General features: G+C 46.0%; 1 protein-coding gene across 1 annotated transcript; it reads left to right on the top strand.

The window, feature by feature from the left end:
* The first annotated feature begins 13900 nt into the window (after window positions 1–13900).
* Window positions 13901–70752, top strand: MREG (melanoregulin). The gene is made up of 5 exons (XM_004576847.4): window positions 13901–14111; window positions 34177–34336; window positions 68507–68597; window positions 69852–70015; window positions 70565–70752. The coding sequence occupies exons 1-5, from the start codon at window positions 14014–14016 to the stop codon at window positions 70697–70699; spliced, it is 648 nt and encodes a 215-aa protein (XP_004576904.2). The 5' UTR covers window positions 13901–14013; the 3' UTR covers window positions 70700–70752.
* Window positions 70753–102128: the final 31376 nt, after the last annotated feature.

The following is a 102128-nucleotide window of genomic DNA, read 5'->3' as shown; positions in this document are numbered from 1 at the left end:
ATGGGTGTGGCCTGGATCAGGGGTGTGCCAGACTGGGCTAGACTCCAGCACACACTGGTGCTCACTAGAGCCAAGATGGGTGTAAGATGGACTGGGCTAGGTCTCAGCTTCTGCTCAGCCACATGAGGGCTGTGTCTAGGTGCAGACCAGGTGTGGCTGGGCGGAGCTCCCAAAAGCAAGAACCAGAATGGGTGTGAGCCAGTTGGGCAAGGCTACTGTTCCTGGCACTGCAGGAGGTGGACAAAGACAGCCTGGGCCAAGGACCCACCGATTTGAGTGAGATCTTCTCCTGGGAGGAGATCTGATAGAGGAACTTGGAGAACTCTTTTGTCAGGTGGCAGTCCCTGCAGGTGAGCTCAAGAACTAAGGCAAAGAGCAGCTCAGACCAGGCCAGGTTACAGTACCACTGACATGTGTGGCTCAGGCCTGGGGCCGGGCCAGGCTGAGCTAGTTCATAACACCCATGGCAAATCTGAGAACCAGGACAGGACGCGGGACAGGCTGGATTGGTCTACAGTACCAGCCAGTAAGCATTAGGGCCAGGACTGAAGGTTGGCTGGGCCAGGTTGTATGGCAGCACCCACCAGGGCAGGCTGGAACTGGGGGCAGGCAGGCCAGGCTATAGCACCCAAAGGTAAATGCTGAGGTGAGAAGGGCCATGCCCGACTGGGTTGCAGCACCCACCGGCATAGACAAGACTTCCTTGGGAGGGGGTGTGAGCCTGGTATGAAAGCTGTAGGGACTCTCTTGCTGGGCCACTGCTCCTGTTGGTGAGTATGAGAGCTGGGACTGGGGGCAGGCCAGGCTGGGCAGGACTACAACACCTTTTGACCTGCATGTGGACTGGGTTGGGGAAGAGCTAGGCTGTGCTGAGTGTATTCATTGGTGCATGCGTTGAGCCAGAGTAAGGGCAGGCTCGTTGGGCTTTGTCCCATCATCAGCTGGCAAGTGCTGGGACAGGGGGCAGGTCCTGCTGAACTAGACTGCAGAACTGCCTGGAGCGTGCAAGCTCCAGGTCTGAGAGTGGGTCCAGTAGGGAAACTGTGGGCACCCCTCTGATGGGCTGCAACTCCCACTAGCGTGCCTGAAATTCAGAACTTGGGGTGGGCCTGGCTAGATAGGCATTCCTGCTGGCGTGAGTGTGGGCTGGAGGGTGGAATGGATTGGGATGAGTTTGGCTTTAATGCCCAATTATGTATACGAGAGCTAATGAGAGCTGAATGGGAGGTGGGACAGACTGGACCAGTCCACTGCATATGCTGGCAGACACAGAAATCAGGGCCAGGGCCCAGCCCAGTGGGAGTTATTGGGGCTCACTCTGCAGCTCCAAATGATGTATCTGAGTGCTGACTGTGCGGAGAGCAGCGTTGAGCTGGGCTGTAGCACCTATTGGTTTGCATAAGGTATGACTAGAGATAGATCTGACCTAGTAATTGCAATTACCAATGTGGATGTAGGCTGATGGGGGTGACAGACAAAGCTGGACCCCATACTGATGGGTGTATACAGTCAGGACTGGGATCACCTCAGATGAGATTTCTTTGAGGATCCCCCCAACTAAACTGCTGAACTCAAAGCTCCAGCCATGGGGAGAGTGGCAGGACCTGTGGTCTGACAATGGGGTGCCTGTGTCAAAACTGGACTCCTCAATGGCCCTGACAGAGTACTGGATGACATACCCAGAGGCATATGGAAGATGTGGCAGTCCACTGGAGCCCAGAGGACATCTGGTACCATAGCAGAGGAAGGAGGGCAGAAGAAATTGGTCAACTACCCCCATGAAACATGACAGCAAGTATCTGAGCCAATGGAGACTCAGAGGTGGACTGCGTCAACCAATGGACCTTGGAAGAATTGCCTCATCTTTGGATCAGTGAGATCAACAGCATTTCAGAACTGTCGAAACCACTTGAACAGAACCCCAGGTCTGTGCTCCACGTGGAGGACTTTGGGATGACATGGGTTGGCTGTTCCCCATCCCCGGGTGCTGAGGTGGTTGGGAGGCTGGGTGTGGCTTCTCCCTTCTCTCTTCCTTTCCCCCAGATACAGGAAGAAGGGAAAGAAAATGTGGAAACAAAGGTCTCACCCATTTCCCCTGATCCTGGACCCTTTTCACCCTAGTCAACCATGTAAACGTCATCAAAAATAAAATAAAATGTTAGGAATAGAGAGGGGGTAGGTGAAATGAGACTGGTAAATAGCTGCTAGCAACTATGGAAGCAGAGTAAGAGATGACTGATTCTAGCATTTTCTCCCCTGGATAAGCTTAGAAATCAGCAAACATTTAAAAAAGGAAAGCACTGTAAAATAGAAACAGTCCATTACTTGATGAGAGTAGCAAGGCCAGAGTACAAGCTACTTATGCATCAACAGCACCTTGAGCAGAAACCGCACAGCATTTGTCCTGGGCACTGGAGCGCACAAGGGAGGGCAAGGAAGATCCAGGACGCAAACGGAACTAAGGAGGCACGATGATTGCAGCTTGGCCCCGATTCTGCTCTGCAGGGACGGAGTATAACCCTCCCCTGTTCTCACACTGGGTTAGCCAGCACTACCAGTTAGTTCCCACCAGGGAGGATTGCAAGCAAGGAGTAATTACTTGGGTACTGCTGGAGCACCTGTGAATGGGGGACTTTTATATCCTACTGGCAAAGGAGAACCAGTGTTCTCTGCTTCTCTTGCATTCTCGAACCATTCATATTTTCTATTCATTTCTCTAGATTGAACCACAAGGTTTAGTCAGTGTTTATAGTTCTAATTAGGACTTCACAGAATCACCCTATTCAAAAGCTAACAATGACCCTGGACCTAAACAGTACAGCTAAAAATGAGTCTTCTTCATGGGTAATGCAGAGTGGGTGTAAGTCAGAGTTTTTTACCGCTTAATTTTAACCTTCTGAATTAATGTTATACACCAAATATCACTTTGTTAGACTTCTTTGGTTTTGTGCTTTTTAGTAACCCAGTTTCCGGTTTTACTAAAGTTTTTTTTAATCCTTGACGATTTTAAAACATTAAAATTACAAAGGAATAAAGAGATTTGATTTGAGATCGTGGTAAAAGACAAAAAGGAGGAACATGAAAAGGGTCCCATGTGGGAGACCCGGAAGAGGTTCCTGGTTCCCAGCTTCGGATCGGCGCAGCACAGGCCGTTGCGGTCACTTGGGGAGTGAACCATCAGACGGAAGATGTCTCTGTCTCTCCTCCTCTCTGTATATCTGACTTTGTAATAAAAAAAAATAAATCTTTGAAAAAAAACCCAAAGCATTTTACCTGACTTCCACGTTTACGCAGGATAGAGTAACATTTTCATGATTTTTTAATTACTTCAGAATTAAGATTTCTACAGAGGAAGGTTAATTTTAATATAGTGGATGCTCCCAGGGAAGGGGTGTGTGTGTGTGTGTGTGCTTGTCTCATTCCAGGTAAAATTGGTATAACATAAAATTAACCATTTTTATAGGAGTTAGCCAGTGAAATTTAATATACTAACAATTTTGTGGAGTTGGAACTACTACCTCTGTCTAGTTCCAAAGCATTTTCGTCACCTAGAGGGCAGCACTGTGCATGCTGAGCCGTGGGTCCTGCTTCTCCCCTTCAGTGGGATGGACTGTCCCTGGACATTTCATGCCAACTGCATCACGCTGTATGTGACCTTGGGCAGTTCCGCATACTACAGGACTTTCGGAGTTCATCCACTTTGTGGCTTATGTCACAACTTCCAGGGAAGAGGTTTTCATCAACTTAATGGGGCCAGACTTCTACTGGAGGACATAATTTTTCTTTTTTTTTTTTTTTTAAAGATTTATTTTTTTATTTTTATTACAAAGTCAGATATACTGAGAGGAGGAGAGACAGAGAGGAACTGGAGCTGCCGGGATTAGAACCAGCAGCCATATGGGATCAAGGCAAGGACCATAGCCACTAGGCCACGCTGCCGAGCCCGAGGACATAATTTTTCAATACTATTTCTAGATTTCCCCCTCTTTTTAGAAACAGTTATTTGAAAGGCCAAGTAGGAATAAAGTAGAGATATCATTGATCTGCCAGTTCAGTTTCCAAATGCCTGCAACAGCTGGGATTGGGACTGGGTAAAACCAGCAGCCTGTACCTCCCCCAGGGTGCCCCACATGGGTCACAGGGACCCAAGTACTGGAACCATCACCTACTGCTTCTGGAGATGTGCATTAGCAGGAAGCTGGATGGGAAGTCGGGATTTGAACCGGGGACTCCGGTGTGGGATGCAGGCATCTCAAGCAGAGAGTCCACCACAGCACCAAACAGCTGCCCGAGACTTCTTTACTGATCATGCCTTAAAGACTTCATCTTACACGAACGTAATCAAATGAAAGGCTCCCGGCATTTGTGAAGGAAGGAGATCCCAAGCTTCTGGAATGCTCCATGGACTGGATTTGTGTCCAGGGCTTTCAGGGCAGTGAATGCTGAGATGTACCCAACGGGGCCTCCCCAGGACAGAACCAGCCAGCACACTGGAAGGCTTATTTGTCAAGGTGACTGTGTGCCTGGAAGTCTGGACCCTATAGAGGCTCGCTTGCACATGTTATGAGAACACTCTGCTTTGTGAAGCACCAGCAAGCAAGCAGGAGCTAGGCAGTTCCTGGGAGTGTTAAAGATTTACGGGACAGACAGTTCCCTTCGAAGCATGTTGTATACTACGGTTTGTACTGAAGTGATAAGACCAGAAACCTGTGCCTATTCATGGTTAATCTTTACTGCCTGCTTTCTGCTTTGTGTCACGTAGAAGTGGCCCATCATTTACACCCCCCCATGACGCGGTTCCCACTGTCACGTAGTTGCCCACTGTCATGTAGGTACCTGCTGTAAAAAACTCCACTTGTTTTGTTCGAGGAGCTTCTTTGTTCATGGCAAGAAGTGGCTGCCCAACTGAAGAATAAAGACATTTCACTCACCTTGGCATCTCGCTCGATTTCTTTGAACTCCAGCACAGACAGCCCTGAGCCACCAGCCTCTTACCCAGACAAGACAGGCTTCACCCAAGGTCATGTTCACCCAGAGACTGATCAGCGTGGGTCTGCTTGGATTATTTCACCCTGAGAGCTCCCGCTAAGGTGGGCTAAGCTCAGTCCCACCTCTTTGCTTCATGTGCTGAGTCCATGAGCTACCCTACCTACCCTTAACTGCCAGGCCAGACACCTTCTCATGGGATCTATCTAGCAGTGTTTGAGATTGACTTATTTAGGTACACGAAAGATAAAATAAATAAATAATAGCAGTTTAAAAATTTGTCCTCAATTTCCATCATTTATGGATATTATTTCCTTTATGTAAAAAAAAGTATGTAAGCCCATGTAATTTTCTGTTATTTTTTTCTCAGGATAACAAGTCAAACACTAATGCTTGATAATATCAAATGTGATGACACAGCAATCAGGGACGTCAGTGCATGGCAGAGGGGCGAGCTTAGTGCTCAGTCCAGCAGTACTTAAGCAAGTGTAGACTTTGGCCTAGAGTCAGTCAGAGCTGACACTGGAATATCACTCGGGCTTTTGAAGACCTGGGCCACACAGCTTTGTAGCTGTCCCACCTTTCCATCCGTGGAGTGAAAGCTTTTTGACCATTTCGGAGCCTCAGCCTCTTCTCTCCGGACTGTAGTTCATTTACAGCTGTCGACCACCAGGCGGCAGCATCGAGGACTACAGGAGGGTTTGCGTGCTGTGCTGTGTGATTCCTGGGGAGCCTTACCTGGTACCTTTCCTTGTGTAGAAGCTCTAAGAAAAGTCACAGGATGTTGGTCTGCTCATCTGTATAGGTGTGTTGAAGCAAGAAGTAACATAAAGGGATTGAAATTTTAAAAACCATAAGCATAAATGTGCTTATCTCTAGCACTCAGTTGGGAAAGCCTGGGTTTAGAGTCTAAGCAAGACTTTCAGGGTCTGTAAGCATAATACAAAATTTTTTTCAGATTAATGTTCTTGTTGCATGTTTTATCTTATTTTGTAGCTTTATGTCACCTTGCGTTCAATAAATGTAACTAGAGTGCAATTGGAGTAAAAAGCAGCACGGCCTGATCGGCGGGCCCAGCTTGTGTTCGTAGTTAGGGATAATACAGGGACCCTTTGGATGGTGCTGAGTGCTTGGAACTGTAGAGGGTCTGGTGTTACAGAGAGGGGGACAATGGCACCCAGACCTCATGCTCTGAGCTGAGAGCTGAGACTTGTCTGGTCATTGCAAAAGTTCCGCCATGGCGGGGCAGAATCCCATGACTGACACGGGAATACAGTTCGACACGGGGAGTTAACCACAAAGGGCACTTTATTGGATATAGCTACGGATGGACAGATGGTGACGGCTGTGTGGAGGCTATGGTAGTACAGCTAGACACAATAGTACAGTTAAATATGTCAGCGCAGCTAGCTGCGGGACTGTTTTCAGCTAAGCCAGGGTAGTTAGATTGGACAGTCTACGTGGCCATGGCGGCATAGTCAGGCATGGGAGCACAGCTAACAGGTGAACTGTGCACGGTTAGCTGTGGGAGGCAGGAGGCAGCAGTAGAGGGAAGCATGAGAAAGATGGGAATGGGATTAAGGACAGGCACCCTGGAGGAATCAAGAGACCTAGAGCCTCGAGGCACAAGATAAACCCAGAACTCCTACAGAAGCAAGGCCTCCTCTTGTTCTGGTCTTGGCTCAGAGGGGATCTGTCCTTAGAGAGAGCAGTTTATCTTTTGGTGTCTATGGAGTTGCCAGTACCTGCTGAGTTGGATAATTTGATCTACCTCAGAATCCCCAAACCTCTGGAGGTGAGGCAGGACGGGGCGAGGGGCAGGAGGGGCCTGAGTGACACTGAAGGATGCATTTGCAGGGTCAGGCAGACACGGAGTCACCCCGAGAGAACACCCTGAATCCCTGATTTGTCTCACTTGAATCCTGGCCCTGCCTGGAAGCCTGTCACCCTTCAGACTCTGGGATGCCCTGCCCCAGAACATCCAGCTCAGAAGATGCCAGATGGACTTTAGGAATCTGGAGTTCCCATGAATACTTGCACAGGTTTCAGATTGTCACCCACTGGAAAATTGCTCCTACCCACAGCCATTTCTCATTCATTCTCTGTGTTTTGGGGAATAGATGAGACTGAGCTCATCAATTAACTGAATCTTTAGCAGGTGCACTGAGATTCTGAATTCTCTTTCGCACAAAGGGCCTGTTGTGTGTGTTGATGAGCTGTGGACCGGCTGCTTCTCATGGGGCCCTTTCAGTGCACTCCACGTGGGGGAAGATGCTTTCACACACCCCGCTGTGCTTCAGGCTGCTTTGGCAGCTGCCCCAGTGAGTGTACCGCAGGCGTGTGGCGTTGCCTCGCCAGGATGCATTCCCTTTGCTGTGTCTCTCCACACTGTTAGACCAAGCAACTTCCTTTTCCTAGATCCCCAAGGCCTTTTCACCTGAATACCACGAGGATGGGTATGAGGCTAGAACCTATCACATGGATGCAGTTCCTCCTTCGGAACAGAGCAGCTGGTTGCATTTCAGAGCAGAAAGACCTAGACCCAGGGTCTGTTGCCTAGAGGTTGGGAAGAAGATGTCCCCTTTCTGCAGAAAAGCTCAGTAATTTGGAGCCTCCTGGGGATCTGATACCAAATGATTTGAGAAGCTCCACCCCTAGTTTCCTTTAATTGCCCACATTCAATTATGTCAAAAGCTAGCGTTTCTTCAGAATTTTCCAGTTACATAAATAACTGGAAAAAAAAAATGCTGGACTGGTTTGACACTCAACAGGCTTATGTTACCACTGTGGTAGGACTGTAGTAAGTCAGGTTTTCTCTCCCTCTCTCTCTTTCTCCCTGCCACCCCACCCACCCCTTCCTTCTCCTGGCTCATTCCCCAAGTAGCCACAATCACCAGAACTGAGCTGATCCAGAGCCAGGAACCAGGAGTTTCCTCTGGTCTCCTCCATGGGTGCAGGGACCCAGGGATTTGGGGCATCCTCTGTTGTCTTCCCAGGTGATACACCGTGAGCTGGACTGGAAGTGGAGCAACAGGGTTTAGAACTGGCATCCATATGGGATGCTGGTGTTGCAGGTGGAGAGTTAGCCTGATATGCTACTGTGCTGGCCCCAGGGGTCAGGTTTTCTTCAAGAAAAATCTCCCGGTGTGCGAAAGTCCTCATCGCTTTGTCCTGTGTTTGTGCTTATTCTGTCCAGGGTCATCCTTTAAGAAGAGATACAGATGTCGAGAAAAGCAGCTCTACTCGATGCTGAGGAGGGCGGAGACGCTGGTCGCTTGACACTGAAGAATGAGCAGACTGTGACAGTTAAGGTTTTCTCGGAATATTTGCGGGGTGAGGAGGAAGTGAAATCGACCAGAATACGGCACTAAATGAAAGCAGCTTGAAAAATTAGAAGGCACTTTGCATTATGGGAAAGCACAGAGGGAAGTGACCGAGTATCAGGCCACAAATACTGCTGACTTCTCCTCAGGGACGGGAAGTGAAGCAGAGAAACAGAAATAAAAACCTCACCTGACTAGAACCCGTGTTCAGTGCGCTGCGTCCCCTCCTACCCTCAACAGGACCGGTCGGCTGTCACCAGGACCCAGCCTCTGCCTTTTAACTATGACGGGGAGTCTGTACGGAATCCACTCTGAAAGTCACAGACTGTGACACTACCTGGCCAAAATACATACATACATACATACATACATAAAATTAATTGACAAGTTCTGGAGTGATGCACAGAATGATGGGGAAACCAAATAGCTGAAATGACTTGACCTAGGGGAATAGAGGTGCGGGCGAGGTCTCATCAGCCACAATGCAAGGGCGCTGGGGCTGCCCTCCAACATAGTAGATCATGCTCCAACTCCAGCCATTTCCCGTCTTCAGGTCCTTGCCCTTAAGAGGCAGATTGTAGGGAGAGTATTTCATTGTCTCATCTCGTGTATATGCTCGCCCTCTGCTGAGGGCTAGGGGTGGGACGTGTTGGGTACCTTCCTTGCCCGTAAGTGACTCGTACAATTGGGTGGACGGTGTTCTCTGGAGGAGCATGAAGTGTTAGTACAGAAAGGAAACTGCAAAGGAAGAAATAAGAGACCCTCTGGGGACCTTTGGTTGGCCCTTACCTTGGTGACTCCTAGTCATGTTGGCCTTCACCAGCCCCCCTGAGACGTCTTCAGAGACGTGAGGCGGGGTGGCATTCCCCTTTGGGTGGTTGGTGTGGGTGATGATGCTGAGGTTGGCTCAGAGTGTGGAGGAGTTCTGGTTGGTCTGAGATCTCCAAAGAGGATGGTGGTGGGCTTTTTGGGTTTTCCTTCCTGAAACTGGGCAGTTTCTCAACAGATCATTCAGAAGTTAGAACTTCCCACGCAAATATTAAATAGCTCTTTGTCTATTTTCTTACATTTGTCAACACACTTCCTGCAACACATGCTCATCACACAGATGCACTCTTCCAGCAGAGGCTGGGCAGTGTGTCCATCTGTTTCCTGGGACTTTCCTATGTTTTGCACTATTTAGGTTCTGGGGAAACTATAAAGAGTAAAACCAAGTCCCCACCTTCATTCCTGGAACTTATTGTCTAGTTCATCATTGTATCCTCTGAAGTTGGCTCACAAAACACTTGTGGAAGGACTATTTGATGTAAGCAGCTAGTGCTACATTGTTCTGAGCATAGCTTTTCCATAGACTGAACTCGTGATGTGCTTTTGGAGCTGAAAGACTTCAATTTTCTATTTTTGTCTGCCTTGTAGATGTCTTTTCCTTCAAGTCTCAGAAGTCCTCAGTGTATTTCTTACAGAGAAGGGACTTCAAGCTACATAAGATTTTTTTTTTTTTGAGAAATCTGAAAGTCAGGGCCAACCTGTTTTCTACTTCTTCCTTGAAAACAAGCAGTCCTTGGGGCTCTCAGTTACCATGGCCCCAGGGAACTGTCTCCATGCAGAACATCAGGTGCCCAGGGACTGTGGGTAAATATCAGATGCTTCTGCTGCGGTTGGCATTGTTGGCATCAATGCCGGCAGTAAGAACAGCCCAATACCACCCTTAAAATGGTGAATGATGTTTGAATAGGAAATGAAGTTGTTAAAATGCACTGCTAGTCACCAAGAAGCTAAAGCTAAAGGGTTTGGTAGCATTATTACTCTTGTCAAGGGTCCAATTTACCAACAACAGAAACGTGAAGGCATTCCACTCTGGGACCATGAGCACTGCGGCAAACCCTGATCCTTATAAAGCGAGTAAATGGAATGCTCATGTTAGCTAATAAGAATGACAGAGTACTCACTGGTTCTAATCCCGGCAGCTCCACTTCCTCTCTATCTCTCCTCCTCTCAGTATATCTGACTTTGTAATAAAAATAAAAAATAAATAAAAAAATAAATCTAGAAGAATGACGGAGTACTATGCATACTTTTCCAAGACGTATCATTAGGTATGACAAGTTGGCAGATTGTCGTAGGCACGCAAAGCTAAACTCGCTATCAACAACAACAACATCATAATCTGACTATGATGCATACTGTGGGGAGGGTAGGAAGAAGATGGGAAGAATGGTAGTGGTCAGAAAGAAACTGAACTGTAACAGTCTCACTGTTTTGTAAGAACGTTTCTCCGATAGTTTTTACAACTTAAAATCCATTTTAACAGAGGGATGTGTTTTGGTCATGGCAGTTAAGACGCCGTGTTCTGTACGCATGTGCCTGGTTTGGAGTTCCAGTGTCAAGTGCAGGCTACAGGTTCCTACGGATGCCTGCCCTGGAAGGCCATCACTCAGGGCTCAAGTGGCTGGGTCTCTGTCCCTCAAACAAAGGAAGCTTGGATTGAGTTCTCAGCTCCCTGACAGTTGGGGGATTGAACTGGCAGACGAAAGCTGTGTGTGTGTGTGTGTGTGTGTGTGTGTGAGAGAGAGAGAGAGAGAGAGAGAGAGAATAAGTTAATGAATAATTTCACAAAATAAATGAATAAAAATACTGGCAATTGTTAGCGTAGCGAAGCACTAGACACGATGCTTGGCAAGGAAGGCCATTCGCCTCTTTATCACGCTTGTTGGAGTAGACACGTGCCCGTCAAGCCCAGACTTGCCTTCTTTAGCTTGCAAGTTGGGAAACTAAAGTTCAGAGAAGTCAATGCTAATAAAGGGACAGAGCCGGCCGCTTTCCCTAACTTCTCCATCCCAGCAAGCCCAGCTCCGCTGGTGGCAGCCATGGGTTCCAACGACTTTTTCTTGCCAGCTGGAAGTTTGTTTTCTAAAACAGCACTCGGCCTTCCTTCCTGCACCTGCTGAAAGGGTAAATGACTTGGTGGTGGGCTTGATGCCACAGTCCTGTGCCACTTGGGACAGCTGGTACTCTGTCACATCCTGTCAACATTTTATGAGGGGTCCCTATCTCGTCTTTCCGCCGAGGTCTTCTGTTGTTTTTCCTTATGCTGTAGCCTGCTAACGAAGAATCACTTGGTAAATCTTTTCAGACTTACTTTGAAGCCAGAACAGGATCAAGCCAAGCAGAAAAAATGTACTTTTAAAAATAATAACCACTCACGAGGATCGACACCTCTGAACATGAACTCTAGCTCTTCCTCTTCACCCTCCACACTCCACTGTTCTCTGCCACCGGTAGTTCAGCCTTGACAGCTTGTGAAGCCCAAACCTTCAGATCTCTCCCACCTTCTCTCCCACATTCCACTTTCTAATCTCTGAGCGACTCCTGTTGGCTCTGTCTTCAGATTCTACCCAGAGTCCAATCATTTCTTCTCACTGCTGCTGTTACCACTCTGCCATCTGCCACATGACTCCTTAGCACGACCTCCACTTGCAGCTCCCTAGAACAGCCCATGGCACCCCAATTCTTGAGACAGCAGCCAGTGGCACCTAGGTGGCTCCCCACCACTTCCTCTATTCGTAAACTTCCAAAGGTTTGCTCAGCTGACGTGGAGAAAAGTTCAGAGCCCTTGCAATGTCCTCTAAGCTGTGCCTACTCCTCTTTGACTCTGAACCCCTGGGGTCCATGCTGCTTCTCAGGCTACGTCTCCTCTCGCTGAGATGCTGGAGTCAGTCTTCACTCTCAGAAAGCCTCTTCCTTCTGCCACCATGGCTAGCTTGTTCATCTCCTAATCTGTGCCTTAAAGTCACAGCTTCCAGAATCAACGCATTTACACCCGCAGGGAGGAGTGGTCTTTTGGCACAGAAGTTAAGCTCGCCTCCCGCATCACAGAGCCCCGGGTTCAATTCCAAGTTCTGACTCTGGACTCCAGCTTCCTGTAACGCTGACCTCTGGAGACAGTGGTGAGGACTTGAGTCATTGGGTCTCTGACAGCCCACCTGGGAGACTAGGAATGTGCGTCCAGCCGCTGGCACTTAGGGAGTGAACCAGTGGGTGGAACCTGTCTGCCTGCTTCTCTCTGCATCTCCAAACACACCCAGGGCAGGCAGCACTCTCCCTGCCTTGACTTTCACACACCCCTCCCCAGCACCTTCATCCTATCCCTGCCTTATTTTTCCCCAGTGCCTAGCATCATCTACTCACGTTAAAGTTGTCTAACTCCTCCACCCCATGAGAGCAAAGATTGTGTTTCTGTTTGTTTTCTTCACTGCTCCATCCCCAGTTCCTACAATACTCCTGGTACATAACAGATGTGCCAGAAATATTCGTTAAAGAAAACAGATTGGCAAAGATAAAAAATGAAGTGGCACCTTGCATCGCTAGTGGTATAGGGAAGTGGAGACTTTGTGATGTTTCTGGGTAGAGTGTAAACTGGGCGTATCTCTTTGGAGAGAAACTTGGCAAGATCCATTAAAATGAATAGGGCATCTTTTCTATGGCCCAGAAATTCAACTGCCAAGCATTTATTCAATATTCTTGCAGAGATGTCCAAACACATGGGTCTAAAGATGTCCAGTGTGCTATCATCTTAATCACAAACGGCTGGAATAAATTTTTAGTATCCCTGAGTAGCGGCTGCATACCACAAGGGCATCCATAAGACTGTGTAACACAGAGATGTTAAAATGATAGAGGAAAACACACATACTGCTCTCAGCATCAAACGTGGCACAGTTTCCTGATATACCGGGTGTTAGGGTAAAAAGGCAGGGGACTATGTAGACACATGGTTACAAGGTGGAACAAACACTTATACATACGCGTATGCGTAACTCAGCGTATAAACACACAAATAAACATGTGTGCAGAGCCACATAAAGCTGTGTCCCATCTGTCTGCAGATTCCAAACCCTGTGAAGTTCTGTCCCCTCAGATCTCCCAGGACACGCCAACTAACCTGCCCCTATGTCAACTCCTTGCTCCACCACCCCGGTCCTAGTACTTATTCCTTTCTCATGGTGCCCGGGGTTCCCAGGCTGGATGTGTAAATTGTGACCGGTATTCCCTGCATACCCTCTCCCAGGACGGACGGACACACACACACACACACACACACACACACGCTTTCACTAACTTATTCTGCAAGCGGATGGGCTAGCACGTTGAAAATCTGCTGGAAACCTTGCTTTGAAGGCGCGGTGTCCCGACCTTTTCTTTTCTCCCTTAGGGAAGCCAATCACAAGGCTGAAGCGCTGCAGCCCCACCGCGTGGCCCGAGGTTCCGAGGCGTTCTTCCCGCAGCCGTCCTCCGGCCTCCGCGGCTGCCAGCCCCGCCGCAGTGCTCGGCGGTTGCCGCCGCCGTCTGGCTGTGGAGTCCCCGCTTCCTCCTTAGAGGGCAGCAGCGCGGCGTCTCCGGGACGCATGCGCTCCAGTTTGCGCCCAGGGAGTTGTAAGAGAGGAAAAGAGACGCACAGAGAAAAAACTGCACCAGAACGCACGCCCCCGACAGCAAACCCCAGGGGACAAAGGCGCGCGGCCGGGGACGCGCCTCCAGCCCTCGGCCGCGTCCCCCGCCGCGGCGTGATGCGCACGGCCCGGCCCGCGACGCCCGGGCCGCCACCCCCGTCCCCGCACCTGGACGCGGGCGCCGTGGCCGCGTCCCCGCCGCCATCGCTCGCCCCGCCGGACGCCACGGGCGCCAGAGGGGGCCGCCGCTCTCCATGGGGCTGAGCGGCTGGCTGAGGAGCGTGTGCTGCTGCTGCTGCCCGTGCCAGTGCCTGGAGGAGCCCGCTCTGCCCGAGAAGGAGCCCCTGGTCCGGTGAGTGCGCCGCCGGGTCGTCCCCACTGGATGCGGGTCCCGGAGCTTGCGGTGAGGGCGCACGGAGCGGGCCAACTCAGCCCCTCCGACCTCCGCAGGAGTTTGTTGGGGATTGTTTCTCGGGTGCGATTTTGGTCTGGAATGACAAGTCCTCTGAGCACCTCAGGTGGATGCCTGTGTCAGATGCTGGGAATTTAGTTGTAGTGCAAGTTCGAGAGAGAAGTTTCCTTGGGGTGGGATAAAAATACGACTGTGAGGCGAGTGCTCTCCAGGCGTATTACAGTGAAGAAAACTGGACTTCTGTGACACTCCATAGAAGTTAGTGACAATTTCTGTGAAGGAGTAAAAGAAAAAAAAATTTTTTTTTTCCACAAGAGAAATGCCTGTTTTATCGAGGGACAGGTTGTTAGCGGAGGATGTTGTAAGCCGGGAGTGTGAGGAAATTGGATCCTCCTTAGCGATTGTGTGAGGAAGCCTTTGTGTGCAACACAATCTTGTTCAGGGTTGTGATTTGAAGCAATGATTTTATATCTCCAGTTTACAGACGTGAGGGTTCCGTGAGGTCATTCATACCTCAGGGTGTAGGTGTGACAGAAGCAGAATATATAACATGATTTTAGGAAGCCGGATATGAGGCACAATTCCAGGTTTGGGGAAGTAAGTTCTGAAGCCTGAAGCCAGTTTGTAGTTGTTGTGTTTTGATGAAGTAGGCAAGCAATACGATAAATCTTTCACAATTGTTGTTAAAACATGACTTCCCTTCTCTTGTTCTGTCAAGTCCAAACATTTCCCTTGACTTTGGAGACCTTACATAAGCCCTTGCCGCCTGTCCGCTCTCATTTTCCAGAACGTTAAACGTGGCTCTCCTTGCTGGAGCAGCCGTCTTCTTTCCCTGTGCTTGCCTTAGCCCTGCCGCCCCCCTCAGAAGTGCCAAGGCCTCCTCCAGCCGACTGCCCCCTTCCCGTGGCCTCTCCTGTGGTCTGGCATGTGGCGCTTACCATCTGCTGCTCAGGCATGTTGGGTCAGGCAGATCACATTCACCCTCACACACACACTGCGCAGTGTTGGTGCGCCTGTTGATGCTATGCCTGCTGAGCCTTCTAGATTGCTGTGGGCAGAGAGAAAACTGAGTCACCTACCCATTGGTCTAAAGAGTATTGTGGAATAGTCTAGAAGTCCATGCTTGGGCTGTACACTTACCTTTCAGTGCTGTTAGTCACGGGAAATACAGCCATCAGCTATTTCAGCCTCTCAGCCTTGCGAGTTCCTTGGCCAAGGTTGGCATTTCCAGCTAATAGTTACGTTAACAGACCCTCTGTTGCTTTGGCTGATCTCTGGCAAATCTGTCAGTGGAGTTTAGGAGTGATTTTAACAAGATGGGGTCAGTGGGAGAAGGAAGCACTGCTGCTCATGAATGGAGTCACACCCAGCCGGGTAGCTGGCACAGTCTGTGCCTCAGTTTCCTCGGATGTGAAACGGTGTGTACCTGAAAGGGTTGCAATGCAGAATGGAAGGAGGCAATGGGCGTCAAGTGCTTGACAGAGTGTCTGGCACAGAGGAAATGCTCAACACATGTTAGCTGCTAATTATCACTGTGACTTTGAGCATGTGAATATGAGTGGACTGCTCTCATGTGGGCGGGCGTCATTCTGGCATCATTTCAGTACAATAATATTTGGGAAGAGCACCTTAGTCGTGGTTGTGTGGAGCAGTGGTGTGTGTGTATGGGTACCTGTGGTTCTTTGCTACCCAGGTCATCTGAATGTCTGGGGTGAAATAATTTTGCTTTAAGGTCATTTTTTTAAAAAGGTGTTTAATTTAGTGTGTGTGTGTGTGTGTGTGTGTGTGTGTATAGCTTGTCCAACCATCACCAAGATCTAATTCCAACACATTTCAACAGCCCCAAAATAAGCATTACCCAGGTGCAGTCACTCCTTCTAGTTCCCTACAGCTGCCCGGGCGACCATTGGTCTGCTTTCTGGCACTCTAAATTTGCTTCGTGATCATGGAATTATACCCTTTGTGGCATATTCATTTCTTTTAAAAATGTTTCTTTGTTTACTTATTTGAAAGAGGGAGAGAAAGGATCAGCCCCATTGGCTGGCTCACTCCTAGCTGAAGCCAAAGCTGGGAGCCAGGAACTCAATCCAGGGCCCCTACGCAAGGGACAGGAAGCCAATCGCTGGAGCCATTGCTGCTGCCTCCTGGTGTCTACATGAGCTGGAAGCTGGAGTCAGGAAGGGAGTGACTGAGGTCTTCTGAAGTGTGACGCAGGGATCTTAACGGATGTCCTAACAAGCCGAATGCCTGCTGCTTCGTTGTGACGCAGGCTGAAGAACATTCGATTGTACATGTAGACTATAGTGTGTATATCCGTTCATCAGCCGGGTGCCTCCACTTTCTATCCGTTGTGAATAATGTGGGTTTGTTGTTGTTGTTTGGGATGGGTACCTAAATATGGGATAGCAAGGTTTTATAGTTACTGTGTGTTGGTTTGGGATGAGCACCTAAATATGGGATAGCCAGGTTTTATAGTTACTGTGTGTCGAGGGGACACGCCATGCTGTTCCCTAAAGTGACTGGATTGGCATCTCAGTGCCAGGTGGTTCGACCTGTGGTTTGGGGATAATCTGAGCAGGCCCCACAGAACCAGCTGGAGAGATTGCTCATCTCTTGGTGGGCGGGCTTGCTCAGGCAGTGTCCTTTGACTGATTTGTTTTGAGCTTTTGCTGCTCTCTGGGCATGGGGATCTGACTGCTGCCTCCCCTACTCTCCCGCCATTGAAAACATGAAAAATTCACTCTTAAAAATTGCAGAAGGAAGCACTTGGACATTCCTCTTCAGTGTGCCAAACGTTCATCCTTTCTCTCACCTTCCCTCCTCGCCTGGGTTTTCTGATCCTGCCCGCCCTGGGCTCTGCATGTGGTCAGCCCGACTGAGCTGCTTTTCGTAGGCAGTGTCACAATTGCTAGCATAAAGCCCTTTTGTGTTTTTTTCCGTGGTTTAGTTTTCTGCTGTATTTTGAAGGCCTGTTTCTGGTGTCACCTTTCTGATGAAGTCTTAGCCAAGTCCCCTAAGAAGTTACCGTGTCTCTTTTCTTTCATTTTACCAATCAGGTCACTGACGGCATTCTGCCTGGTATGGCAGTTGTAATGCAGGTGCTGTGACCCTGATGAGACTAGAGGCTGTGGTCTAGATTGTAAAGGCTCGTCCGCTACAGTGCCCACTGTAACATTTGGCAGTACAGTAAGGACTTCTTGGTTAATAAATACCATAATCGGCCTGGCGTGGTGACGAAATCCTCACCTTCCAAGTTCCAGGATCCCATGTGGACACCAGTTTGTGTGCCAGCTGCTCCACTCCCCATCCAGCTCCCTACTAATGGCCTGGGAAAGCAGTAGAGGATGGTCCAAAGCTTTGGGACTTTGTACCCGCATGGGAGACTGAGAAAAAGCTTCTGGCTCCTGGCTTCAGATGGGTTCAGCTCTGGCCGTTTGGCTGTTTGGGGAGTGAACCAGTGGATAGAAGATATTGCACTCTCTCTCTCTCTAAACCTGATCTGCCTTTTCTATAAAAATAAATGAACCTTAAAAAACAAACCCATAATACTACTCATGTGCGAATTACTTTCTGTGGTCATTTGCAACATTTTAAATTTAAGATAAAATAAAGCAAGCACAAAAGTACCTTGAAAATGTTTTAGGAAAGAAAGCCTTCATAGTAGGGTCAGGGGCAGGCATTGGATGCAGTGGTGTTTGGGATGCCCATGTCCCACATTGGAATTCCTCGGTTCATGCCACAACTCTTCTTCCAATTTCATCTTTCCGCTAATATGCATCCTGGCAGGGAGCAGAAGATGGTTCAGGTTCTTGGGCCTTGCCACCCATCTGGAAGATCTGAATTGAGTTCAACTCCTGGCTTTGACCTGACTCAGTCACACCTATTGCAGGCATATGGGAGAATGAACCAAAAGATGCAAGATCTCTCTCTCTATTTCTGTCTCTCTTACTTTTTTTTTTTTTTTTAGAATTTATTGGAAGGGCAGATATACAGAGAGTAGGAGAGACAGAGAGGAAGATCTTTCGTCCAATGGTTCACTCCCCAAGCAGCTGCAACTGCTGGATCTGAGCCAATCCAAAGCCAGGAGCCAGGAGCTCTTCTGGGTCTCCCACACGGGTGCAGGGTCCCAAGGCGTTGGGCCATCCTCTCCTGCTTTCCCAGGCCACAAGCAGGGAGCTGGATGGGAAGCGGGACTGCCGGGATATGAACCGGCGCCCATATGGGATCCCGGCACGTTCAAGGCGAGGACTTTAACCACTACACTATTGCGCTGGGCCCTCTCTGTCCCTCTTATTTTTAAATAAAATAATGTAACCAAAGTATTTTAAAGCACTAATGGGGATTTGGCACTGTGGTGCAATGGGTTAAGCCAACACACCTGTAGTGCCAGCATCCCATGTGGATGCCTGTTGAAGTCCTGGTTGTTCCATTTCCCAGCTAGTGCTCTTCAGAAAGCAGCCAAAGGTAGCTCAAATCCTTGGGCTCCTGCACTCACGTGGGAGACATGGAGCAAACCCCAGGCCCCTGGCTTAGACCTAGCATGGCCTTGGCTATTGCAGTCATTTTGGGAATGAAGCAGTAGATGGAAGATCTCTCCCTCTGTCTGTCATTTCCTCTGTAACTCTGCCTTTCAAGTAGATAAATAAATCCTTAAAATAAACAAAATTAAATAATTCACTTAAAAATAACTAATGGAGTTAAAGCTCTCCATGTATAACTTCATCTTGTTCTTACTGAATCCATGTTTAGCATCTTAAAATTTAACATGATACGTACGCTCTTGCATAAGTGAGATATCTTTACATAAGAGTATTTCGGTGTGAACAACTTTTCAAATCCATACATTGTTTTTTTTCATAATGTGCATTTCCCATGAATCTTTTGAAAGCCTCGTGTACACTGTCATTTAACAGTTTTCGTGATCAAATGAGATAGATATTGGTTATCTCCACTTGTAGATGAGGAACCCAAGGCTTAGAGAATTGAAATAATTAATTCAGAGTCACAACTGGTGACTCTGAAAAGCCCAAATTTGGGTCCATGTCTGTCTGAGTCAAGGCCCATGGCTTACCTTGTAGAAAATGTAGGTAACTACTAAGTATTTTCTTGCAGAATTTATGTTTTAGAAATTACTGGACATCACTGCTTTAGCCCTTGTCCATTTTGTCCTGTTTCTCCTCCCCCTCTTTCATGTCCTTCATTGTTGTGATCTCCCATTAGATGTGCAAGTGTTATGGTGCCAGTGGAAAGCAGGCCAGCTGAACCCTTGTTTGTGAGCTATGAGTTATTGGGGGAGTCTCTTAATTTCCACAGGCCTTAGTTTCTTATTTCATAAAATGAGGAAATCACTGATTTTGATTGGGGGTTCTGGTCTGTCTGTGGACTTGTGGCAGGTGACTTTCTGTTTAACACAACATGGAATTCAGGGCACTGATGCTGTCGGTGGTACCATGATGCTTCCTGCAGACCTGGGCAGGGTGGCTCCTGACCTTTCATGCCACTCTTCAGCTGCCTGGGGCTGCTTGACCAGCAAACAGTTGAGGAGTCACTGCTAGCTCAGGAAGCTTAGGACAAGCTCGGGCCTGGACAAAGGACACACCCTGACTTGGGCTTTGGTCACAAAGAAAGCCAAAGGTTTAGTTCAGTCTTGACTCATTTACTCACTGCTTCCTCACCTTTGCCCCAATTTTACAACTGAATCATGTGAAACTAGTCTTATCCATGATCTATATTGGGGTCTGAGTTTCTGTACATCACCCTCTGCTGACCATGTGGTGATTGAAATGACAAAACAAACCAGGAGGCACAGAGGTGAGGATAAACAGTGCAAATGGATTGTTTTTGAAAATGGCAAGATCATTGATTGGGTGTTTACACAATAGTGAATGACTTTCTGATTTGAGATTTTGTGTTCTGGTTAAAAGAAATGTTTAGGGTTTGTACAGACATTAGGTTCCTAATGCTCCCACAACAAATTACCACAAGATCAGTGGCATAAAATAATAGGCACTCATTCTTGTGATTCTTTTGGAAACCTTAAGTCTGAAATCAAAGGACCACAATCCTCTGCAGGCACTAGTGGGGCGCAGTCACTGTGTATCGCACTCTCTGATCCTGGTGGTCCTTGGTGTACGACTGCACATCTCAGCCTCTGCCTCCATCTTTTCCGTGTCTTTCCTCCTGGGAGTCTTGTCTCTTTCTTTTCTCTTAGAAGGACATCAGTCCTTGGATTTGGAATCCACTCTAAGATCCAGCATTGTCTCGTTTCAAGATCCTTAAGTTCATCTGCAATTTCTTTATTGTCAAGTACAAGTACTATCCCATTTGTAGGTACTAGGGAATAGGAATTAGGCATACATTTTCAGGGGACACTCTCCAACCCATTATAGGTTATTTCTGGAAACTAAGTAAGCTCAAGTGTCGGTTTTATTTTGTTTTTGTGGCATGGCTTTCTTCAATATCTGATAAAAGCAACTCTTGCCGTAGCAAAGTCTGTCTGAGCATGAACCGGCTTCAGTCACCTGTACGCAGAGTGTTGCCCAAAACCTCTCCCACCTGGAGACCACTGCCACCTGTCATGCTGTAGAAACACCAGAACCTGAGAGAGCTGGCTGGGGTGTCAATATTGCCCACCAAAGCATCTTACCCAAGGCTTTCTTTGAACTTATTCCTTGGAAATAGAATTTATGCTGTCTTTGTTTTGGCTGTTAATGACTGATAAGCATCATCGTGACTGATGGGCTGCTCAAAAGCAGGAGAAGCAATGGGCATAATTAGCAATCATGGTTAGGGATTTAACCACTTGTGGCTTTCTCATAAGCCACCCAAGTGGCTCACAAACGTTTGACTCCCAACTTGTCTCTGTGCTCACCTGCAGTTTCCTTCATGAGAACAGAATTGATGCTTATACCTGTGGGCAGTGGAGGGGAGCAGAGCTCCACGAGTTCTTCTGCAGTGCCTGAATTTTCACTAGGGAGAAATGGAATCAAGTTTCAGCCTGTGCTAGATAGATTTGGGGTGGTTCTGAGAATGAATCCATCTGATCCTGTGACTGTTGGCAACAGAGCAGAATTCCTTGAGTGGTGCATAGGCCATAAAGAAATAGCTTAGTTTGAGTTCCTTCTGCTTTGGGATATAGAGGATGCGGGTGAAAGACAGGCTGAGGAGCTGGGGATCTCTAACAAGTGGCCTTCTATGACCTTGTTTCTGTGAGTCCTTATAGGTTGTAGTATAGTCATCCCTTGGTCTCTGCAAACCTCCTACAAGTACCAAAACCCATGCCAAAAAATCACATCTCTTAAGTAAAATGGTCTAGTGTTTGTAAAGAACCTACCTATACCACCCTCCTATGTAAGTGTTGCGTCAAAAGTTACTGTACCAGGCCCAGCGTGGTGGCCTAGTGGCTGAATTCCATACTTTGAACGTGCCGGGATCCCATATGGGTGCTGGTTCTAATCCTGGAGGCCCCGCTTCCCATCCAGCTCCCTGCCTGTGGGAAAGTAGTCAAGGTCAGTCCAAAGCCTTGGGACCCTGCACCCGGGTGGGAGACCCGGAAGAGCTGCTGGCTCCTGGCTTCGGATCGGTTCGGCTCCGGGTGTTGTAGTCACTTGGAGAGTGAATCGTGAGACAAAAGATCTTCCTCTCTGCCTTTCTTCCTCTCTCTATATATCTGACTTTGCAATAAAAGCAAATAAATCTTAAAAAAGAAGTTACTGTACCATAGGATGGAGAGAATAATGACCAGCAATGTATACATGTACAATATAGATGGATTTTTTTTTCAGATGTTTTTCCGTCCAGGGTGGGTTGAAGCAGTGAGCACAGACCCTGCAGGTGCGGAGAGCCTCTTTATTTAGTGCTGCCAGTGTCCTAGGTACTATGTTAAGGGCTTGAGATGAGCACGTAAGTTATCGCCACAATCCTGTGAGGTGCTATTGTTCCTGCTGGCTGTGGGAGTTAGATTCTCTGAAGCCACCTTGAATGCTCAGTTGGTGACTACTGAACCATTACCAGGTTGCTACAAACTGATTCAGCAACTAGCCAGTCCATACATCATCTTGTTGCATGTGTTTCTGCATGGAGGCATCTTCTTTAACGTGTACTGTAGATGGATGAATACTGTAATGTATCCCCCATCTGAATGAATCCTGTCTGGTACATGGATTTCAACACTTTCAGCATCATGCTTGGGGACCACTTTAGACAGTGAAATCACCCCAAAGCAAAAAACACAAAATACATGTAAAGTTAAATCGACCACACAAGGATAGTTATTTCTATTCTGAGAGCTGAAACAATGAGCCAGGTGCCTGGAAATGTATACCTCAAGGAACCCACTGTGCATGACAACCCATGTCCTTGGAAGCATCACTAGTATTCATTTTGAGATTCCACATAATTATAAGGATTTGCAAATACGGCTTTCTCCACTAAGAAGACTTGAGCATAAGTCTGTGATCTCCCAGACAGAAACGGAGCACGTTACTAAGTTGTTCAAAGACACACAAGGCACAGCTGGGATCCACATGCTATTGTATTTCAGTGTCAGAGAGGGCAGACCCCTCCTTGGATGCAGGGAGGGCTCCAAAGAATGGCTTCTGTGCCCTGTGTTCAAAACTGTGTACTAGGCTTCCCCTGATTTGTTACAGCTGGGAACCCAAAACATCGGGCCTGTTTTCTGCATCGAGTCTAGCAAAAGCAGGTGGTGCGGGAGGGAGGGGTGAGCCAACAGAGGGCTCATGACACTTACAAGGGAGTCGCCCCCAGCTCTACAGCAGCGATGAGCATCCACTCCTGTAGAGATTTTCATTTTGCAGTGTGGACTCCTGCGACTCTGAGCTGAGCCCATCAGCTCTGTCTTTGGAAGGGCGTTTGGTGAGTGCGGGTCAGTGCAGTTCCTCAGCCTGGTGCCCGAAAGGCCTAAGTTTTCCCTGACACTCTGTGGCTGGAGGTTCCAGTGCCCGGTTTCCAAGTAGCTATGAAAGAGGTGTTGTGTCTCAACCCCAACTTCCTGAAGAAACCAGCAGGTCACAGAACTAGCAGTCCTGGAAGACACTGCGCCCCAGAGGAAAGCACCTGTCCAAGCACAGAGGATGAGGGTGCCCTGTGCTGCAAGAATCCTCTTCCAGGGCCAGCACTTTGATCTTCTGGAGAGGCAGGGGGGATGGGGAGGGTCTTGGGGCTGTTCCTGGATCAGGGCCTCAGATCCCACGAGGAGAAGGTCAGGGCTGTAGAGGAAGTCAGCTAGTCCCAGTACACAAAGATGACTTTTAAAGGTTTGCTTCCACAACAGCCCACAGCATCCCTCTTCTCCTTTTGAGAATTGAGTTAGCCAATCTCCATGACGTTGGAAGTTCTCTTCTTACACATCCTGTGATCTGGATTTCCTGGAGCTTCTAGATAATCTTAACCTTTTGTTTGGGAAGTAAATTCTGCTAAGATAGTGTATCCTGTTAGTCACTAAAGTCGTATTTAGTCTGGTTAAGAAGGATTTGCAAGATGCCGGTTATGGGCCATATGCTTTATTCCTTTGTGCCCTCTTAGGAAATAATTTTGGTGAGACTGTGTACCCAAAGATGGTGTCTAAAAACCTCCTTATTTTTTTTTAAGTATGTGTGTGTGTGTGTGAGTTCACAGATCAAAAACATTTGACATACATGTAAGAGCATCTGTAATTTGAAAACTGTAACCACTGCTCAGGGCAAGAGGTAATTCTTGTTAATTCTTGTTCTGATCGTCTCTCAACTCTCATGAAGTCACGTCCTCATTTCTCCTTATAGCTTTACTTCTCTCATGCGCCTTAAAGATGTAGCGATGGGAGTTCAAGTGCAGCAGTCCAAATGGCAGCTTGGCACGTCTGCATCCTGTAGCAGAGTGTAGCGGTCCTGGCATCCCTGCTTCTGATCTGGCTTCCCCTGCCGCATGTGTGGGAGAACTGAGTGGAACTCCTGGCTCCTGGCATCAGGTTGGCCCAGCACTGGCGGTGTGGGCATTTGTGGCATCAACCAACAGCTCTTGGTTTCTCTTCCTTTCATTTTGCCTTTCAAATAGATGAAAATAAATAAGTACATGAAAAGAAAAAGAAAGATGTTGTAGTCTTGCCTGCTGTTGAACTTTACGTATGTGGGGTCAAGCTGTGTTCCCGTGTGACTCCGTTTATTGGCTCACCCTTGACTGATGCGTCCATGCTGCCATGTGGAGCTCAGCCGGACTTCCCCTGACTTGTTACAGGCGTGGTGGCCTAGTGGCTAAAGTCCTCACCTTGAATGTGCTGGGATCCCATATGGGTGCTGGTTCTAATCCTGGAGGCCCCGCTTCCCATCCAGCTCCCTGCCTGTGGGAAAGTAGTCAAGGTCAGTCTAAAGCCTCATTGTCTTATGTGATGTGTTTCATTTCCTGTGCCCCTTCTACCATTACAGGGAAAAGGTGCAAAGGGAGGAGGCCATCTTGGTTCTTATTTCACATGAAAGAATTTCCGTGTGGACAGCAGTCAGGAGGGGGGCTTCCAAGACAGGGAAGGCCCGAGCTCTGGTAGGGGCAGTCTTGCAAGCACATGTTTTTTTGTTTGTTTTGAAAGAGAGTAGAACACAGAAGGGTGGAGGCAAAGCTCACCACAGGGCCAGAACTGTAATCCTGTTTAACTTATCAAAACAAAAAGCCACCAGAAGGGTGTGATTGCTAGTTTCTTTTTATTCTCATAATAAGTGAAGAACTCGGGGTGGGAACCGCGGCCTCTTCGCTGGCATTTTGCCCTTCCAAAGGCAGCTTCTGGGGAGAAGCAAGCATCCTGTGTCATTTCAAAGGGACTCCCCCTTTTCTCATTCCAACAGCAACCTGCCCGTAACTACCTGTTAACCCATCTGCCACGTTACAGGGGACTTCAGAAAGTTAATGGATGGGCCCGACATGGTAGCCTAGTAGCTATCTGCACTGGGATCCCTTATGGGCGCCCGTTCGTGTCCTGGATACTCTCTTTCCCATCCAGCTCCCTGCTTTTGGCCTGGGAAAGCAGTAGAGGATGACCCAAAGCCCTGGGACCCTGCACCTGAGTGGGAGACCTGGAAGAGGCTCTTGGCTTCAGATCGGCTCAGCTGTGGCCATTGTAGCCACATGGGGAATGGACAAGCAAATGGAAGATCTCTCTGCTTCTGTTCTCTCTGTAAATCTCACTTTCCAATAAAAATAAATTTTTTTTTTGAAGAAAGTTAATGAAAAATGAAATTTAAGGATAAGTTTATGCTGGCCCTCAAACCACCCTGAAATCTATGTCTGATCTTCTTACTGCTTCTTTTCCATGGACTTTTCTTGAAACCCTCTATGTGTTCCACTTCGTTCTTTTGTTCTGCTCGGTGGGCATTAGTGTGCTTTCCACTTTGGGACTATGTAACATGGTGAAGATTTTAAAGCTAAAAAAAGTAAGGGTGAAATTGTTCCTCCCGCAGCCCTCCGTCCTCCCATTTGCTCAGATTTGTCTCAGCACCTTGGCACTGCCTAGCTCTCTTGCCTGGAATATTCTCCGGGTGCCTCTGCCTGGATTGCTCACCCTTTGGTCCAGATCTCAACATACTGTACTTTTACCAGACAGTTCATCCCCGAGCACCCTGTGTGACACAGAAAGCCCTGCCCCCTCATTGTGGGTTTCTTCACAGTCCTGGTCATCGCCTGACATAAGTATGTGTTCGTCATCTGCTTCCTCCCGCAAGGCTGTAAGCCTGTCTTTCATAAGTTTCAACAACTAAAATATGTTGATTGTTTGATGAGCTCAAAGACACGGGGGTGGGGTGACTTCAAGGTCATGGGTCACTGTCAGCTGCTGCTCAGGCCTGGGGGTGGGGGGAGAAGGTGAGGTGCCTTGGTTGGATCATGTTGAGCCTGTACTGTCCATTAGATATCCAAGTGGAGCTGGGAAGCCTGTAATTGGGGTGAACATCTGAGCTGGGCATATAGGTCAGAAGCTGGAAACATTTCTCATGTGGACACTATTGAAAGGCATGGATGATGGGCGTGGGTGTGAGCAGAGCCTAGGCACCTCCTGAGTGGGGGAGATGAGAACACTCACTCTACTTGTTTCACGGGGGTCAGGTCAGGACCATCTGCCAGCCTGGGAAGTAGGACACAGGCTCGAGCATGGGGCACTCAAGGGGGTCGATGTGTATCGTAGAGGGCTCCCAGGAAAAGGGTGCCCGATGTTTTCCTGCCTTCATGCTGTGGGTGTCACATGTGTGGTGCTGGAGGAAATAATTGTTAGCCAGGTGGTTCAGTGCAGCGGTGTGGGGAGCGGTCGGTGGCGGGCTCCAGAGGCAGTGGGACAATGTGGGATCCTGAGGAGGAAGAATGATTGGATGGTAAATCAGCTAGGAGAGAGGAGCTGGAGTGTCTGTCCTTGAAGCAGGAAAGGAAGAGGGACAGAGAGGGAGGAAGAGAGGAGGAGAGGAAGGAAGGTAGGAGGGAGGCAGCGAGAGAGGAGGGGAGGGAAGAGCCGTAAGGGGAGGGGAGGGAGATAAAGCATTTCAGGTGAAACACCTGTTCCTTCTCCAGGAGGCTTAGAGGGAGAGGGCAAAGCACAACGGGAAGGACCAGCAGGCCTCGGACAGCACAGAGAGGTTGGACAGGACAGTCTTTGGGTTTTTTTTTTTTTTTTAACCTTTGGTTGCTTGTTCACTGGAGATTTTATCTCTGCATTATTTGCAGTCTTAAACCAGTGCCTGCTGACACATGGCCCGGGGTGGGGAGGGCAGTCACGTTAATGGCATGGCTGGGGTGGGCAGCTGGCCTGTGTCTGGTGTTTGTGGGTCAGGGGGTGTCTTGGGAGAAAGCTTCAGTGCTGACTCGGCACAGGGCAGCTGTGGCTCCAGGCTCAGATGGTCCCAAGGGATCCATCCCCTTGAAAGAAAAAGACTCCTGGCTGATTGGGTCTCATGCCCCTGGGATGAGCAGGGTGACACCTGGGGCTGTTCTCATCCCACTGTGGGAGTGGCAGCAGCTGCTGCTTGCTGTGTAACCTTAGAGTCACCGCTGAAAAGGCCTGAAGTTCATAAAGTATTTATCATCTGCAGATGGTGGGCCACAGGGGCCTTGGGACCTTTGCATGGGAGTCTCCTCCCTGACATACACACCTTGAATCCCTTCTGAATCTAGGGTACCCAGAGGCTCCCAGGCTGCTGCTGGCTTTTCTGTTCAAGTCTCTTTGGCATAAGGGTCCAAAGTTGTAAGTCAAAGTGGATTAGTACCTCCGCTGCATGGTGGTACAGGAGGGAGCTGGGACTAGCACACAGAGTGCAGGGTCAATCAGGAGCCTGTGGATGAGGCCCCCTGTAACAGGTGCTTCTGCTACTGATGAAGGGTTAGGGTTAGGGTTCATTTTCCCTTGGTATAGTATTTTAGAAAAAAAAAAGGTGGGGAGGGTTAATTGTTTCACAGTAGGACCCCACTTTTCCTGTGCCCCAAAGAAACCTGGCTTGTGACTAGTGAAGGACAACATGGCGGGAATGAGGTCCAGATGGCGGACACAGCTCAGGAACCCAGAGTGGGTCAGATTGGCGCCGGGAGGGCTGGCCTCAGGCCAACACTGCTGGTGAGGTTCCCCTCCCCGCCACCCTTGAGGGGCTGACAGCTCTCGAAGCTCTTCACTGTTTGACATTATCCCCTGGGTTTCAGAGACAAGCAGAGCTGGAGGCTCCTCTGGGGTGTTGGGGGAACACTTCTGCTAATGAGGGCAGGGCTCAGCTTGCTGTGGGCAGAACTCAGGAGGCACTCCTGGGTCTGGAGAGAGCACCAGCCAGAGGGAGGAGACTGGGATTGTGAGAGAGTATGGCACTGGCCAGAGAAGCGGCTTTGAATGGCCTCTGTTCTCCCCCTGACCCCCAAAAAGATTGATTTATTTGAAAGGTGGAGTTAGAGAGAGCAGGAGAGACAGAGCTTCTAGCTCCCTAAGTGGCCACCATGGTTGGAGCTAGACCAGGCAGAAGCAAAGAGCTCCATCCGGGTCTCCTCTCTGGGTTCAGGGATCCAGGCACTTAGGCCATGCTGGGCTGCTTTCCCAAGTGCATTAGCAGGAAGCTGAATCAGAAGCTGGGACTTGAACTGGTGCTCATATGGGCTGCTGGCATCACAGGCCTCAGTTTAACTGATTGGACCACAATGCCAGCCCTAGCTTTGATTGTATTAAAACAAGGAAGGACATTGAGGCTTAAGAAAGTAAGAAATAGCTTGATTATTCGTGTTTTACTGTTTGCTCAGGTAAACGCTGGCTGACTTCCAGACCTACTCTAGGGAAGTTTCACAGAAGGTGGCAGCATGTTTTGTCTGTGATTTCCTTTGTCTACTCTTGCTTCGTTCACCAAGAACCTCTCTTTTAATTAAGAAAAATTGTATAAAACATGTAGATTTCATGTTTTTCATGATTTAGAAGCCTAGGGGTTCCTCCCCTCTTCTCTGTCCCTGTGTCCCCCTGTTATCATACATTTATGTGTTGGAAGGTTACACTGGTTACTACTCTGTACTGGAGCTTTGCTGAGGCCCTGTGGGGGTGAGATGAAGTGATGTAGCCGCTGCCCTTGAGGAATGCAGTCAGCCTGCTGAGTGGAGACTTACAAAATAAAGCAGATCTGGGGACATTGTCGGCAAGGAACTAGGGTGTCCGTTCCCCACCGAGGTGTATTTGCCATGGTGGCCCTTGCTGTGTGGGCTGCAGCTTTTGCTGGAAGCTGTGCATGAGTTCTGGATGATTAGAGGAGGGTATGCTTCCCGGGAAAAACTTCTAGAAAATTGGCTGGTTTTGTTGCAGAACAGCATCTCCAGTGCCCTCTCCCCCAAATTAGTGGAGATATTGCTGTGGAACCCCCAAAGCTCAGTTCACCGGCTGAAGCACAGGGAACCAAGTAGCTGTTGCCAAGCAGAGCTGGAGACTGGGTGGTTGTTAAATCCCTGGGCTCTCTGAGGAGTTAGGGCTGAAGATTCTTATGGACTGAATTCAGGACACAGAGGTATGTGATAAGCTCATGTCTGAGTTCCTGGTTGGACAGCCATGCTTGTGAGCTGGCCGTGCTCTGTAGAGAATTTATGATGGCCAGGTGGGCTCTAGTTGGTCTGAGGGGTTTCCATGTGAGTGAAGATTACCTTTGGCCCCAGACCTGGAATTTCCCTGTCTGGGCCTGGGATTCCCCAACACAAACTCCTTCAGACATTCCTCGTCTGTAGGGCCTTATCTATGGAAAGAGCAGATGACTGCTTGAGTCTCGCGATTGGAATCCTGGCAGCCAGCCATGCAACTCTGAATTCAGTGTATTCTTTTGATAAAGGACAAGCAAGAAGTCCTGCAGCAAAGGGAGACAGGTGAGAGGCTGTGTCCTGCCTTTGCCTCTTAGTTGGTCTCAGTTGCTGCTGCACTTGGAGGTGCATCGCAGGCCATAGATAGCATCTTGGCTTTGAAGTCAGAGACCGGGAGGCTGTCCTTGGAGACCCTCTGGTCAGTGGTGAGTAGAGCAGCTTAACATTCTTGCCTCTGAATGTTAACTGGGATTATGCCTGAGACCTTTCCTCCTCTGGTGGTTGAATAGCATGAAGAATAAGACACAGGAGCCCTTGGTTCAAGCACTGGCTAGATGCTCACATAATGCCATGGAGGCTTCTCATTGGCTCTAAGAGCTGCTTAGCCAAAAAGACATTGAAGCCAGTGCCCTTCCTTTATCAACACTTGTCCAGTTGAACAAGTGAAGCTCTGTCCGACTTCCCTTTGCTGCATTTCCTTGGGTTTCCTGTTCTCTCCAGTTCTCCGATGCCCTTTTTCAGACCATTCCTCTGGTCTCATGGCTTCTGTGGAGACATGAAATAAATGCATGTGTGTTTTTTCTGCATCGAGGTCTCTACCCAGCTCTTGAGCATAACCCCAGATCTTCCATGGCTGCCTGAGTGTCCTGCAGGTTTTCCCAGCTAGGTGTCCATCCATTGTGTCCTAGTCGAAACTGTCACCTGTACACATCACCCCTCTTGCTGGACCTGTGTGGACCCCTCTCTGATGCTGCTGACATGGGCCCCCCTTATTTCCACTGTCACTACTATTCCATGGTTCATACCCTGCTCACTTTCAGCTCAGCTACTATTTTGTTGAAAATCATGTATGTCTGAGGGGTCCTTGCCAAGTCGTTGGGAGATATATATAGTGAAGAAAGTATGCAGGAATCTGAAATTTTTTTCTTGCACCAAAATGAACTGATTCATAATTTCAGTTTTTTGCGCTTGTGAACAGGTACCCTTGCATTTGTATAACAATAGAAACAAAATTTTCCTATAGCTCAAGAACTCTCCTTGTAGCTCTCACCAAGCAGGGTGGAGAACTGGGTTGCTGCTTGGGTTGTGGCCGGTGTGTGGGCTTCTTTCTGCCTCTTCCAGGGGAACCTTGCCTGTCTCCTCCACCATTCCTGCTTGCAGTGACCTCAAGGTACCCTGCTGCTGGGACCTCAGTGAGCATGGCATGAAAACCACCTGCCCCTCTGTGATGGGGGATTGCGGAGGTCTCCCAAGCCAACTACTTGCTCCTTCTGCATCTGGAGTTGTTTCTAGAAGATCCAGTGCTGACTAGCCTCAGAATCCCTTTGATCACCTGTCACAGTTCACAAAACAGAGCCCTGACAACTCTGGTGCTGTGTTCCATCGGACTCTAGATTATTGTTTCTGCTTCGCCTCCCTCCACTCTCACCCTGTGCTGTGGTCTTGCAAGAATTCTTGGAATTCCCCAGCTCTGCGGGCACTGGAAGCTGATTCTCCTGCAGAAATCCCTTTACTGTGGTTGTCAGTCTCCACTCCAGCTAGATGTGGTCCCCTCCCTTCTTTATTATTGTTTTTTTAATTGAAAGGCAGATTTTACGGAGGATAGAGAGATCTTCCATCCATTAATTCACTCCGCGAATGGCCATAACTGCTGAGCAGGGCCAGACCAAAGCCAAGAGCCACTAGCCTCTTCTAGGTCTCCAGTATGGGTACAGGGTCCCAAGCAGTTGGGCTGTCTGCTGTTTTCCCAAGCACATTAGCAGGGAGCTGGACAGGAAGTGGAGCAACTGAAACTCAAACTCACATCCAAGTGGGATGCCAACACTGCAAGAGGTGGCTTAACCTGAGGCTGGTACTCATGAAACCTCTGCAACCTCCCTTCTTAACACATACGCTTTCTTCTTTCTCACTCCCTACTCCTTCATGATTCTATCTGCATCTTTAAAAAATGTAATTGTAATGAGCTGATTGCATTATAGTCACATTAAGGACAGAGACAATGTCCTACTTATTTTCATATCCTTCAGATACCGTCTCCTTACCCAACATGTAGCAGGTATCCCTGCCCTTTTGTTGAGTAGACAAACAGCTGAATCAGCAAATAAATTTGATAAGCCTTTTAAAGGTAGCATAGGCAGGGTACAAGGGCATTGTTTGCTTCCCCTTTCACTGGTTCATTAGTCTTATTTTTGTGTAATTATTTATTTAAAAGAGAAACAAGGAGATCTTTCATTTGCTGATTTGACTGCATAAAACCTATAGTCGCTGATGCCAGGACAAGAAGTTCAATCTGGGCCTCCCACATGGGTATCAAACACCTGTTGCTTCTCTGGAGGGCAAGCTGGAACTCAAACCCAGGCACTCTAATATCTTAAAAAGTGCCAGGCTGAGGGGATTTGTGTTTCAGCCTTGATGGATGCATCAGTCAGGATGAGCAAACAGGGGGTGATCCTGAGAACAGTGTGGTCTGAGTCCCTGAGAGTGGCTGCTTTTCCCCACACCACAGCTTGCTTTGTCAGACACAACCTCTGACCTACAGCCAGAGCCACTTCAGGAGCCCGCCCAGCCCCCTGCCAACAAGCCCGGGGCTGACTCAGGTGGCTGGCTTCCTGGCCGCCTTGCTTTTGGCATCCCGTTCCCACCTCCAGCCCCAGTTCTCTTGAGTGGGCCCTGGTTGTCTTTTTGAAGTTTAAGACCTTGTTTGGCATCCTGACCTGGCGCTGCCACTTGCTGGGTGGTCCCTGCTGCTGAAGTGGTGAAGTACTTTGCTTCCTGTTTTTGGAGAGTTACTCAGTGCCAATTTCTTGCGTTTGTGGCATCTTGACATTTACCATCAGATGTTATCTGTCCTTCTCAGAGGCTGTCCAGATCCGCAGGTGCCTTTCTGGTTGTCTTTAACTGGGTTTTATCTTTCAACATCCCTAAATAGTGCAATTCTCTTTAGCTTGGCCACTGTCCTTCTGATCCTGATGCCTCTCATAGGAGTTACTTCATTGCGTTTTGATTTACCTCCCCCACCTGCTCCTGACCCCTCTGTAGCAGTGTCCACACTTTAACCAGGTGGAAGCTATTTAAAGACTGCTGATGTTACATCACAGCCCTTCTCAGACCCTTCTAACCTGTGGGTTACTTTTGACAACAAGGACCACGATGGATGGAGGATGTGAGAGGCATCCAGCCTGAGCTGCCTCCCACCCCAACTTCTTTTTCTGTGTCCAATGTTCCTTTTTTCAAATGTTTGCACCTGATTTCCTCCTTCCCTGGGCCTTGTATTCCTTGGCCCTCCTCTCTGATCTTTTTTTTTTTTTTAACATTTATTAATTTATTTGAAAATCAGAGTTGGAGACAGAGAAACAGAGCTTTCTTTCATCTGATGGTTCATTTGACAAACAGCTGCATCGGCTGGGGCTGTGCCAGGCCAAAGCTAGGAGCCTGAAGCCCCATCCTGCTCTCCCATGAGGTTGCATAGGCTCAGACCCCTGGGGCCATCTTAGGCTGCTTTCTTAGGTGAGTTATCAGGGAGTTGGAGCACAAGTTGTGTAGCAGGGACTTGAGGCAGCTCCCATGTGGGATGCCTACAATGCTGGTGTTGAGTTAACCCCTTATACCGCAATTCCTCCTGTTCCCCTCTGTTCTTTCAACTTGAAACTCAAACACCCCTTAACCCCCGTTGCCCAAATGATGGCCACCTCCAGAAGATTTTCCATCTGCCTCTTTTGCCTAACAGTTACAACGGACTCTTTCCTCGTCACACTCATCATGGGTTTTGATTGTACAGTCGTTCCTTCATGCAGGAGCCCAGGTCCCTTATGAGACTTCAGTCAGGGGGCTGTTTTGCTCTTGTCTTATTGAATCGTGTGATTAATGTGTAGTCAGTGGTTCGCACATATTATTACATGATGTGAGTAGCCCTGAGTGTGCCCACTTGTTCTGTCCCATAGACGTTAACTGGGGCTGTGTATGCGCATGTCCTGTTATAAAGGATCAAGCATGAACTGTCTGCTCCTCCTACTGCATGGCACGTGAAAGAATGGGGATGTGTTGTGGCTCCAGTAGTACAATTGGTTAGCGTGCGGTACTTATAAGAATGGGGATGTGATATTTAGTACTTCCGTTTCTTGGTGGAAGCAGAATTCTGTAGAAGGTGATGCTGTGGAAAGAATTGATCATTTTCACTGATTTAAACAGTGGTGGAAGGCACTGCTTGGGGTAGGTAGCTATGACCCAACACTGTGCTGCACGTGTCCTGTGCCCTTCCTACTCACTGTCTCCTTTGCTCACCTGAGGCCTCAGCCCACCCTGCCCTGTGGATTGCCTCTCTTGCCTTAGTGGCTGGGATCCTCTGTGCTGAATTTTATGTTGAACTTGAGTGGTCACCTCCACCCAGGTGTCTGCTCCTACCTGTTTCATGTGCTTTTTAAAGTGACCTTTTGTGGGTTTGCTTGATTTTGATTGTCCTCTTGCATTATGTTTAATCATGGAGAGGGGTTTTCAGAAAGTTCATGGAAGATGCTTATTAGAAAAAAGCTATGCATGGATTGAAAACATGTTTTGTGCCCAAATAAATTCATTTTTGACTCATTTTTCTTCGCAGATACCCTGGTATCTATGTAATGCATTGTATAGGATATTGCATGTGTTTTTCATTTGTACTGCGTGTTGCATACAGGGGATGTGTAGCCCATTGCTTGTGTATATATTACAAAGCCCGCCTCATTCCTTCTGTTTGATACCACAGTGGCAACAATCCGTATTCTTCATTTGGAGCAACTCTAGCAAGGGATGATGAGAAGAACTTGTGGAGTCTGCCTCATGACGCGTCGCACACAGAGGCTGACGACGATAGAATCCTGTACAACTTGATAGTCATTCGTAATCAGCAGGTCAAGGACTCCGAGGTAAACACTTCTCTTTTTTCTATGTTCAATATATTTTTAATACCTTTCCTAAATAAGCACACACACACACACACACACACACATACACACACAATTTATTTGAAAGGTAGAGAGGAAGGGAAGAAAGGAAGAGAGAAAAAGAGACGGAGAGAGAGCCCTTTTTTGTCATTGGAAAGTCAGATATACAGAGAGAAGGGGAGACAGACAGAAAGATCTTCTGTCTGCTGATTCTCTCAGCAAGTGATTGCAACGGCCAGAGCTGCGCTGATTTGAAGCTGGGAGTCCAGAGACTCTTCCAGGTCTCCCCCTCGGGTGCAGGGTCCCAAGACTTTGGGCTGTCCTCAGCTGTTTTCCCAGGCCACAAGCAGGGAGTTGGATGGGAAGTGGGGTGGCCAGGCTTAGAACCGGCACTCATATGGGATCCCGGGGCATGTGCAAGGCAAGGACTTTAGCCACTAGGCTACAGTGCTGGGCCCTGAGAGAGAGAGAGATCTTTCATCTGCTAGTTCACTTCCCAAATGCTTGCAACATCCAGGGGCAGGTTAGGCAAAATCTGGGAACTGAAATTCCTCTGACTCTCCCAGGGAGGTGGCAGGGACTCCAGTATTTGGGCCATCATTTGCTGCCTGTCAGGTGCATTATCAGGTAGCTGGATCAGAAACAGGTGGGACTGGATGCAGCATCAAGTGGCAGGTTAACTTGCTGCACCGCAGTGCCCGCCTGTGCCAAGCACCTTTCGACATTTTGCTATCTGCAGAGAACTGTGAGGAGACCAGCTGGAAAGTGAATGAAGGATGAGCTGTTTGAAATGAAGGACTGTGTGTGAGCTGCATGTGTTACGACTCCTTGCTGATTATGGCTAGTTTTGATAGATTGGCATGAAAACCAATTAAGACTCCTCTCTGATTCACCTCCGTGACGCAAGTTCTGTACAAGGTGATGCTGTGGAAAGGATTGGTCATTTTCACTGGTTTAAGCAGTTCATCTCTAACTATCCCAGTTGGAGGACAGGCCACAGTTAAATGCTTCAGACTGAAGTTTGAAGGGCGCTTGGCATTATCACTCATTCTGAATGCATGGGATCTGAATTCATTGTGGGTTTTTGTTGTTGCTGTTTTTTTTCTGAAAGCTCTTTGAATTGTGCAGACTGATCAGACTGCAGCAGGGTTGCTGTGTATGGGATGATTTTTGTAATAAGGCTTGAAGCCACTTCTAATGACTCAAGGTTGTTGGTAGGGGAGTGCTCGAGTATTACAAAGGACAGGACTCCAGAAGCTTAAATGACACCATTAAGGAGTGCCATAGCTCTTGCTCCTTTCTTCTAGAAGTAGTGTTGGACGAGTAAGTACAATACAATATGAGATCATTTTCTAAGCACTTCAAGCTTGATTTGCTCATTTCTGTGTTTGTCAGTTAGCTTGGTGTATACCTGCTTTAAATATGACCCACGTGTTTCTTCATACTTGACCCTGATTGCACAGAATGGGGAACCCTAGGCTCTGGCTCTGAAGGGAAGTGCTGGGCTGTGGAATGGCCATCATTTGCTCCTTCTCTAGGTTTCTTTATATTTGTGAATTAATTGCTAACCATCCCCTCGAATGCCCCTAAGTCATATTTACACTTTCAAAAGTGTGGTATGTCCTGGTCCTTTGATCTGGATGCCTTTGGAGAGCTTGGGTGGGGACCACAGCCTGGAGGGACGGGCTGACAAGTGGTTCTTGAAGTCTGGGGAAATATGCACTGGAGAGCTGCACCCCTGCCACACATCCCATAGTGGCTGAGCGGCATGCTTGCTCTGGCTTTCTGTGTCCCTGCAAAGTACCCTTCTTGTCAGCTGACGCTGAAAAGGAGTCATAATATCTGCAGCTGCTGCACAGCCCACGCTGCTGTTCTTCCTGAGCAGGTGGATGGAAACAGTGGCCTTGTCTCCCTTTCAGTGGGAACAGCCAGTCCTGATATTAGCATGAATGGAGAATGTTTTCTCTGCCAAGGGCTATTTGGATATTTATAACATCATTTGCAGGCAGTGCAAAATTGTCAACTTAAGAATTAGCCTTCTGTAGATTGATTGAACTTAAAATTCACTGGTGGTTGCCTTGGCAGGGCTGAACAAGTAGTTTCAGGAACCTTCTCAGGCCCGGGGGCTGGACATTCCCCATCTCTGTTGGATTGGATTGACTGATTAGGTTTTTTGTTGGTGACAATGGGACTAGTTCTTTCTTTTATTCTGCAGCCCTACTCAATGTAGTAATAGCAACAGGGAAATTCTGTAGGGCCTCCTGCCTTGTGTGTGCTTCTGCACTTAAACACGCATGTACAAGCATAGACACCTGTCGGGCCCTGTGCATGTGAAAGGGGCAGCCAGGCCTGCTTGGAGCTGAGGCTGCTCGCTCTCGCTGGAGGAATTCGTGCTAAAGATAGTCAGCAAAGACACGTGGGCTACAAAGCACTGTTCAGAGGCTGAGCTTCCCAGGTGGCTGGTTGTGTCTCTTCTGTGCCCTTCCTTGGGCCTGGTACGCAGAGGTTTTTAATTTTTCTTCTCCTTGCTGAAGCAATGGAGCTAAAGTGACTCTGAAGGAACTCTGCTACCAAGACATGCAGCGACGTGAACAGCATGGAAATGTGGTAATGCCTGCACATGAAACAACTTGGCATAGTGCTTAGAGTTGTTTTTTTCTGTAAGTGCTTATATTGTCTTCCCAATGGTAAACCACATGTATGCCTTACCGTCCCTCTTCACTTTCCCACAAAACGGGTCACATACATTCTTCTACACCTTGCTTGTTTCTGCTTACTGATTTGGACATCTTTGCATTTCAGCATGTTTTCATGTCTTTCACTGCTCCGGGAACTCCCTACGACACTCTGGCGTGGATTTACCACCATCTTTCCAACCAACCTTGCTTGGCATTTAGATTGATTGTACTCCTTTGCTGTTCAAAGCAATGCTGCAGTCTACCTCCATGTTCACTTGTGTGACCCCGTAGAACTTTCTCGGGAATAGTGCTGTTAAGGCAAAGTGTGTACACTTACAATGTTGGAATTGTGACAGAGCTTCATGCTGGGAGGGAACGAGAAAAAAGTACAGGGTGCAAAACAGGGGCTTAAGTCTGTGAGTCCCAGAGGGACTAAAAGCAGTACCAGTGAGTCTCCCATGTTGAAAGACATTGGAAGCCTGCACAATATGTAAGGGGAGTGTTTACCATGCTGAAGGTACGAGCTCACAATGGTTGGAAACTTTTATTTTTTAAAAGAATCTGAAACTCCAAATTTTCATACAAATTATCCAGATTCTTAAATGGTAACTCACATTTGAAAATGTTGTAAATGAAATGTGTCAATGGGGTACTGATGTAGAACTACCTTACAGTGAAGCCTGCTACCCGTACAGCTTCTTCTTATTGTCAGTGTTTCCAATGTGACGGAACAGTGGGCTCCTTGGGTATGTAGGAGGTGAGGGTGAGAAACTGGTGAGGGGTGTTTTAAGTTTGAACAAGTTCCATACCTATTACTCTTGCTTATTTTCTTTTTCACAGAGAATAAAATTGATACCAGTTTAGGTGAAGTAGAGGCTTTTGTTTTGAAAGGAAATCAAATTCCATCTCCCAAAGGATAAGGAAACCTAGCTATTTTTGTATGTCACTATTTTACAGCTCAAACACAGTATTAAGGAGATTGAACTTATTGTTTATCCTGAGTCACACAGCAAGAAATACCTTACAACATCTCTCTCTTTTTAAACATTTATTTTATTATTATTATTATTATTATTATTATTATTATTATTATTATTTGGTTGAGAAGGCAGATAAACAGAGAGAAAGAGATACAGAAAGATCTCCCATCCGCCAGCCCACTCCCCAAGTGGCCACAACAGCCAGAACTGAGCTGATCTGAAGCCTGGAGTCAGGAGCCTCCTCTGGGTCCCCTATGTGGGCACAAGGTCCCAAGGTCCCAGGCCATCCTCCACTGCTTTCCCAGACCACAAACAGGGAGCTGAATGGGAAGCCAAGCATCCGGGACACAAGCTGGCACCCGTATGGGATCCTGGCAAATATAAGGTGAGGATTTAACCAACTAGGCTTCTTGCCAGGCACACAACATCTCTTTCAGTACACCCTCCTCAGCTAGCTGGAGGTGCTGCTGCAGAATCCCCAAATCTATGCCCCCTGCCTGATGCACAGAAACCAAACAGCGACATTGTGTTGGTGGAAGAAAGTAGATATCTATTATCAAGCGTAGGGCCAAGAGCTGGACAGCTACAGCTTAACTCCTGAACTCACCAAAGAGTTAGGGGTGTATGTTCTTATCAATTGAAACTGAAAGTAGCAATGGGCATATTTAGCTCATGTTCCAGTTCCTGGATGGTCAGTGGTGCTGGTGACCTTTCTTTTGGTTGGTGTTGCTGTACTTTTCGGGGAATTTTATGGTGGCCAGGTTGGCTTCCATTGGTGTGAGGGATTTCCGTGTATTAGTTACCTTTGGCCCCAGACTTGAAATCTCTTTGCTTGTACCCAGAATTCCTGTAAACAAGCTGCAAGGGACAAAGTGGCCAGCAGGGCTTTTATCTATGGGTGATGCAGAGGATGGCTTGAGTCTAGTAATTAAAATCACACAGGGCCAGCTGTATCAGTGTCCCAATGCAGTGAATTGCTTTTGATAAAGGACAGGCAAGGGTAGTTAGGGCTGGGTGAGACAGATGGGAGGCAGGGCCCCTTCATTATAGATGTTCAGTCTCATATGATGAAAAATAATTTGAAAGCAATGTGCTACCTATATCCCTCCTGCACTGAATATGAAGTTGGCAGGGGAAGGGTTGCAGACAATTAAGGCTAAATTTATGGTGTTTGAAGTTGAAAAAAAAGACAAAAAGAAACCATAGAAGAGAACAAATATTAAGGCAGTAATGTGAACTGAAAGTAACTTATAGCACCAGAATTTGTAAAAAGGAACGTTATAGACAGAATTTCACCTTCATTTATACAAGCCTACAAGAGCTGGTGGAGAATAAAGCCATAGTGGATGAAATAATGCCTTGGCAGGCATCCAAGCAGTAGGAAAATGGTTGCTCTTGTCCTTGAATGATGCCACAAAATGCTTTATGTTTTACTAAAAAAAGAGTAAGCATCCTCAAAACCATGTTTCTAAATCATCATCCGCATGTTCGTGCTTATGGAACTGGCTGTATTTTTCATAGCTCTCTGTTCTGGGGAGCTTCATAATTGATAATGATATGCACCAGATTACATTTTTGTGTAAGTATTTGTAATCCTTCTGTATAACTATATCCTCAGAAATAAATTGTTTCAGGCACGGACAAAACCACTTTGCAAATATATTTAAATATTTTAATTATTATTATTTTGTAAGAGAAACCTCTCATTCACTGGTTTAGTCCCCAAATATTTGGAATCGCTGGGGCTGGGCCAGGGCTGGAGCTAAGAGCAGAAATGCCTTCCAGGTCTCCACGTGGGTTGCAGGAATCCTATCACTTGCATCATCACTCCTGCCTCTCAGTGTCTGCATTAATGGGAAGTTGGAAGTCGGGAACCCAGGCTCTGCATTGAGCTCAGGTGTGAGTTCTGATGTGAGACATGGAATCTTAACTTTAGGCTAAACACCTGTTCACATACTTTGTGTGTCTTAACTGTATCAACAGTAACGAGGTCAAGTGGGTACCATTTTATTCTTATTTTAAGCAGCTTATTTTTTTTTTAAGATTTATTCATTTTTTATTACAGCCAGACATACAGAGAGGAGGAGAGACAGAGAGGAAGATCTTCTGTCCGATGGTTCACTACCCAAGTGAGCCGCAACGGGCCGATGCGCGCCGATCCAAAGCCGGGAACCTGGAACCTCTTCCGGGTCTCCCACGCGGGTGCAGTGTCCCAATGCATTGGGCCGTCCTCAACTGCTTTCCCAGGCTACAAGCAGGGAGCTGGATGGGAAGTGGAGCTGCCGGGATTAGAACCGGCGCCCATATGGGATCCCGGGGCTTTCAAGGCGAGGACTTTAGCTGCTAGGCCACGCCGCCGGGCCCTAAGCAGCTTATTAAAAGCCATGTCATTATGTCTGGAGTCAGGGATTTGAATCTAGGCTCGCTCTATCTATCTACCTATTTATCTATCTATCTAATACACAATGAATATCATGATGGGAATAGAGAACAGATACCATGTGTGAGTAAATGTAGATTGCAAAGAACATGCACGAACTCTACCAGGAACGTGTGCTATGTTGATGTCAGGATGCCGGGAAGGTGTGTTCACATCAGTGAGGTGAGGCCTGGTTGAGGGTGGTGACTGGGTTTCAGGAAGTGTTCTGGCATACCACCTGTTTCTTGAGTTATGCTTTCCTCTGGTGACTGCAGCTGGCGAGGTCATTCCCTAGGCTTTTGTTTTATTAGATCTGATGTGTTTTGTTATTCTTGCTAGATCTTCACTTTGTTGGGTCTCTATATTATTTGGTACCTTTCTGATGGTATGTTGATAATTTTTTTGAGTTTACATGTGACTTCTGTTCTGCCAAAGATAGTAGATATGTATATGAATTGCTTAGTAAGTCCTTTATTGTCATTGTATTTAATTTTGTTTGAGAGGCAGAGAACCAGAGAGAGAGAGAGAGAGAGAGAGAGAGAGAGAGAGAGAGAGCAAGAAGGAAACACTCCTGTTTGTTGGTTCATTCCCCTAAATGCTCACAGTAGGTGGAGACTGAGACTGGGAGCCAGGAACTCAGTCCAGGACTCTCTTGTGGGTGATAGGGTCCCAGCTACCGTAGCCATCACCTGTTGCTTCTGAGGTGCAGATTTAGTGGGAAGCCGGCATTGGGAGCGGAGCTGGGACTCGAACCCAGGTGCCCTGATGTGGGGTGCAGGTGTCCTAATTACCGTCTTAGCTTCCAGGCCATATGTGTGTTCCATTTCACACTTTTGGTTAAGAAAACATGTGCTATCTAGCAGATCATTTTCATTGGCAGTTTTAAATATTGTTTTTGTTAAGAAAATAAATAAAGTTTTATTGGGCATCATGGATGATAAAAAATGATGTGCTTCTATGGAAACCAGTGCAAGCTCAGAAATGTGTGTGATTCTCGTGAGTGCCCACTTGCTTGTCACCAAGGGAGGCGGGCGTTCCACCTCAGGAAGAGCCGCGTGATCAGCAAAGGCCCGGGTAGCTGGAGGGGGTTCCTGGAATACCACACTTTACTGAATTCTAGGGACTCGCTCAGTATGATTTTCTCACGCTCTCGAACCAAACCCACACAGTTTTCCTGGCTTATCATGTGTTTGTTCTTCCTCTGTTCAGGACTACCTGCCGTCTCATCTGCCACTGTGAATAGTTTCCTGTAAAATGGTAAAAGCAGTGACAGCCCTACTCTTTGAGGGTTGTCTGGTGTCTCTGCAAGTGGGTGAGTGCTAGCTGCTGCTGGAAATACTACTGCAGGCTTCATTCTAGCCGGAGACTATCAAAACAATAGAAGAAAATGGAATCATTTCTGCAGATGAGTCTGGGTCCTGTGTGAAAACAGACGATCTGGATCCTTGAATGCATCCATTCTTTTATTTTGCTCGTGACTGTCTGGGTGTAGAAGATTGCGAGGGTGAGGGCTGGACAGAATGAAGAGTTCATTAGGATCGCAAGAATCCAGGGATCCTGTCCTACTTTCTATATAATAACTCGTATTGAGCATTATGCTGTGTGCTAAGCAGAATTCTAAATGATCTCCAAGACTGACTGAATCCTTGGGCGGACACTGTGGAACAGTGGGTTGTGCTGTTGCTTGGGACACACACTTCTTCAATTAAATAAACTCTTAAATTAAAAAAAAAGTGAATACTCATAGGAGTCTTAAGGAGGAGACATTGTGATCCATTTTGAGGAACACATTGCAGCTGTTTCTATAAGGTGTAGCGGGACAGGAGTGTGTGGACTGGGATCTCAGGTCAGGCTGACCTGGAAACAGTCAACCGCTGCTCTGATGGAAGCTTAGTATGACTGTGTTGCAGGTGCAGCTCTCAGCTTGTCACGTATATTCTACCAGTTACCTTTGTTCCCGGGCTGTGAGAACTTGGTGCTTCCATCTCAGCTGTGTTATCTTGTTAGGACCTCCTTGATGGTGGTTGATGCGGACTTCTGAGTGTAGTAGCCGTGGGCACTGGACACAGGCAGGGACTTAAGACACAATACGGAACTGAGGACCTTATGCTATCTACGTGATCTAGAATAATGCAATTTTGGGGCTGAGAGAAGAGCCCCAGTTACATTATTCTAGGGCTAAGCTGCAGCATCTGCCAGGCAGAGTTGGAACTTGGGGCAAGTCGGGACAGGTCAGGCTGCAGCATCCGATGGCAAATCCGATGGCCAAAATGGGGGACAGGCTAGACCGAGGTGAATCAGAGCAGCCACTGGCACATGTGAGGTCAATGGCTAGGAACAGCCTGGCTGGGAAGCTAAGGGGATGCCCTGGCTGGGTTGTGGTTCCCATTGTTGAGCACAGGAGCTGGAATTGGGACAGTGAGCTGAGCTGGACATAAATACAGTGTCCCTTGGTGTGGATGTGGACTTGGTGTGGGATGTGCTAGACTGGCTAGGTGCCGGTACCCCTTGGTGCTCATGAGAGCCAGGGAAGGTGTAGAATGAGCCTGGCTAGGTCTTGGCTCCCAATCAGCCACACAAGTGCTATGTCAAGGCATGGACCAGATGTGGCTGGGTTGTAGCAACCAATACTAAGAACCGGAATGGGTGTAGGCTGGTTGGGCAGGCCACTGTTCTTACCAGGACAGTAGGTGGAATAAGTCTGTTCCAAGGACCCTCTGGTGTGCCCAAGATCTGCCACTAGGAGGAGACCTGATAGAGGAATTTGGAGAACACCTCTGTCAGGATACAGTCCCTGCAGGTGAGCACAAGAACCAAAGCAGGGAGCAACCAGACCAGGCCAGGTTACAGTTCGCTCCCCCTCCCAGCATATGTGTGGGTGAGGTCTGGGGGCAGGCCAGGCTGAGCCAATTCACAATATCCACTTGCAGATATGAGAATCAGGACAGGGTGCAGGACAGGTCGGGTCAGGCTACAATATCAGCCAATTCACATTAGGGTTGGGCCTGGAGGCTGGTTCGGCAGGGCACCCACCAGCAAATGCCGAAGTGGGCCGCAGCATCCACCAGCACATGTAAGACCAGAGCAGGTTGCAAACCCAGTAGGGGACTGTGGGAAATGCCCCTGCTGGGCCATTGCTCCCACTGGCAAGCTTGAGAACTTGAGAACTGGGATTGGGGGCAGACCAAACTGGGTAGGGCTACAACACCTGTTGGCCGGCATGTGAACTGAGTTATGGAGAGAGCCAGGCTGGGCTAAGTGACTGTACCCACAGGTGTATGCATAGGCCAGAGTAAGAGCAGGTGGTCTGGGCTTGGCCCAAGTATCAGCTGGCAAGTAGGGAAACTGTGGGCACCTCTCTGATGAGTTGCAGTTCCCACTGGTGAGCATGAGATTTAGGGCCATGGGAGAGCCTGGATAGATAGGTAGTGGCTCCCATCAGTATGAATGTAGACTGGATAGCAGGGTCAGTTGGGTTGAATTAGGTTTCAATGCCTGTTGATGGGTATGAGGGTTGAATGGGGTGTGGGATAAACTGGGCCAGTCTGCTGCACATATAGGCGAGCACAGAAACCAGGGCTGGGTTGGGCCTGGTGGGGGTTGTTGAAGGTCACTCTGACTAGAATACAGGTCCCGCTGGTGTATGTGAAGACCGAGTGTGTGGTGGGCAGGATTAGGCTTGGCCGCAGCATCCATTGGTTTATGTGAGGAACAAGGCTGAAAACAGAACTGACCCAGCAACTGCAACTACCAATGTCTGTGTAGGCTGATGTGGGTCATGGATAGCAAAGATCTGGAGATAAAACCATCCTGTGAAAGCACCAGTTGAATATACCATCTATACTTCAATGATGAATGTTATGTGGTTTGAAACATAATGAGGCAGGATTTGTAGGTGTTGATTTGAAATGATGGTTATGCTTATTGCTGGCTGGGTATGTATTATAATAACCATTTATGTAAGTCCATATGTATGCTAGCACACAGTGATCAACCTTGTGGACAGTGATTTATGAATGTGCTAAAAGTGGGTAGAGGAAAGGAGATTTTTTTCCTTTATTTTATATACTTCTGTATTGTTTGAGGATAATTTTAGATCCTGTGTATGTATTACTTTGTACACATATATTCTACGTGAACCAAAATTTTTACCTTGCCTTTTCACAGACACTTTGTAGCGCTTGTTTTCCAGGGTGTTCCTAGAGTGTTTGGCTTTGTCTTTCTGTGTGCATGCTGGAGAAAGGGGGCAGGAAGTAGAAGAGGGAGGAGGAGATGGGGAGTGGGGAGCTGGGGGTGGGGTGGGGGCTGAAGTGTCTTTGAGGAATTCTGCTGCAGTGGACTGAGGCCGAATGTGCAGTGTGCGTGGCGCCTTCTGATGACATTTATCAAAATCCTGAGATTTTCCATCTACACCAGCCTTTCCCTGAAGGTCTCTTCCCTTTCAGTAGAAATTGTATTTGCTGATTTTCTACTCCTCCACTCTTACAATCTCACCGCTGCCCTGGCCCAATTTGTTTTGTTTCTCTTAGAATAAACGAAATGTCGCTTGATTGCGCAGACCCCAGAGAGCCCTTGATACAGAGGCACTGGGATTTGCTGACGTGAGTGTGGCACAGTGGAAGGAAAACACATTCTTCCTGATGTGCCACGACCCTTCCATTTGGGTACCAGGGCTCCTACGTACCTGTTGTTACATAATTGTTAATGCATGAACCTGCTATTTACAGCCCAGGAGTGAGCTGTACCATTTTCTGGTGCTGCAATTTAAGAGGCAAGCCACACTGCTCATGAATACAAACTGGACACACCCTCTGAAAACACAGATAATTGCTATGCTTAATTATCAATTAAATGAGATAGAGTCATGCCCAAGCTCTTGTAGCAATTTGCTGCTGCTGCTGCTGTTGGTTTCTAAGCACTTAACTCAGGGCTATTTCCAATGAATGTGAGTCAAAATTAACCTCATTCCTTCTTCCAGAAGCAATGCTTTGCAGCAAGAGAACACAAACATGAGGAAAGAGAGTGTTTGTTGGAACACAAGCCGCTAGTCCTGGTTATTGAGTCACATCATTTTAAAACCAAGAATCAGAAGATCCTGGTCCATTAGACAGGCCTAGATCCGGAGCAAGTCATCCCAGGGGTGTAAGTGGGAGACAAACTTTCATAGTACAACCAAAATCTGTTGGATTCTGTTGGTGTAACTGAATGGATTTCATTCTATTCTGGTTTCTTTCTTTAGCTTTATTTAATTCCAGCCTCAATGAGTTTTCCAGAAAGATCTGAAATACATCCAAGGGATGGGAAGAAAAACCTACTGCACCTCAGTTGTTGATAAGTACAGATACACTTCTTGGCAGTGGTCTTTTATCCACTTGCTCTCATTTCTTTCCCACCAGCCATTACTTAAAATCTGGAGATCAAAGAGTGGGAATGGCCATAGTTTTTCAGCAAGCAGAGACCTTTAGACCATGCACTGCTGAGGATGTCTACCTTTTCAATCTAACCTTGGCATTCTGCAAAAATACATTGAGAAACACTCCTTGTGGCCTTATGCTGCATAAGCTATTTTCTGTCTAAAATGAGTAAAGCTTCAGTGCTTTTTCTAGTGGGGCATGTTTGTAGCATTAGCTCTTGAGTCCTTTGCTTCTCCAGGCAGAAGTTTCGAGTGGCAATGTGGCGCCATGCAGTAGGCTCACTGGAGCAGGACCGAGCTACCCAAAGGTGATTTTATGACCAGAAAGCTGGGCTTCCTTGGACTAAAGGTCAGCATCTCCCACGTGGTTGAAGTGCACAACTTTAGGAGAGTATTACAGACAAGTAACTGGGAGTACTGGCAGTCTTTCCTATCTGATAGGCAGCTGAGACACTGAAGGACTGATCCTCTTTGCCCTGGCAGAGCCTTGGCTGGTGTTGAAACACAGACTCACTTTACCTGTTCTTCTGCCCTACTTTCAAAAGGTCTTTTCTTGTTCTCTGGTTTCTGCTACTTTCAGTCTTTTTTGAGTCTTCTGGAAGCTACGGAAAGTTGAGAGCAGGACTAAGTTAGACAGCCAGGAAGGGAAGAAGCAGACCCTCTGCTCAGTTCACCTCTGCTTTTCCTCATTTGCTATGCTTGAGGTGTCTTCACCTCTGCCTAGCTGGGCCTGTCTGTGTGTGAACTTCTCATCTGACAGGGGGCAAGATCTGGTCATCAAGAGGAACTGGCTCAGCCCTAGATCCCTGTCGGCTTTTGGCTGCTGGGTATCCAAAAACAAACCATTCGTTGACTCCTCAGTCTTCACCTTGGTACTTGAACCCATGATAAAGCATTTGCCTTTTATCTGCTTGAAAGTGATGCTTAGAGAGGAAGTAGCACCTTCTACAAGTTTCAGGGTGTTCACTTTCTCCTGCATTCCTGCTTCCAGGTGTGCTAGCAGGTGACTTGGCTGCCTTTTAAACCAGTGATGGGAGCTGATGTTGTGTCCTGGGACTTAATATTTGCCATCTTAACCCTGTTTGTCTCTGTGGATGATGTTGGAAAAGAATTGCTTTGTTCTGGCTTGTGAGACGTTCAAGAGGGTGGTGTCTGTGAGGGTATTACACTGGTTCAGTTCATGGTGGAAGGCAGCATGGACAATGGGAGACAAAACACACAAAACATGGAAGGTGTCCTTGCTTTGTCTCAACTTGTTCTCAGGAGCTCATCCGAGACTGTTAATCAATTCCCAAGAGTAGTGTCCGCTGGTATGTTAAGTCTCACCACCTCTCTCCATTGTGAGAGGCAAGTGAATTTCAAATGATTTCAGGAGATGTAAACCAAATGTTGATATTTAACTGTACTTTTCTTTCAGGTACTCTCACATGTGTGGAGCCCCACATGCCTGTCATTGATGGGGCACGTGCCTCACTGCCCTCTTACAGTTGGAGAAACTGAGGACACTGAGGATAAATAACCTGTTTGTCAGGGATGGAACATACTCAGACCTAGAACTGTGCCCTGGGGCATTCTCAGGCCCAGAACCTGTGCTCCTTTTACTTTGCCATTCTGTATTTATGGCTGCACAGCTTAGTAAAAAGATTTCGGGATAGAATTGGGTCATACTCATTTATGTAAAAGTTCCAATATAGAAAAACTTGACCTTCACAGGGGGATTTGTTTGATTCACTCTGAGTAAAGGATTTGTCAGTGTGCTGTGACTGTCGAAACTGAGCACTGGGTGGCTTAACTGCTGAAATCGTGTCCTCTTACTATCACAGAGGCTGGATCCAATGTCAGCTTCTTTCCTGGCTGAGGGAGGTGACTGTTCCAGCCCCACCTCTGTCTTGTAGCTGGTTGTCCTCTTCTTGTGCCTTCACGTTGTCTTCCTGCTGTATCCAAACTTCCCCTTCGTGTTAGGACACCAGTGGGATTAGGATCCTTCCAGTTGGTCTCACTGGAACTCGATTCCCTCGGTAAAGTGCTCATCTCCAAGTAAAACTTCATTCTAAGGTGGAGGGGGTTGGAATGCAATAGAAGATCTTGGGGAGAAACAGTGCAACCCCTGTATGTCTGGGCATGTGCTTGAAAAAGTAAAAGATATTCTTGCCCTGGTCAGATGCAGAGTGAGTGCTGCAGTAAACAAGGAGTCCGCCCATTCTAGGAGAGAAGACCAACAGTCAGCACGAGCACATAGGATGTCAGGCGGGGATGTCAGGAGGGGATGAGACTCAAAGCAGCTGTGTGCTGGTGGGCAAGGAGCTTGCTGAGGTGAGGAAGTGATCTCTGTGAACATATTCTTCAGGCAGAGGGAACTGAAAGCTGTGAGGCAGGATGGAGCGTGGTGCATACCAGGAATAGCAGGAGGACCGACATCCTCACAGCATATGGAGGGAGTCTGGGAGAAGCAGTGCCGAGTGCCCTTGGAAAGATTAGCAAGAATCAGGTCGTAAGGGGTCTGGAAGCATGGTGAGAGTTTATTTTAACTGTGTCCTCAAGGGAATGAGGAGTGTTTTCCGAGGAAACAGGTGAAAAGAGGTGTGTTTGTACCTTTGCAAGATGTTTTCTTTCCCTCTGGCCCCTGTTACTCCTAACCTAGAAAGTGTGTGTTCCTTGGAAATCCATGCAGACCTTGCCTTAACCACCTCATCCACCCCTCCATAACCTCTCCCCGTTGGGGGAACATTTCCCCAGGGGTCTGTTGGTCTCTGTGCACCCTGTGAGCAGAGGCACTGTCTGTCCTTCTGTGTGGACTCTTGTCAACCTACAGCCCTGGAAGGTGAAGATCATGTCCCCCCGTAGCACTAAGGAAAGGCAGGCTTATTGCCCATCATAAAAGATTCAGGTTCCCTAACTTGGGAATTCTTTTCCTGTAATGCAAGCAATTGTGCGTTTTGTGTAGGGATTTTGAGTGAGACACCATTTGAAAAAAAAAAATAATGATTCTCCTGTTGGGACAAGGTCAGAAGTCCCATCTTTCTGGGCTGCGTAATGAAATGGCAAGTAGGGCAGATGCTGGTGTTGCAGGGCACAACGAAGAGCGTAGCTCAAATGACGTGATTTCTGGGGTTCAGATCCAGCTCTGCTGCTCTCCCTTGGCTCTGCTACTAATTTGCTGTGTGATCTTAGGTAGAACAATTGGCCTCTCTGGGCCTTTTTTCCTGCGTGTTAGAAAGGAGGCATGGAGGATGTAATCCCAAAGTGCTGTGTGCTTGAAGGCCTGTGATTGTGGAAAAGTTGAGGCCTTTAACCCAAGAAACATGATGCACTGTATTGTATGTGTTTACCTCGTAAGCATCAGGTCTCACTGCTGCCCTTACATCAATATGAACACCCCAGGCCTAGAGTGACAGAGATAGGCATTCGAGAGTAAAACAGGTGGATTTGATTCCTTTACGCTACATCTCTCTTAACATTTAGGAGACTCTTTTCCATGGGTCAGATCCACTTGCCACCTGTTTTTATAAATAAAGTTTTATTGGAATGCAGTCATGCCTACTGATGGGCATGTTGTTTTTGGCTACTGATGGAGTAGAGTAATTGTGACAGAGATCTCAAATACTTGCTGGCCGGCTCTTGACATACACCGTCTGCAAAGCCCCGAGGCCACACTAGCTTTGCCCTTTGCTTTTTGTTCGGAATGACAGAGCAGGACTGTGTGGCTTTCAGCTTCCGTATCAAGAGCACACACAAGAATTCTCACAGGCAAGCTCTTTGCAGACTGCTTCCGATGCCACTAACATGATATTTTGAGTGGAAGAAGAGCTCCTGGTTAGAAACTGAAACTTCCAGGTTATGTGTTTTTCTCCACTTATGGGAATGCAGTATTTTCATTTAGTATTGGTTTCTTTAAAAAAAAATGACTGTATGTGATTAATTCTGTGAGATTAGTCTAAGTGTAAAAGAAATGTTATAGAGCTCCCAAACATGTCCCTGGATTGATGCCGTATTGGTTTCCCCCCTACGTTCTGGTACTGGAATCCACAGGCATGGTTTTAAGCACGTCATGTGCATGAAATACATGCTGCCACGTTGAGAAGAAGTCAGGCAGGTGAGTGATGTGGCAGAGGTCTTCAAAGTTGCTCATGGCTGCTGAATCCCAGAAGCAGCTTCTTAATTAATTGGCTTGGCATCAATCATGTGGCTGTGGTTGCCAGGAAAGACAGGTGATGATCCACATGCGAGATGATCTGTGAGACTCTGGGCGATGCCTGGACTGCGTCAGCTCCCCTGGTGATTCAGCCTTGACGTCTGTGGCTTCTCAGCGTGCTTTAGGCTTTGTGAGCGTAACCCCCAGCAGCAGACGTGAGGGAGACACCATGTGGCACTCAGTTGAAGAACATGGGCAAGTGTGAACAGTGAATGATACTGGAATTGTAAAGAAGAACATTGTTTTAAAATTTTTATTTTTATTTGAAAAACAAAGAAGGGGGAAAGAGAAAAAGAGAAAGAGATAGAGAGATTGATTTTCCATCTATTGGTTCATTCCCCAAATGTCCACAACAACCAAAGCTGTGCCAGTCCAGGAACTAGGAACTTCTTGTTGGTCTACCATGTGAGGGCAGGGACTCAGGCATCTGGGCCATCCTCTGCTGCTTTCCCAGGTGCATTAGCAGGGAGCTGGATCAGAAGTAGAGCAACCAGGACTCAAACTGGTGCCTGTGTAGGATGCTGATACCACAGGTGGAAGCCTAACCTACTACAGCATAGTGCTGGCCCAAAGAAAAATGTTTTGCATCAATTAAATAATAACTGTAGCTGTTAAAGGCACTCCATTGCTCTTGCCGAGTGGTGAGTTGTGAGAAGGCTGACCCTCTGGTTAGAGTCAGCGTGGCTGGCTTTGTTCAGGTGAGCGCCATGTGTTCTAGATATGCTTGGTGTGATTAGGTCAGCATTTTCATCTACAGCTGTGTGTTTTTTTTTTTAATTTATTTCATTTTTACTACAAAGTCAGATGTACTGAGAGGAGGAGAGATAGAGAGGAAGTGGAGCTGCCGGGATCAGAACCAGCGGCCATATGGGATCAAGGCGAGCACCTTAGCCACTAGGCCACGCTGCCAAGCCCCTACAGCTGTGTGTTTTAAAAAAGATCTGGGCAATGTACAGAAGAAGGTCTAGAATATAATGGAAATGGTAGAAAGCAGGGATCAAGTAATGGAGGTGGGGTAGGTAGCAAAACACACTGCCGGCTCAGATAAGTCTTCCCCACTCTGAAGCCTTCCTGAGAATGTTAAAGAGGTCAGCAAAGAGGGGTCCAGATGAAGCAGAGAGAGGCGCAGATGGTAAGGATATCTCCCTTCCTATGCATGCCCATCTGACTTGGAGTGTTAGACAGTCTAGTAAGGCGCACAGAGGGATGCATATGAATGATGAACAAGCCTCCCTTTAGAACCCTTGTTACTTTGCAGCATGGGTGATGTTTTCCACAGAGTCATGCCTCAACCACTCTGGGTGTCCTGATCGGAATCCTGACTGCTACATCCTACATGCATTCTACAGCATCCTCGTACATTCTACAGCAAGGATCCTTGTCAAATTACCTGGAGGTTGAGGAGATAAGGAGATCAGAGAGGGTCACCTGCCTTCTTCCTATTGTCCTGGGGCATCCATTTCCCCTCACCCCACCCCCTACACACACACTCCCTTTTGGGGACTGAGTGGACTACACATGGGCTGTTTATGTACCTTCCTCCTGGGGGTAAAGATATGAAAAGAACTGGAATTGTTCAAGGTCAAGCAGAAATGAACAACTTGATAGCTTGCTAATAGATGATAATGGGGTGATAAGGTAGCCTGGAAAAATAGCTAGAAGTAGGATTACCACTACAGTAAGAGTTTTTGTTTGTTTTGATTAAAGAATGAAAAGCTGTTAGATTTTGGAGGTTGTTGGCACTTTAAGACTTTAAGACACCTGTGTCCCGTATCCGACTGCCCAGGCTCAGTAACTGGCTGTAGCTGCTGACTCCAGCTTCCTGCCAGTGCACAGCTGGGGAGGCAGAAATGATGGCTGCAGTGATTGGGTTCCTGTCACCCCTGGGGGAATCCTGGACTGAGTTCCCACCTGGCTTTACCTTATGCAAGAGCTGTTCTGGGCATATTGGGAGGGCAAAAGGGATAGGAGGGTCTCTCTCTTTATTTCCTCTCTGTCTTGCCTTGGTCTCTCGCTCTTATCTCTCTATTTCTCAAATTAATCCTTAAAAAGCAGCACATTACAACCATGTCTTTTCTGTGTTCCTTCCATCCTCTCCCTCGTATTCCCACCTCCAGATGTGACCTCCACCTAACAGGGACTCCATTCCTTTTCACCACTGTGTCCTGCCTCTCTTTGCTCTTTGATTTTTAAAATTTTTAAATTTCTACTGTATCATCATCATCATCATCTTCATCTTATGATACAGTTCCATAGGCCCTGAGATTTCCCTTGCCCCTTCCCAAAGCCCCCTCCCCCCATGAGTTCCCATATATTATTACCATAGTATGGTTCTTCATACAGTCATATGTCCATCATTGCAGGTGTGGACAATGGCAGAGTCCAACATCCTATTTTCAAGACATAGTTAACAATTTCATTGAGAGTCCAAATTTGATCTGGAAGTAGAGATGCTTACTGCATTGTATCCTCACATCTGGATATGATAGTCTCCACTACACAGTTACTATGCATCCCCTTAAATGAAAAGCCACAATACAAAATCAACAACAGGAAGAAAAATAGACATTTACAATGCCATGAAGCTAAATAACATGTCCCTGGATATGACAGTCTCCATTACACAGTTACTGTACATCCCCTTAAATGAGAAGACACAAAACAGAATCAACAACAGGCAAAAAAGAAGAAATTAAAAACTGCATGAAGTTAAATAGCATTTTACTGAATGACTAATGTGTCACTGAAGAAATGAAAAAGAAAAGCAAGAACTGGGTCAGGTGGGACCCTAGTGGCCTAAGTCCCCGCCTTGCACGCACCAGGATTCCATATGGGTACCAGTTGTAATCCCTGTGGTCCCGCTCCCCATACAGCTCCTTGCTTGTGGCCTGGGAAAGCAGTCGAGGACGGCCCAAAGCCTTGGGACCCTGTACCTGTGTGGGAGACCCAAAAGAGCCTCCTGGCCCCTGGCCTTGGTTTGTTGTAGGTTGAGCCATTGTGACCTCTTGGGCAGTGAGTCAGCGGATGGTGGATCTTCCTCTCTGTCTCTCCTCCTCTCTGTATATCTCACTTTCCAATAAAAATAAAATAATTTTTTTAAAAGGAAAGAAAATCAAGACGCTTCTTGAAGAAAATGATGCTACAGTATGATTTATGAGTCAGTGAAGAATTTAATGAGAAAGTGTTTTGAAGAGATGAAACTAAATTTAAAAAATCAAAATCTATGAGATAAAGCTTCCATTGATGTTTGTTGGTGAGATATGTCTTCTGTAGGCAACAAATAAATGGGTTTTGTTTTTTAATCCAGTGTACTCATCTATGACATTTGATTGATGAGTTTAAGCCATTTACATTCAGGGTTAATATGGGTAGTAATTTGGTCCTGTCATTTTAGCAATGGGTTGTTCATTGATTTAGTCTTCTGTTATTATTTCACTGGGATGTTCTTCACATTTGCCTTTGGGTTTGTTTGGTGCTATTCCTTTTCTCTGTCAAGAGATCATCTTGAAGTATCCTTTGTAGGGCAGGTTTGGAATAGGTATATGATTTTAACTTTTCTTTACTGTGGAAGAATTTTATTTCATTTTCAAAGACAAAGGAAAACTTTGCTGGGTATGTTATCCTGGGCCAACAAAGTTTTTGCTTTTAGAATCTGGAATATGTCACTCCATTCTCTTCTGGCTTGTAGAGTTTCCTGTGAGAGGTCTCCTGTGGATTTAATTGGCATTTCTTTATATATCAATTGATTTTTTTCATGTGCACATTTAAGGATTTTTTCCTGATGTTTGATTGAAGCGAGTTTGATGATCATGTGTCTTGGTGAAGATTGCTTTTGATCAAGCCTGTTGGGAGTTCTGTGCCCCTCCTGGATGTTGTTTCCCAATTCTTTCTCCAGATTAGGGAAATTTTCCCTTACTTCACTGAATGCATTTGTAAACCCAGCTTCTCTTTCTGCACTTTCTGGAACTCCCATAACTCTTATATCTGGCCTTTTAATAGTGTTTTAATTCTTGAATACTTTCTTTTTTAGCTTGTCACAGCTCTGCTTCTAGCATTTTTTTGTTTGTTTGTTTCCCCCTGGTGACAGGAAATATCTTCCAATTCTGAGATTCTTTCTTCTGTAGGATGCCATGTTGTTATAGTTCACTGAGCCAGAATGAGGTCACTCCCAGCCCAGGTTATGCACAGTACTGTCCATGGCCTTTACTTGCCTGTACAAAATGGCACCTGATTCAGCTCTAGAAGGCGGACTGGGCTGTGATATCCACCCTGTTTTCTCACAGCCTGTCTGGGACCTGCCACTCTGTCTCTGCTCCTGGTCAAATCAAACAGACCAGCATTACGGGCAGTTCTTTTTCTGGGTTCACCTCCTGAGCTCCCAGTGAACGTCCCTTCCCACCTTGTTGCTGGTGGAGTTCTGGCTGCTGGTGGAGTTCAGGTCTCTGCTTGCTGAATACTGCTTAGGTTTCAGTCACTGCAACATGATACCGTTGCCTGCTGCTTTTCTGTGTCTGACAACCTCCAGGTACTGCTCTGCTGTCATTCTGTCCGTTCCCTATTTCCTGGAATGTGCCCTCTCTGCTTCACACTGGCTAATGTTTCTCCATCTGTTTAAACGCGTCCTTATGCTATTCTGACATCTTGATCTGCCTGATTTTTCCCCTTGAGATAGAGTGTTAGAATTACAATTCTTGGATGAAAAAGCTTTTACCCAGTTTTAAAAAGATTTATTTATTTATTTGAAAGAGAGAGAGAATTTCTTCTATCAATTTGTTCAATCTGCAAAGGCCACAGTGGTTGGGGCTAAACAGAAGCCAGGATCCCAGAACTTCTTCCAGGTCAGCCACATGGATGGTAGGGCCCCGAGTACTTGGACCTTGATCCACTGCCTCAAAGGTGCATTAATGGGAGCTGGATCGGAAGTGGCGTAGTGGGACACAAACTGGCACTCCAGTATGGGATGCTGACACCACAAGCGACAGTTGAACTAGGTATACCACAGCACGGCCCCCAGGGAAGCATTGTTGTAAATGAGAGAACTTGGGATGTGTCCTCAAAAGTTCTTATGTTGAAAATGGTATCCCCATGTGGACATGCTGATAATTTTTGAGACTTTTGGGAGGTAACTGAGGTTAGATGAGGTCATGAGGGTAGTGCTCCTTGGATAGCATTGCTGGCTGTAAGAAGAGGAAGAAAGACCCAAGCTGGCCCACTGCCATGTCTTTTTTTTTTTTTTTTTTTTTAAGACTTGTGTATGTTTAATGGAAAGTCAGATTTACAGAGAGGAGACAGAGAGCAAAATCTTCCATTCACTTGTTCACTTCCCAAGTGGCAGCAATGGCTACAGTTGAGCTGATCTGAAGCTAGAAGCCAGGAGCTTCTTCTGGGATTCCCACCCGGGTGCAGGGTCCCGAAGTTTTGGTCCATCCTTGAACATTTTCCCAGGCCACAACAGGGAGCTGGATGGGAAGTGCAGCAGCTGGGATATGAACCGGTGCCCATATGAGATCCCTGGTGCGTGCAAGGCTAGGATTTTAGCCAGGAGGCCACCAGCCTGGGCCCCACTTGCATGTGATGCAGGAGGAAGTCCCTAGCAGATGCAGCACAGGTGCGGGCACCATTCGTTTGTACTTCCAGCCTTTAGAACTGTGAGCCAAAAGAACTTTTATCCTAAGTTACCTGGCCTCAGGTGTTTCACTATAGCAAGGGGGAAACAGACTAAGGTTGCCTGCTATAAGTAAAAGAGTAAAAGAGGGCGAGTCTTCACCCCTCACTGCTGCTTAGAGAGAAGTTTCGATCTCCAAGGATGCAGTTGAGCTGTGAGAGGTGTTGTACCTTTGCAACTTTGGCTACACTTTGAAATCAAATCATTCAGTATAGTGTTGTCCATATCAGCCCTTTCCAATAAAATGACAATCTAAGACATAGGAGTAATTTTAAATTTTCTAGTAGCTACATCAAAAAGAAATAGTGGTGGGTGTTTGGTGCAGTGGTTAACACACTGGGCTGCCTGCGTTCCGTGTTAGAATGTCTGTTGTGCAAGTCATAACTATGCATCATTCCACTTTCTGGTGATGATCGGGTGGGAGGCAATGCATGAGGACCGGGGTGCTCGAGACTGGGGTGCAAGGGTGTGCTTTTGGCCTGGCCCAGCAGCTGAAATACCTCTGACCGTCTGTCTTTGTCTTTCAAATAATCGAGCATTTGAATGTATCTCACTTCTGGCTAGCCATACCTCATATGCTCAGTAACCACTTGCGGCGGGGGGCTGCCGTACTGAATAGTTAGTACAGGGGATTACTGGAGAAGTCACATCTATGAGATGCTTTCAGAATTTGGATTCAGACAGTCCATTCTTAAATTTGAACTTGGATTAGTGTGCTGAACAAGCACGCTTGTGGTACATCTCTACGCCAACAGGAGTTGACGATTTTCTAGCTCGCTAAGAACTGAAGTCCTCTTCTCCTCTCCTTTCCTCAAGAGCAGAAAGTTACAACTACAGTCCTTTGCTTCCTCCTCCTTTCCGGTGACAAGAGTCAGAACTCCATCATTTATTCTGACCAGTGTGTTAGCAATGGCAATGTCACAGGGAGTGCACTGAGTGTCAGTTCCTCTCGATGGCAGCTTGAATCTGGTCACAATCAGAGTTTCGCCCTGTTGACAACCCTCAATCCATGCATTGGCCCAAATCTCCCAAGTTGGGCAAAACTAGCTTAAACCTCATGGCTCAGCAGCCTCTTTCCATTGCTGTGCTGGCATACTATGGCAGCAGGAGCTTTGAGCTGTCTCCTGGCTTAATCTGGTTAAAACCAGATAAAGAATTAGGTCAGGGGCCTCTGACTGCAAGGCATTCTGTTTCCAGAACTCCAGCAGAGCTGTGGAATAAAAATAAACAGGGAGAGTCGAAGATGCAGTTCTTGACATTTGCATTTAACCTAGTCTAGGCCAAAATTCTAGTGGTCATTCTCAGGCAAAAAAGGTGAGCATTGCAGTGAACAGAGGGGCTGTGCTACAACCCGGCTGTTGGATGTGCTGTTTTTAGGTGCTCTGAGCAGTAGCTGCAGTTGACATTGGGGATGGAAGGTTCTACACCATGTGGAGAGACAAGCTGCTCTAAAGTTACATTGTTAATCTTCTAGGCCTCATGCTGGGACTTACAGGGTCAGAGCAGCACAGGGGCCTCTAGGCCTGGAGGCGACATGGGCTTCACTGGGACCTGGTCTGCCCTTGAAATCGGAGGAAGGTGATGGGGAGGAGACCCAAATGCTCATCTGTCTCCCAGAAGTGTGTCTTTACCTTGCAGCGTAGCAGAGACGGAGAGGGCTTGGGCAATACATCCACAACAGAGTGGGACTTACACAATCAGAGACTTTGGTTATCCAGATACACCTTTCTGTGAGCACTGTGAGTGCGCCAGGGTGAGGAAGTGCTCAGGATATAGTAGTAAAACCAATCCTTATTGTTCACATTGGAGGTCACTGGGTCACAGGGTTCCCCCCAGACCTAAGGGTCAGATCTCCTGCCAGCTCCTAAGCCCCACCTCCCACTGCTTCCGCCAGGTTCACATAGTGTTACTTATCCTTCACCAGATGGAGTTGTTCTGCTCAGTTTGCTCCATCCCGTGTTGTTTGAGTGGAGGTGGGAGCAGATGACTAACAAGTGGATTAGTTCTCTAGTCTAGGAACAGTGAAATACAGTCCTGTCTTTCCCACTTACATAGCACACCTGGGGGATGCACAGCACAGGCTGTTATGGTGCTGAAAGAGGGTGCTGGGCTGGGCAGGTGGCCCCGACACTCTTTAGGTCCAGGAATGTCTGAAGGGAGTGCTGGACTTCCTCTGCGTCATTGACTCTCACCACCCTGCCCGTGAATCTGCTGGCATTGACCTTCCTCCTGCTGCCGGAGATCAGCGGCAGGAACGCCTGGCTGCCTTCTTGACCTGAGTGGCCACACCAGAAGCCGTTTTTGGAAAGAAAGTCCCTGCACGCTGCGTTCTGTTTCTATTTCTCTGTCTTGTGTCCCAGTTTCCACTGTGGCGACACACAGGGTAGGACAAGACGGTAGGCTAAATTTGGGCCTAATTAAGTGACTCCTTTCATTGTTATAAGTAGCATAGGTTTTGGAGTCAAACAGACTGGAGTTTAGATGTCAGGTCCCCTACTTTATGGTTGTGAGACCTCTGCTAAGTTGTTTATAGAATTTCACTTGATATGTTTCTAGAAAGGGATCCTTAAACTCATTCCTTCAAAGTTTTGTGAAGAAGGTATCAGCAACGTTAGAGGGCTGGGGTCAGAGCCTGCCCCACAGGGTGCCCTCAGGTGTAGCTGAAAGGTACTTTTCAGAAGGCAAATGCTTGATTGGGCATGAAGTGGAAGAAATGAATGGGTTTTTGATTTATTTCATATTCTCTAAATATATTATTTTCCAAAAATATGGAAATAGAAACATCTTACAGAAACTTGCTTTGGTAAGCTGGAGTTAACATAGGTTGTAGCCCTAGTGGTTTTTTTCTGATAGGGTTTGGTGCTACTATAAACAAAACTCCATGAGTCTGTAGAGGACACCTGGTACCACAACAGAGGATGGAGGACAGAACAAATCAATCAACTCCCCCAGCCAAGTGTTGGCAGTGAATACCTGGGCAAACGGAGACTCTAAGGTGGACTGTGTCAACTGGCAGATTCTGGAGAGATTTCATCGTGCTTGAAGTGGTGAAATCGGCAGCAATTCAGAACTGTTGAACTATTGAGATCTCATGGGCAGGACTCTTAAGCATGCCCCACATTGGGGACCCTGGGGTGGTGTTGGGTGGCTGTCCTCCATCCCAGGGTGCAGAGGCGTTTGGAAGGCTGAGATGCTTCTCTCCTTGTTTCCCATCTTTTCCCATATACAGGAAGGAAAAAGAGAGAATGTGGAAATGGTGATCTCACCCACCTTCCTATAGCCCTTGACCCTAATCACCCTAATCAACCATGTAAAAATCATCAAAAATAAAAATAATTAATGATTTAATAAAACCTCCATGGGCTGGTCATTTCTAAAGGACAGAAGTGTATCTCTCACAGGTTTGAATGCTGGCAATCCCAAGATCAAGGTGCCAGCAGGTTTGGTGTCCAGTGAGTGACGGTCCCATCAGTGGTATCGTCTCACAGGGATGTCCTCATGTGGCAGAGGATGGAAAGAGCGAAAGAGGACCAAAGCTAGCTCCCGCCCTACCTTTTGTGTGGCACCAATCCATTCATGAGGATGGAGCCCACATGACTTGATCTTCATACCACGTGAGGTGAGCTGAATTTCACACATTCAAGTCATAGCAAGGCATGAATAGGATTTAGGTGCAGAAAAATGAAGACACAAAGAACTTTGGGTAAAGGTTGGAAGTTCAGGGTATGTCCAGAGGAGAGCGGTGGTCTCAGCTGTCAGGTGCACACACACCTGAGAACAAGATTGAAAGGTCTGATCCTGAGTAGCTTGCTAGCAATTGAAATGTCACTCAATGAGTGTAGGTAACTGCTGAAGGAAGTCTGTCCTTTAGGAACACACCCAGTTGGGACGAGCTTGGCCAAGTTAACTTCTGGAGGCAGAGGTACACATTTCTGCAGCCAGTAGAGCCAATTTAGGCCAAGGCAGCAGGAAAAGAGAGGGAAAAGAAACCCACGGGTGAACAGAGCTTTTAGGAAAGACCCCAAGATGCTGCTGAGTTTGGTCACTGGTGGGTTATGGAGGCTGGAGAGAGTGTCTCAGTACTTTCCCATGGACAGGGTCCTGTAGACGGCAGTCTGCTGGGGGCTAGTGATCGGAGGGGGAAGAAACAGTGAGAATAGCACCTGGAGGCCCCTTGTGAGCCTTTCAGCAGGGGTGGAAAGTGGGCTGGAACTCAGGAAGGCCCAGGGGTTAAGGGCAGGGTGCCAGAGCTGTTTGATTCAGGGCAGCCAGCTCATTAAGGATAGTGGGCTCCTTCCTTGCAAATGCCTTCTTGTGGATTGGGTAAATGGGATGAAGTGTTTCGGATTTGCCCGCAATGTGCCAGCTGGTAAACTCTGGAAGAGGCCTGTCGTGAGCAAGTGAAACTGGATTGTCATGGGAACTCTGGGGAAGGCTGGGTTGGATTGGCACATTTTCTTTCTAGTTTCAGTTTCTTTCTTTCTTTTTTCTTTTTTTTTTTTTAATTTTACTTACCTGGGGGTGGGGAGAGAGCAATAGAACACTCCCATCTGCTGGATCATTCATAAATGATTAGGCCTGGCCCAGGCTCAGACCAGGAGCCATGATGTAATCCAGGTTTCCCACGTAGCTGGCGGGGACCCAGCTGCTTGAGCCATCACTGCTGCTTTCCAGGGTCTGTGTTAGTAGGAAACTGGAATCTGAAATCTAGAGCACGAGCTAAGAATTGAACTCAGGGACTCTGATGGGCGACTGCAGTGCTTTAGTCATCAAGCTCAATACTTGCCCCTTTGGACATTGTTGTAACCCAGCGATCCCAGGTGGGATCCCAGGTGTGTAAGCTCTCCAGGGAGTTTTGCCAGGCAGGTTTTTCATCAGAGCAGAACTGAGTACCAAGGAGCAGGAGCAAAGAGGTGCCTTACATTAAGTGTCTGCTAGGGCCTGCTGAATCCTGAACCTTGAAGCCTGTACAGACCTGTACGGGAAGCCTGCCAGTCCTCTAGGGTGTTGACAAACTCAGTCTGGGTTATTGATCCTTTCTAGTCAGTTCTTAGACTCACAGACTTTCCCAGCTTCTGGTATCCTCACCACCGATTGCATCTGGAAGGGGTGACTGTCTTTGACTTTGTCCTTCAGAGAGGAGGTGGAGGTGGAGGTGGAGTGGAGAGCAGGGAGTATAGTTGAGGGGTGGGCAGGGGAGAAGGGAAGTGTGCGGGTGGGGTTCAAGGTCCTTCCTACCATCTCAGAGTCCAGAATGACTTCAGTCTCCAAAGGAAGTTCCAGAGGTTTTTGTTCCTCTGAGTTGTAGTCTTACATAAAGAACATTCTTGGGTTTGGTGGAATTCTTGACAGAGACTGGAAATAAGTTAGAAGGGCTCGATTTTCTCTTTGGATTTCAATGTTTGCTAGTTCCTCCTCGGGCCTAGCTGCTGTGACTTCAGGTTGATCCCATCAGCAGCTCTCACCATTCCTCTACTTTGTTTTCTCTGTCACCCACCTTCCTGTTTTAAGAGGCAGTGTGGACAGTCACGAAATGTGTTGGCAGTGCCTAGGCTGGAAATCCCAGCTGGAGCAGGTGTTGTGGTACCATGGGCTGAGCCACTGCAGGTTGCCTGTAGTCCATATTGGAATGCTGGGGATTGCATCTGACTTCTGCTTCCCCTGCAGCTTCCTGGTATCTTTGGAAGCAGCAGGTGATGGCTCAAGTACATGGTCCCTACCACCTATCTGGGAGTCTTGGATTGGATTCCTTGCTCCTGGCTTCAGCCTGGCCCAGCACTAGCTGTTGTGGTTAATTAGGGAGTGAACCACAGGCAGATCAATCTCTAGCTCTCAAATCAATATAAAGATTGGAGTCTTAGCTCCTCATTTGTCACTGTATATACACCTGAGCAAGTTGCTTGACTTGTTTGGGCCTCAGTTACCTTATTCTCAAGATCTATTATAATAGTATCTATCTCACAGGGCAATGTATCCTGTTATGAGGATTAATCAAGCAAATATATGTAATTTAGAGAAATGTCCTGAGAGGTAGTGAATGGCCTCTAAATATAGCTTCTGTTAACTCTTCTTATGCATCTACCTATTGTTAATATATCCTTTTAATGTTTGCAAATGGCTTTAAATCTTCATTGGATTTTATCAGGTGACAGGAAAAAAATCTATATTAAAGCAGTGTATATACCTTTTTTAGTTATAGATTAAATGGTATGCTTCTGAGTAAAGTATGGAAACTATATTTCCGCATTCTAGGTAAGGAGGGCTCATGATTTACAGAGCTCTCACTGCGAGTAAGAAGTTTCTCCTTACAGTGATCTTTCTTGTAACTTCCACCTGTTAGTTATGCATTTTCGAGCTCTTTCTTCCATACATCAGCTGTTACAGGACACTTAGCCTGTCCTGCCACGTCCTCTAGTTCCCAGGTCTGTTGGCGTGGGCACCATGATGTGGTTCCAAGTATTCTGTCGTCTGTGCCACCTTCTTCCTGCCTGCATGGCTACTTGGCCCTCTTAAGGCAGTTGCCTGAGTGTTCTCTGAAGAGGACTGTCCCAGCCTGGTCTCCGTTGCCATAACTGACACCACAGACTGGGCCGTTGAGGAAGAACAGGGCTTTATTTAGTTCTGGAGGCCGGGAAGGCCAAGCACATGGAGCTGCATCTGGAAAGGGCTTTCTTGCTGCGTCATAACTTAAGTAGTGGGGGGGCCTTGTCTGTGAAACAGAGCAAGCGTGTTGGCTTGATTCTCTCTTGGTTTTCTTATCAAGTCGCTAACGTCATCACCAGGGACCCAGGCTCAGGACCTCCCCTCTCCTAACTACCTCCCAACAACTCAGCTCCAAATATGCTGAACAGAAGAATTTGGGGATTAAGCAAACCATAGCCAGAACATAGATTACCACTTCCTTTTGAAAGTGGTGTTAAAATATTACAGTAGATTTTTTGGGTGGGTTGTGTTTTCATTCCTTTAGGACACTGTTAATGTTCTTTGCTTTCTTTGTAAGCCTGGTGCTGTGCTCAACACAAAACAGGTGCCCAACAAATGCAGACCGAAAGCCATATTTTGGGTGGATTTTGCTCTTTTGGTTTGCTCCAGCTCTAAGTTTTGTTTTCAAATGAACTGCTGTGTGGGCGGGTCCGTGGGGCTTGCACTTTTATATTTTACCACCTAAGAGTAGGGTGTATTTTTGTTTATTCCTCCTACATTTCAATCTGTGTGTTTTTCTTTATAGACCTTGTTGTATGTTTCACAACGAAATGGCTTTATTCTATGCATTAGTAATCCTTCCTACTTTTTTTGGACAGATTACAGATAGAAGGATAGACAGAGAGGTCCTTCATCTGCTGGTTCACTCCCCAAGTGACTACAACAACCAGAGCTGAGCCGAAGCCAGGTGCTCCCCTCTGATCCCCTACATGAATGCAAGGGACTTGAGCCATCCACCACTACTTTCCCAGACCATAATCAGGGAGCTGGATCAGAAGTGAGCAGCCAGGACATGGACCAGCATCTATCTGGGATGCTGGTGCCACAGGGAGAGACTCAACCTACTATACTATACTTATTTACTGGAAAACAAACTTCTTGGTTCTGTTTCTGCTATCTTCCATGATCCAAAAAATTCAAACAAGAACAGGAAGCTTATATTCTAGTACAGAGTGATTGCTAAAATACATTATTAAGTGAAAAGAACAGCATATGGAATTTTACTACTTGAGGAAAAAATAGATGGATGTAGGAAAACTTGATTATAATTACCTGTAGAGGAGGCAGCCTGGGTGGCCAGGGGAGATAGAACCTTCAACACCTTTTGAATTTTGAATCGTGTGAGTGCATTGCCTAACCTAAATAGCTATGTAAGACAAGATACACTAATTGTTTTCAGCTTCTTTTTCTAAGGGTGTATGGGCTTTGGAAATAGGTGCAATTATATTTCAATCTGGCTTGACTGTTACTGGCAGCTTAGAATGGTGTAAGTTACATAAAATATTCTTTGTTGGATTTTTGTGCAAATCAAACATAATATAGGTCATTTATTACAGTTCAGACTGTGGTCAGGTTGTTTTGGAGGGGAGGGTACAGACAACAGAGCACTTTTCACCTTGGTTATGAACATCCTCCTCTGAAGGTGGTTTTTCACCACCCTTTAAAGACAAAAGACAGGTCCTCTTAGTGCTTGGGGCTCAGACGGTGAATAGATTTTGGCTTAAAGTTATTGTCAATCAAAAATGCACTGTGATTTCAGATGGTGATGTTACATTCTGGAACAAAGCAAAGGGATTCATTGAGTCTCCGTAAGAGTTGAATGAGAACACCAGTAATAGTGTGACTCCTATCCTTTGGCTTTTTTTTTTGACTTTTTTTTTTATTAATTATTATGCATTATGTGACAGTTTCATAGGCTCTGGGAATCCCCCTACCCCTCCCAACGCCCCTCCCCCCTGGTGGATTCCTCCACCTTGGTGCAGTATTACAGTTCAAATTCAATCAAGATCTAGATTATCCTAAAATCTGCCAAGATCAGTAAAATTATACTTCAACACAACAAATGGCTAAATACTAAAATGAAATAGACACGAGACAGCTGAATGGTACCTTATAGCCATTTTAAGGTATATAGCAGCTGGTCCTGTATACAAACTAAAATTGAAATGTCAATGAGCAAATCATAGGTTGTGGTTAAGAACTTGTTTTTTGTTTTTTTTTTAACATACTGGTTACGCAAAACCATGTCAATTCCATAATGTATCCTTTGGCTTTTTGAAAGAAGTTCGCCAGTTATCTCCACACCATTCTGCTTCCCTGATCTGGTTGGATCTGGTTGGAATTCCGGGGAGGCACTGTGGATTAGCCCTGGGCACAAACTACAGCTGCTATGCTGCTATGTTTTCTGCTATGCTGCTCTCCTAAGTGCATTAGCAGGGAGCTGCACTGAAAGTGGAGCAGTTGGGACTTCAACCAGCCCTCATATGGCATATCAGTGTTGCAGGTGGTGGCTTACGCCATTGTGCCACCCCTAAATCACCTTTCAAACAAGAAATAAAAATATTTGTTTCACTTACCCAGTTAATATTAGATAAATAGACATTCAATTGCCTTAATGAACATGAATTTGCTTATATTATGCCAACATTATATAATAAGGATCAAGTGTTTTTAGAATGCTAAGTAGTGACAAGGCTGCATATAGTTGTATAAATGGATTTAGAAATATTTTTGTATTAAATCAACTTTCAGTTCTATCTTCTGTGAACCTTTTAAAAGTACCTTGTACAACAAGATGATTTGATATATTCATAAGTATGCTTTACATGATGAATACCAAATTATTCAGTCAATAATTGTGGTGCCAACGCACAGGAAGGCACCTAAAATCTGCTGCTTTGTCTCTTTTGAACTAAGCAGTGCAGTGTCATTAACCCTCATCCCCATTCCGTTCATCTGCACCCCACACTGATTGTGGAGTGATTCACCAGGGCTAAGATACGGAATTCAATGGCAATGCGTGGATGAAGAACATATGGCCCTGTTTCCACACAGCCGCATGTACTCGTGTGCACAGACTTGCTGTTCAAGCACAGTAAGGAAATCCTGTCATGGCAACAGCTCATGTGAACCTAGTGGTCACTGTGCTACGTGAGAGCCACCAGACGCTCCCAGGCCATGAGCCGCAGTGGAGGAGGGTGAGAGCCAACAATGTGATCCAGCTGAGATCCATCCTTAGCAGGTTTTTAAATCTCATATTGATGATTAGCTGTGGGCTGCTTTTCTATGAAACATTTTATCAGAGTAACAAACACTCAAACTAAATGAATTCATATAAAAGTCTTGATATTTGGGATAGATGTAAATAAGTCTTTATAATTCATTTTATTTATAATATTTAATGTATAAGTAGCCTGAAACCTGGATGAGCCAATGATGAATGTTATCTGAAAAGTAGATTTCGCTACCCTTAGAATAAGATCTAAGGCATGAGGGCTGAGAGGAAATTAGTGGAGACTTTGAATTGCAGGTTAATGAAGCCATCTAGTGGTTAGTTATGTAAATTAAGGCTATCGGGATGTGGGAAGCAGAAGCCGTAGGCTGAATGAGTGGGTGTCTAATCAAGTGTGACTGAGTGTCTGAAAACTTTTTGCTAAGTCCAGAAAACAAGGACAGTCTCATCGAGGATAAACCTAGTGTGCACTGTGTAATATTTTATTTATCTGTAGTCTTTTTATTAAAACGTATTTAAGGAAACTGATGAATCTCCAATAATAGCACAAACTAGAAGACAGGAGTACAAGATTAAACTTATGCATAAAGACAATAAAAAGTACTTAAAAGTAACGGTAGTTCAAAAATGCTCACTAAATCCTATATATGTTCCTTAAAAGTTCTAAATTTTCAAGGAAGAGCTATAAGTTAGAATATTCACAATGTCCGAAAAGATGAAACCATTTTCAGGAAAAGTAAAATCACACCGGGTGTGCTAAATGTGGGGAGATTTTTCTACTGGAGGGTCTGATAAATGGACTCCTGCATGGCCTGATTAATGGAATGCATCCTGTCTTCAGATCATTCCCAGGCTGGCACTGATTGGGAGGTGGATATGCATTAACCTCCACTTCAAGAGCTTGGGTCAACAAGTTTGGTTCTCACTGTAAGCCAGTGAGGTGGGTGTTGCAGATGCAACAACCATCTGCATCAGTGAGGTGGGGAGCTTCCCTAAAGTCAGGGTGTCAGTCATCAGTGGGGCTGGCTCAGCACCCACTGTCTCTTCCAGTAGGGAAGAGTATGGCCAATGAAATGCAACAAAGCGTACCCAGTGCAAACAATATTTGAGTGTTTCCACTCTTGACTGACACAGTCTGTTGGGGAATGCTAGGTAAGTTTGCCTTTATATGATGTCAAAGATGAGTCCAATGTTGCTCTGATATGATTTAGTTAACTTTGTCCAAGGACTTTGCCCCTGACCACAAACACCACACTTGTGCACACGCATGGGTGTACATTCCTTTGCTCAAAATAATAATTATAATCATGATGATGATGATCATAATGATAATAATCAGTACAAGGAAAGTCTCTGCCTCCTGACTTTGAGAACACAGTGAAGGAAAACCCATGCATTTTCATGCCTGTCATCAGATGCAAGATCTAAGATGCAGTCACAGCAAAACATGTTCTAATTAACTAGCATTTATTTTTCCAAGTGGTTTCTTATAAACATTTGTGAATGGCAGCCAACTTGTTTTTTCTTATGAAATCATGAAAGTTGATTAGGAACGAACAAGACAAGTTATGAAAAGAACATAGAAAATAATGACATTCTTGAAACATTTTCTGTGAGAGGAATCAAGATATCATAGTTTGAGTTTTAAATTGATCATTTAAAATGATATTCTTTGGGGCTGGCACAATGGCTTGATTGGCTAATCCTCCCCCTTCAAGTGCCAGAATGCCATATGAGTGCCGGTTCATGTCTGACTGCCAGCTTCCTTCTTGTGGCCTGGGAAAGCAGTTGAGGATGACCCAAACACTTGGGACTCTCCACCTGTGTGGGAGACTGCAAAGAGTCTCCCGGCTCCTGATTTCAGATTGGCTCAGCTCCAGCCATTGCGGCCCTTTGGGGAATGAGCCAGCGGATAGATCTTTGTCCCTGTCTCTCCTTCTCCATGCAGCTCTGCATTTCCAATAAAAAAAAAATCTTAAAAGAATGAAATGGTGTTCTTTGAAGTTGTGCTTTATATTAACTGTATGGTTATTGTCTTTACTAAGAAAGGGGAAAACGTTTATTGCATAAAATGACTGTTATATGTAGATAAGGCCCCTTTAAAAGTATTCCAAAGCAGAGTTACAGAGATTGAGAAGAGAGAGATCTTCCATCCACTGGTTCACTCCCTAAATTCCCACAGCAACTGGGACTGAATCAGGCTGAAATCTGGAGCCAGAAACTCAGTTTTAGATTGCAGTGCTGAGATATGGTGGAAGAATATCAGCATGGAGTCAGTCAGCAGGAGGCATAGATGATTTGTGTATCAGTTTGCTCATGAACTTGGGCCGATGACTCCCAATAATACCGGTTCTCATTTCTGTTATCCGTATGATATTGGGTCCATCAGTAGGACATTTGGGTCTCAGTTTTTTCATCTATAAAATGGCTTTATAGGTGTTCAGTGTGTGCAGGTGTAATGCTTAATTTACTTTAAATATTTATGGCATCCTTTTGGGGGGAATTTGTATTAATTTGAAAGACACACACACACACATGAAAGAGAGAGTGCGCGCTCGCATCCTCTGGTCCTGTTCCTTAGTGTCCACCACACCTGGGACTGGATCAGGCTGAAGCCAGGAGCCAAAAACTCAATCCAGGTCTTCCATCTGGGTGGCAGAGACCCAAGAATTTGAGCCATCCATCATTGGCTGCCTCCCAGGGTGAGCATTAGCAAGAAGCTGGTGTTGGGAATGGAGCTGGCACCAGAACCTGGGTACTGGTGGCTTAACTGCTAGGCCAGTCGTAAATAGACTATTTATCATTATTAGTATTCTTTACAGAGGAGACCTGTGCAGTTGCTAGAACATGTAATGTGAAGGGTTTGAGTGACATAACTTGCACGTAGTGCCAATTCACCTGGTTTGGATTCTCCAGAAGTGCCAACTGGTGGCATTCCCAATGACCCCATCTCATTCAATCCCTTCTCTTGTTGACATGCTCTGGAAATTAGTGAAGTGGAGAACCACATTGCTTAAGCAATGTGTGTTTTAAGAGTTGGAGATTTGGGCTAAAAGGAAAAATACAACCAGATTTTTATTTTCCTTACAGGAGTGGCAGAAACTCAACTATGACATCTATTCCTTGCGGCAGATTCGAAGGGAAGTGAGAAACAGGTGGAAACGCATTTTAGAAGACTTGGGTAAGTTGGGAAGACATGGTGAAATGGCAAGAAGAAATAGAGTTGTGATCACTTCACTTTCTCCGCTGTGGGTTTTAGGAAGGTAGTGTTAGTAATGAGGAAGGCCACTGCGTGCTAAAGTTTGCCTGGTCCTGCTGTAATGTCTCAAGCATAGCTGCCTGGTCTTTCTGTTGTCACCAGCCCACATATTGATGATGTATTCTGCCAAGAGTTCCTACACCTGTCCTCAGAACAGGGCAGTGCAGGGCAGGGAAGTCAGGTGGACACAGTACTTACTCTTCTGGCATTATGGGGTGATTAAATCAGAGCATGGTGATGGCCTGTTGATTGTAGCTTGAGAAGATGAAGCTGCTTGGAAGAAATACTGTTGGCATCAGACAGCAAAATTCTCAGAAATAAAAGAAAAGCTTCAAGGCTGGGAAGAAAAAAAAATCCTGTGGCATGGGGGTCAAAACTTCTCTTAGTGCTGCCAGGGTTCTGATAAAAAAAAAATCACAGAACAAGCTTATTCTAAATTTTTTTAAGTAAATTTGTCACGTTCAGAACCCTCAACCTTTCTACTTTGTTTTTTTTTAACATATTTTATTATTATATCTCAAATACCAAAAATGATAGAAGCAACATACAAAGTAAAATTATAAAGCAGCTTAACACATAAATAAAGATAGAAAGATTCTTGACAAAATGTTGTTAAGTCTTGCCTGGCAAAACTTAAAATGATAATACATCAAGACAATATATTTTATATCCCTTAAATGGAAGGTTAGTTCATCTTCTAATACCTATCTAATCAACAAAAATATTATCATAACAAATTGGCAAATAAAAACCATGACCATCATCATCAAAGAAAGAGCCTTTCATACAATTTGAACACATCATTTTTTAAAAAGAAAATACTCCTATTGATGTTGTTGTTATTGTTGCTGTGATCGATGTGGCTGTTATGAAATGATGTCAATCCGAAAAATAGTAAAAAAAAAAAAAAAGAAAAAAAAAGTAATTTTCTTTGATGGTTTAATCATATTATGTCCCGTTAATAGGAGTATTTTCTTCTTAAAAATGACCTTTCTACTTTGAAAGACCATGTTTCTTACCATGGTGATTTCTCAAAAGTGGAGTGGCCAGGACTTGAACCAAATAGCACTGAGTTCCTGGCATGGCAGGGGGCAGCTTTACTGGCTATGCACCACTGGCCCTGGCACTCATTTCCTTATGATGATTTCACCTGGGGCATACATTTATCTACCTTAGGTTTTCAAAAGGAAGCAGACTCTCTGTTGTCTGTGACCAAACTCAGCACCCTCAGTGATTCCAAAAACACCAGGAAGGCTCGAGAGATGCTGTTAAAACTAGCTGAAGAGACCAACATTTTCCCAACCAGTTGGGAACTCTCAGAAAGATACCTCTTTGTTGTGGTAAGTAGACATCTCTTTCTGCACCTGCTGTGGTTTTGCTGGATGTCTTTGCCTTCTTGCTTATCCCTTGTCCTCCTCATTCTACTACGGCCAGCACCCTTGCAGGGTGAGGTGGGCCTTAAAGCTGGCATTGTCTACACTGGCTTTCAGGAGGCCTGCAATAGTGGAGATGAATGAAGAGCTTTCATTCACTCAAGTCTGGTTCATAGCTAAACCTGTTGAAACTTGGCACAAGAGTTTGTATCTTCCCACTGATTCTGCTGTGCAGTCAAATTTTTGAACTCTTTATCCATCAAAGACATGTGAGAAATATTGCTTATGGAACCTAAGTTTGAAGAGTCATTTGGAAGGACTGTGAGAGTGTTGAGTCATTTCTTGGATAAGTAAGTAAGATCATGTCTCTTAAGTTTGTGGACTAAAATTTGACGTGTTGTACTTACTAATAATTTCTGGGTGGATTTTGTTGCTGGTTTGATTTTCCTGCAGGCATGGCTTGGCTTCCAGCTTGACATCATTTTTTCTTTTCTTTCTTTTTTTATAATTTGGCAGGACCGTCTCATTACTCTTGATGCTGCAGAAGAATTCTTTAAAATTGCCATTCAGGCTTACCCCAAGAACCCTGGAGTCCCCTGCCTGGCAGACGGCCGGAAAGAAATGCACTACTGTCCATTTCCAAGTCCCTAAAGGAATGCTCAGAGGCAGAATGGCAGTTCTTCCTTTGGGATTCAACAGCCACACAAGTGTTGAAGAGAGTGAACAAGGACAGGGCTGACTAAGTGAAAAATGCTTCTGAAATGTGTGAGGCCTTCCTGAAGACCCTACCCCTGAAATGCTCTGGTTACACTGTGGCCTGGCAGACTTACATTTAACAGGCAAGCTGGGCGGTAAGATAGTTCATTACAGATGTTGAAGTTCCAAAAGTCCATTGTCCCAGTTGGAATTGTGCAATAGGCTCCAATAATTAATCCTGTTGGAAAAGTGGGTTGTTCTAATTAATAATAAAAATAGGACCAATTAAGCCTAACATAGGCTACCAATTTTAAAATGATTGTGAAATCCAGACCAATCGCCAGCAATAGCCATCACATAACCTCTGATTGGGAGAACCCTGGAATGTGTCACAGTATCACTTTTAGTATCAACTGTAATTATTCAGAAGCAGAGGTAGCAGAGAATGGCAACATCTACACAACCTGCTTGGATGTGAATTTCAAATAGTACTCCTCAGTGGAGCTGCTTGAAGCTACCTGTAAAACATTCTGTCTTTTCATCCTGGTACATACATTGTAAATTCCCCATGTTACTAATGTCTAGTTACCTCATTTTTGCACATTATCAACTTCTGGTCTGAAAGCCCTTGAGATTTTATCTGGGATAACATCTATAAACGGAAACATGGCCTTCATTTCCTTCTCATCTTTAATCTGTTTCCAGTTCACTGTCTGAGAGTTGCACCTGCTCAGGGATCTCTCTTGTAGACTTGGAGCCGTGCAAGCAAGCCTGCCTGGAAGGAGGTTATTGCTGAACTTTCGTCCATGTTGGAGATAATGGTCAGAATGGGACCCTGCTATCAATGCAGCTTGCTTCTGTCACACATGGAGAGGGAGAATCTCACAAGTTACTTGCTGCTTGAGCAAGGAGCTTGCCAAGATCCTGGCTCATTTTACTGACTTTCAGGACTGGTTGAGCTAGTCAATAGATTGTTGAGAGCAATAGAAATATTTTTTTATTTTTACAGATGCTGTCCTTCTGACTTCAGGTTTAAAGCTAACTTGTATTTAGTCTGTCCACGGGGATTGTGAGTTGAAAAATTTCCTACCCTGATTAGCTTTTCTCGTAGAACATGCAGTGTTTAAAATGTTTCCCGGAAGAGATTGATGATACCCATGTGTTAATACAATGCAGACCTTTTTATTTTTATTTATTTTTATTTTTTTGCAGGCCAATCTAACTGACCTATTTCAGGAAAAATTCTACCTAAATCTGAGTTTTGTTTTTTCTGTTTAGTGCGCTTAGTCCTCGTCTGTCTAATCCTGTTTCGGATTAGCCTGCTGATGGATTTTCTCACTTCTGCAGGCTTTTGGGAGGTAAAAATATGAAAGTGAAACAAATAAAATGATCAGAAAATCTTAGAATGTCACATTGTTTCATTTCTATACTCAGAATTTGTGTTCTGTGTTTTTGCATTTTTTTTGTTGTCAAAATAGATGTGTTTGTTTGCAGCTAAGGAGTATAAATTGTTACCAGAGTCTTTGTTTTTGTAATGAATAGGGAAGATCAGATTGCATTTTTGATTATTAAAATATGTGGAATTACTAGGGGACCCAGAAGTTCCTGGCTCCTGGCTTCAGCCTGCAGCAGCTCCAGTTGTTGCAGGCATTTGGGGAGTGGATGAGTAAATGGAGGCTTTCTCTGTCCTCTACTTCTCTGCCTCTGAAATATACATAAATTAAGACTTTGTTAAAAGAATGATAGGTCAGAAACTATTCACTTAGAACGGACGAAAGTATACATTTATGTTGGGTATAACTAGATATAAATATAGCTCCAGAACTCTGTAAATCCTGCAGTCCTCTTGTAATACGATCTAAAGAACCTGTGGCGACAGGACGTTCTACAGACTGTCACATTGATTCCACCACTGGCATCAGGTCAGGTGAGTACTGTGCCAAATGGTATTGAAATCTTGGCCAAAAAAAGGGGGTGGCACTCAGAATCTAAGTCCTGTGACCTCTCAGGGTCGTGGTACATCAGTGAAGATTTTGGGGTTACTGTGGTCTGGTGCGCATTCTAACACCCCTCCAAAGAAAACATCAAATCATGGCATTTTACACCTCCCATCCCTGAAAAACAGCAGAATGCTTGGTAGGTCTCTTCATACTCTTCATTTGGAAATACTGCTCCAGCCCATGCAGCTCAGTACCATGGAAAGCTGCCAGTTGTAAGTGAGGTCGAGGCAGGAAAGTGTTCCCAAGCAAATCCAGCCTATAGCCAAGTAGAACTGACATAGCATGGGACCTTAAGAACCTGTCATATTAAACATCCTGGTGATGAGGGAAGATCCTAAATGGATTTTTTTTCTTAGAAAACCCAATGAGAGAATGACAAAATAACCCTCGGATTCTGAAGCAAGGCCATGTCATTTTCAGGGGCAATTGCACGTCATTTGAAAACAAACAGAAAAACCAGCTTTGGTGTGCTGCTAGGTTCTAGGGGAGATGTGACATCTGCCCATGGGAATTCAAGTAATCACTTGGCAAAATCTACTCACCATGAATCAGACTTGTTAGACTCACTGAGTTATAAGGTTAAATCCAACAATTTCAACCTTTTATTTTTTTTAAAAAAAGATTTACTTATTTTTATTGGAAAATAAGATTTACAGCGAGGAGAGACAGAGAGAAAGAACTGCTGGTTCACTCCCCAAGTGGCCATAATGGCCGGAGCTGAGCTGATCTGAAACCAGGAGCCAGAAGCTTTTTCTGGGTCTCCCATTCAGGAGCAGGGTCCCAAGGCTTTGGGCCAACATCTGCTGCTTTTACAGGCAAGAAGCAGAGAGCTGGATGGAAAGTGGAGCAGCTAGGACTCAAACTGGCGCCCACATGGGATCCCAGTGCTTGCAAGGTAAGGATTAACTACTAAGCCATCACAGCAAACCCCAATTTTAACTTTTTTTCCTATGACCTTAAAAATAACTTTTAAGGGACAGAGCTGTGGTGTCATAGATTAATCCTCTTCCTGTAGCACCAGCATCCCATGTGAGGACCAGTTTTGTATCCAGCTGCTCCACACACGATCTAGCTCACAGCTTATGACCTGAGGAAGCAGCAGAGGATGGCACAAGTCCTTGGGCCCCTGAGCCCATGTGGGAGATCTGGAGAAAGCTTTGGGATTCAGATTGGCCTAGCTCTGGGGATTGCAGCCATTTGTAGAGTGAACCAGCAGGTGTAAGATCTCTCTCTGCTTCTCCTTCTCTCTGCAACTCTGCCTTTCAAATTAAAAAAAAAGTATTTTAGTTTTAGATTCATTTTTATTTATAGAAAAAAATCCAGATTGTACAGAGTTCCTGTGTACATCAACCGAGCTTAATATCATACTTTTGTCACATCTGGTGAACTGATGCTGAGACCTCATTGTTAACTTAAGTCCACAGTTCATTCAAGTATCTGTAGTTTTAACCTCACTTTTCTTGTATTTCCTACTCCTACCCAGGACACCATGTTGCATTTAGTCATTGTTTCCCTTTGAACTAACTCCTCTTGGTCATGCAAGTTTCTAGACTTTCCTTGCTTCCAAAGACCTTGGCACTTGTGGACTACTGGTCAGAAGCCCAAAAGGTAATGGTGCTAAGTGCTAGTGTGGCCCCGAGACCAGCTGCAGAACTGGAGCTTCTTCATTGATTTTACTCTGGGCAACACACGCACTGGAATCCTGGGGGAGACTCTTCCAGAACTGGCCATAAGAAGCAAGTGAATGTCAACAGGATGAGAAAACGGTGTACAATGCTCAGACATGTCCTCTTTGGAATTGACACACTCATTTCCTTAGCTACTAGCTGTAGTGGTGTCTGACTCGAGGGAGCCCCTTATTGAGAATGGCCATCAGCTAGTGAGAGCTGCCTTGACCAAGTTTACTTCCTTCCTGAGGGACATTCTACATCTAAGAGCTGGCTTGTTGATGCGGAGGTTTGAAAGATGGTTCCAGCTCCAGAGCTTCCTAACAGATTAACAAAGGCCTTTGCAATCACCACATTTCAGTTAAATATGTTTTCCTCCAATCTTACTTTCCTTCTTGCTTCCACAGGCACTTGTTATAATAAACTTCTTATATGCTAATCTGCATTTTAGCATCTTTTTCCCTGCCCTGGGACCCAGTTGTGAAGTTATCTCTGAGTCACCAAATCCGCAGTACCTGAATCGGCATTTAGCTGTCATGTTCATAATGATTCTACGCTATTTTATGTAATTAGGCCAGAGCATTTATCCATTGAAACACAGGATTATTTACTTGATTGTGAGTCACCTGAAAATGTATATCTTTAAATTAGGACTTCAGTTTTAAAGGTATTTTGATATCTGTAAATTTATTTAGCATGGTGAAATAGTTTTTAAAAGATCTTGCTTAAATTTTTATGCATTTAATGTAGTAGGTTTTCCTAGACTTATCTGTTGAAAGGCAATAACTTTGGAAAGGGAGCTGTATTGACAGGTGCAGAAAGTAATTTATTTGATTACTTTCCAACAATCAGAGAGGAATCATTGCATGAACTTGGTTTTATTTCCACTGAATTAAATTTTCATGCATTTTTCTCAGCTCACTTTCCATTACTGATATCACAAGAAATATGTTGAAATTCAATTAAATTGTATGGAAGGGCATAATTTCTTATAATTTAAAAATCACTATCATACAAAATGGTCAGCCACTTTACATTTTCTGTTTGCACTGTTCGAACAAGTGTTGTTAGCTTCTAGAATACTCCATCTTCTGCTTTAATGTAGTACAAATGGACCCTGAGGTTCCTAATTTTAGAATTACTTTATATTTGTTTTTAGAGAATCAGTTGTGGGGGACTGAGGGAACAGCCTTTGAGATGAGATGCTTATTAAGTAAATGGAGCTTATTTAATATTACTTATCAGCAATCCAAGTATTTAGTGAGGATAAATCTGCACAGGAAAGTATTCTAGAAAAATTATGACACATAGCTAGAGAAAGACAGCCCTTTAGAGCATTTCCTTTAAGGAAAAACCCCAGTCAAGTTTGAGGTTGCCGTTTACTTTACAAATTCTTCTGGGGGCAGGTGTTGCTATGCAGCTTAGGATGCCCAAGCTCCAAACCAGAGTTTTCGGGTTTGATACCCAGCCCCACCTCCTTGCTGCGGCTTCTTGCTGACAAGGGCCCTAGGAGGCCTGTTTTGGTCCCCGACTCCTGGTTTGAACCTAACCGAGGTCTGGTGATTGTAAACATTTCAGGAGAGGATGGATCTCTTTCTCCCATTTTCCTGTCTCTTAAATAAATACAGATTTAAAAAGATGATTTGGGGCAGGTGTTTGGCTGAGTAGCTAACACTGCTTGGGAGACCTGCATATGAGGTTAGAAAGCCCAGAGTTTGAGTTCCTGCTCCACTGCTGATTCTGTTTTCTGCTGATGCGAATTGTGGGAGCAGCCGCTGATGCTCAGGTCTTGAGTCCCGGTCGCCCACAGTGAAGACCTGCCTCAATTCCAAGATCCAAGCTATGGTCTGGTTACTGTGAGCATCTGGAGAGTGACCCAGTAGATGATCTTTCCCTGTCTCACTCTTTCAAGTGAATTGAACGTAACTAAGAAAGGTTAGAAAACGGATGCCGATGGTCTGATGCCATGGCTCAAGAAACCAATCCTCCACCCTGTGATGTCAGCATCCCATATGTGTGCTGGTACTTGTTCTGGCTGCTCCTCTTCCAATCCAGCTCTCTTCTTATGGCCTGGAAAGGCAGCAGAAGCTGGTCCAAGTTCCTGGGCCCTTGCTCCCAGGCACCCATATAGGAGACCTGGAGCAGGCCTCTTTCTCCCAGCTTTGGATCGGCTCAGCACAGCTCTGGGTGTTGTGGCCATTTGGAGAGGGAACCAGCAGATGGAAAACCTTCTCTATCTCTCTCTCTGTAAATCTGCCTTTCAAGAAAAAAAATTGAATAATCTTAAAAAGGAAGGAAGAAAAGAAAAAGGATGATGAGCCAGCAGCCATAAAAATTTTTTCCATATGAGTAGTGTGAAATATGTTTGTGAGTGTAAATGACATTTATCATATGTCTTAGAGACATAGAGGTAGCATTGGAAATATCTTAATTGGAAAGTTCTCTTCCAGAACTTGATTTTAATTGCTTTGATCAAATTTATGCCAGAAAATTTATCACACTGCAAAAAGGGTGTTGGGAACAACTTGCATTTATGAAATGATTTGTGACCAAGAGCACTGGTTAGCTAGAGGGACTGGGTGCCATGATGTGTTTGGGAAGAAGGTGCCAGGAGTCTGTTCAACTCAGCAGGGCTCAAGACCTTTGTCCTTTGTCTACCCCCTGAACACATCTGATCTTTTCAAAACATTGTGTCTGCCTGAGAAAGGAACTTTTACTCAAGTTTCAGTCAAACTTTTATTTCAGGATTGGGGTACCTGAGAACAGAAAAGGCAGAAGCAAATGAATGATTTCTGGCTAAGCAATGTATGTTTAGAAAACATTTAGGTAGAGCCTTGCTTTCATCGTATCAGGCCGGCCGGTCTCAGGACCCAGGGTGGAGGAAATACATGACCTTCAGCTTCCTCTTTTTGTTGCTGCAGATTACTCCCATTTGCCAAAATGTTTGGACATTTGTTGATACATCACAGTACCTTGGGTCATTTCTGACTAATTTTATAATACAAAAGTAATGCAGAGAATTTAAACACATAAAAAAAGAAGCCCCAAGTGTAACACTAGAATTCTAATATTCATCGTATGTTGAAAGATCATGTTCTTTTTATATTTGAAGTTATGAACTCAAATGTCTCAAAGGGCCGCCGAGTAGGCACTTGAGGTCAAGGACGGTGTGTGGCGTGCCTTCATGAGAACAGCTACTTCTCAGTGCAAGTGATGGTTGTCATGCCGATGAACCGTGGTTCTGACTTTTTGAGGAGAGCCAGGCAAACCTGCTATTTGGATACATTCTCTAAAATTTAATATAATGGCCATTAAATCAAGATTTCTGAAACCTCAAGTATGCCAATGATATACCCAGGAACAGGCAATTTAGCACATTTCATAGGTCGTAAATGTTTTCTGCCACTAGGTAGCCTCTGACAGCACCACTTCCTCAAAGCTACAGAGTATTTCATTGAGTAGAGGTAACAAATGCTGCCATGCTTCATCCACTTCTGGATGTTTAAAGGTTGTTCATGATTTCCTCCGCAGTGAACATCTTCCATCTTCCCATGTGTTGCTGTGTCCTGTGCTCTTGGAGCAATTACAAAAATCGATGGACAGGAATATTTAAATAATCCTCTAAATGCAAATCAAAAAATCCCCCCAATATGTGTTCCAATGTATGCAATTGCCTGATATGTGAGACTGGAATTCCAAATCATTGTGTCATATTAGAATGTATGCTGCTGAAATGTTGATGAGGAATGAAAAACAGTATCCCCTTGTCAGTTTAATTTGCATGCGTGTTTATCAGCGTGGCTGAACATTATTTTGTATGGTTGTTTGCCACTTCTGTTTCTTTTGTTCCTTGTCTATAGGGTGAACCCCTACTTTGAAGTTTGAACAATAATCTATTTAGCAGCCAGGTATGAATAAACATCAACAGCTGCTTCATGCTTAAAACATCTGTTACCAGGAGCCTTTCTTTTCTATCCCAGATACCAGTTTTTAATTCTTACGTTCTCTCATTGTCTCACGTAACAACAGTTGTGGTAGAAGCAAAGTGGATTAAGAGGCTGAGTCTTTTTAATTCACGTTCCGGGATAGAATTCTCAACGATTAAGACTGCCCAATTAATTTATGTCTTGCGATAAGTTCCTGAATTATTAGTTATTACACTGAGCTTACAAATAGAAGTCTTAGGACTACGATGTTGGGTGGAAGAGCCGCTCCTCGCTTGAGGAGTCCACAGCCAAAATTCTGGAGCTCGCATGGACCTGAGAAGTCATCGGTTCGAAGCCACTCACTTTGCAGATGTGGACAGTGAGTTCCTGTTGTTTCACACAGCAAGTGAGTAACTGCAGTGTGGTCTACTGCCTGTGTGCTGCTGCTGCTGCTGCTGTAATCCATGCTCGCTTCCTAGGCTGCGTGCTGTCGCTGCACTTTGAAATAGAACTTGATCCTGAAATTGCTTCATTTAAATAATGAGGGATGGCATTTCTGTTATGTTCATGCCAAAAATCTGTTACAGAAAAGTAGTTATTGAGTTTGTTTAATCCTGGTGAAAGGTTTACATGAAGCTATGGAAAGTCTGTAAATATTGTTTTTGCTACTCTATTATTCTGAGATAGGATGGCAACCACAGAAAGTGATATGTGAGAGAAATCAGCTTATTAAGTGTTTCACTTAAAAAAAACCGAAGTCCAGAGGGCCCGGCGCCATGGTCTAGAGGCTAAACTCATGCGCTGTGATCCCATTTGGGTGCTGGTAATAATCCCCGCAGCCCCGCTTCCCATCCAGCTCCCTGCTTGTGGCCTGGGAAAGCAGTCAAGGACGGCCCAAAGCCTTGGGACCCTGCACCCGCGTGGGAGACCCAGAAGAGCTCCTGGCTCCTGGCTTTGGATCGGCACATCTCTAGCCATTGCAGTCACTTGGGGAGTGAATCATCGGATGGAAGATCTTCCTCTCTGTCTCTCCTCCTTTCTCTGTATACCTGACTTTACAATAAAAACAAATAAATGTTTTAAAAAATGCAGTTCAGGGATTTTTTCTTTTTTAAAAAAAGAGATTATACGTATTTGCACTATTCGTGCAGAGACTCAAACAAAATTTTAGAGCAAAACATTGGGCTTGAGGTTTCTGGCTGTCAATACATATTCACACAATGCAGGAACTCTGGGCTTTGTTCCAGAAGCTGAATGTTCACTTGTGGGTACCCAGGTCATCCTTCTCTGTTAAAGGTTCCACCTCCTTCATAGCTGCTGAGCAGTTGGTCAGGGATCTTACCTTCCAAGTACAATGAGAGTTCCAGTGTGGCTTCAACTAGGAGTTTTCACACCTGGGGTGTTCAATGTGCAGGTGCTTGGATGCTGCTTCTGTAGATTCAGCTTGCACCTGGAAATGGACATTTTAACAGCATTTAAATTTCAGCAGAGTTTGGGCTTTACAGAAAAAAAATGTGCAAAAATAGTACAGGTCTGTACCACTCTCCTATATATATATAACATACAACTATGGTAAGTTTTTCAAATCTAGTGAACCAATATTGCTGCATGATTATGAGCAACAGCCTGTATATTGTTCTTATTTCCTTAATTTTAAAAATATGTATGTATTTTACTTGAAACTTGGAATTACATACAGAGAGAAAGGGGAAACACGCTCACGGAGATCTTCCATCTACTGGTTCATTCCCCAAATGGCTGCTACAGCCAGAGCTGAGGCCAACCAAAACCGGGAACCAGGAGCTTCTGTTGGGTCTCTCCTGTGGGTACATCCTCCATTGCTTTCCCAGGCCCATTAGCAAGGAACTGAATTGGAAGTGGAACAGCCAGGACTTGAACTGGTGACCATGTGGAACGCTGGCACCACAGACAGAGGACCAGCCTCTGGGACCACCGTTCTGTTTGCTTAGTTTTTACCCAGTACTTCTGTGTATTCCAGGATCCCCTCCTGAACCCCACACCGTCCACTTGGCATCCTCTTGGACACGGTAGTACCTCGGGCATTGCAAGTTGTTGACCAGTAGTGGTCAAATCTATTATGATGGGATTTTGGGTGAGATTTTTCTTATGACTAGACTGGAAGGAAAGTCTAGGGATAGTGCCGTTTTCACGACAGCACACGTGGCGCTGGCTTTGATACCCTGGTTCAAAGTCTTTGCAGCGGACTCCAAGGCCCCCAGTCCAGGTGCAGGTGGTGTGGATTCAGGTATGTCTGAGAGTGATGGGTTAGTGAGTGAGTGGAGTAAGGACTGGGGTCAAGCAACGGTCCTGGAAAACCCTATGTGCAGGGGATTTTGCCTTGTAGAACAAGAGAATGATCAGACTGTGTGTCTACCGTGACTTTGGGCCGAGGCGGTCTAACTTCCCATGCCTCATCTAAACCTTGTGACTTTAGCCCTCATGATTCCAAGAGAGCTGTTACACCTCCAGATACAACGTCTGTGTCCAAGAAAGAGTAAGAGATCTATGGTCACAATATCTGTTCCCGTCTTAAAGAATGGAGATTCACAAGATACAATTAGCCATAGCTAGGTGTCTAAGGCTTGCCTGACTGAGAGGGATTCGTACAAGATTAACATTTTTTTTTAAAAGACTTATTGTTTCATTTTTTAATTTTTTTTAAAATGAGCACCCATTTTTGTTGGAAAGGCAGGTATACAGAGAGAAGATACAGAGAGAACGATTCTCCATCCACTGGCCCACTCCTCAAGCGGCTGCAATGGTCAGAGCTAACCTGATCTGAAGCCAGGAACCAGGAGCTTCCTCCTGGTCTCGCACACAAGTGCAGGGTGCCAGGCTCGACTGCAGTCCCAGGCCACAAACAGGGAGCTGGATGGGAAGCGGAGCTGTGGAGATACAAACCGGCACCCACGTGGGCTCCTGGTGCATGCAAGCCACGGACCCAGCCACTAGGCTATCGTGCCAGCCCCCAAGATTTATTTTATTTTTACTTGAAATGCGAATTTATGGGAAAAAGGATAAACAGAGGCAGAGCGATCTTCAAACTGCAAATGACCACATAAGCCAGAGCTGAGCTGATCTGAAGCCAGGAGCCAGGAGACTCTTCCAGGTTTCCCACACAGGTGCAGGGTCCCAAGGCTTTGGGCCATCTTCTGCTGCTTTCCTAGGCCATCCTCTGCAGGCAGCTGGAGATGGGAAGCAAGCAGCTGGGACAGGAATAGGTATCTACATGGGGTACCAGCACTGTAGGCAGAGGTTTAGTCTACTATTGCATGGTGCAAGCCTCAGGTGAATGATTTTTATTGGGCACATAACCACCTTGAACAAAAACAGATTCCTGTGGGTAAACAGGGCAACAATGGCTATCAAGCAGACTGTTAGCAGCATCTATTTCAGTAGCCATGTGTCGCTATTCCACAAGTGGTTTCATCTCCTTTCTCTGTTTTCTATGCATTTTGTTCATAGCAAGGTGAATCTTCTAAAAAAGATCCTACGTCATTCTGCTAGAAGCAGCGGGAAGATGACCCCAGCCCTGTTTTAGGAGCGAGTCCTGCACCCTGCTGGCCTTGCTTGTGTTTTCAGGCTCACTCTGCAGTCCCTCTGACGGCAGCGGCCATCTTTCACAGGTGCAGCCAGGCTGCTGCCTCTCCCCACGTCACAGCCTGTGCACCTGCTGTTCTCTCCACAGCGTAGTCTCCGTCTCCTCTGGCGGCTGCACCTGCCTCCTAGCCTTCCCAAGGGCAGGCAAACACACCACCCTCCTTTGACTGTTCTTTTATTCCCAGTGTCTAGCGAAGCGCCAGCGTAGGGATGATACTAAGTACATTTAGGCTGAAGGATGAATGAGTGGGAATGCTTGTACTGTACTGAGAGCGGGGAAAGAATCAAGAAGCAGGAACTGATTCAAGAACAGAGAAGCAGGGCTGGAGGGGAGGTTTGGGCTGATCACTGATGCAACCCTCCTCCTTCACTGTGAACTCTTGTCACTCTGACAGAACCCAACTCAATCAAAGAGTAGGATTCGACCAAGCAAGCTACTTCCCGCATGCTCCGTGGGATGCTTGGAATCTTTCCTTCAGTGGCGTTACCTGTGGCAGCAAAAGGAGCCCTCCCTGCCTTGTTAGTGTCTTCATGCTGGCTGCTACTGCAGGCATAGGGCACTGTAATTGCACGACAAAGGGTGGTGACAATTTGGGTGACCAAGGGGGACCTTTATCTTAGTAGTGAGAAGCAGAGACTTTGCTGTTCGGGTCTCAGCTCTGTCACTCACAAGGAAGGATGTGACAATGACCAGTTTTGCACCAGCTTGGTGAGATTGTGTGGCACCTGGTTGCTTGGTCTGCACCAGTCTGGAAGTTTCGGTGAAGACATTTCACAAGATGTGGTTCCCATTTAAGACTTTGAGCAAAGCACCTTACCTTCCATAGTGTGACTGGACCTCATTCCAAAATCAGCTGAAGGCCTAGGGAGCAAAGATGGATATTTCCTTCAGAAGAAACGATTATTCCCCAGATTTTAATAAGCACATCTTGTCTAAGTCCCCAGCCTCCTGCTCCTCTAGGGCCGCTTAGGGCGCAGGACCCTGTTTTCCAGCATGGGTGGGAGGGCATGCTGGGATGAGGGTTGAGGGCAGTGTGATGTTGGGTCTCTCTAGCATTAGGGCAGCCTAAAATGTCCTTTCTAGTGAGTATTTGTAGAACCAGCACCAGAAATGCCCAGATCAGCGTATTGTACCTAGTGGTTGGTGATTATAGCTGCTTGGCATCTCACGGTGATGCAGTCCTAGCTCCATAGAGGGACCTGGCAGGATTTGAAATGAACACTAGATGCCGCTGTTGCCTCAGCGTCTAGCTTTCCCCGCGCGTCTGTAGGACAGGTTTTAAAGCTTGGGTCCATCAAGTGCTGTCGCAAGGAGCTGCCCGCTTGGGAGAGCTGGCTGAAGGCCTGAGGCCGGTTTCTGGCTGGGCCAGTTCCCCCGATGATGGAGCACATTTGGAATGCTCTGACTCAAGTAAATAAATACTGTGAAGCCTCAAACAGTTGATCTATATTTTTCTCTCTTAACTGTTCACAAACGGAGTTTTAGTTATTTCCATAAATCTCAGAAGTTGTCTTTTTCTGGTGATTGTAAGAAAAGGGGGAGATGGAGAGACATCAGTGCTACTTTAAAGGAGGAAGTCGACTTGGACTGGAGGTTGATAAATAACATCATTTTGGATCTGTTACTTTATAAGAATAAGTTCAACTCCGACCTGCTGCTTCTCTGGCTCTGTGGCTTAGCAAATTACAGGTGTGTCTAACATTTATCTGAGTATTAGAAGAGACGCCTCATGGCGGTGCTGCTTGCAACTGGTGTCATTACTGGCTTTTTTTCTTTTTCCTAAAAAAAGACTATTTTTTTACTCCAGTAAAGTTTAAAACCAAAGCAGAAAGATTAGAGGAGTTCTATGGAATGATCCCTTGAGTGCCACCAAGTTCACTTCCTCCTCTATATCTTCCTGAATACCTGTAACCGTCCTTATCTCACAGATCATGAACATGAGGGTTGGAGGGATTAAACATTTGCTCAAGCTAACACAGCCTACACTGCAATCTGATACAACCCTTTACTCCCTCCACCCCCCCCCCCCAAAAAAGGTGCTACCGTAACATTACTCCTCAAATTGATTTCTCTCAGACTTAGGGAAGTTGTCTTCTCTTTGGAAGACCAGCTCTACACATACATTTTTAAAAGCTTTGGAAAATATATTTGCGGGAACCCTCTACAGAGGGAATAATTACTTGTTAGATTTAGTTACAGCTGGAATAATGTTTTGTATGTGCAGACCCTGGGGTGTTTTGTCCTGTAAAGAAATTGAAAGCTACCAAACCATGTTTGAGATCTGATAAAAGCTATAAATCGGAACACCATTGGTTGTTGCAAAGGGCAAAGACAGTTCAGGGTTCTTTGCAGCTTGCCTTGTAGACACGGGAACACTTCTGGAAGAATTTCCCTGGGTGTGGGTGCTCGGGGCAGTGGCTAAGATGCTGCCAGGGAGGCCCACATCCCATACAGGAGTGTCTGGGTTCAAGTTCTGGTTCCACTCTCGATTCCAGCCCCCTGCTACCGCACAGAGGTATGAGGCCACAGACGCCCACCCTCACGGGAGACCCAGGTGGAATTCCGAGCTCTGGACTTCAGTCTGATCCAATCCTGCTTTAGTGGGGAGGCATTTGGGAAGTGAACCTGTGGATCTCTTTCTCTAAATAAATATTTTAAAAAAATGTCTCTGATGCGGAAAGAAAAAAAAAAAAAAGGATTTCTCTGTATATTTATTACTGCCCTCACTCATGGAACCTGTGCTGGCCCCTGTCCACAGCCACCTCTCCGGACTTCCTCACAGTCCTCAATCCTTCCCATGACCTTGGGCAGTCCTGCACCCTGGGTCACAGACAGCCGTGGGGAGTTGGCCTCCTGTCACCTGAGATGCAGTGTGGACTGTCCTTGTATACACTGGCGGGGTCTTGCAGCTTCCTTCCCTTGTAACTCCTGCAGTGCTGGTCCTGCCGGACCTCGGGCAAGCGCAGATCCTCAAGGACTTTGTGAATAGGCGGTAAAGCGGGTCTGGAGAGGAAGAGCTTCACAAGTTCCTGGGAAAGAGAAAACCGCAAAATTGAGAAGCCCCTGCTTTCCATCTTAGCTCTCCACACTTCCTGTTTCTTCCAGAACAAATGTGACTGGGACTTACAACTTGCAGGCAGCTCCTGTGTCGTGTGCTCCCACAGCCAAGTGCTCGGAGCCTTGGACACGTGGTGATGGGAATCCAGGTCACCCCAGGGCTGGCCACCTTTGTTTCTCCGGGAGCCGAAGTTGCACATGGCCTACCACAGTGTTCTTGCCCACTGTCTGTGTGTCAGGATGCCTTGGCCTTGTACGTGACCGGATCCCCAGGCTCCCCCCCAGCCTCCTGAGTCAGAGTCTTGAGGCGCCTGGTCAGGTGCGTGGAGGGATGGAAATCACCTGCACCATGTGCCTGGCGCCTCATTCCCTCCATTGCGCATTCCCTGTGATTCCAGAGTTAGAAGTAGATGCAGCTTTCTATTGATACGGTGAAATAACGGGCTCCACAATTTTCACTCTCTGTCTTCTTCCACACACATGAACATGTAAGGAAGCATGGCTAGGAATTGCTAGCCTCTCTGGGAGAAATGACTCAGAATCTGGGACTTGCATTGCAGAAAATCATCCGATTTTTTGAAAAGATTTATTTATTTTTAGTGGAAAGTCAGATATAGAGGAGGAGAGGCAGAGAGGAAGATCTTCCATCCACTGATTCACTCCCCAAGTGACTACAACAACTAGAGCTGAGCTGATTCGAAGCTAGGAGTCAGGAGCTTCTGCTGGGTCTCCTGTGAGGGTACAGGGTCCCAAGGCTTTAGCCCATCCTTGACTGCTTTCCCAGACCACCAGCAGGGAGCTGATGGGAAGTGGAGCATTCAGGATTAGAACCAGTGCCCACATGGGATTGCAATGCATGCAAGGCTAGGGTTTTAGCCATTAGGCTACTGCGCTGGGCCCAACCATCGAATTTTTAATGGAAAATTACACTTAGTGGTGGGAAAAAAGTGTCTTCTTAATTCTGATCATCTGCACAGAAAACAGAAAAAATTTCTAGGCATTTCCTCAGAATTATGTGTGGGAGAAATCCCAGAACATTGCATTGAAAATAAAATAATTGGTAGAGAAGTGAATTATACTGTATCCACTATAATGAGTTTAATGTCTTTAAAATGTTACTGATTAGTATCTGGCATGTAGTTGTCATTGCGTTAGTTCAGTAAAGGCACAAACATGGTAGGCTCTTTCACAATGGCTCCCCTGAGCCTGGTGCTCTGACCTCAGAGCGGCCAAATGTCCCCCTGACCTTGCCTTGCTCTCTGCTCTTCCAGCGGGGAGGGGCTTCCTGCAAGCCCCCTTATCTGCAGGCTGTCTGGACCGCTAAAGAAGAAGCAGTGAGTTTTCATTAACCCAGCTCCTATCTGCAGGAAGAAAGGCTGAAGTCTGTCAACACACCTGCAGAGGCTTGTCACCTGCCATTGTCCCAGAGCGAATCATTTACAACCCATTGATCTGCCCAAACAGACTTTGTCCCAAGCCCATTAAGTTGCCTTAAAAACCACCCTTCTGAAAGTCACCCACCTTCCCTTTCCCCATAGAAAAAAGAGCACATGTAAGCCCCTGGGTGATATGAAGCTGGCGGGTAATTACTTTATGGGTGCTTTCAGACACACACTGCGTTTAGAGCCTTTCTCCTGTCTGTGTCAGCTTAAGGCAGCAAACCCTCCGAGGGCGGTACACCTGCTGCCCTGGAGACTGTAAACCTGTTTTTCCCAGGGTCGTAATTTTTCCACCAGGAAAGTGTCTGGCAAGGGAGGTCCTGTTCAAACTCCTTGGTTGGTTAATTCTCAAGCCAATTTCAAAGTGTAGGGATTTCTATGGTCTTTCATGAAGAATAAGTGTTGATAAAAGTTGTTGGAATAAAAGGAAGCAAGCATTGCGCACAGTTTGGGCTGGGTACGACAGAGAAGGTCAAGAGGCTAGCTGGCTCTGATCACATGTGGTGCTGTGGGCCTGGGCAGACTCCCTGTGCCTGGGGAAGGTGGCGGCATCTCTCAGACGGGACGTTGGAGTGGGAGACCTGATTCTACACAGATTCAAATAGAGACCAGCCCAGACAGTGGGGGCACCCAGTGCAAAGGCTTGGAGGGAATAAAGTGGCTTGCATCACTGAGGGTCAGAAGGTGAATCAGCTGCCAGAGCATGAAAGCGGGCACAAGCTGAGCTTTGGAGCCCGCAGGGAAGGGGGAATGTGTGGCCTTGCGATGGGGGATCACTGAAGGGGTTTGTGACTTAGAAAACACCTCCTGACACACGTTAGTATGGATTGGAAGATGGTAAGTGTGGAAGCACAGAGGTTAAGGGTTTGAATACAGGAAGTTCCTAGTGTCTGCAGGACAACCGGAGGAGCCAACTTCCTGCCTTCAGCTTCCAGCTTCCTTCTCATGGTCAGCTGAACTGCCTCATCATGGGTATGTGGGTGGGCTCCACATGCGAGTGGTTCAGGCTGGTGTCCTGTGTGCAGGTGGTTTTGCAGAGGCTGGGACACACCTGGCATGGACCATGAGGGACAGGATCTGCAGGGAGAAGCAGGACAAGTGACGCAGTCCTGGATTGCAGTCCCACCTCTCCACTTAGGAATGTGAGCAAATTGGGTAAGCTTCCTCCATACAATAGGCCAGCAATACCGGGTCAGTGCTGACCTCAATAGACAGCTCTTGTGACAAGCAAAATTATGCTTAGCACCATCCTAGCACAGAAGAGTTTCTCAACAACTCTTTATATCCTCTGAATATCCTCTGTCCTTAGTGCTTGCGACCAGAAGTGCTTTGGATTTCAGGGTTTGGAATCTTCATGTGTGTATGTAGAGAGAGTGAGCTGTCTTGAAAATGGTAACCAAGTCCCAACATGAAATTCATGTATGCTTCATGCACACCTTATCCACATAGTCTCAAGGTAATTTAATACAATATTTTTTTGGGGGGGAATCTGCATTTTGACTTGGACCTATCATGATGACGTCAGGTGTGGAATTTTCTACTTGTGACATTAGATCAGTGCTCAAAATGTTTCTGATTTTGGAACATTTTGGATATCAGAGTTTTGGATTGGGGATGTTCAGTCTGTCTTAATAAGTAGCCAAGTCTACTGACTCTCTCTTCATCATAATATACAGATATTCATACACACTTCATAGTGTATTCTGAGGATTAAATAAGGAAATAGCTGTCAAGAGAATGATACAGTATATTTTCAAAAAACGATGGCCAAAGACCTGCTGCGTTAGCTCAATGGCTAAATCCTCACCTTGAGGGGTGGGGTCTCATATGGGCTGGTTCATGTTTCGGCTGCTCCACTTGCCATCCAGCTCCCTGCTTGTGGCCTGGGAAGGCAGTGGAGGGCAGCCCAAGTCCTTGGGACCCTGCACCCATCCTGGCTTTGGATTGGCTCAGCTCCATCCATTTTGGTTATTTTGGGAGTGAACCAGCAGATGGAAGATCTTTCCCTGTCTCTCCTTCTCTGCAAATCTAATCTGCCTTTCCAATAAAAATAAATGAATCTTTAGCAAAAATTGATGCCAAGACTATTTCCCTTTGAAGCTAATCTGGTCTTTGTTGCTGTGAACAAAGGAGACACGATCATTGCAACATTTATGAAGAGGCATTGTCCGACTGGGACTGGAAAAGCAGGCTAGTGACTTTTAGTCCCTTCTCCCTAAGAGGAACAAAGACCTCAGGCTGTTCATTTTGAAGCATGCTGTCTTTGCCCCTTGGCCATGACCCTTGCCTAGGTCCCTGAAGATCGCTACTGTTCAATGTTGTCTGCTTACAGACCATGGTGGAGGCGAACGGGGCTCTGTGTGCACTGTTTGAAGTCGAATCGCCTATGAACTCAGAAATCATTATTGATGTTCTCAGCTGTTTACTAATGTGGCTGTGAAGATGATTTGTGTTTTAATTTTTTTTTTTTTTCAGAGCCCATTTACTTTGTAAGTGTGCTTAGAAACTGCTCAAGGGATTCCCAAGTGGCGGGCGCTGCTGGCTGTGTGCCGGCTGGACCACCGCGAGATGGCAGCAGAGGTGTGCTTAGCACAGCTCCCTGCCTCGGGCGGGGCGTCCTTGGCGTTGTCCAGGCACTCTCATACTCGGCTTGTTGAAACGCCAAATTCACAGTCGCTTCTGTTGCTCTTTTCCACTCAAGCATCACAGATAGATGTGAGAACATTTGGATCCTTCTCCTGGTGCCGGAAAGATCCGTGTCCCTCCATCAACAGGACATTTTAAGGGATCCGTTTAGAGGAGTGAACATAGTTGGTAGATGGGGTCTGATTTCCTTTCAAGATTGCGCAATCAGCAGTTGCTGATTGACCTGTGATAGTAGATTACACGTGATTAACAAGAAACAAAGTGATGTTTTTTGATAAGAGATCCTAAGTAAGCTCCCAAGTTGGGTAATGATACAGGACCTTGTATGAAAAGTGACTTACAAGGAAGGGATGGATGTCAAGACTGAGTTGATCCGATTACAAGCAGTAAGTCCCCAGCCCTGGTTTATGTTTGTCCTCTCTGAAGGGGTTGGGTTATCTGAAAAGAATTCTCTGCCCTTGTGGGAAAGAAACCCGGCGAGCGCCTCCATGGCTTCTTTCCAGGGCCGGAGAAAACAGCCGCTTCCGCAGCTCGATCCTCTGACTGCCACTCAGAGCACTGTGTGGGTTTTTGAGACATTCCACGGGCAAGAAGAAAGTCTGTAGCCACTTGGATATCTGTGACCCAGGTCTGTTTTCCAGCTTTTGTTTGGCTGTAACTCCACAAGGGGTTTGTCAAATAGAATCAGGACATGGGCTGCGGAGATGAGCTGGGATTCTGGGGGCTGCGAAGGGAGTGTCTCAGAGAACATACATTTCTGGTCCCCCCCGCCCCCCAAACGCCAAGACTTTTTGTGCTGATGCATTTGCAGGCAGGATCAGCTGACACAACTCACAGGGTGGGGGACAAACTGAAAATGTGTGCGCTCCTGGTCAAAATGTGTAGAGGGATTCTTCCGAGTGGGGGGAGGGAGGTTGTGCCACTGCTCAGGTTTTACTCCCTGAAGCAGTGTGAGCCTGTATGTGAGGGACACACACACACACACACACACACACACGCTTTCCTGGACTAGCCCAGTACACTAATCACCCGCTTGAGCACCAGCACTGCACATGAGTGCGCGTTGAGTCCTGGCTGCTCCACTCGGGATCCAGTTCTGTGCTTATGGAAGCAAGCAGAGCAAGGTCTAAGGTCTTGAACTGCTGTACCCACGTTGAGAGGCTGGGAAGAGGCGCCTAGCTTTCAGCTGTGAATCATCGCCGCTCTGGCCAATGTGGCCATTTGAGGAGTGAACCAGTGATTGGAAGACTTCTCTCTGTCTCTCCTCTCTATGTAAAAAATCCGTCTTTCCGGTAAAAGTGAACAAATCTTAAAAAATTAAGAACGATAAACAAATTCCTCGAATTTTTATGTTCACTGCCTCGTCTCTGGCAGTTTCTCAGTTGTACAATGCTGACATCTGGGGACAGATTGTTCTCTGCTGGGGTTGCTGTGGACGTTGCAGGGTTCCTAGCAGCGTTCTTGCTCCCCATCTGCCGGACATTGGTGTCACCTCCCAGCCCCTGTTTTGAGGATTTGAAATCTCTCTGCAGAGAGCCTTTTGTCTACACTGAAGGGGCTGATTGAGCCAACCCTGTCCCGAACAGGAGCGCCTGCCTGTAAGACTTGCCTCTGGCACCTGACTGCAGCCTCCTGCTGTTGACTGCTCTGGCAGGGAGTGCCTGAGGGCTCAAGTAATTGAGTCTACCAACTCCCGAACTAAGAGACTTGGATGAAGTTCTCAGCTCTGGACTGCAGCCTCCGTCCAGTCTGGGGCTGCTGAAGCCACTCGAGGAGTGCATCAGCAGCCGAGAACTCTGTCTTGCATTGACTCTCTACCTCCTAAATCCCCCCTTCTCCACACGCACCGCTATCTCTGTCTATTAAAGCGATATCTTCGGATATTTCCTTGGGGTACATGATCACTTAGCACTCATACCTTATTGTAGTTAAGTTTCCAGCACCCCCAAAGATGACTTATCTTTTCCTCTTCCTTTCTGATTTAATGTATTTATTTAGGCCTCTTAACCAAGCATGAAGGAGATTACGAAAGACCTATGCCCAGTGGCTGTAGAATAGCTAAGAGGCGCACCAGATGGAACCGTGGGGGGGCATACCCAGGAGGCACAGGCATGCCTGTTGCTGCATCTGGGTGACTTGTCCCATTGCCATGGGTGAAGACACATCTCACAGATTGTCTGTTCCCTGAGCCCAGGAAATGTATCCTTTCATTTTGCACTCAGAAACAAACCCTTGGCCCTGGAAGAAGACACGAAAGGCCTTGCAGTGACAAGCAGGGAGAGAGGGCTGTTTGGATTGCTAATTTGTTTTCACTCTTTGGTCTGTTTTTCCCGCTTTAGACCCTGAGTATGAATAATTCCACAGAGCTGGAGTGCAGATGCAGGAGGCCCGCTTGTCGAGTTGTTTGTACAGTCGTGAAAGAGCAAGTTAAAAAGCTGATAGAAGTGTGTGTGGTGGAACAGGGGAGGGGCATCTCACGTTCCAAACGTGAAGAAATCTGGGGGACCCTGGGAGGCCGGGGAGTCAATTGCTCCTTTCACTGTGGGAAGGCATCCCCTGGTGAAACCAGCCCGGAAACAAGGAGCCTGGTTCCAGAGTGCCCCAGTCACACCAGTGTCGTCCACACAGCTTTCCCAAGTTGGTTTCGAGAACTGGTTTCAGCTTGCTGAGGTTCTGGTCTGGAGACTGGCTTGCGTCTCAACTTGATGACAAACCAGTCAAAGATGCAGGCTTGAGGGCGAGGGTGAGCCTCTCCTGTTAACTGGTCCCAGCTGGATGTCTATTGAAGTCATCCTGAAATGTGTAGGCTTATTCTGTGTCATACAGCTCCATTGTACTGTGGCTGCTCAGCTGAAGAGGATCCTCTTGAAATGGAGAGCTCTTGGAGGTCTATGAATTCCCTGCTCATGGAACACTGCCTACCACCTAGTAATTGCTCAGTTAATCAACCGAGCTGATCTTAAGCTGTGAAAAGACCTGGGGTGAAAGACTAGAGCACTTCAGAGGAATTCAGACGAGTTCATGCGTCGTTTCAAAGAAGAAAAATCCAGATGGTATAAAAAGGTTTTTAGTTCACTTCCTCCTTTCCTGCAGGACATCTTTGACACACAGGACTGCTCCAGTACACTGGAGTTTTAGTCTGTTGGTGCTCAGGACTAGTGATGGATTTGCTTCCATGCTGAGAGATGCATCAGGAGGGGTCGTGGGTCTTCCTTCAGGCGGAGCTGGTGGCTGAGCTCTGGGGTGCCGGCACATGCTGGGGAGACTGAGAAGGTCTTCAGGACAGGGAACAAGGATAGAGAGGAGCAGGGACAGTCTCCCTGAGGCTCGCTTGGGGTGGCCTCTGATGAAAGAATGGTCACTTAGATTCCTTGTGTTAGAAGACAATTTAAAAAACAGAATAAAATCATGAATCATATGAATAAAATGAGCATGCATCAGAGAGTTTATTGACTTATAATTTATTTTGAAAGGCAGTGAATGAAAGATGCAAAGAATTCCCATCTAATGGTTTGCTGTCCAAATAACTGCAGCCGCCGGGGCTCAGTAGGTCAAAACCGGGAGGCAGGAGTTCACGTCAGATCCACCACACAGGTGGCAGTAATCCAACTACTTGAACCATTGCCTGCTTTCTCCTACAACCTCGTGTACAGGAAGTTGGCACTGGGAGCCGAGCCAGCACTCAAACCCACCCACTTGGTTAGGAAATGTGGACATTCCAAGTGATTTGCTACAAGCGATGCAACAAATTTCCACATAAGATTTTATATGAATCCTTAGTTGATGAGGAACCCAAGGAGATGATGGAACTGATTCAAAGGAGAATTCAAAGAACCAACAAGTAACATTGCAATCGATTTACAAATAGATACAAATTGGTTTATTTCATAGTGAGGAGGGAGAACAACAGGGTTTTATGTGAATAAAAATTTATTTGCATATCAATGGACAAGATTTTTTTCTCTGTGATACTATCAGTTGAATACAACACAGAGTCATAAACTAACTTAAAGGCAATGAAAGGCCACAGAAGCTTTATAAAACCAAATAAACTGCAAGGCTATGGACAAGGCCTGCCTTTCCATTGAAGACATTTTGTTAATGTTTTTTGGTCTATTTCAATCTTTCCAAAAACGTTTCCTATGTCTTCATATGTTTGGTTGTCAAATAGTACCACCACTTACTTAGAACAACAGGCTGTACTTTTATCTTCTCCTTCCTCTTCAAACGATTTCAACATAGCAGGGCAAAAAATTGTTGGCAGCATTCAGGATGACTGAGGAAGGGGGAGAAGGAGGCAGCTGTGTGGCTGTGGTGTGTGTCCAGATCCACCTCCTCTGAGATCACAGACGATGCTGAGCTGTAGACCAGCTACTAACTGAGGTTCCATTTTGCTCAGCCTCTGCTCTGCTTGGAGCTAGATGGTTTTTCTACCTAACTGCCTTGAGAGGTTCCAACTGAAATCCCCTTTAAGCACAGACAGTGTAGCGTCACTCCTCTGCAATTCTTGGAGTGCTCACATGGGGCATTAAGGAGAGAAGTGTCATTACGATTGTTAACGTGATTTGGGAGCTGGGAAGGAGCTGGCTATGTGGAGGCACAGGTCCTTCCAATGGGAAGGAACACCAAGAGAGGGTACTCAGAGACCTATAGGCAGAGCATGCTTTCTTTCCTTCTGTTAGAATCCCATAACTCGGAGGTTGTTAGATGGAGGCAACTTCTGTGATAGCCAGCCAAAACCCAGTTCAGTATACATGGTCATACTGTAGCAAAACAAAACTGATAATAACCAATCAGGATTTAAGATTTCTAACTGGGAAATTCTCCCTGGAATCATCCGAAGACGATCACTGCCCCACTTAACCGGATGTGTTCTTTCTCTTTCTCCGATTTACCCTTTCCCTCACGTCCCTTTGCTTGTGGTCTGGAGGGGCTCTATTCATGAACTGCTGTCTGATCAAATCAACTCTTTACAGTCTTAGCACAGCTAAGTCATTGTTGAACACTTTCTTATAAAGCATTCTCACAAAGGTGGAAAAACATAACTAAAAGCTCAATTGTGGTTGGCTGTTTGAAGTTGAGTGGTAAAAAAAGAAAGAAAATCTTTATTTTTCTTAAGACAGAGACACAGGGGCCCAGCTCAGCAGCCTACTGGGTAAAGTCCTCGTCCTGCATGCGCTGGGATTCCCATGTGGTGTCTGGTTAGTGTCCAGCAGCCCCGCTTCCTATCCAGCTCCCTGCTTGTGGCCTGGGAAAGCAGTCAAGGACAGCCCAAAATTTTGGGACCCTGCACCCGCATGGGAGACCTGGAAGTTCATGGCTCCTGGTTTCGGATCGGCTCAGCTCCAGCTTTTGTGGTCACTTGGGGAGTGAACCAGCTGACAGTAGGTCTTCCTCTCTATCTCTCTTCCTCTCTGTATATCTGACTTTCTGAGAAAAATAAATAAATCTTAAAAAAAGACACAGGAGTGATGTAGTGGTTAAGTTGCTGCCCAGGACACCACATCCTACATTGAGAGTTGAGTTTGAGCTCTGCTTCCTAGCCAACTTCCTGCTAATGTGCATGGACAGGTACGTGGGTCCTTGCCACCCTTGGGGGGGACCTGACTGCTGACCTCGGCCTGGTTCAGACTTGCCTGTTGAGGGCATTTTAGTGATGGACCAGTGGATGGAAATTTTTCTATCTCTCTCGCTCGCTCTCTCCATTATTCTGGGCAAATATTTCTCTGGGCAAACTAATGTATCTGAAGTGGTTGCCTATTTCTGATTCTAGTAACTATGGATCCTATTCGTAGTCATGTGTAAAATTATCTCCCAGGCTTGAATTTGAGAGGTGACCCTTGAGAATTAACCTCTTGATGGGGGCATTGAGCAAAAGTTACTGCTTTAACTTGTAAAACCCTATCTGTTTACTATTTTTTTTCATCTTTTCTTCCAGTAGGCAAACATTGGTGGAGAACTATTGTCTCCTTGCACTTGAATGTTTAAACATTTGACATGGAGAATAGTAATTAATTTAGCTCTATGTCTCTCAGCATCATGAAACTTGGACAATTCAGTATGCAGAAAACAAGGGGAAAAGATATAAATGTTCTTTAGAACTTTGAACTTTTATACACAATGTGTTGACAAATTACATCTGTGCATTAGAGATGGATCAAAAGTTAGACACAGATTGTGGCTGCAACTGATTTTTGTAGCTTAAACTATTTAAAAAATAGGTTGGATCTTTTAAATTGGGTTAGAATATTTTTGTTAATTTGAAGTATGAAAATGAAACTGTACACTCTTTTTTCTGGGTAAATACACAGACAAAAATATGTCTTGAAGCTTTAGGGCATTTGAGGTTTTTTGTTTTTGGCTAATGGGAATAGTTAGTACAATAAGGAAGCTAAGCCAGACTGGAGAATTACTTCTCACAGCATAGTATCTATATCAAGTCCAATATCTCAAAAAGAATTTGCTTCAGAATCATTAATTTCAAATAGTTCATTGGTGAATTAATGGAACATAACACCCCCAATTCTCAGCTGAATTAAATAAATAACCCAGTCAGTGCCCATGGTAGGTACAAATGTCTAGTTTAGCTCTCCCTAGTAACTCAGAGAGTGATTACCGACTGGGGGACATTAAGTGATTTAAAAGTCTCTACTCCATAGAAAAAAATTAGGCCCAAATCAATTCAGATTTCGCTTGTGTTATGTTTTCTTTTAAGCTGCCTGAGGATTTGGGAACAGTCAGTACACGCAGAGCAAAAAGATACAAATTCACATCATGTGCGTGGATGCGTTTTCCTTCCCATAGCTGAGTCTCATCAGTGTGCGAACAGGATTGAGCAAGGCACATGAGCCATCTTCTTTCCTCGATGAATGCCAGCAGCCGAAGCTGAAGCAGGAGAGAGCATTACCGGAAGTGTCTCAGCATTCTAAGATTATTTGGCACCTAGAGGAAGTGGGAGTTTCGGAGAATGATGCATTCAGAGCTACCACACCTACTGGAAAGTTGCAGAGAAAGATGAGTGAGGAAAACAGAGAAGCAGAGAAAAGACTCCATTTCTTGGCAGTTGCTCACTCACAGGATACCTGGCAATCATCACATCTTCAGCTATCTTTTGGTCCCCAAACCCTCTGTTGCTTGTAAAAGAGATTAAGGGCTCAAGTGTTCCCTGGGGAGGTGGAAAGACCAACTTTGGCTTCAATGGATACTTCAAGGGTGCAGTATCCCTCGATGGCCATTCTTACAAGAGACAAAATATCAGTACGTTCCGGTTACTCTTGCTATTAAAAATTTATTTCCACTTGACAACAATGATGGCTGTAAAATTGCATTCCCCATAATGAGTGTTACAAGCACCAGAACTGCCTGAAATCCCAGCATGGTCCTCATGGCTGTTTTCTAGGTGCTTCCTAGCTGGCTGGGAATCACGTCTCCGGAATTTCCCCTTCTTCATGGGGTGTGACATTGGCTGTTGGGAGGATGCCAAGTCTGAGGAGTTCCTGAGGGAGGAAGGCAAAGACATTCTGGGTGGGAAAGGGGAGGGCTAGGCTTGTTCTGGGGCAATAGACTTGCAATCCAGTGTTGGGAATCGGGAGGCTGGGGAAATAGCTGAAATTCTGGAACATGGTTGACTTCACTGAAGGTAGCCTTCTGAAGCTTCCTTCTGCTCACATCTTGGAACAGACTCGACTGTGGTTAGTGAAGGTCATTGCTTATGTTCTGTGATCCAGAACTTGTAGGATGGGAAAAACACTTTATGGAACAGTAAGACTGTCCCTCACAACTCACCCAAGGATAACTGATGAATGTGATATGATCTAAGAGGTGTGAATGTAGATTAATGAGACTGGCTCTCGGGTGTGGATTAAGTAATGTGTACCTTCTTTGTGGTAACACTTCACTTAACAATTTGAAAACAGTGAAATTCAAAACCGGACTAAGTCAAGAAAAAAGGCTCCTTAATCTTAAATTAGAGGCTAAAATAGCTCCATTGAGAGTCAGCCCACCCGTGCTTTTTTAGTTCACACACCCCACTGGGGAAGCACCAGGCCACCTGAATCCAAGTTTTTACAAGTTTATTTTATTTAAATATTTAACATGTTTTTCATTATTTTGATGGGTTTCCGGACATGCTCTGCCAAAATATGACTGAAGCAGACTAGAATATGCCACCCAAAAATATGCCTCTTTGGCGTAAGGATTATTTTGAGTTGCTAATTTTGACAGACTGCTTTTTCACCAGACATACTTTGAAAACAGAGTAAATGTCATCCTCTCATAAGAGAAACTATAAAGGCTGTCTCCATTTGTAAGTCTTTCTTTTTTCACCAAGAAGTGGAAGCTGACCAAATCTTCAGAGACACTAATCAGTAGAGAGAGCTTTGCATTGCCAAAGTTGCTTTAGTAAACTTTTTTTTTAGTTTATTTGAACAGGAAGAGAAGAAGAGGGAGAGATTGATTTTGAGATCTTCTATCTGTTAGTTCACCCTCCAAATATCTTAAACTACTGGGGTTGGGCCAGGCTGCAGCCTGCAGCCAAGAACATATGTGGGTCTCCTATGGAGGATATGAACCCAAGCATTTAAGCCACCATCACTGCCACCTTGTAAGTGCATTAGCAGAAAGTTGGATTGGAAACAGAGTGGCTGGGACCCTAAATGGCACTCCAACATAAGGTGCAGGCGTCCCAAGTGGGAACTCACTGATGTGCCACATGGTCACCTGTTCACTTTCACTGGCCACTTTCCCATTACTGAGCCTTTCCCTAAGGGTCTTCTGAGGTGGGAAGGAGGGAGGTAGAGAGTAAATTTCCTTTGCAGAAGGAAAGACTTTAAGCTAACATATAAAAATGTATAATCTTTTCTTCTCACGCTAGACCCCACACTGCTAATTCTTTTACCCAAAGATGAAAGCGGAGAATATTTTCTGCTATAAATTTGTCAGAGACAATCTTTTCAAATTCGAATTTGACTGTGTGTTTGGATACATAAGTGTGAAAAAGTGTATACGTGTCTCTGTACATGTGTATGTGTTTTCATTCCAATAAATATTTGACATTATAATGCTGTGGTGATTCTTTTTTACAGATCTTACCTTGGAGATTATTTTGTATGATATTTTGTATGTCTTATGTTTGAATTCCACAACAAAATGTGTGCATTTGAACTTTTTTGAAGCTTAATAAATAGTTCTCTTGACAGTTGCTGGTATGTTGACTGGTGGTATCCAGAAACTTTACAGTAAAGGTAGCTTTCCCATTTGGTTTGTTTTTCAATGGTGATACGAACTAGCTTGTATACAGTCAAACAAATAAAACTGTATCATTTCAGTATGGTTGGAAACGTGGGTATATTTTCTCCAAATGACCTTGCCTTCTTGCCTTGTTGTGTCACAAGGTTTAGTTCACATTCATCTCAACGACAGTGCTTTGGACAATGACACCCCAAGGACTATCGCATAATGAAGAACATTGATTTTATTTTTTTCCTTCTGCAAGCATTGGCAGGCAAATGGTGACTATCTCTTTAGGATATGTTACATGGGCCTTCCTGAAACAGAAGTCCCTTGGCCTCACACGTTTTCACCTATAAGTGGTTTTCTTGTGCACAGCCCATGCTTCAGTGTTCACAGGGTGGAGTGTTATCTTTAAGCTCCGCTCAGCATCTCCCTGGTGGCAAATTTCTGTGACAAATCTGGCCTCACATTTCTGCCATGGACTGCTGGTTCTCTGCTGTGGCACTGTGTCTGTGACATGCCTGTCTCTTGCTCCTCATTTATCGGAAACATTTTTGGAATCAAGAAGGAGAATCCCAGGTCTCCATGTGTGTCTCTGCTCATGTGGCTGCTCTTGGAAGCTGTGCTTAATCAACAGTAGCTTTCCAAAGCTTGCCTTGGTGAAGGTCTCATACTGCTGGAACTCTGCCTTCCTGAAGTCTTCACTGTGGAGTCCCTGCTGCAATTCCACTACACATTGCTCTATCACGGACTTCCTGCAGCTGTCCCAATCCTGGGGATCACTCTGTTTCATCTCCAAAAATATTGGAGGTGTGATGGGGCACAGCTGGTCGATAGTGAGTACACGCTTGTCAAGTTAATTGACAGTGGACATGGTGCAGAGTTTCCGCATTCCATCCTTGCTACCTCCTCTTCTGCCATTCAAGTTAATTGAAAGTGTGGAACCAGCTCCGGAGCCTCCTTATGTGAGCCCCGCCCCTCTAGCCAGCCACACCATTCAAGTTAGTTGACAGCTTGGAAATGGCTCTGCAGGCTCTGCACTTGGTCCCTCCTGCTTCCTATTGTGCTAATTTAGGAGGGTGTGTAGTTAACTGCTGGAGAACTTTGGGTTCTGGGCAGCTCTCTTCCTGCCTCTTGCACATGGAAACTTTGTTCTGTACTGCTCTCGGTCAATCTGATTGGAGGATGAGAGCGTAAAAACTCCTGACTTCTGCAGTATAGTTACAGTGGCTCCTGGAGTGTAGTGGGAGCTGCTGTTACCAAGCTTGGGCCGTAAAAACTCCTCCTAACGTCCTACACTTGGGACCAGTGCGCTCTCTCTTGCACTCTGCAACAATGGAAGTGCAATGTCTCCATAATGCTTGCATGCTACATGCCTGTAAATTTAGCTTCATGTGGATTCTCATGCTGAGGTCTGCCACCCATATGAAGGGTTGCAATAGCCCTGCATTGCTTCATTGACACACATGAATCTAGAGCTGGTCTTGTGTAAGTAGGACACCCCAGGACTGTTTCTGGAGGTTTTCCCTGGAAGACCTTTGAAACAAATTTGTACTTCTAGTTCTTGGACAGGCAGTGAGGAGGGTTTGCCTCAAAAATCTCCAAAAGGCCTTCTGGGTCTTTCTCTCATTGTGTTGCCCGTTAACACATGGCTCTCTTTTGCTTGTGCTAATCTCTTTAGCAAGCTGTTTCTCAACCTAATTTTGCTGTCCAAAACAATCATTTCCCTTCCTCATTTTGTGACTAGGCTGCACATTTTTTAAGTTTATTCATCCTATGGCTTTTGACTCCTAATTCGCATGTGGAAGCTACTGAAAGCAGCTGGTAGTACCCAAGCTGTAGTCTGAAATCTTTGCTCTTAAAACGTCTTTCACCAGATGAGCTTGTCTGTCATTTTTGAAATTCAACTTCCCACAAAGTCTCAGGATAGAGATCTAATAAAGCCAGCTCCTTGGCCAGAGCGTAAGAGCGTGATCTTTAATCTAGTTTTCAATAGCATCCTCATTTCTGTCTGGAATCCCATCAGTTGGAGCTCACGCTTCTATCTGCATGCTGGCATTCCGAGTCTCACCAGAATCACCCAGGATGCTCTGCTCACAGAATGCTCAACTTTCTCTAACGTGCTCCTCCAAATTCTTCCAGCTTTTCAGGGTAAAGCCATTTCAAAGAATCCTCCACATCTTCAGAATATTTACAGTGATGGCCTTACTTCTAGTACCACTTTTCTGTGTTAGTTAGTTTTTGGTGCTACAACTAAAATACCCAGGGAAGGTTTATATTCAGTGATAGTTCTGGGGGTTCACAGTCCTGCTGGGCAGCCCCATTAGTCTGATGTTTGATGAGGGTGGAGGGTGGGGAAGGCAGGTGGAAGGAAGATCACATAATGAGCCAGGAAGCACCGAGACAGAGAGCACACCAATCTCTCTATGAATCCATTATGGTTCCACCAAGGGAATGCCACCCCCTGAAATTTAAAGCAGGCTGGCCACTTTCCAGGTCCCACCCTAGAGCAGCCTGATCAGGTACTGCCAGATGGGGTGCACGCATCTAGAAGAGTCTCTCAATCATCTCTTGCGCGGACAGTTGTAAGGGAGTGAGGGGCAGCTTGGAATGGGTAAACAGGAAGATGTTTGGCTGTGATAGGAAATGACAAGAAGGAAGCCAGAACAAAGGGGAAAAGGAAAGATACGGGGAAGACAGGTTGAGGGGCTCAAATCCCCAGGGTGAGGAGAAAGAGGAAACTGCTGATGAAAGAGGGTGTGGGGATCAGGTGATACCAGTTGAAAGCCCAGAGTAGAGGAAAGAGGAGTTATGCGGCTTCCTTAACAGCGAGAGCACAGGACTTGCAGACTTCTGCATGTTTGGGTTTTCATGTTTAGAAGATGGGGGCTTGTTTGCTGGTTGCCTCCGCACTGTGATGGGATAGCGTGAGATTGTCTGATACAGAGCCAGCAAGAGGGAACTCAGGGATGCAGCAGGGAATGCTTAAAATAAAGGGCCAATGGAACAGAAAATTTCCAAGCAGATGAATGAATTCAGTCATTTATAGTCCACTGGGACCATTTTTCAGAAGTGATCACTGCTTATGTGATAGGTAGTGAGGTGGCTTAGGAAAACTACTGGCAGAATCCAACCAAAAGTATGGAGTGTTGTCAGATGGACAGTACCCTGTGCACAGATTCCCTTTCAGGAAAAAAGGGAAGCTTGTGCTTTTGGTTCATTTTTCATTTGTGCTGTCATCCTCTGAGGTTCCAAAGGCACAGAGGCCCTCCTGTTATTAAACAGCACTCTAGGAAGGGCAGCAGCTGGGATATCAGTGCACTGGTGCAGCTGGAACACGTTTCGGGTCATTTCCTTAATAAGATCTAGTTTCCTAAACACCACCTATATTGTTTCAGGAAGAGGGTTGCATTCTTTCCATGATGGAGATTCTTATCTGGTTGGCTGATTATGGCATAAGCCCCAGGGGGACACAGGTGATGTTTCTTCTTTAGTAGGACATGTTTCTTGTTTTTATTTAACTTGTGTGTCCTCTCACATTTACCAGTTATCAGGTGACGTGTTCTCCTATTTGAGATACGTTTTTTTAAGGTAAGACTAACAGAGGGCTCAGATGAAATCCTTCAGTGCTGAAGGGTTGTTGGAATCACACAGGAGACTTCCAAAGAGATCTGCAACAGAAGGGTTTTCCGAATTACAGGCGGTTGTTTCTGCAAGGATCTCCACACACCTCACAGGCATTTGTTTTCCCACGTTGTTGGGATTGTGAAGAAGAGCAGAAGTGAGATGCAACCAG

This window comes from Ochotona princeps, chromosome 5, assembly GCF_030435755.1.
Source record: "Ochotona princeps isolate mOchPri1 chromosome 5, mOchPri1.hap1, whole genome shotgun sequence".
Taxonomy (NCBI): Eukaryota; Metazoa; Chordata; class Mammalia; order Lagomorpha; family Ochotonidae; genus Ochotona; species Ochotona princeps.
The sequence above is the reverse complement of the archived record's forward strand: the minus strand, read 5'-3'. Positions and strand labels throughout refer to the sequence as shown.

What these genes read in the sequence shown, in the direction of transcription:
- MREG (XM_004576847.4), top strand. Translation starts at nt 14,014, where the DNA reads ATGGGGCTGAGCGGCTGGCTGAGGAGCGTGTGCTGCTGCTGCTGCCCG. An exon ending in GAGAAGGAGCCCCTGGTCCG is followed by an intron (nt 14,112 to 34,176) that starts GTGAGTGCGCCG and finishes TTGATACCACAG; the next exon opens with TGGCAACAATCCGTATTCTT. An exon ending in AAAGATACCTCTTTGTTGTG is followed by an intron (nt 70,016 to 70,564) that starts GTAAGTAGACAT and finishes ATAATTTGGCAG; the next exon opens with GACCGTCTCATTACTCTTGA.